At 43.5% G+C, this 144,179-nt stretch overlaps 2 protein-coding genes across 4 annotated transcripts; one reads left to right on the top strand and one right to left on the bottom strand.

Annotated features, from left to right (window-relative positions):
* Window positions 1-45,253: 45,253 nt before the first annotated feature.
* On the bottom strand, window positions 45,254-105,043 carry LOC105605798 (ankyrin repeat domain-containing protein 26-like). 3 transcript variants are annotated; one of them, XR_009595798.1, is made up of 6 exons: window positions 104,887-105,043; window positions 99,623-99,656; window positions 95,613-96,562; window positions 92,127-92,279; window positions 88,280-88,373; window positions 70,323-79,259 (listed from the first exon to the last, which is right to left on the bottom strand). XR_009595798.1 is itself a non-coding variant. In XM_042257065.2 (5 exons), the coding sequence occupies exons 3-4, from the start codon at window positions 96,303-96,305 to the stop codon at window positions 70,144-70,146; spliced, it is 858 nt and encodes a 285-aa protein (XP_042112999.1). In that variant the 5' UTR covers window positions 96,306-96,562; window positions 99,623-99,656; window positions 104,887-105,043; the 3' UTR covers window positions 45,254-45,560; window positions 70,114-70,143. The 3 variants fall into 3 exon arrangements, 1 of the variants encoding a protein (XP_042112999.1); XM_042257065.2 differs by lacking the exons at window positions 70,323-79,259; window positions 88,280-88,373; window positions 92,127-92,279 and adding exons at window positions 45,254-45,560; window positions 70,114-70,308; XR_009595799.1 differs by lacking the exon at window positions 92,127-92,279.
* Window positions 60,911-68,501, top strand: LOC132657532 (plasma membrane calcium-transporting ATPase 4-like). The gene is made up of 2 exons (XM_060396749.1): window positions 60,911-67,761; window positions 68,256-68,501. The coding sequence occupies exons 1-2, from the start codon at window positions 67,522-67,524 to the stop codon at window positions 68,499-68,501; spliced, it is 486 nt and encodes a 161-aa protein (XP_060252732.1). The 5' UTR covers window positions 60,911-67,521.
* Window positions 105,044-144,179: the final 39,136 nt, after the last annotated feature.

Below are 144,179 nucleotides of genomic sequence, written 5' to 3'. Positions count from 1 at the left end.
CTCCCACTGTTATTGTGTTACTGTTAGTTTCCCCTTTCACACTTGTGAGCATTTGCCTTATATATTGTGGCGCTCCTTTGTTGGGTGCATAGATATTTATAATTGTTATATTTCTTTTTGGATCGATCCTTTTATCATTATGTAGTGTCCTTCTTTGACTATTTTCACAGCCTTTATTTCAAAGTCTATTTTATCTGATCTGAGTATTGCTACTCTTGCTTTCTTTTATTCTCCATTTGCATGAAATATCTTTTTCCAGCCCTTCACTTTCAGTCTGTATGTGTTCCTTGTTTTGAAGTGGGTCTCTTGTAGACAACATATATAAGGGCCTTGTTTTTTTTAATCCATGCCACCAATCTTTGTCTTTTGGTTGGGGTATTCAATCGATTTACATTTAAGGTAATTATTGATAAGTATGATCCCATTGTCATTTTCTTTGCTGTTTTGGGTTCGAGTTCATAACTTTTCTGTGTTTCCTGTCTAAAGAAGATCCTTTACCATTTGTTGAAGAGCTGGTTTGGTGGTGATGAATTCTCTCAGCTTTCACTTCTCTGTAAATCTTTTGATTCTTCCTTCATATTTGAATGATCCTTGCTGGGTACAGTAATCTAGGTTGTAGGCTTTTCTCTTTCATCACTCTAAGTATGTTCTGCCATTCCCTTTTGGCCTGAAGAGTTTCTATTGAAAGATCAGCTGTTATCCTTATGGGAATCCCTTTGTGTGTTATTTGTTGTTTTTCCCCTGCTGCTTTTAATATTTGTTCTTTGTGTTTGATCTTCATTAATTTGATTAATATGTGTCTTGGGGTGTTTCACCTGGGCTTATCCTTTTTGGGACTCTCTGGTTTTCTTAGATTTGGGTGGCTATTTCCTTCCCCATTTTAGGGAAGTTTTCAATTATTTTCTCCTCAAGTATTTTCTCATGGCCTTTCTCTTTGTCTTCTTATATTGAGACCCCTATGATTTGAATGTTGGGGCATTTGGCATTGTGCCAGAGGTCTCTGATGTTGTCCTCATTTCTTTTAATTATTTCTCCCCCCCTGCTTTATTTATTTCCACCATTCTATCTTCCACTTCACTTATCTTATCTTCTGTCTCATTTATTCTACTGTTGGTTCCTTCCAAAGTGTTTTTTACTTCAGTTATTGCATTATTCATTATTAACTGACTCTTTTTTATTTCTTCTAGGTTCTTGTTAAACATTTCTTGCATCATCTCAAATCTTGTCTCCAGACTATTTATCTGTAACTCCATTTAGTTATCAAGATTTGGGATCATTTTTACTACCATTATTTTGCATTCTTTTTCAGGTAGACTCCCTATCTTCTCCTCTTTTGTTCTATTTGGTGGGCATTTATCATGTTCCTTTACCTGCTGAACATTTCTCCACTTTTCATCTTATTTAGATTACTGTGTTTGTGGTGGCCTTTCTGTATGCTGGAAGTTTGTGGTTCCTCTTTATTGTGGTGATTCCTTCCCATGGGTGGGGTTTGATGTGTGGTTTTTCGAGGTTTCCTGGTTAGGGAAGCTTGCATTGGTGTTCTGGTGTGTGGAGCTGGATCTCTTTTCTCTGGAGCGTAATGAAGTGTCCAGTAGTGAATTTTGAGGTGTCTTGGATTGGTTACTTTTGGCAGCCTGTATTTTAATGCTCAGGGTTATGTTCCTTCATCGTTGGAGAATTAGCTTGATATGTCTTGCTCTTGAACTTGTTGGTTCTTGGGTGGATTTTGGTTTTAGTGAAGTTATGGAGGCTTTGTATGAGCTGTGTTGATTAATGTTCCCTGGAGTCAGGAGTTTTCTGTTGTTCTCAAGTTTTGGATTTAAGCCTTCTGGCTTTTAGTCTTATTCTTATAGTTGTCTGAATACTTCTGATCCATACAGCACTGATGACAAAACATCTAGGTTAATGGTGAAAAGATTCTCCACAGTGAGGGACACCCAGAGAGGTTCACAGAGTTACCTGGAGAAGAGAAGAGGGAGGAGGGAGATAGAGGTGACCAGGAAGAGAAGAGGGGGAATCAAAAGGGGAGAGAACAATCTAGCCAATAATCAATTACCTATGTGCTCTCCACAGTCTGGAACACTGTGGAGAGAGGTTCACGGAGTTGCACAGAGAAGAGAAGAGGGAGGAGGGAGAAAGAGGTGGCCAGGAAGAGAAGAGGGGGAGTTAAAAGGAGAGAGACCAGTCTAGCCAGTAATCAGTTCCCTAAGTGTTCTCCACAGCCCAGAAAGATTCACAGAGTTCAGTAGAGAAGAGAAGAGGGAGAGAGGAGATAGAGGTGACCTGAGGGAGAAAAAGGATAGTCAAAAGGGGGAGAAGGCAATCAAGCCAGTAATCACACTGCTAAGTAAAAATGGGTACTGAATTTTGGTTTCTTAGAGGCACAAAATTGATAACAAAAATCAAAAAGCAAAGATTGAAAATCTAGAGTAGAGGTTAGACTCTCAAAAATCATGTTTGGGAATGCATGTAAGAATTAAAGATTTTAAAATTTAAAAAATAAAAAACTAAAAAAAAAATACAATATTTAAAAAATCACAAAAATTATTATTATATATATATATGAAATTTGCTTTAGAAATAGGGGGATTTTTTGGCAAGGTAATAGTAGGTTATAAAAGTGGAAATTAAAGGAGTAATAAAGAACTTAAATTTTAAAAAATTGAAAAATTAAAAATTGATAATAGTAAAATATATTTAGGAATTTTCTGGAACTATTGAGGTCAGTGTGGGATCAGTTCAGTTTCAGATAGTTCCTTGTTCACATTTATACTTCTCAAGGTCTATAGGCCCCTTCCAATGTAGTCAGTACTAACTCCAGGGCTTTAATCTGTTGCACCTGTCACTTCCAGAGCTGTTCCCTCTTCTTTGTTTATTTTGGTTTCCTCTGTTTGCAAGCCTCTTCAGTGTCTAATTTCTGCCCTGACACAAGGGGTTGGAGGTGGTCACTTATTTAGGCTCACTTGTTCAATTGTGCCGTGGGAAGGGAGGAACACTGCAAACAATATCACTGGCGTGTGTCGGGATTGCTCGCAGTGTAGGGGTCACACTGGGTTTGCCCCCACTCACGACTTGTGTGTTTTTCCAATCTACACTGCTCAGACTCCAGGCTGCCCTGCCGGAGAACTGTCCAAAGCCGACCCTGGGTTGCGTGCACTTCCCAGGTCTAAGCTGCTCAGGTTCAGGCTCTTGGGTACTCCACAAAGGCACAGACTCATTTGGGCTTGCGTTTATTGCCCTTCTCAGGCCCAAGCAGCTCAGGCGAACAGATGCTTGGTGATCGCACTTTCCCAGCTGGGCTGTGCATATTATCACCTCCCTGGTCCCAGCCCCTCCATTTCTTAGGTGCACCTTGTGAGCGCTGTCTCAGGTGGGCCGTGTATCTCTCCTCTGGGGAGCTGATCTCTGGATGCAACCCTCCTCGTGGATGTCAGCTGTCCAGGATCCAGGAAAACTTCGTTAGCAACTGGGAGACTTCTCACAGTTTGATGGAAGATGATGTCTTTTGGGCCAAGATTGCACCTTGCCTTCCAGCTCTGGCTGTCACCTGGCTGCCTCTCTGCTTCCAGTAGGGGAGGGGTAGGTCCGTAGCTGGCCAGCTCTCCTCTGGTATTCACTCAATCCTTTTTCTGTGAGTGGGCCAGGCTGTGCCTCAAAGCTTTTTGTAGGAAAGTTCTCTCTCTCTCTCTCTTTTTTTTTTTTCTTCTCTTTGGCTATCCCACAGTTTGTGTTGCTATCTCAGGTTAGCTCCCTCAGATTGTCCTCAGGGCATTCAGGTCCAGTCCCCACTCTGTGCATCCAGCCCATGCCTCCCTCTTCAACCCCTGCTCACTGCTGGTGGACACGAGGGACTAGGCTACCTTGCGTAAACTTTGGGTTCTTTTTCTTTTTTTTTTCCTCCCGGTTATTTTGCCCTCTGAGATTCCAAAACTCCCCACAGATCTGCCGGTGAGAGCGTATCCTGGTGTTAGCAAACTTCTCCTCCTTCACGACTCCCTCCCTGGGAAGGATTTCCATCCCTAACTATTTTGTCTCTCTTTTTGTATTTTATATTTTGTCCTACCTCCTTTCAAAGAGAATGGGCTGCCTTTCTGGGTGCCTGATGTCCTCCTCAAGCTTTCAGAAGTTGTTATGTGAAATTTGCTCAGCGTTCAAATGATCTTTCGATGAATTTGTGGGGGAAAAAGTGGTCTCTCTGTCCTGTTCTGTCTCCATCTTGGCAACCTCCAAGACTATCCTTTCTTCTCTTGGTAATTTTAGGACCTTGGCAAAAATATTTTGGACACACATGTGTCAGTCTATTCAAGATTCCCTCCTTATGATTCATTGGTCGCTCTGCCTGTTTTGTTGCCAGTAAAACACTGTTTTGACTTTTGTGGCATTCTTATTTGTTTAGCATTCAGGAGCCTGAAATCTCCATTGTTGTTCTTTGCTCTCAAATTAGGTTTCTTTGGATTCCATAAGGTTTAGTTTTGGGGGACTTTTTTTTCCATTTATATAAAAATGACATGGGATTTTGTGAGTAGTTTCAATACATATATACATCATTTTTAGGAGTATAGGAAGGACAACATCACTAAATATTCCAGTCTATGAGTATGGTATGCCATTCCACTCACTTCTCTCTTCTTTCTTTCAACAGTATTCTATGGTTTTCAGTGCACAAATCTTTCACTTCCTAATGAGCCTTTTCCATTGCCTTGCTTGGGTCCTCTAGAGTCAGGGATTGGAAAGATGGGCTCATGAAGAGAGTGAATGTTCTTCCCTCCCCCCTGTACCTACTCTCTGGTTACTTGTAGCACAGGAGCAGTAGGCCATGCTCTTCACCTCTGCCCACAAATGAGCCCCCTACTGGGACTTTTCTTTGAATCTGAGTGTTCACTCTACTATTGAAATGTCCACAAGCACTCTCCCAATGCCTGGCCTGGGTTCAAGAGACCCATGTATACACCTACATGTGAATGATCTTATCAGGCCATCAAATTATCTGGAGTAAACAAACAAACAAACTAGAACAGGCAATTAGTTGCCTTTTCCTGGTCTTTGAAGCTCTTAGAACTGAACTTTCCAGTGTAGTAGCCACTAGATAGATCTGCCTACTTTAGTTCAAGCAATAATTAACTTGTTACATTAAGAAAATCACAAAAACCACACAGTTGCTTGGTCACATTAGCCATATTTCAAGTGTGTTGAACACAAATTCCATAAGTGTTGGAATTTCAGCTTTGTAAACTTGAATGTAAGAGCTATATTGGGCCTTAGAAGTGTAAGGTTGAATGGTAATCCTCTCCACGTCTCTCTCTCATGTAAATTTTGCAACTGTGATCAATACCTTGTTGAAAGGCTCTGACTCCACAAAGCACAGGGAAAGTCTGTGAACCTGGAGGAGAGACCAGGGAGATGCTGTGTGAGCCACATGGAGGAGGAGAAATGGGTGGGTCAACTTGTATAACTATATTATTGCTCTTGGTTATCTTTCTACAGACTGCTTCCTGGAAAGTATTAGCAGCAGTGACGAGGAAGAGACTGCAGGTAGGGAACGACTCTCAGGTGGGATTTAGAGGGAGAGGGTCCCAGGACTACTCAGATTACACCAGCTTCTTTGGAGATGAAGGAAGGTGAATATAAACTGAGAAGAAAGAAGGAAATATGTTTAGAAAGGTGATTTGCCTTTTTCATGTTTTAATGCTATAATAGAGCTCTGTGTCCCTGTGCTTTATCGTTCTGTGCTTATCTCTTCTTGCTTTACAATTAAGAAATATCTTTTCTCAAAAGACTACTCTTTTGCTGCCAAATGTGAAAGCCTGGGTTCTGGTTAGTACCTGCAGGATATTATGTGCAAGGGACTTTGGCTTCATGTTTAAATTCTGCTATGATGGCCACATCCTACTGGGACAAAAGTCTCACAGTCGCTAGACACTGGAGACCAAGTTCTTGCAGTGAATGTCAGATGGTGGGTGAGACATGAACTCTCTCCCTGTGCACTTTCAGGATGTGTGGCTTCCCCTCATGTTTGTCCTCATTGTTTATTCCTCATGTAAAGGGTGCTCTCAGGGTTGGACGAGTCAAAGCACACATGCTCTGGCATTCCTTCCTGGGCTGAATCCTGGAGCTCATCTCAGCACAACAACTCCGCAAGGATGCAGTGCTGAAGTGCTTCCACGTGAGAGCAGTCCATGTCCCCCTAAAGAGCAGCATGGCTTCAGATTCTAGAGAGTGTGAAGTGACTGCTGACTTTTTTACACATTTTCTCTCACAGCCCTGATGACCTTGTGTCCTGGGACTGACCAAACCTAGGTCAGAGACTCAGAGAAGTAGGACTCTGGGTCACTGCTCCTCTTAGAACTCACTATTCCCTCCACAAAGAAAGCTCCAGGTGGTTTTGATCACCATCTTTGCAAACTCCTCAACTCATTTACTTTTTATTTTATGTTTTGCATTTGAGTTGTGCTGTTTTCTTATATATTTTGAGTATAAGCTGCTTATCTGATTCATGGTTTTAATTTTCTGGAGGTTATCTTTTGATCCTAGTGAATGTTGAAGAGACTACACTTTTCCTAATTTCACTGTCTTAGAAACTTGGTGAATTTCATTTGACCATGTATCCTTGAGTTTACTTGGGGCTCTTTATTCTGCTATTTAGGGTTATGCATATGTTTTTATGTCAGTATAATACAGCTTTGATTCTGATAACTTTGTAATGTGTTTTGAAATCAGGAGGTGAGAAACTTTGATCTTTGCTTTCAAGGTTATTTTGTCTATTTGGAGTCCTTAGTGATTCCATATATATTTTTGGATTTGCTTTTTCCATTTCTTTGAAAATGATGCTAATATTTTGATTGGTGTTGCAATGAATCTTTACTTGGCTTTGGTAGTGTAGAAATGTCGATAGTACTAAGTCTCCAGTCTATGAGCATGATCTGTCATTTCAATTACGTGTACCTTGTTTCACTCTCTCAGTGGGGTGTGTAGTGTTCAGTGTGCTGGCCGTGTCTCTCTGAAGGCCCTGTGTCCTTCCCTCCCTGATCTCAGAGTCAGTGGTGGAGGGATGGGCTCATGAGGAGATGTAGTGTCCCTCCCTCCATCCTCATCTCTTCTCTGATGATGTATCAGCACAGGTGCCCTATGTCCATACCTGTCCCCTCAAGTGAAACACCTGCTGGGAATTCCTCTAAAATTTGGGTGTTGACATTGTTGTTTCAGTGTCCCAAAGTGTCCTCATAAGTACATGTGTCCATGAGCCCAGGAAATACATACAAATGAATCATCAAATCAGGCCAGACAAATACTCAGCAGAAGCTGTTGGACTACACTGCACAGGCCTGAAAGCCCTGCATTTGCATGAACTTGAGAGCTAAGAAAGATTCCAGAGTCTATAGAAATATCAGAGAGTTTAATAGATGGGATGTCTTACATATCTGAAGTAAAAGGGTCCTGGAAAGATACCCACTGTGGATAGCAGGGGACAGGCAGAACACAGAAGCTACTGCTTTCTTCCCTTAGAGGAGATGAAGAGTATAACAGATACAGGGGGAATTAACAACAGATTGGCTCATTCATTACATTGGTTACCAAGGAAAACCAGTAGACGGCAACATCCCTTTCTTAGCCCCTCAGGCTAAATACTTTTATGAGGCAGAATTCTTTTCTTTGTTAATCTATCAGCAAACAGCCATCCTGAAATGGCCAGAAAATGAACAGGGGATATGAATGAGTTGGGGGGCAACATCCTGTACATATTCATGTGTGATTAGTCACTCTGTCTGACTATTTGTGATCCCATGGACTATATCCCACCAGGCTCCTCTGTCCATGGTATTCTCAAGGGAAAAATATTGAAGTGATTGCCATTACCTCCTTCAGAGCATCTTCCTAACCCAGAAATCTAATCTATGTCCTTTATATTGGCAGGAAGATTTTTACCACTGAGCCACCTGGGAAGCCCTAGACTCTCACTTGTACCAAAGTTCCCTAGCTTTCCAAAAACTGTTCTGCCAAAATCTATCAGAAGTGTTTGAACAAGTGGTGCTTGTCTTAAGATTTGTTCAATCTTCCCTGGTGGCTCAGATGGTAAAGAATTCACCTACAATGCAAGAGACCTTGGTTCAAACCCTGAGTCAGAAAGATACCCTGAAGAAGGAAATGACTATTCACTCCAATATTCTTGCCTGGAGAATTCCATTATAGAGGAGCCTGGTGGGCTACAATAAATGGGGTCACAAATTGTCAAACACAACTGAGTGAAGAAGCATGCACACACAGATAAACATATATAGAGGTTGCTGTGTATTATAGTGTGCTAGCCACCTCCAGATGTAACTGTTGTAATTTGCTTAAAGGCATGTTTTACATGTGTCAAAAACTTTTGGAATTTCAGGTTGCTCAGCATGAAGGTGAGAGCTCTAATGGGCCTGTAGAAGTGAGAGATTGAGAACTGACTCTTTCAGCATCTCTATCTTTAGGTTTGCAACTAAGATCAGTGTCTTATTGAAGGGCTCTGATTGCACAGAGCACAGATAACTATCTGCTATCCACAGTGGGGTGTCTTTTCAGGACCCTGGGAAAAAGATCAAAGTGACGCTGTGAGAGCCAGCAGGGCCTCAGCTGGAGCAGAAGTGGGTGGGTCGCTCATTCTAATCACCCTGTTGCTGATGGTTGTGTTTCTATGGATGGTATTGTAGAGAGCATTTGGTGCAATGGTAAGGAAGTGACAGGCAGGAAACATTCAGTTGGGATGTGATAGGAGAGGGCTCCTGGAATTTTAGGATTAAACACTCTGCTTGGAAGCTAAGGAGGGTGAATAGGAAATTAGGAAGAAGGAAATGTGTGTAGAGTTTTGACTCATTCTTTTAATATTTTAATGATATGATAGAGAAATTTTTCCAGGGCTTACATTGAGTTCTGTTTTATAATCACCGTTTCTTGCTTTGCTCTTCAAAAATTAATTTTCCCATAAGAGATGCTGTTTTCTGCTTTTGTCACTGACTAATACGGAAGCTTGGTCTCTGGTCAGCACATCTAGGGTATTTTGCACTGCAGACTGTTTTCTATTGTGTGTTGAACTATGATGGTCATATCTTAGTGGGCACAAAACACTCATTGTCACTTGACACTGGAAACCATATACTTGTAGCGCATGTGAGGTTGTGTGTGAGACGTGAACTCTCTCCTCCTGAGCTTTTAGGACTTGTAACTTCCCCTCATGTATGCCTTCACTGTTAATTCCTCATGTAGAGGTCACCCCCAGGGGTGGATGAGTCACAGCACACAGGCTCTGGGGTCCCTGCCTGGGCTCGGTCTCCTGGAGCTCATTTCAGCCTCCACACCAGCCAAAGCTGATGTACTGAGGGTGCTTCCATGTGAGAGGTCCATGTCCAGCTGCTCCTAGAGACCCTCCATGGCTGCAGATGCTAGAGTCTGTGAAGGGGCCACTGGGCTTCTTCACACACTTGCTTTCACAGCCCTGCTGACCTGGTCTCCTGGGATTGAGCAGTCCCAGCACAGCCGGTCCTGGGGTCACTGCTGCTCTCAAAACCCACTGCTCCATCCAAACAGACATGCCCCTTCTCCCCAACCCCAGGCCTGCCCCATCCTCTCTCCTTTCCTTACCCTTTCCTAGGTCTCATCCCTCCAATTTTCAAAGTCTTAGTGCAAACCTGGCAGCTACCAGGTGTTCACAGAGAACCCTTGTCACATTATTCTGGCTAAGTGAAATTGGAAGTATTTGCCTCTATCCTCTTGAAGATTTGGGAAACTGAAGGTGTTTTTTTGTGAGCATTAAGCATCTCCCAGGTTTCTAAGGTCACCCCAGTCAATGGGAGAGTCTCTGTTATGTGGAATGTTTGTCCTTCCCTCCCTCAGGGCTCAACACACTCTCAGGTCCATGCCAGGTCCTCCTTGGGAGGCATGGATTGATTAATTAAATAATGGGCTGATTGAATATGGTGACCATACAGTCACAGTCCTTCTTCCAAAGTGCTCACATTGGAGAACTCTAGGGCTGGTTGGAGGTTCAAGAAACAGGTACTAGAGGAAAGAAATGAGGAAGGAAGAGAGAGGAAACAGTGGGAGGAGGCAAGCAAGGTCGTGAGCAGAGATGCATGGAGACAGTGACCACCTAGATGAGGAACAGGTTGACATGACCTCATTCCTGGTCACATGTAGACAAGTTGAGGGTGGCAACAGGATGTTGGATGTCAGAGACCCACTTTTTCATTGCACCCTGAGACCCTGGGAAGTCCCTGGAGAAAAGGACACCAGGGGCTGCAACTCCAGGCTGTGAGGAGCACAGGGTCCCCTGGTCACATCCTGACTCTAAGTCTCCCCTTTGCTGTCCCACAGACTCTCCACATGACTGTTGCCCTCAGAAACCGGAAAACTTCATGGACAATACTGAAGAATTGGAGCAGGATAACAAGAATATGGAGGTCATTTATTTGTTCTTTTATATCTTTTAAATTTTTTCTGTCTTTTTCTAATCCATAGACTCTTATTTGCAACCCTTCCACATCTCCTTTCTCCATCTTTTAATATTATCCTTCTGGATAATCAAGGACCTGGTCTCTTGTAGGCACTTGGGGATCTGGGAACTTATATAAAATCTAAGAAATCTGTCTGCAGCCCTCTTCCCCCATTTTCTTAGCATTGCTCTGGCTCCTGAACTCAGGTCTGCACCCTTGAACCTGGCTTTGTCACCATGGGTTGCCTGAGCAGGAGTTGAGGCTGTAGTCAGCAGGTCACGACCCACGTGGCTGAAGGGGTCCCATGAAATCTGCACTTCCATGGGCTACCCCATAGGGTTGCTTTCCTGCCCTGGGAGGGCTTGGACCTGCTTGACCTATCTTTTCCTTCCAGATGTCAAAAAGCTCTCTGGTCATCTTCTTGAAGAGTGCTTTTGGGAATATCATCAGTAATGATGAAGAAGACCTGGAAGAGCAAGTGTGAACGTGGGACCTGGGGTGAAAAGGTAAGGTATACAAGCGCCTGAATCACCATCATGACCCAATTCACTTGTTGGTGCTTCAGAAACATGAGCAAAAACCCTGGGGTCTCCTGCGAGTGTGACCACAAAAGTGGAGACAAGAGTGTCATGACAATTTGTGCAGACGAGTGGAGGATGCCCTGAGCATGTCTACCCAGGACACAGGTCCTGTCCACAGACCCTCTGAGGTTGCTGAGCTGGCTCCTCCAGCAGCTCTTACATGTGCAGGGAGGCTGGGGGCACTGTGGGGCCACCGTGTGCAGGAATCCAGGAGCTGCTGTTCCAACATGTTCTCTTTGAAGATTCCCCACTGGGGGCTTCCTCATCTCCCTCTGCAGGACCCAGCTCTGCCCTCCAAACCCCCTAAAGGCAGCAGGGGGCATCCCTAGTCCATCACCAGCTTCAGAGAGAGGTTGGGGCAGCCTCTCCTTCCCCAGTCCTGGGCTCCTAGGAACAGAGTGAAGGAGACACAGGCACCCAGAGCTCGGGCAGGCAGGAGTCACCTGGCAGCTCTGTATCCCTGTGGGTGCTTCCTGGTCCTAAGGGTCCCAACCAGCTTAGGGGTGCCCAAGTCAGGGGACCCCTCAGGATCTGGAACCCTGGAGTCTTGGGTCACCTCAGGCACCTTTTCTCAAGCTGAAGTTGGAGGTTCTGTAGATTCTTCCATGTATGTGTCCAATTCCAACTAAAAAAACACCAGAATACAGTTCAGTGGAATGTGCACTTGGCATGGTGGGGTTTGTGGTAAAGAACCCACCTGCTAATCAGGAGACACAAGAGACTCAGGTTCAATCTCTGGGGAGGAAGATTCCCTGAAGAAGTAAATGGCCACCCACTTCAGTATTTTTCCCTGGAGAATCCCAGGGACTGAGTAGCCTGGTGGACTATAATCCACAGCATTGCACAGAGTCAGACATGACTGAAGCAAATGAGCAGCACACTTGGGATGAGTGGCAGGATTCAAGTTACTCATGTTCCTTTTTTTTTTTTTTCCAATTCTGTCATTAATAGGATATCTTGTTTTATTACAGTTTAAAAAAGCAGTGTCTTCTCTCAAATTTTAATGTTGCAATATGCTAAATAAATAAAATGTACTTTTTAAATAATATTTAAAAAGTAATAACAGTTTAAAATCATAAACCTCAGGAATTTGGCTAGGGGTTAGAAATGATTATTCAAGAAAACAGAGACTCCAGGTGTCTGTCCATTTCTAATGCTCAGGTCTCAGGAACAGTTGTACTGAGTGTTGGATGGGTGGGCAGGTTCTCATACCCCCTGTGTCATCTGATCCCTGCTCCTCCCAGGGCCTAGTGGGAAGGGAGGACCTAAGCTTTTAGTCCTGGATCCCAGAGTCCCCTGTTCCTCTGCCTGGATATCACTGTCCAGGGGAGCCATCAGTTGAGGGTTGCCAGCCACACGCTCAAGTGTGCTTGCTCCTGTAGGACACTTCCAAACACTTCCCACTAACAGAAAATGCCCTTAGCAAAGAGCAGCAAACAGGCCCTGTGCCCTGTAGATCTGAGCCCCAAAGCCAAGTCTAGATCCTGGGAAGTCCTCTGGGTCCTGCACTTCCTCCCCAGGGAGCCCTCTTCTGTCTGACTCTGTACCTCCCAGGGACTCCATCACGTGTGTTGGTGTTGCAGGCTCTGCTCTGAATCCATGAAGACCCTGACCTGAATGTCATCCTGGACCCCAGAGGGGATGGAGCCCCCATAGCACCAGAAGCCTCATCTGGACCAGATCAAGGGAGGCCTCACTGCTTCTTTCCTGAGGGTCCTCATTTAGTAGAGTTTCACTTGTTATGTTTTATAGATTTAGTATTAGTTTTATCTATAGTTCTATCTATATGTTCCATATTTGCATGTAAGTTTTTTCACTAAAATTTTTTATCTATACTTTAAAAATATTTTTTGTAAAACATACATGTATAGAGTAGCCCACTCAACAGAGGTAGAACTTAATGAATTGTTGTAAGCCAGTTGCCTTAGTGTCCACCACCACGATCACTCCCCTTTGTATACAATTCAGTCTTTGTTGTCAAGGACCACAGATTTATTTAACGAAAATGTCTTTAACAAGTGGTGCAGGGAAAACTGGTCAACCACTTGTAAAATAATGAAACTAGAACATTTTCTAACACCATACAGAAAAATAAACTCAAAATGGAAAAGATCTAAATGTAAGACCAGAAACTATAAAACTCCTAGAGGAAAGTATAGGCAAAACACTCTGACATAAATCACAGCAGGGTCTTCTATGACCCACCTCCCAGAGTAATGGAAATAAAAGCAAAAGTAAACAAATGGAACCTAATTAAACTTAAAAGCTTTTGCACAACAAAGGAAACTATAAGCAAGGTGAAAAGACAGCCTTCAGAATGGGAGAAAATGATAGCAAATGAAGCAACTGACAAATAATTAATCTCAAAAATATACAAGCAGCTCCTGAAACTCAATTCCAGAACAATAAAGGAACCAATAAAAAAATTGGGCCAAAGGACTAAACATACAGTTTTTCTAAGAAGACATACAGATGGCTAACAAACACATGAAAAGATTCTCAACATCACTCATTATCAGAGAAATGCAAATCAAAACCATAATGAGGTACCATCTCACACTGGGCAGAATGGCTGCTATCAAAAAGTCTACAAACCGTAAGTGATGGAGAGGATGTGGAGAAAGGGAACCCTCTTACACTCTTGGTGGGAATTCAAACAAGTACAGCCACTATGGAGAACAGTGTGGAAATCCCTTTAAAGACTAGAAATAGAACTGCCATATGATCCAGCAATCCCACTGCAGGGCATACATACCAGGGAAACCAGTATTGAAAGAGACACGTGTACCCCAGTGTTCATCACAGCACTGTTTACAATAGCCAGGATATGAAAGAAACCTAAATGTCCATTGGCAGATGAATGGATATGAAAGCTGTAGTAAATATACACAATGGAGTGTTTCTCAGCTATTAAAAGAATGCATTTTAATCACTTCTAATGAGATGGGTGAAATTGTAGCCTCTTATACAGAGTGAAGTAAGTCAGAAAGGAAAACACCAATATAGTATATTAAGGCATATATATCGAATTTAGAAAGATGGTAATGATGACCCTATATACGAGATAGGAAAAGAGACACAGATGTAAAGAAGAGACTTTAGGACTCTGTGGAAGAAGGTGAAGGTGGGATGATTTGAGAGAATAGCATCAAAACATTTATATTATCATATGTGAAATAAATAGCCAGTCCAGGTTCAATGTATGAGACAATATACTCAGAGTGGTGCACTGGGATGACCCAGAGGGATAGGATGGGAGGGAGGAGGGAGGGGAGTTCAGCATGGCAAAGACATGTACACCCATGGCTGATTCATGTCAATGTATGGCAAACCCACTACAATATTGTAAAGTAATTAGCCTCCAATTTAAAAAAAGAAAAGAAACAAGATGGAGGAACCCAGAGCACATTCAGTTCCGTTCAGTTCAGTCACGCACTCGTGTCTGACTCTGCGACCCCATGAATCTCAGCACACCAGGCCTCGCTGTCCATCAACAACTCCCAGAGTTCACTCAGAGTCACATTTATCGAGTCCGTGATGCCATCCAGCCATCTCATCCTTGGTCGTCCCCTTCTCCTCCTGCCCCCAATTCCTCCTAGCATCAAAGTCTTTTGCAATGAGTCAACTCTTCACATGAGGTGGCCAAAGTACTGGAGTTTCAGCTTTGGCATCATTCTTTCCAAAGAAATCCCAGAGTTGATCTCCTTCAGAATGGACTGGTTGGATCTCCTTGAAGTCCAAGGGACTCTCAAGAGTCTTCTCCAACACCACAGTTCAAAAGCATCAATTCTTTGGCGTTCAGCCTTCTTCACAGTCCAACTCTCACATCCATACATGACTACTGGAAAACTATAGCCTTGACTAGACGGACCTTAGTTGGCAAAGTAATGTCTCTGCTTTTGAATATGCTGTCTAGGTTGCTCATAACTTTTCTTCCAAGGAGTAAGCGTCTTTTAATTTCATGACTGCAGTCACCATCTGCAGTGATTTTGGAGCCCAAAAAAATTAAGTCTGACACTGTTTCCACTGTTTCTCCATCTATTTCTCATGGAGTGATGGGACCGGATGCCATGGTCTTCGTTTTCTGAATGTTGAGCTTTAAGCCAACTTTTTCACTCTCCTCTTTCACTTTCGTCAAGAGGCTTTTTAGCTCCTCTTCACTTTCTGCCATAAGGGTGGTGTCATCTGCATATCTGAGGTTATTGATATTTCTCCCGGCAATCTTGATTCCTCCTTCTGTTTCTTCCAGCCCAGCGTTTCTCATGATGTACCCTGCGTATAAGTTAAATAAGCAGGGTGACAATATACAGCCTTGACATACTCCTTTTCCTATTTGGAACCAGTCTGTTGTTCCATGTCCAGTTCTAACTGTTGCTTCCTGACCTGCATACAGATTTCTCAAGAGGCAGGTCAAGTGGTCTGGTATTCCCATCTCTTGAAGAATTTTCCACAGTTTATTGTGATCCACACAGTCAAAGGCTTTGGCATAGTCAATAAAGCAGAAGTAGATGTTTTTCTGGAACTCTCTTGCTTTTTCCATGATCCAGCGCATGTTGGCAATTTGATCTCTGGTTCCCCTGCCTTTTCTAAAACGAGCTTGAACATCAGGAAGTTCACGGTTCACGTATTGCTGAAGCCTAGCTTGGAGAATTTTGAGCATTACTTTACTAGCGTGTGAGATGAGTGCAATTGTGCCATAGTTTGAGCATTCTTTGGCATTGCCTTTCTTTGGGATTGGAATGAAAACTGACCTTTTCCAGTCCTGTGGCCACTGCTGAGTTTTCCAAACTTGCTGGCATATTGAGTGCAGCACTTTCACAGCATCATCTTTCAGGATTTGAAACAGCTCAACTGGAATTCCATCACCTCCACTAGCTTTGTTCGTAGTGATGCTTTCTAAGGCCCCTTGACTTCACATTCCAAGATGTCTGGCTCTAGATGAGTGATCACACCATCGTGATTATCTGGGTTGTGAAGATCCTTTTGTACAGTTCTTCTGTGTATTCTTGCCACCTCTTCTTAATATCTTCTGCTTCTCTTAGGTCCAGACAATTTCTCTCCTTTATCAAGCCCAACTTTGCATGAAATGTTCCCTTGGCATCTCTCATTTTCTTGAAGAGATCTCTAGTCTTTCCCATTCTGTTCTTTTCCTCTATTTCTTTGCATTGATCGCTGAAGAAGGCTTTCTTATCTCTTCTTGCTAGTCTTTGGAACTCTGCATTCAGATGCTTATATCTTTCCTTTTCTCCTTGGCTTTTTGCTTCTTTTCTTTTCACAGATATTTGTAAGGCTTCTCCAGACAGCCATTTTGCTTTTTGCATTTCTTTTCCATGGGGATGGTCTTGATCCCTGTCTCCTGTACAATGTCATGAACTTCATTCCATAGTTCATCAGGCACTCTATCTATCAGATCTAAGCCCTTAAATCTATTTCTCACTTCCACTGTATAATCATAAGGGATTTGATTTAGGTCATACCTGAATGGTCTAGCTGTTTTTCCTGTTTTCTTCAGTTTCAGTCTGAATTTGGTAATAAGGAATTCATGATCTGAGCCACAGTCAGCTCCTGGTCTTGTTTTTGTTGACTGTATATAGCTTCTCCATCTTTGGCTGCATAGAATATAATCAATCTGATTTTGGTGTTGACCATCTGGTGATGTCCATGTGTAGAGTCTTCTCTTGTGTTGTTGGAAAAGGGTGTTTGCTATGACCAGTACATTTTCTTGGCAAAACTCTATTAGTCTTTGCCCTGCTGTGAAATAAGCCCCAGAGGATAAAGACTTACACATGGGATCAGAAAGAGACCCACTGAAGCTGATAGCATAATGTGGTTGTTAGCAGGAAATGATGAGATCCTTGTCACAGGTACAAAGATTCAATTATGCAGGATCAATTAGCTCTGGGGACCTGACTTAACGGCATGCTGACCAATGTTCATACCTAATTGTTAATATGAACTTTTCTAAAAGGATCTTAAATCTTTTCCACACATGCACACATACTTACAAAAGTAAGTATGTAGAGATGATAGATTTGGCTTGATTATGATGATCTTTTGACAATGTGTATATCTATCAAATCATCAAGCTCAATACCTTAAGCATACAGAGTTTTATACTTATATAAAAAAAGACACTAACACGACTAATAACTATCCTTTCTAACCTTCTTACACTTATCACTTTTACAGTATCCACTTTTCTCAAAAAAAAAAAAAAAAAGTGTGTGTGTGTGCATTCATGTATTGGATAGGACCACTTTTTTCAACATCATCTCCTCAACCTGAATTTAATGGGCACCAGATACTCAGGCACTCATTGATTCTGGACATGTCAAGATGAATGAGAAATTATTTCCACCTTGCACAAACCCATTATCTTCTAATCCTACATTAAGGCTTTGAAAAGTTTGAAGTCAATAGAAAAATTAAATTTTCATCAACCAATTTTAAAATTACTTTAAAAAGAAGATAAATATTTACTGACCAGTAAACCAATTAACATAATGCAACCTAAAGGTATGTTTAAGGCTAATAGTAATAACATTAAAATTATAAAGTTAAAATTATCTTCCATTTTCCTTATGTTTCAGCCTCTGACTATTGTCTTATAATTTAAAATCTGGTAACCTTTTATCTGAAAGTCTATTCTATCATTGCTATTAAAATCTTTAAGCTCTAGAGATCTACTGTACAACACTGTACCTATTGTCAACAGTAATTCATGATAGGCTTAAAAATGTGTTAAGAGTGCAGATCTCATATTGAGTTATTATCACAATAAAAAAGTTTAAAAACTCAAATTAATAGCCTTAACCTCAGGTTTAAAAATTACAACTTGCTTTTGATGTTATCTGGAAAAAAATAATTAACTGTGTAATGAGATAGAGACTGGCAGTTGTACACATTAATTTTCCTATTCTTAGTAATAGATCTCAATGTTATGGGAGGCAATAAAAAGCCCAAATAAAGCACTACATTTTCCAGGCTCTCATTTCACCCTGTGGGTGTATTCTGATCAAAGAAATAAAATACAGATAGCTTATACTCCTTAAAAGCAGATATCTTTCCTATTCCTTGTTTCTGCTGCTTGGAATGTGAAATTGGTGGCTAAAGCTCCAGCAGACATTCTGGTATCACTAGAAATATAAGACACACACTAAAAAGAGAGAGATAAAACATAGGCAGTCATGAATCTCTGATGTGTATGGAACACTGTACCTAACACTGAAAGCAAAACAAGGTTCTCTAAGTCTTTCAGACTATAATTCTTTTTCTTAATGGGTTAGGTAAATTAATCTAAAATCGTATGCATGAAGTATCTAATGCTAAATAAACCTGTTTATTTCTCTTTTATCAAAGGATTATTTAATTATTAAAAATTTCATTTTGAACACTAAATCTGTAAAAAATATGAAATACAAGATAGTGAAATGCACCAGTCAGAATGGCTGCGATCCAAAAGTCTACAAGCAATAAATGCTGGAGAGGGTGTGGAGAAAAGGGAACTCTCTTACACTGTTGGTGGGAATGCAAACTAGTACAGCCACTATGGAGAATAGTGTGGAGATTCCTTAAAAAACTGGAAATAGAACTGCCATATGACCCAACAATCCCACTGCTAGGCATACACACCGAGGAAACCAGAGTTGAAAGAGACATGTGTACCCCAACATTCATCTCAGCACTGTTTATAATAGCCAGGACATGGAAGCAACCTAGACATCAGTCAGCAGACGAATGGATAAGAAAGCTGTGGCACACATACACAATGGAGTATTACTCAGCCATTAAAAAGAATACATTTGAATCAGTTCTAATGAGGTGGATGAAACTGGACCCTAATATACAGAGTGAAGTAAACCAGAAAGAAAAGCACCACTACAGTATAGTAACACATATATTTGGAATTTAGAAAGATGGTAACGATAATCCTGTATGTGAGACAGCAAAAGGGACACAGAGGTATAGAACAGTCTTTTGGATTCTGTGGGAGAGGGCTAGGGTAGGATGATTTGGGAGAATGGCATTGAAACATGTATAATATCATATGTGAAATGAATCACCAGTCCAGGTTCGATGCATGATACAGAATGCTCGAGGCTGGTGCACTGGGATGACCCAGAGGGATGGTATGGGGAGGGAGGTGGGAGGAGGGTTCAGGATGGGGAACCTGTGTACACCCGTGGTGAATTCATGTTGATATATGGCAAAACCAATACAATATTGTAAAGTAATTAGCCTCCAATTAAAATAAATAAATTTATGTTAAAAAAAGATAGTGAAAGGAAGATAGTGTAAACTCACTCCATAAGTGACAAATTCCATTTTTTAATATTTGGAAAATAATACATTATTTGCAAGTGTGCTATTAGGTCAAGAAATATGCATTAATCATACAACAAACTGATTAATCCATGACATTTGTTCAATAACTAAGATAAGTAATAATAATAATATCATTTAAAATATACTGCATAATTAACAATTTTATAGAGGGAAATTCTGATTTATAATCATCCAGGATTGATGCATGATATTTTCTTTTCCAGTGTTTTATACAAGCTGAAGGGCTTCACTAGTGGCTTAGGGGTAAAGAATCCACCTGCTAATGTAGGAGACATCATATGAGATGTGGGTTTGATCCCTGTGTCAGGAAGATCCCTTCAAGAAGGAAATGGCAATCCACTCCAGTGTTCTTGCCTGGGAAATCCCATCGGCAGAGGAGATTGGAGGGCTACAGTCCATGGAGTTGCAAAAGAGTCAGAGAAGACAGGAGTTAGCAACTAAACAACAACAATGTTGTCTAAAGGTGATTATAACAACTGCCAGGTTTGTTCATCTACATAAATAAAACACCAATACCACAATCAAGATATGAACATACCATCACCCTCCAAAGTCTCCTGTGCTCCTTGGTAATCCTCTTTCTTGCCTTTCCCTACCCTCCCTGCCCCGCCCAGGACATCAGTGATCCGCCTTCTGTCAATTAGTTCGTATTTTCTAGAAGTTTGTATGAATGAAATTATAGACGGTGCATGCATTTTTGTGTTTTTCTATTTATTTGTTTTCCTCTTTGTTTTACTATTTCTCCTTCCCTGCCTACTTTAGAATTAAAGTTTTTGTTTTGTTTTGCTTTTTATTTACAATTCCACTTTATCTTTTTTCACTTTTTGGTGTCAGTTTGGGTTTTGCTATTTCAGTGGTTGCTTTAGTTATATATTCAACTTATTACTGTTTAGCTTCAAGTAATTTTATTCTTCAAATACAGTGAAAGGAACTTTTAAAAATGTACCTCCCTGTCCCTTTTCTTGGCCATTTTGCCATCACCTTCACACGTTTGTTGGAAGAGGTTGTTTGCTATGACCTGTGCAAAACTTGATTAGCCTTTGCCCTGCTTCGTTCTGTACTCCAAGATCAAATTTTCCTGTTACTCCAGGTATCTCTAGACTTCCTACTTTTGTATTCCAGTCCCCCATAATGAAAAGGGCATATTATAAGGTCACTGCCCCTTTCTCCTGGGTCCTGGGTTTTGTTTGTGCCCTCCAAAATCTGTTTCCCAGCCCTGTGTAAGTTCCAGTGGCTCTGTGGTGCAGTTACTGGTGAGCTCCTCCCAGAGGGCTTATGCCATACCCAGTTCTGCTGCACCCAGAGCCCCTGCCCCTTCAGGAATCTACTGCTAACCCATACCTCCAAGGAGACACTCAAACACAGTTCTGTATCTGTTGGGAGCCAGCGTGAGGAACTCCGCCCATGGCAAAGGTCATGAGGAAGAAAGCTTGGCATATGCAAAGCCGTGATCAAGCCTCAGGAAACCCCCTGTTCCCGAGCATCTACCCACAAAACCAGAGTACTTTACGGGGAGCTTTCCCCCATAACCATTTCTCTCAGAGAAAGAGTTAACTTGCAGCTCCAGTTAATAAAAATTCCTGGGCGTGACAAGAGCGTTTCAACTTACGAACTCTGAAGGTTCTCTGGCCGGCCTGATCAGGCTCGTCTGGCCGCATGTGATTGTTTACAGCCTCCCAACTGTGAGAGGCATGGGATGTTTTAACACTTTCTAAATACAGACTCTTTTGAGAAGTTAGAAGATCATTAGTATAGTATTAGTGGGTTGGTTAGGAATTATATTGGTGAAGGGCTTTTTCATTTGTCGTGCCAATAATTACTGTTAATTCCCTGCCCTGGGTGTGACAAGGATGTCTCAGGTCAAACCTCTCTGCTGACAGACTAGCTCGTGTGACAACCTCTCAACCATAAACAGCACAGAGAGTTTGGAGTATTAGCATAGGGCTTTTTTCATTGATGAGTCAATGATTGCCATCAGGCCTCCATATCCTTAGGCACCTGGGAATATATTAATCAATGTATTTGGAATATAGAAAAAGAAATACAGTAGTTTTTTGATGTTAGCAATACTAGACTTTTTGAGTTAATGAATCTTCTCTTTTGTTATAGATCCCTGTATTTTGTTATAAATCACTATGCTATGTAAAAATGTAACTTTATCACTATCTTAAGACAAAATAGATCTTAAAGGGAACATTGGTGAAGGGTTTACATTTGTTGAGCCAATATTTGCTGCTAAATCTCCATATTCCTGCCCTTATAATGAATATAACTAGCATATAGGAGAAATAAGTATTAACCTTTAAGATTAATCATGTTAAACCTTAGGTTAAGTAAATTCCTTTCTTGATTGTAACTCACTACACCCTCACCCTATAGGAATGCAACTTTATTTGGAGGGTGGCACCTGATTTAAGAAAAAATCACCCCTGGAAAATAAGTTTTCTGGTTAACTGACCGGTATCAGAAAGGGCCATAAAATGTCAGCAGACCTCATGGCTAGAAGATGATGTAAAAACCCATAAGACCTTTGTATAATTTTATATGAAGCACCTGATTGTGACAAGGGTCAGGTCTGCTGACCCCCACGTGACTCTGTATTCATCCCTATGTATAACAAAAAGGTATATAAACAAACCTGAAAAATAAAGAAATCGGATCAGTTTCTGGAAAGACTGATTCCCCCGTGTCGTTTCTTTCTTGCTCCCCGCTTTCCTGGCTGAATTCTCATCTGAAATGTGGGTACTCACCAAGCCTGCTAATTCTGCCTGGGCTTCTGAGATCAGACCAGGGAGGCCTCAGTGCCTCCTCTCCTTCGGGAGAATGGAAAGATGACTGTGGCCTACGTAGGTGGTGATTGATATTCCATGTAAAGCAGTTATTCAGCCTCTTTTTCTCCACTAATTTTCCTACTACACTATCCGTTTCTAATCTCTCTATATATCTGTAATTAAATAAGTATTTTCCAGGACGCCGATACCGTCCCCACCTTCGAATTACCCTGGATCCACCAGGGCTCGACCCTGGCACGTATCAGTCTCTGTGGGGCCTCTGGGTCCTGATGCACACAAGGTTTGTTTGAGCCCTCTGAGCATCTATGGCGGGTATGGGGTTAGATTCTAAACATGATTTCACCCCTCCTACCATCTTGCTGGGACTTCTCCTTTGCCTTTGGATGTGACATATCTCCTCAAAGTTGCTCCAGCACCCTGCAGCTGCCCACTCCAATGCCTACCTTCTTGCTGCAGCTTCTCTGCTCTTGGACATAGGGTATACATCTTCCAACAACACAAGAGAAGACTCCACACATGGACATCACTAGATGGTCAATATTGAAGTCAAATTGATTATATTATTTTCAGCCAAAGATGGAGAAGCTCTATACGGGCAGCAAAAACAAGACTGGGACCTGACGGTGGCTCAGATCATGGATGCATTATTGCAAAATTGACTCAAACTGAAGAAAGTAGGGAAAACCACGAGGTCATTCAGGTATGAACTAAATCAAATGTCGTATGACTATACAGTGTAAATGACAAATACATTCAAGGGATTCAATCTGATACAAAGAATTATGGACGGAAGTTCATGATATTGTACAAGAGGCAGTCATCAAGACCATCCCGAGGAAAAGAAATGCAAAAAAGCAAAATGGCTATCTGAGGAGGCCTTATAAATAGCTGTGAAAAGAAGAGAAGCAAAAGGCAAAGGAGAAAAGGAAGGATATACCCATTTGAATGCAGAGTTCCAAAAGAATAACAAGGAGAGATATGAACGCCTTCCTCAGTGATCAATGCAAAGAATAGAGGAAAACAATAGAACGGGAAAGATTAGAGATCTCTTCAAAAAATTTAGAGATACCAAGGGAACATTTCATGCAAAGATGGGCTCAATAAAGGACAGAAGTGGTATTAACCTAGCAGAAGCAGAGGATATTAAGAAAAGGTGGCAAGAATATACAGAAGAACTGTACAAAAAAAGACCTTCATGACCCAGATAATCACGATGGTGTGGTCACTCACCTAGAGCCAGACATCCTGGAATGTGAAGTCAAGTGGGCCTTATGAAACATCACTATGAACAAAGCTAGTGGAAGTGATGGAACTCCAGTTGAGCTATTTCAAATCCTAAAAGATAATGCTATTGAATGGCTGTTGCTGAGCTGTGAAGGATGCTGGATTCTTGGCCTCCAGAGGAGAGGAATTCAATCAGGGCCAGAGAAAAGGCTTGATCACTCAGAGCTTTTGTTTAATAAAGTTTTATTAAAATATAAAAGAGATAGAGAAAGCTTCTGATATAAACATCAGAAGGGAGCAGAAAGAGGGCCCCTGTGCTAGACTTTAGCAGTATGTTATATGCTATCAGCAAGCTTTTAATTAGAGAAAGGAAACGTCTCAATACTCAGGGTGGCACCAAGCCCCTCACCCACAGTATGTATTTTGAGGTAACTTTGGCACAAGGTGAGTCATGCCAGGCCAGAAAACAATTGAGAGGAATCTTGACGAAAGGCAGGTTTCCACATAAATATATAGTTTCATTAATGTAGATTAGAACAATGTATGAGTAAAACATATTGGTTTGTTGAGCCTTTAATGCTTCTGAGTCTTAAGTAGAACTGACTCTAAGAAAGAGTCTCGGTAAATATACAGTTTATTAACATAGCTTAAGAAGAACAATTCCATTAGAAAAACACATTGGTTAGCTCAAGGTTTGAGAAAAGTTAAGTTCAGGTGGAAATAGGTGTCATCATGGCAACACAGAATTTTAAGAGAAACCTGTTTTAATTTTGTTTAGAGAAGGGAAAAAAAGTCTGACGCTTGTAGTTTGTTTCCTCCTGCCACTTAAAGTGAAAGGGAAAGTGAAGTCTCTCAGTCATGTCCTACTCTTTGTGACCCCATGGACTGCAGCTTATCAGGCTCCTCCGTCCATGGGATTTTCCAGGCAAGAGTGCTGGAGTGGATTGCCATTTCCTTCTTCAGAGAGAGATAAAAAAACCATCTGACACTTGCAGCCTATTTTCTCCATTTGGAGACCCTAGCCTTCCTGCCTGTTACTCACTCACTGTGAAAGTGTTATACTCAATATGCCAGCAAATTTGGAAAACTCAGCAGTGGCCACAGGACTGGAAAAGGTCAGTTTTCATTCCAATCACAAAGAAAGGCAATGCAAAAGAATCCTGAAACTACCGCACAAATGCATTCATTTCACACGCTAGCAAAGTAATGATCAAAATTCTCCAAGCCAGGCTTCAACAGTATATGTACCATGAACTTAAAATTCCAGAGGTTCAAGCTCAATTTAGAAAAGGCAGAGAAACCAGAGATCAAATTGCCAACATCCATTGGATCATTGAAAAAGCAAGAGAATACCAGAAAAAATATCTACTTCTGCTTTATTGCCTATATGAAAGCCTTTGATTGTGTGGATCATGACAAACTGGAAAATTCTTCAAGAGATGGGAATATCAGACCACCTGACCTGCCTCCTGAGAAATCTGTATACAGGTCAAAAAGCAACAGTTAGAATAGGAAAAGGATTATGTCAAGGCTGTATATTGTCACCCTACTTATTTAACTTATATACAGAGTACATCATGTGAATGCTAGGCTGGGTGAAACACAAGCTGGAATGAAGATTGCCAGGAGAAATGTCAATAACCGCAAGAATGTAGCCGACATCAACCTTCTGGCAGAAAACAAAGAAGAACTAAAGAGCCTTTTGCTGAAAATGAAAGAGGAGAATGAAAATTTTGGCTTAAAACTCAACATTTGGAAAACTAAGATCATGGCATCTGGTTCTATCACTTCATGGCAAATATGTGGGGAAACAGTGGAAACAGTGGCTGACTTTATTTTTCTGGGCTCCAAAATCACCACAGATGGTGACTGCAGCCACGAAATTAAAATAGGCTTACTCCTTGGAAGAAAAGCTATGACCAACCTAGACAGCATGGTAAAAAGGAGAGACCTTTGCTGACAAAGGTCCATCTAGTCAACGTTATGATTTTTCCTGTAGTTATGTATGGATGTGAGAGTTGAATGATAATGAAAGCTGAGTGCCAAAGAATTGATGCTTTTGAACTGTGGGGTTGGAGAAGACTCTTGAGAGTCCCTTGGACTGCAAGGAGATCCAACCAGTCCAACCTAAAGAAAATCAGTTCTGAATGTTCTTTGGAAGGACTGATGTTGAAGCTGAAACTCCAATCCTTTGGCCACCTGATGCAAAGAACTGACTCATTAGAAAATACCCTGATGCTGGGTAAGATTGAAGGCAGAAGGAGAAGGGGATTGCAGAGGGTAAGATGATTGGATGGGATCACTGATTCAATGTATATGAGTTTGAGCAAGCTCTGGGATTTGGTGATGTACAGGGAAGCCTGACGTGCTGCAGTCTATGTGGTCACAAAGAGTTGTACATGACCGAGCGACTGAACTAGGCTGAGCATACAATGTGATATGTTTACTTTTTTCCCTTTAAATATCTGTCTTCTCAAAATAATTTTGTACCATGAGATGAAAGGGTGTTTATATTTTACTTTTCTAGATCCCAAATGAATAGTGCCTAACATATGATAGCTGCTAAATAAAGATTTGTTTTTGTTGTTCAAACATCCAGTCATGTCCAACTCTTTGCAACCCCATTGACTGTAGCATACCAGGCCTCCTTGTCCCTCACCATCTCCCAGAGTTTGCCCAAGTTCATGTTAATTCCATTGGTGATGCCCTGCAGCCATCTCATCCTCTGACACCCTCTTCTCCATCTGCCCTCAGTCTTTCTCAGTATCAGGAACTTTTCCAGTGATTTGTCTGTTTTCATCAGATGACCAAAATGCTGGAGAGTCAGCATCAGCATCAGCCCTTCCAGTGAAAATTCAGGGTTGATCTCGCTTAAGATTGACTGGTTTGATCTCCTTGCTGTCCAAAGGACTTTGAGGAATCTTCTATAGCACCACAGTTCCAAGGCATCGATTCTTTGGTGTTCTGCCTTTTTTACAGTCCAGGTCTCACAACTGCACATGGCCACTGGGAAAGAACATAAGCATTTACCAGATAAATTTAATGAAAAATTCAAATATTTATGTCTGTCATTGTGCAAATAAAGATTTAAAAAATAAAGTCAATAAATCTCTGGCAATTTCGTTGAACAATTTTATCTTCTTTTGTCTGTCATATCAAGAGCTTTTAATATGTTTTAGCTGATTGATCATTTAACATAGAGGTCAAAATTGCAATTATTCAGTTCCACAGATTGCTTTGGAAGGCAATAAAACAGCATATCAATACTGTTTTATCTTTTTCACAGTTGCTCCTTTATGGAAAATAAACTTTGAAAATGTCATTGTGGAATATAGTGAAGTGATCTGAACATTTACAATTATAAGAAAATGTTCAAGAATGGTGTGCATGCTGTTTACAGTAGCTAGGACATGGAAGCAACCTAGATGTCCATCGGCAGATGAATGGACATGAAAGCTTTGGTACATGTACACAATGGAATATTACTCAGCTATTAAAAAGAATGCAGCTGAATCAGTTCTAATGAGGTGGATGAAACTGGAGCCTATTACACAGAGACAAGTAAGTCAGAAAGAAAAACACCAATACAGTATATTAAGGCATATATATGGAATTTAGAAAGATGGCAACACTGACCCTATATGTGAGACAGCAAAAGAGACACAGATGTAAAGAAGAGACTTTAGAACTCTGTGGGAGAAGGCGAGGGTGGGATGATTTGAGAGAATAGCATTGAAACATGTATATTACCATATGTGAAACAGATCACCAGTCCAGGTTTAATGCATGATACAGGGTGCTCAGGGCTGGTGCACTGAGATAATCCTGAGGGAGGGGGTGAGAGGTGGGAGGAAGGTTCAGGATGGGGAACACATGTACACCCATGGCTGATTCATGTGAATGTATGGCAAAAATCACCACAATATTGTAAATTAATCAGCCTCCAATTAAACAAACAAACAAAAGAATGGTGTGCATGGCAAGTGTTTCTAAATTGTATATAACTTATTAAGAAGTTAATAAAATACCATTTGTTATCATTTAAAAAAGAAAATATCCAAAAAGTTATCAGCAATTTTTCTTAATCTGTTTTCAATATTGTTTGAAAACTAGGATTTTAAAATTTAATTTGATAAATATAATCATTTAAGGAATGGCTTTCACTTACAAACCACAAAAGTATGTTTCACTATTTTTTATATTAGTTCAATATTAAAAAAAAGAATCACTGGCCCTTTGGCTCTGATCAATTAGATAAAAAATTCTGAATGCTTTTTTTGTACTCTATCTAATTTTTGTATGGTTGTATGATAAGGCAAGTTTTAGGTCAATATTTACCTTAAAGATATTTGAGTTGTTGAAATTGACTCTTCTTTCAGAAATGTTCTTTCCATTGCCAAGATAGGAGCACAGAGTAGTACAGGGATTTTTATTTTATTATTTTTTTCATTTTTTTTCCCCCGTGGTATTTCTTAGGATAGTTGGAAATTCCCCAGATTTGTAAAACATCAGAATTTTAAAAATATAAATAGTTATGCTATAAAATCTAATTATGTAGGATTTAAAAATATACTCTCTTCATTAAAACTTTTTAGGAATGGAGAGTTTATAAGGGATTATCTCTTGAATGCTTGAATGCAAGAGAAAAATCAAGCCCCACACTCCATAAACACAAATAACATTCTTGAAGACAAACAGCATTACTCAGTGTCATGATAAGGTTGACAATTCACAGGACAAGTTCTATGAAAAAATTAAGCCATTTCTTATATATAGTAAAATCCAATTAGCTCTATCATTTGATGGTGTCAATGAAAATTTTGATATGATAGAAAACCTCTTAAACATGATGCCCATGTCAAGCACAACTTTGTTTTGAGGTTTAATATTTTTGGAGGGAGGTGTTTTTTGTTTTTTGTTTGTTTGTTTGTTTTCCCACACCTTGCAGCTGGTGGGATCTTCGTATCCTAACCGGAGACTGAACCCTGGGCCTGGGCAGTGAAAGTTCAGAGTCCTTACCATTGGACCACCAAGGAAGTCCTATAAGTCTTAACAATGTTAATATGAAAATGGCCAAATTTAGGACATATGTTACTGACAGTGCTCCCAAAATGGTTAAAGCTGTTAGATCTTTAATTTACATTGAGGTGCAACATTTTTCAAGGCCATGAAACTTAAGTCAGTTCCTTGCATAAGTGACTTAGAGTTACTGTCCATTAGAAAATTAAAGCAGAAGACACATTGTGTGTAATAATAAAGCCTCTGAACTTTGCGCCCTGCTAGAGTCAGGCCACAGGCTATTTAGTTGTGGTAGATTAATCAGAGTACCAAAAACAATCTGCTTATATATTGAAATTAAGATGCTTAGCTGTGGCATCTTCTACAGAGAATTGAAATTTTAAGAATTCAGTTTATTGAATTGTTAACAATAAATGTAGGATCAAAATCTTGAACTTTGCAATTTCATTTATTATACTAAACTCAGTTTCATCAGGTCAAAGTCATGACCAAGCTGAATTACAAATTAGCACCAGTTAAAATGTATCCTTCTCCCTCCCATTAAAAAAATAAATAAATAAAAATAATTCTTTACACTGCCTTTCTCAAATTAAAAGTTTGTGAAAGACCTACAACTGTAAAGGCACTGCATCAACAATTTAAATACTGTACTGATAGCTGAGTATGGTAATGATGCAGAAAGGGAGGAATACTATTATTATGTGAATGAGTTTCCCTAAAAGTTAATTTAAACTTAAAATAATTGCCATTATTGTATCAGTATTTGGAATTATTTACATTCTAATTTGTTTCCTATTGATAAAAAATGAAGTTATTTTATACAATTAAACAATAAAAGAGTTTAGTATAGGCCAGATACTCGTTATTTATGTGTTCCATAATAATCTAAGCTTAATTACCATAACAACTATGTGAGGTAGATCTTATCTGCAAGGCTACTGAAAAAAGTGAAAGTCACTCAGTCCTGTCCAACTCTTTGTGACCCCAAGGACTGAAACCTCTGTTCATGGAATTCTCCAAAGAAAAATACTGGAGTGGGTTGCTATTCCCTTCTCCAGGGGATCCGTCAAACACAGGGATCAAACCAAGGTCTCCTGCATTACGGGTGGATTCTTTAGCATCTGAGCTCTTTACTGGATAAGCCTGTAAGGTTACTAAAGCACCTGTTAAGTACTTAGCCTATGTCACCCAAGAAGCAAAAGGTAAAATTGGACTTTGAATCTAAGAAACCTGGTTCTAGGATTAACGTTTTCAGGTACTAGACTATAGCTACACTACTAAATAAATAAATACAAAAATAAGGTCTAAAGTAAAGTAAGAAAGAATGAAAAATTAATTTCTGTTAAAAGGAGATACTACTATGCAGTTATCAGAATGGATAAACTCCAAAAAAACAGAAAACAACAAATATTGGTGAAGATTTAGAGCTACAGGAACTCAATTAATTAACTGCTATTGGAATGTAAAATGGTACAAACACTTTGTGGGTTTCTTATGAAGCCAAATATAGGTTACTTAGCATATGATCTAGCAATCACATTCCTAATTATCCAAATGCATTGAAAACATGGAAGCCTTCACACAAATGTTTAGAGTAACTTTATTCATAATCGCCAAAAATTTGGAGTAATCAAGTTGTCCTATAATAAGTGAATAATCGTGATACATCCATACAATAGATTATTGTTTGGCAATAAAAAGAAATGAGTTACTGAGCCTTGAAAGAAATGGAGAAGATTTAAAGATATATTATTCAGTGAAAGAAGTTATTCTCAAAAGCCTGAATAAATAAGTGCTTTCACCCATATGACATTCTGGAAAAGGCAAAACTCTACATGTGTTAAAAAGATCAGGGTTTGCCAGAAGTTTGGTGGAAGAGTTTAGTGGAAGGTGAGGAGAAACAGGGATGAATAAGTGGAGCCCAGGGCTCTTTAGGGTCCTAAAACTATCCATACAATATTACAATGGTGGACACATGGCATGATGCAATTGTCAAAACCCATAGGACTGTACAACAGAAAAAGTGAATCCTAATATAAATTATGGTGCTTACTTAATAATCATGTGACAACATTGATCCATCAGTTGTAAAAATTATAATCAAAAATAAAGAAATGTAATTAATATAAAAATGCTTTTCATGGTGTTAGAAATAATCTCTAATATCATGTATTACTTTTGTGCAGAGAAATTCAATAAAAGAAGAAATTTATTACAAGGATTAGTTCACACATTTGTGGTGACTGATTAAACAAGAGGAAGCTGGCAAGGCATACAGTCAGTAACTAAAAATCATAACAGGAAATGAACTCATGAAATGAACTCATGAAATGGGAAATGAAATCATAAACTGAAGCCTGGAATCTCTGGACATAGAAAGGTTCTAGCCTCTTTTAACAGGGTTCCCATGGTGGCTCAATGGTAAAGAACCTGCCTCCCAATGCAGGAGGTGTGGGTTTGATCCCTGGGTAGGGAAGATCCCCTAGAGAGGGAAATAGTAATCTGCTCCAGTATTCTTGCCTGGGAAATACAGAGGAGCCTGGTAAGCTACAATCCATGAGATCACAAAAGAGCCAAACACAACTTAGTGACTGAGCACACAAACACCCTCTTTTAAAGACCTTTTGATTAATTAAGTCAGGCTCACCCAGGATAATATATCTTTTAATAAAATTGACTGCTTAAGACTGATTAATTAAATCAATTTAATTGCAGCTGTGAAACTTCTACACAGCAATGCATAGATGAGTGTGTAACTGAGTCATTGGGAGGTGTGTGGGTGCACTATAAACTAGTTATTTCAAAGTCTCCTTGAAATTTCACAGGTGTGTAGCTCTTGTAGCCTATTCAGTGTAGAAACACACTAGAAAAGGAATTCTGGAGAATTTTATTCAGAAGCAAAGCTGTGTGAGAAACCATGACAGTTGATATAGCAGTCATGGTAGTCTGGGGGGAAGCACTGTGGACAAGGAGAGCAAATTCACTTTCTGAGTAAGTGTATTTTCCAGTAAAAGCCAGATGTTACACAATTCAGTAAAGAAAGGGATTTAATGTTGTCAGCCTGCCACCAGATAGCTGGCTGATCACCTCAGAGAACTCAGGGTCAGTCTCCATTGTTGGGATATGGACACTCAACAGAGTCTACAGCCAGGCCAGCCTCGGGGGTGCAATTCAGCATTGCTAAGCTCACGCTGATGCCATCCTTGTCACCAGGGTTGCTTTGTTCATGAGTCACTGAGCAAGGAGAGAGGTGGCTGCGCAGGATGCTGACAGACATTCATAGTAGAGGCCGGCTTAGTCACTTTAAGTCCCTCTCTCTCTTTTTTTCTTTTTTACTAATCCATATAGAACACAAATATCTTCCTATCCTGTTTCCAAAGACATCTATCTACATACTATCTTCAAGACTGTTTTGTTCATGGATCTTACAATTGTGCCGCTGATCATTCCACCAAACCTTTGGCCACATTTCATAAATTGGTATAGAGCTGGTCATTTGGTGCCTCTCCTTCTAGGCAAAAACAAACAGGCAATTACCCTGACTGAAGCTCTGCCTTTTACTGAAAAACACATCCATGTACTCAACACACAGGGAGGCTAAAAAAGAACGAAAGGTCAGGGTGTGGAGCCCAGAAAGCTGTACTGAGGGGCCTGCACGGAAAGGAGTGCCTCATGCCTTAAAACCCCCAAACTCCTTGAAAGCTCTCAGTGAAGCCCTTTCCTAGGAAGGTGAGGCAGAGGGGTGGTGAGTTGTTTAAACATCTTAGTGTCAGAGCCCTTGTTCTGGAGGTCAGGTCATGGTCAGGTTCCCCTAATATCTCATGAGTGTCAGTCTCTGTTCTGACAAGAAAGGGCAGGTCCTGAGGCACGGCTTACCCACCAGGATCCAGTCCTGGCTGAGTCAGAGCTCAGGTGGAGAGCCCTCAGTGCTGGGTCCTCAGACCCTGCTCAGCCATCATCAGTGATGGAGCCAGGCGCTAAACCCAGCTCGCCCTCAGGCTCCTCTGCTGCTGCTGCTAAGTTGCTTCCGTTGTGTCCCACTCTGTGCGACCCCATAGACTGCAGTCCACCAGGCTCTGCCATCCCTAGGATTCTCCAGGCAAGAACACTGGAGCGGGTTGCCATTTTCTTCTCCAATGCCTGAAAGTGAAGTAGCTCAGTCGTGTCCGACTATAAGATGGGGAGCCTGGGAGCAGGTCCTGCAGATGACATCCCAGGCAGATGGTGATGCCAGGAGGTGGCAGAGGCGTGGAGAGGGTAACTGCCTCCTCAAGGCCTGGGCCCGGCCAGTGGGGGCCACAGTGAGGGCTCTGGAGGTCAGCAAGACACAGCCTCCCACATGTCCCCTGGACCCCCAGATCACCACTGGCCCAAGGCTGGATGGACTGGAGCACCCTGGGGGGAAGCCGGGAATCCAACTATTACCTCACTGTCCTCCTTATGATCCCTGCTCCACTGACCTTGGCTTAATGTCCCCACTAATGGTCACTCACTGACTAATGGTCACAGTTGCTTCCTTGGGGAAGGAGCCCATTGCAAATGGCTGAACAGGACCTGTTGCCTGGTAACAGGGTGCAGAGTAATAGCTCACAGGTACGGCTGTGCTGAGATGTGCACTTGGCTGTGCTCTGTTACTAGTCTCCTGGGTGAGTCTCCATTCAGCCCCGTCCTTTAGAGGTACCCCCAGACAGAAACTAGGTGGCCCAGCTGTCAGCTTTTGGTGGCCTCTATATCCCGCAGTACTGTCTTTATTGGGCTCAAGACTGTGACACATGGCTCACATGGGCATGTGAGCCACCCCCTCACACAAGCTACTTTCCCCTCAGCCCTGCTCAGCCCTGTCTCCTCCATCCCCACATCCATTTGTTAATGGAGCACTGTCACACGGGCCTGACTTTGTGCCTCGGTAGCTCAGAATATCTTGCCTCATGATGGACAGCCCACGGTAAGCTTTAGTCTTTATTAAGACCCAGAAACAAACCAAAAGCTATGTTCAAAAGGACACTCCTCTTCCATAGATGATGTCTGGGCTTTGCTCCAAAACCCTAAGGGTGGGAGATGTGATTCACCTATAGGGACCTGCCAGTTGTGCTGAACAACCTCTCTATCTGCCAGTAATGCTTCAGGCCCCATTAGATCTGCTGACCTGTGTGACTTAAGTGGCAGAGCAGTTGCAGCTGGTGCCCCTGGGCTCCCAGTCTGCTGCAGTCTTCCTGTCCTGACTGCTGCCTGTAGACATTAAGCTTCAGCTCGGTGGTGAATATTCTCTGACTCTTAATGAATATTGCTTTTATATGTGAGTAGAAATAGTATGTTTAAATTATTTTGCATCTTATTATTATGTAGTTTTCTATTGCTGTCCTCAAGCAGCTGCTTCTTTTTCACCCATAGTTTTCCACCATCTAATATCAATCCTGGGCTTCCCTGGAGGCTCAGTGGTAAAGTATCTACTTGCTGATTCAGGAGATGTGGCTTGATCCCTGAGTCGCAAAGATCCCCTGGAGGAGGAAAATGGCAACCCACTCCAGTATTATTGCTTGGAGAATCCCAGACAGAAGAGTCAGACAGAATGTCAGACAGAGGAGCCTGGCAGGCTGCAGTCCATGGAGTCGCAAAGGAGTTGGATATGACAGCAATTAAACAACAATATTAATGTCTGCCCTTTAAATAAATGCATTGAATTCATTTTAATTTAATATATGTTGCTGATAAAAATGATTATTCACATAGATATGTAAATTCTAAAATGCACATGTACACACACACACACACACACATATGCACACGTGCACACATCAATATACATAGAGTTCTGAAGAAAAAATCTCCAAGTAATAACCTCATCATTCATTACCATGTAATGTAGATATATCTAACACTGTTTATTTGGGTCAAGACATTGATGATTAAATATTTTAAAACTCATTTCATCTCACCAATTTGGGGTCTACATGTGCTTTAAAGAGTCTATACCTGTGCTTTATCTTTACATGTGCTGTGAGAAGTCCTATTCTGTCTGATTCAGTGAATCATACATGGATTTCATTTTCTCATTGAACTAAGGTCATTGCAAAGCCACAAGGTTAGACATTATCAGTTTCTCATGAACATATTTTAGATGATTAATATAGTTAGTCTGAGTAATTATGGGGTTGATAGCTTCTCAGATTGGCCTAATTAGCCTTTCAACAGACTGATGGCTCAACTTAAGAGTTAATAAATTGTCTGGCTGATCTCCACACACTTTTCATACTTAGTTCGATTAAAACATAAGCATTTGGCAAAGTAACTGGACAAAGAGCTAAAACTTAAACAATTAACTTTTACTAGTCTCATCGTTTTAATGGGTATATTTCACTCCTGAGTACTTGATTCCTTTGTTTATATAATACACACACACACATATATTGTGATGGTTATGACAATGACCATTGTTTTCAATTTATTTCCATATAGGCTAAGTATTAGAAGGCTTCTGTGAGACTGTCTCAATGATATAAGTGAGTAATTTTAGGAAATCTAGAAATACTGTATAAAAATACATGAAATTAAACTGTAAATTTAGTTCTGTGTCATCTGGTGATTTCCTGCTGCTGCTGCTGCTGCTAAGTCGCTTCAGTCGTGTCCAACTCTGTGAGACCCCATGGACGGCTGCCCACCAGGCTTCCCCATCCCTGGGATTTTCCAAGCAAGAATACTGGAGTGGGTTGCCATTTTCTTCACCAATGCACAAAAGTGAAAAGTGAAAGTGAAGTCACTCAGTTGTGTCCGACTATTAGCAACCCCGTGGACTGCAGACTACCAGGCTCCTCCGCGGTGGATTTTCCAGGCAAGAGAACTAGAGTGAGTTGCCATTGCCTTCCCTGGTGATTTCCTAGAGAATTACAAACTTCCTTTCCTCTTGACAAATAATGTTGACTTCCTTCAAATCTTCATTTTTACCTAACTTTATGTATGCTCTGCTGCATGTTCAGTCGCTCAGTCATATACAACTCTTTGCAACCCCATGGACTGTAGCCCACCAGGCTTCTCTGACTGTGAGATTTCCCATTGGAGTGGATTGTCATTTCCTCCTCCAGGGAAATCTTCCTGACCCGGGAATCGAACCTGTGTCTCCTGCAGCTCCTGCATTGGCAGGCAGATTGTTTGTCACTGAGCCACCTGGGAAGCCCAAATCTATGCATAAGGACCATGATAAATAAAGATTTCTTTTGAAGTTATTTGCATGTCTTTGAATGAAATAAAAAAATAATATAATATTAATATATGTGTAACTTCTGGTATTGTTTCTATTCCACAGAGTAAATCTACCAAAGCTGTAGACCAGTTTAATATGGTTTATTATGGCTTATTATGACCAATAATCTTACTTCCACTCTAGACAAATTAGGCTTACTACTGTCATTGTCTTACTACTAAAATATTAACCTCCTAAGAATCTTCTGTCAGTTCAGTTCAGTTCAGTTCAGTCGTTCAGTCATGTCCGACTCTTTGCAACCCCATGAATCTCAGCACACCAGGCCTCCCGGTCCATCACCAATTCCCAGAGTCTACCAAAATTCATGTCCATTGAGTCAGTGATGCCATCCAGCCATCTCATCCTCTGTCATCCCCTTCTCCTCCTGCCCCCAATCCCTCCAAGCATCAGGGTCCTTTCCAATGAGTCATCTCGTCACATCAGGTGGCCAAAGTATTGGAGTTTCAGTTTCATCAGTCCTTCCAATGAACACCCAGGACTGATCTCTTTTAGGATGGACTGGTTGGATCTCCTTGCATTCCAAGTGACTCTCGAGAATCTTCTCCAACACCACAGTTCAAAAGCATCAATTCTTCGGTGCTCAGCTTTCTTCTCAGTCCAGCTTTCACATCCATACACTGGAAAAACCATAGCCCTTGACTAGATGGACCTTTGTTGGCAAAGTAACTTCTTGGCTTTTTAATATGCTATCTAGGCTGGTCATAACTTTCTTTCCAAGGAGTAAGCGTCTTTAAATTTCATGGCTGCAATCACCATCTGCAGTGATTTTGGAACCCCCCAAAATAAAGTCTGATACTTTCCACTGCTTCCCCATCTATTTCCCATGAAGTGATGGGACCAGATGCCATGATCTTCGTTTTCTGAATGTGGAGCTTTAAGCCAATTTTTTCACTCTCCTCTTTCACTTTCATCAAGAGGATTTTTAGTTCCTCTTCACTTTCTGCCATAAGGGTGGTGTCATCTGCCTATCTGAGGTTATTGATATTTCTCCCGGCAATCTTGATTCCAGCTTGTGCTTCTTCCAGCCCAGCGTTTCACATGATGTACTCTGAGTATAAGTTAAATAAGCAGGGTGACAATATACAGACTTGACGTACTCCTTTTCCTATTTGAAACCAGTCTGTTATTTCATATCCAGTTCTAACTGTTCCTTCCTGACCTGCGGAGGAGCAACCCCACGTCCAAGGAGCGGTGGCTGTGTGGGTGCAAGAGGGCCAAGAGGAGCTACTCCATGGTCAAGGTCAGGAGGGGCAGCCATGAAGAGTTACCCCTTGTCCAAGGTAAGGAGCAGTGGCTGCACTTTGTTGGAGCAGCTGTGAAGAGATACCCCACGTCCAAGATAAGAGAAACCCAAGTAAGATGGTAGGTGTTGTGAGAGGGCATCAGAAGGCAGACACACTGAAACCATAATCTCAGAAAACTAGCCAATCTGATCACGTGGACCACAGCATGTCTAACTCAATGAAACTACGCCATGCCATGTGGGGCCACCCAGGTCATGGTGGAAAGGTCTGACAGAATGTGGTCCACTGGAGAAGGGAATGGCAAACCACTTCAGTATTATTGCCTTGAGCACCCCATGAAGAGTATGAAAAGGCAAAATGATAGGATACTGAAAGAAGAACTAAGAATCTTACTGAATGTCAAAGGTTGTTGACAGTTGGCTCTCCAGTAATGCTGTTGGATCTTGAATATCTCTGTAGCTCATGTAATATCTGAGAATTTTCTAGCTTATACCATCACCCTATCATTTTTCATAGTCTCATAAATTTTTATTGTACATATATGCAATTAAGTATTCTTCAAAGACTCAGAAAAATTGCCATGCAGAGTTTTAATGCTCATTTTCCACATAGGTTCCTCTTATACTGAACTATGCCTTACAACTTACAACTACCTCAGTGCACCTAAATTTTAATCTCTATATGCTCGCTCCATGCCTGTGCTCGGTCACTTCAGTCATGTCTAACTCTTTGTAACCCTATGGATCGTAGATAGCAAGGCTCTTCTCTACATGTGGTTTTCTAGTTAAGAATAGTAGAGTGGGTTGTGATGCCCTCTTCCAGTAGATCTTCCCAACCCAGGGACTGAACCTGCGCCTCTTGCATCTCCTGCATTGCATGTGGATTCTTTACCTATATGCTTAGCTCGGTGATATTGCTGAGCTCTACCTGGGATCTCTGTCTATGCGCTGTAATGTGTCTCTAAGCAATTTTATTTCTCACATTCCTTATTTTTCCATTTTGGGTGATCACAGTCTTATGCTATCAATTATCTACAGTCTATTTTTGTTTGGGTGTTTTCCCCTGTTCTCTAATTGTTCATGGTTAAGGTTGTGTGCTTAATTGATCAGTCATGTCCAGCTCTTGCGACCACATAGATTTTAGCTTGCCAGGTTCCCCTATCCATTGGATTCTCCAGAGAAGAATACTGGAGTGGATTGCCATTTCCTCCTCTGGGGGATCTTCCCAACCCAAGAATGATTGAGGTTAAGTCTGAACATTTTACTTGATTATTGCCAGAAGCAGAAGTCTAGTTCATAAATTTTAATTAGTATATTAATGAAGTCAATTCCCTCATTTTTCTCTCTTGTAGTTAAAATTAATTAGTTCTGTGAACTTTATTATTTACATTTTTATTGTTAATCATGTGATTTGCTGATAGGTTTTAACTGCATGTCTTTTATTTGTTTAATATATTTGTAGAAAAGTGGTTATTACATGCACATAAAATGCAGTTCAGTTCAGTTCCTCAGTTGTGTCTGACTCTTTGCAACACCATGGACTGAAGCATGCGAGGCTTCCCTGTCCATCACGAACTCCTGGAGCTTACTCAAACTCATGACCATCTAATTGGAGATGCCATCCAACCATCTCATCCTCTGTTGTCCCCTTCTCCTCCTGCCTTCAATCTTTCCCAGCATCAGGGTATTTTCCAATGAGTAAGTACTTTGCATCAGGTGGCCAAAATAATGGAGTTTCAGCTTCAGCATCAGTCCTCCCAATGAATATTCAGAATTGATTTCCTTTAAGATTGACTGGCTGGAACTCCTTGCAGTCCAAGGGACTCTGAAGAGTTTTCTCCAACACCACAGATGCTGAAAAAGCATCAATTTTTCAGCGCTCAGCTTTATTTATGGTCCAACTCTCACATGCACACATGACTACTGGAAAAGCTAGAGCTTTGACTAGATGGACCTTAGTTGGAAAAATAATGTCCCTGCTTTTTACTATGCTGTCTAAGTTGGTCATAACTTTTCTTCCAGGGAGCATGTATCTATTAATTTCATGGCAGTCACTTTCTGCAGTGATTTTGGAGCCCCCTCAATATGCAGTCACTTTTTCTATTATTTCCCCATCTATTTGCCATGAAGTGAAGTACCAAATGCCATGGTCATAGTTTTCTGAATATTTAGTTTTAAGCCAACTTTTCCATTCTCCTCTTTCACTTTCATCAAGAGGCTCTTTAGTTCTTCTTCACTTTCTGCCATAAGGCTAAGGTACATACAATACAGTTAATAAAATTTTGAAAAAGGGTTCCTAAAAGCCCTCATAACTGAACAATGAAAAGAAATAGAGAAAAAGAATAGAATGGAAAAGACTGGAGATCTCTTCAAGGAAATCAGAGATATCAAGGGAACATTTCATGCAAAGATGGGCACAATAAAGGACAGAAATGGTATGGAAATAACACAAGCAGAAGATATTAAGAAGAGTGGCAAGAATACACAGAACTATACAGAAAATATATTAATGACCCAGATAACCACAATGGTATGATCACTCATCTAGAGCTAGACATCCTGGAGTGCAAAGTCAAGGGGGCTTTAGGAAGCATCACTATAAACAAAGCTACTGGAGGTGATGGAATTCCAGCTGAGCTTTTTCAAATCCTAAGAGATGATGCTGTTAAAGTGCTCCACTCAAAATACCAACAAATTTGGAAAACTCAGCAGTGGCTACAGGAATGGAAAAGGTCAGTTTTCATTCTAATCCCAAAGAAAGGCAGTGCCATGTTCAAACTACCACATAATGGCACTCATTTCATATGTTAGCCAAGTAATGCTCAAAATTCTCCAAGCGAGGCTTCAATAGTACATGAACTGAGAGCTTCCATGTGTTCAATCTGGACTTAGAAAAGACAGAGGAACTTGAGATCAAATTGCCATCATCTGCTGAATCATCGAAAAAGCAAGAAATTTCCAGGAAAATATCTACTTCAGCTTCGTGGACTACGCTAAATCCTTTGACTGTGTGGATCACAACAAACTGAGGAAAATTCTTCAGGAGATAGGAATTCCAGACCACCTTACCTGCCTCCTGAGAAACCTGAATGCAGGTTAAGAAGCAACGTTTAGAGCCAGACGTGGAACCATGGACAGGTTCCAAATCGGGAAAAGAGTGCATCAAAGCTATATATTGTCACCCTGCTTATTTAACTTATATGCAGAGTACACCATGCAAAATGCCAGGCTGGATGAAGCACAAGCTGGTTGCTGGGAGAAATATCAATAACCTCAGATATGCAGATGACACCACAGTTACAGCAGAAAGGATAGAGGAACTAAAGAGCCTCTTGATGAATGGGAAAGAGGAGGGTGAAAAAGCTGGCTTAAAACTCAACATTCTAAAAACTAAGACCATGGTATCCTGTCCCATCACTTCATGGCAAATAGGTGGGGAAACGGGGACAGACTTTATTTTCTTGGGCTTCAAAATCACTGCAGATGGTGACTGCAGCCATGAAATTAGAAGACACTTGCTCTTTGGAAGAATAGCTATGACAAACCTAGACAGCATATTAAAAAGCAGAGACATTACTTTGTTGACAAAGTCCATCTAGTCAAAGTTATGGTTTTCTCAGTAGTCATATACGGACCATATGGACCATAGTTGGACCATAAAGATAGCTGAGTACCAAAGAACTGATGCTTTTGTACTGTGGCGTTGGAGATGATTCTTGAGTCCCTTGGACTGCAAGGAAATCAAGCAGCCCTGAATATTCATTGCAAGGACTGATGCTGATGCTGAAGGTTCAGTAATTTGGTCACCTGATGCGAAGACCTGACTTTTTAGAAAAGACTCTGATGCTCAGAGATATTGAAGGTAGAAGGAGAAGGGATGACAGAGCATGACATGGTTGGATGCCATCATCTATTCAATTGACATGAGTTTGAGCAAACTCTGGGAGTTGATGGACAGGGAAACCTGGTGTGCTGCAGTCCATAGGATCACAAAGAGTTAGACACGACTGAGCAGCTGAATAACAAAAACTCCATATTTAGTGTCCTTTTTTGAAGTTGCTTATATTGTGAAAATCACTTAATTTTGATTATTTTAATAAAAATTAAGTACAACATCGTTTGGAAAAATTATTGTTTATTTTATGTTATATAAAATTTTAATGAAGAAAGTAGTAAAAATGCTATGTGATATATAAAATAAATTTAAATCTATGAACTCTGAAATTAGACTGCTTGAGTATGAATCCCTAATTTACCATTAACTTTGTCTGTATCCTAGAAATGATTACTTATACTTTTCCTACTTTGTCTTCCTAATCTGAAATATAATGACATCTAGTTCATAGAATTTTTGTGAAGAATAAATTATGTATGTGTGTGTGTTTAAAACAGTTGGCATCTAACAACTGTAAATGCAATTATTATTCCTGTAGACAAAGGAAAATATAAAAAATAAGCAATAAAGAATTAGATTTCAATACAGAAAATACACGAACTTTGTAAATATAATTAATGCATTTGATGGTAAAAAATAAAATAACTGATAAGGCGTAATAAATATTATTTATGTTGAGCAGAATATGAACCAAAACATTCTCGTATAAGGCAAAAGTGTGATCAAGAAGAACAGAACAACACTTGTGTTTCTTTACAAAACTAGCTAGACTATATTTTTCTGTAAGATTCCTGTGTCTATACTGACATTATAAAAGATCAGGACTCACAACCAGTCCAGATGAAAAAAAGAGACGCCAAGAATCCTGCCTGAGAAATCATGCAAGCCACAGTAATTCTCTGAAAAGGAGTAAGGCACTTATCAAAGAGCTGAAGATTTTAAGGCAAGAAATCTCATTTTCATAGAAAGAAACGTAAAATTGGAGGACACTCATTCACACTTAAGAAACAAATTTTGTGGAACTAAATTAATATAGTTAATCTTCCACCGTCAAGTGGAATTTTTTTTTTTACATTGCATCTTCTGATATGTGTAAAAAGTACTGACTAAAACCTTTATTCCAGAACATCTATATAATGCAGAAAATAACCATTTTATGGGATATTTTTAAACTTGTTTTCTGAAATATCATAGCCTAGCCAAAATAAAACAGTCTATTATTTATTGCTTGCTAAGGGAAATCTGCATTGCTGTCTTACCTAATTTCCCTATCAAAGTTAAAAGTTGTTATTCAGGAGCAGGGGATAGAAGGAATGGGAATCCAGGAGAGGGAGCTGGAAACATGGCTGTGCTAGCTAGTGTGTGGCAGTGAGTGTGTGATGGCTAGCCCATGCCAGCCCACCCTGGATGGCAGAGACTGCATCAGTTACCTCATCGGGGTTGAGTTTATCCACCAAGATGCCAGACCCAGAAATAAACTGTTTTGTGAGCTCTATACTTAGAGAGAGCACATAGAGGCAGAGGGATGGGGGTGGGACAGTCAGAAGTCCAAGAGCCACGGGCCCCAGGCTTTGGAAGAGAAAATATGGGCCTTCCTTCCTAGTAAGGAAACTAGGTTTGAAACCGAGTGCTGCTTCTTACCAGCTATGTGCCACTGGATAAGTTAACAACCCTCTCTGACCTTCACTTTCCTCTTCAATAAAATGAGGATAATGATACTAGCCCGTCAAGGTTTCATAGACTCAAATACAGTAGCCTAACTAAAACCTTTATCACAGTGGGAACTCAGAAGTGTATGATCAATGGTGAGTGTAGACCCCACCCAAGACTTCCTATGTCAAAGGATTTTGAGCATTTCAACTTTATCCTGCAACAAGCAGCCTCAGAAACAGATGAGGGAGCAGCGGGTGAGTTCCCAAAGGGAGAACTTTGACCCTACTCTTTACCTCCCTTGTTTCACATCTGTGGTTTGCAAGGTCAGAGACTTACATCCCTGGCCTGGCAAAACCAAAATTAGCCCAGACCAGGCAGATGGCAGGGCTTCCCTGATGGCTCAGGGGGAAAGAATCCACCTGCAGTGCAGGATACACAGGAGACATGGGTTTGATTCCTGGGTTGGGAAGATCCCCTGGAGAAAGGCATGGCAACACGCGCCAGTATTCTTGCTTGGAGAATCCCATGGACAAAGGAGACTGGCAGGCTAGAGTTCAAAGGATCGCAAAGAGCTGGACACGACTGAGTGACCACGCACGCACGCACGCACGCACGCACGCACGCGCGCGCGCGCACACACACACACACACACACACAGAGGCAGATAGCATGGTGCTCCTTCTTAAAGACCTCCAGGTGGCAGACTTCTTGGCCTGCCTGCCTCTGGAATCTGATGGGATGCTCTTGTGACTAACTCCAAACCTTTAGCACCAACCACAGTTTATACTCATTCATGTATTCAGTCAGCTGTTGATTCATTTTTGCCATAATAAATTGTCAGGCACCTGTTGTGCCAGGCCCTGTATCAACTACTGGAAATATAAAATTGAGTAAGATGCTTTGCCCTCAAGGAGCCTGGAGTCTAATGTGAAGGAGACCCAGCAATAGGCCATCATTGGGGTACACAATAAGTGCCTTAATAAGGGTCACCTTTGAACACTTTTGAAGCCTTGAGGGGCACCTACCTTGTGTTTGGAAGAGGGGACTCAGGGAAGGCATCTCAGAGGAGGGGACACATGAGCTGAGTTTTAAGGGACGGCTGAGCAAGCAGATCTGAGCAACAGTTATTTTGAGAACTATTTCTCAGCCTTTATCATACAAGAAGCCTAACAAGTTGGTTATCGCCAGGCTGGTTATCTCATGGAGATGATATCAAGCTGACGGCACTGGGGTAATTAGCAAGCAGAAGTTATACCCCAATGCCTATGATTCTAGGGTGATGACAATGTGGGCACCAAGGACTCCTATGGTGAGTGAAGCCCTAAGGCCCCAGAAGCAGGCGGTCCCATTGGAATGCACCCATAGGTTGCTGCATCCACCATGGTCGACGAAAAGTGCAGGAAGAGAGGCCAGTCCTCACAGAGACTGGGTGTGGTGGGGAAGGGTATGGAACAACTTTCTCTTCATATAGAACCAGCTAGATTGGATGGTGACAAGAACCTTCCAGCCTGGAATGTGGAAGGGAAGAACCAGATGACCTCTGGAGGCTCCTCTGATAAGAAGAGTTTCAGAATTTGACTTTATTTCTAACTTATCCCAAGGATCTTGGCTCAAAGTGCTGCCATTGTCTCTGCTTCAAACCAGTTAACCAGGTTTCACAACCAAGAGGGACATGCACGCATCCCACTTCCAGGCTCCCAAGCCACAGGTGTGGGGAGCCCACCGAGGCCTATAGAAGCGGAACACTTTGCAAAAGGTCACTCAATGAACCAAAAATAGAACATTGTCTGTATCGGCTTGAGTTGGTCAGATAAGCCACACCCCTCCTCACAATGCAAAGAAAAATAGCTTTTCCTACCGACATACTTTCTCTCCACTCCACAACCACTGAATCCCAGAAGAAACTAAGATTAAGGGAGCCAGCCTGGGGCCACCAGCTGCAGCAGCCCCTCTTTGTCTGTCCTCGACCCTGGTGGATGCACTCTTTCTGGTACCCTCATTTCCAGCTCCAGCAGACGAGAGTGCCTTTAAGGCAGAGCTCCAGACTCCAAATACCAGTGTGGAGTCAGGTGTCAGGGAAGACAGCTGAGCAAAAGTCTTAAAATGTGCTCTATCTCACTTATCCTCCTCTTTCTCTTTCTGGTGAGTGCCGACCAGGATCTGAATAAGGATTCTGGTTAGCCCTTCTGAAGAGTTTACTTATTTTTAATGGATAAAAAAAGGAATGTGTAACGTAAGTAGGCAGCAGAATCTCCTTCTTCAAGGCAATTTTCAGAAAGAGGGCTCTCTACCTGGTGAGCCTTAGCAGGATTGCCTGGAGGCAGGGGTGTGGACTGAGTGACTTCTTAGAAGCACAGGGTGCAACACATCCAGAGGTCAGGCTGAGACCCCAAGAGCTCTGGAGTAGGTGGTCACTGGGGAGAGAGAGCACCCCAACCCTCAGAACCCTCCCTTCACCTTGGGGTCTGCCCTGCATTTGCTTACTCCCCCCAGCCCCACACACACCCAGGTTAAATACACAGAGTGGTTGTTCTTGTCCCTCTTCCTCCTCTCTTGACCGAAAGCCTGTACACCGGTCACAGAGATGTTCACAATCCTCAGTCCTTGCTTTCTGGAGGCTGTTAAACTGAGATGGACACACAGACAAGCCAAACACTTACAATCTCTTTTTCCTCCCTGAACTGGCCACTCTGGCTTTGTTGCAGGAAGGGGGACCCCTTCCAGGGCCTGAAAGGGGGCTCTTGTCTAACACTGAGAAATGAATTGCCCAAGGAAACACAGCTGACAAAGCAAGGGACTTTATTGGTAGGACTTTATTGGGCGGAGAGCAGGAGGGTGAGGGAACCCAGGAGGACTGCTCAGCCATGTGGCTCACAGTTTTATGGCGATGGGATTCATTTCCGGGTTGTTTTTGGCCAATCATTCTGACTCAGGGTCCTTCCTGGTGGTGCACGCATTGCTCAGTCAAGATGGCTGCCAGCAAGGAGGATTCTGGGAGGTGGTAGGACACGTTGCATCTCCTTATGACCTTTCCTGAACTCTTCCGGTTGGTGGTGGCTTGTTAGTACTGTGTTCCTTACCAGGACCTCCTATCACAAAATAATTCACACAGATGGTTACTATGGTGCCTGTCCAGAGTGGGTGGTTTCAGTTAGTGTGGACACCACACTCACATGTCCATCGTTTCAAGTAAAACAGAAGTACGTGGGCACAAGAGGCTTGGTCAGAATGTCTAGAGGTGGAACCAGCTCTATGATTTACTGGTTACAAGCCCTCTCTGAGCTTCATTTCCTATGAAATTAGTGTAATGACACTTACTTCATAGGACCACCAGAGTGAAAGGAGATAAGGCAAGTGAGTTGGCTTGCCCATTGTAAATATTCGTTGGAGAAATGACTGGAAGGTAAGTGCTCAGCCTAAGCATTTACCCAGGTCCCTGTGGGAACCCTTCAGCTTACTCTGTGTTTGGAAGGAAATGAAGATGGGAGCTAAGGAGCTGCCTAAATAACAGGAGGGACTGAAGGGCCCTAGGTCCTGGAATACACAGCCTAAGCCTTCCCTGCTGAGCAAATTCGACTCTGGGGTTCTGCCAGGGCCCACCTCCTGTGGTCTTCTCCAGACGAAAACATGAAGGAAGGAGGATTTCTGGAATCTAGGACCCAGTGTCAGTTTGAGAACAAATGGGAGGGGCTAGAATTCAGTTCCTGGGATGGAGGTAGAACCATTGTTGTTTCCTCTTTCCTGCAGCCCTTCCCAGCCAGGGCTGTTCTCCCCAGCTCTCCACAGCACCCCCTGAGCCTAGAGGGTCTGAAGTCTGAAGAACTGACCCAAGGTATGCAGGGTGAGAAAGCCTGTCAACTCAAGACAGGGGACAAGCACCTTGGCTGAGCAGGCAGAGGACCTGCCACACAAACTATGTGATATCATGCAATCCTGTTCCAAGCGACAGTTCCCCACCTGGAAAACGGGAATAGTAGCTCATACCCTCTTCTCCCTACCATACACAGCTACTGCAAGGATCCAATTATTCTATGCAGAAAAAGCATGTAAACTGCAAGTACTGGGCAAACATGGAAGAGCTACTAAAGACTCTGGAACAGAGGGCCTGTGAGATGGGACAGATTATAAACTCTTCCTGTCTGGCGTGGAGGCCAGAAAAGATCCTTCCAATTGGCTTTTCTTTGATGTTCATTTGAAACTTGCTGCTGCTGCTGCTAAGTCGCTTCAGTCGTGTCCGACTCTGTGCGACCCCATAGACAGCAGCCCACCAGGCTCCCCCGTCCCTGGGATTCTCCAGGCAAGAACACTGGAGTGGGTTGCCATTTCCTTCTCCAATGCATGAAGGTGAAAAGAAAGGGAAGTTGCTCAGTCATGTCTGACTCTTTGCGACCCCATGGACTGCAGCCTACCAGGCTCCTCCGCCCATGGGATTTTCCAGGCATGAGTACTGGAGTGGGGTGCCATTGCCTTCTTCTCCATCGTTTGAAACTTAATGAGCACTTAAGGCACTGCTGACACTCTAATTAGGTTTAAAAATTAAATTTAAAAGTCATCACTTGTTCCCTTCTTTCTACATTTACTTTCTCAGCTCTACTGAACACAGACATTAACCAAAAATTATTTTTAAATGACCCTGATTTGATGTAGACTGAGACAAATGCAAGACAAATATTTTGTTAGAAAAACAAATCACGAACCAAACTTGAGTTTAAAAAAAAAACAAAAAAACAAAAACTAGTTAATGAGTTCAAAGTGAAATTAAAACCAAACCACTGAAGTTTCCAAAACAACTGAACAAGAGTAAAATTGAAACAGTAAAACATGCTCCCAAGTAAACCAAACCAATTTTACACATCATCAGAAGTGCTGGATTCCGAAAGTGCTGCGGGCCCTCGCCTCTGCTGGTCCAGGCTTTCCCACGGTAGACCCTGCACTCCATTCACAGGATGCCCCGGACACCTCAGGTGTGCTTAGTCACCAGGGAGGCAGAGATGAGGAAGAGAGAATTCCTTCACTCCAGGAGGGGCTCAACACACACGTTTTTCCTATCAAACACTCTCCCACTGCCCATCTCAACTCTTTCCACACTATACACCCTCTTCTGCCTGCGATCACAGAAGGAGGTGGAGTTCTCGGCACCCCTACTAAGCCTCATTGTTGCCAGAATCAGAGCATTAAACCAGCAACATAACAAAACACCCAAAATCCAGCGAATAAAAGTTGAGTCCCAAAGGCCTCTGTGGTGCCAGAGACTGGTGATCCTGAGACCAGCTCCTTCCAGTTAACAGAGAAAGCATCCTTTGATTTAATCCTGCATCACACCCTTTACAGCTGACATGCTTTCTAATGATCTCAGTAAAGGTTGTCCCACCCAGTCCTCTCCACAAAAATCCCAGGAAGTGGAAAAAATGAAATTGTTGCTTGTCTAGGGTAGATGACCACCCACACTCAGCAAGGGGTGAGCTGGAAGCCTGACCTCCTGTGGAGGGCCCAGCAAGTTTCCTGCAGTGGAAAAATAGCCCCAGCTTGTTGCTGCTATTGCTGCTGAGACAGCTGCTGTGATTTGCGTATCTCTCATATTACCACCCTCCCAGCTGAAATCACTATTGCCTTCCTGGATAGAGTGCTCCCTTTCTGGTTCCTGGAACAAAGCTCACCACAGAGTTGAGAGTTCCTTGTTCGAGCAGATGAGCTTGTCTTGGCTATCTGTGTTCTTATCTACCTGCGGTCTTCTTTTATTACCTGTCATCTTGACCCAGGCTCATTCTGTACGCTTCTGTTTTGATATCTCTGCCTAGCACACTGACTCCCAGTTGCTGGCAGGCATTCTTGTCCCCCAGTTTTGGGGACCAACCTGCAACCAAATTGCTTTCCTAAGCTCTGTCTTCCAGTTTCCTTTCCATCAGCAGCCTTGTCTTGGGTTATGTATAAGGACACACGAAGGGCATGGGGGCAGATGTTGCTTGGATAAGTGTCTCTGTCTATCCTACCTTCAGCCATCACCAGAATTGCTCTGCAGGGGAATGAGAAGAGAGACCTTGGATAGAATTTTGAAGTCCAGCAGGAGTCCCACCAACTCTAAAAAGCCTTCCCCAAAGGCTCCTGCCCATCAGCAGCTTTCCTTTCACTAGAACTTAATTGGATTTTTCATCTGGATCCAAGCTTTGGACTTAATCACACACTTTGTTTTGTGATCTGTTTTATGGGTCTCTACAACTAGATCAGAGGCTTCCAGGGGACAGGACTACATTATATATAACTACACTACATAAAATTGCCCAGCGTTGCACTGAGTGTGGGTTATCCCTGCCTGCCACCTAGGTTTCCAAGCTATCTACACGCTGCTGCCACAGCAAGCTTGCTAAACATAAACTTGAAGAGGCCACTCAGGGCTCTGGAGAGTCCATACCAAGCCTGCCTCCCAGCCTCCACTCTCTGCTCTTCCTACCTCTGGACTTTTGCTCACTGCTCCAGCCTGTCCCGCGCCCCTCCCCACTCCCCCAGTCTAAAACAGGCTAAAGCGTACTCTTCAAGATTTTTCAGGAACCTCCAAATACCATCTATTTCCTAGAGCTTTCTAATGTTTTTGTCAAAAGTTATCACTCCCTGGAATTTCCAGAGAAGTATTTTCATACTTCAAATTTCACCATATACTATCCAGCACATAGTCAGCCCTGAATAAACATTTAAAAGAATAATAACTGCTTACAAAGAATAACTAACACCTTCTATTGTGGTTTTTATGCTGTGAACATCTTTATTCCTCCACTAAATGATAAGCTTTATTATCTCTGTATGCCTCGTCTAGGCCCAGTGGATGTTAAAACAGTAGCCATTCAATAAATGTATACTGAATTGAATAGTAGGTATTCAGTAATGAATAAAATGAATGAATAAAATTCACTGAAATGAGTGTATCTTCACTGGAAAAGACCCTGCTGCTGGGAGGGATTAGGGGCAGGAGGAGAAGGGGGCGGCAGAGGATGAGATGGCTGGATGGCGTCACCGACTCAATGCACATGAGCCTGGGTAAACTCCGGGAGCTGGTGATGGACAGAGAGGCCTGGCGAGCTGTGATTCACAGGGTCACAAAGAGTTGGACACGACTGAGGGACTGAACCGAACTGAAATGGTATGTATCGACTTCCAAGGTTTCTATATTACTGTATTACTTAGTACAAGTGATCAAAAACCCAATTTAGTCTAGATTATGCATTGATAATGAGTCATGTAACTAACTCATTTGTGGGAAAAGCAAGGGTATAGTAGGATATGAGGTCGAGTTAATTCTAATACTGCCAGAACTCACTCCTCAGCTTTCTGCTCTGCCTCTCTCTGCGCGTAAGCTTTACTCTTTACGATGGCAGGCTTCTTTCATGTGGCAGGGAACATAGTACCTCATACTTCCAGAGCTTCATTCCTCTGAGTGTCCTTGCTGGAGGGAATCAAGCCTCACTTTCACTTTGGCCTTTTAGTCAAAAATCTCAGAAAGGAATATAATTGGCGCACTTTGGGTCAGGTAGGGATGGGCCTCTAATAAAAGGAGTTCCCATATTAACAGTGAGGAGAAAGACTGTCTTAAAGAAGAACTAGGTCTGGGTATCAGGGGGGAGGTTTGGTGTTCTAGACAGATGAAACAGTAGATACGCACAGTAAGGAAAGGTAGAGTCTGCATTCAAGAAAGCTGGGGAGAACTGGCACAGGTGATTTGGGGAACTCAAGGCGGGGGGCTCAAGAGGCCAGAGGAATATGCTTTGTTAAACACCTAAGGGAGAGACAAGGCTGACTGCATTTTCTTCAAGTAAGAGCCAGCGTGGGGACAGGGTCGACAGTGACGGAAGCCCACTGGCCTGGCCTGCTCTGGAGAAGCCGTGACACGTGGCTAAGGAGAGCCAGGCTGCAGCTCAAGGATCGGAGAACACGTGAAGGCAGGGGCACGGCAGGGAGAAGGAAAAGGGTGTAGTCAGAGGCTAGTCAACCAGCCACCCACAACAGCCCGACCAGGAACTTCCAGTGCGAGAGACGACACCCTCCCCTCTCCATGGTGGGAGAAGGGGCACGCCTCTGCTCTCCCACGCTGGGCAGTTATTCTTATGGTAGATTTATTTTTATCCTTTCTAGACCACAAGCCCCCTGCTAGAAGAAAGAAGGCACAGAGGCTTCCGGGCATCCAGCAAACACTGGCTTCAGGACTGGTTCAGTTACAGAGACGAAGCTGCAGCCACTCCACACTCCCTCCTGGTTTCAAGGGGCTGGAGCTGCGCTGTGCTGCGGGGGCTCTCCCCTCATCCCACAAGCCCCACGAGTGACGGGGACACGGGGAAGATCCTACCTGACACGGCCTAGGGATCCCAGCCAGCCACTGGGGCCTCCCAACGCACCACCCCTGCACAGCCTGCCTCCTTTGAACCAGGGAGTCTGAGGAGACTCTCTAGCCTTTTACATACTAACCAGGCATCATTTCCCAGCCCCTACATGCCAGGCCGCCAAAGGAGATCCTTCCTCAAATGGGACCACACGTCTCGTCTAAATTGTTACTCCTCCAAGGCAAACTTAAAGAACAGTCAGGCAAGGCCTCCACACAGCCACTGCAGACAAGCATAAAATACACTTTAATCCATATAAAGCACCATTTCAGAGACTGGCTTTTTCATGAATGATGAAGATGCAGCTGACACTCACTGGGGACTAAAATGTCAAGTTGCTGCAATCAGGCAGGGAGCCTGACGGCCGTTAAATATGAAGTTCAGTTTCACTGACTCCGTTCCTTTCATTTCCCTGTCTTCTTCAACAATTGATCTGGGCTCCTGAAGCTGACATTTTGGTGGGACCTTAGAAACTCTAACATCTCTATCCCTGCCACCAGTTCTTCCACCGAAACACTCTGGAGATTGGAGTAGGATGGACCAGAGGAGCTGGAAGAGGGGTGGGGGCTGAACAAGCGCACACCTCACCTTCGGGTTCCTCTAATGCCAAGCAGGGAGACTTTAACTTCCGAGGAAGAAAGGGCTTCTTGAAAAACAATCCACGATGGCTTCCAGAGAGTGCGAGCCTAAACGCCCCTCCACACCCCTGGAATCCTCCACCTACTGGACTGGGAAAGACAGGCACGAGGGTGGGCATGGGCCTTGTTTTGGATTCAGTTCCCAGGACAGATGGGGGCAGGCGATCTAGCACCGCACTAGGGAACTCTGAGTTCTGCGCCCAGCCAACCACTCGACACAGTTTCTTTACTTTTGTCTGTTTAACTTTCCCTGGCTCAGAAATAAGACATAAATGAGTTATTGAGAACTATTAGAATAGAAACATAGAGGAAAGAAAGGGCCCAAATGGTAGGGCACTGGCAAGGGTGCAAATAGGCAGAGGAAAACCAGACCACAAGGCTGTAACTCATAACTCTGCTTCTCCACGTGCACGTGGCTTTTCATGCTTGGGCCTGCAGGGTGGATGGCAAAGGAGGACAGGGGTGTGTGTGTGAGGAGCTGGGTTAAGATGGGAAGATCAAAGAGGCCTCTCCCCAAACCCTGAAGCTGTGGCCAGTCACCTTCTCTACATCATAGTTTACGGCTTTAACCTGGGAGTTGTGTTTTGATGAGCCTTCCATTAGCATATGAGTGTGTGTGTCTGCCTGTGTTTACACACCTGCTAAGGGAGGTATGGGAATATGTCAGTCCATGTAGATGTGCACCCGTTGATGGTGCATGTTTACACCTGAAAGCCAGAAGGTTTCAGGCAACATCTGGGGGAGGCACTGTTACACAGTGCTAGTGAGTGTGTGGCTGCTGGGTGTGGTTAACAGCTTATAGTCTGTGTATAAGTGTGCATGAATATCTGTGTGCAAGTTAAAACGGAAATATGTGCTGGAACATGATCCAAGTGCAGGGAAGCACATGGGCTTTGGACTCAGTCTGACTCAGCCTCACATCCTCGTTCTGTTATTAACCAGATATGCAACCTTGGACGAGTCACTGATCCTCAATTTCCTCAACTTAAATGAAGATAGTAAGTACCTCTCAAGTTTGCCATGAGATTACCTCACACCAGTTAGAATGGCCATCACCGAAAAATCTAGAAACAATAAATGCTGGAGAGGGTGTGGAGAAAAGAGAATCCTCTTGCACTACTGGGGGCTTGCCTAGGAATCCCACAGACAGAGGAGCCTGGTGGGCTACAGTCCATGGGGTCACAAAGAGTCGGACACAACTGAAGTGACTTAGCTAGCTTGCACTACTGGTGAGAATGTAAACTGATACCGCCATTATGGAGAACAGTGTGGAGATTCCTTAAAAAATCTAGGAATAAAACCACCATATGACCCAACAATCCCACTACTGGGCATATACCCTGAGAAAACCGTAATTCAAAAAGGCACATGTAGCCCAATGTTCATCGCAGCGCTATTTCAATAGCTAGGATATGGAAACAACCTAGATGTTCATCAACACATGAATGGATCAAGAGTCTGTGGTGCACACACACAATGGAATTTTACTCAGCCATAAAAAGGAATGCATTTGAGTCAGTTCTAATGAGGTGGATGAACCTAGAGTCTATTATAGAGTGAAAGAAGTCAGAAAGAGAAAAAACAAGCATCATCTACTGACATACACATAGAATCCAGAAAGATGGGACCGACGAGCTGATTTGCAGGGCAGCGGTGGAGACACAGGCACAGGGGACAGGCCTGTGGACAGGAGGGGCGGGGGAAGGAGAGGGCTGGACGGTGGAGAGAGGGCATGGAGACACACACACCACTGGAAAAGAGCCAGTGCAAACTTGTTGTGTGATTCAGGGAGCTCACATCGGTGCTCTGTGACAACCTGGGGGGCTGGGAGGGTAGGGTGGGAAGTGGGAGGAAGGTTCAAGAGGGAGGGGACCTATGTGCACTGATGGCTGATTCATGCTGATCTATGGCAGAAACCAATACAATCTTGTAAAGCAATTATTCTTCAATCAAAAATAAATTTTTAAAAAAGATTGTCATGAACATTATAAATTATGTATACAAAGCTTTTGGCACCATAGCCCACACATAGTAAGATTCAAATTAGGCAGCTAGTATCACCCACTGGGGATGTTCTTGAGGCGCCTACTGAGGTGGTTAACCAGGCAGCGGGTCTGTGAGATCTGGGTGAGGATTGTGCACTAAGCTGTGTGTACAAGCAAAGCTGTGTCTAGGTGTATTCGACCAAAGCAATTCCTTCTCCTCCAGCAGGCTCCCTACGCAGGGGAAGGAGGGTCAGGGGCTGAGCCAAGTTCGCAGACACCTAGACATCTGGGTTAGCTGAAGAACTGATGCTTTTGAACTGTGGAATAGGAGAAGACTCTTGAGAGTCCCTTGGACTACAAGGAGATCCAAACAGTCCATTCTAAAGGAGATCAGTCCTGGGGGTTCTTTGGAAGGAATGATGCTAAAGCTGAAACTCCAGTACTTTGGCCACCTCATGCCAAGAGTTGACTCATTGGAAAAGACTGATTCTGGGAGGGATTGGGGGCAGGAGGAGAAGGGGACGACAGATGATGAGAGGGCTGGATGGCATCACTGACTCGATGGACATGAGTCTGAGTGAACTCCGGGAGTTGGTGATGGACAGGGAGGCCTGGCGTGCTGCGATTCATGGGGTCACACAGAGTGGGACACGACTGAGCGACTGAACTGAACTGAGGGAAAGAAAGAAGTCTTTTCCTTAGTCTGCCTTGGTGTGCAGGAAGAAGAGCAGATCTGGATGAGAGATTCTTTGGTGCAGATAGAAAGTTGTATGAATTCTCCTTCCCCACAGAACCTTTCCACGCGGGTCCTCAGCTGCGTTACCCTTCTTCAGAGAAAGCATGCTGTTTTCTGAGGAGGCGCTTTGCCAACAGTTAGGGGGCTTGGGGGACCTGGGCCCAGACCAGAAAGGGCAGAGAAGGGGAGCCTTGACTAAACATTGAATAATTGCCTTCCTGCAGAAAGTTAAAGGCTATTTATATTGAATTTGGATCACAAAGAACATTGGTGGGAATTTCTGTTTCATCTTTCCTCTACATCCTGCTGTTTCTTTTCTCCTCTGCAGAGCTGAGGTCTGGCCGTAGGACACAGGGATTCTAATTTCTTTTCAATGACAGTGAACAAATAGTGTCCAGCAGGTAGTGGGGACACAGTGGTGAACACAACAGGGACAGTTCTTCCTTCCATAGGGCTTGACAGGCACTAAGAGAATACACAAAAATTAAGTCAATTTCAGCAATAGTGTCATAGTGCTATGATGGTGTTATGGGGACCTGGAGGGGAGGACAGGTGGGCCTAGGAGTTGGAGATAGGACTCCTCAGTCATGTGTCTGTCTAGGGAAGCTCTGGCCTGGCTGTGCTCTAGGGTAATTGCTACCACTTACTAAACGTTCCTGGCATAAGAGTCAAGCATCTCTGCCTTGCATAATTGTTGAGCAGCTACTAGGTTTTGGGAGCTGGGGTTCTTTGGGGAGTAAATGGCAGGAAGGGGAAAGAAACTGCTTTGAGACAGCCCAGATTTTGACTTTGGGTTCATTACCTGTAGGGTTTGGGTTACTATCTCCTGCCTCCCTACGGCTTCCGGGGCTCAGTGGCGTCTCCGCTGTGCTTCTGTTGCCGCGCCTTTTGAGGCCAGCGGTATGTCCCACCACGAACTGTCTCTCCAAAAGCTGGGACGTGCTGGGGTTGGGCTCTTCCTCAGTGCGGCAGATTGAAATTTCTAGTAGCATTGTCAGTCTGGGAGAAAACTGCACACGTAGCCCCAGGAAACGTTCAACTACATGCTGCTGTATTACTGTTAGTACTTCTAACACTAATATCATTTACATAGTAGACTCTGCAAGAAATAGGAATGGATGAAGTAATCCAAAAAGTTCTAGTACCTTTCCCACGCTGCAACAGATGAACGCATGCCTCCTGTTTAGAGACCACTGCCTCGGAGAACGTTAATATTGCCCCGGGGTGTATAAAGAAATTGGCAAGTGGAGATGGGATAGAATGGATGTGAGAGGAAAATGGGTAACTGGCTTCTCTGAGATTTTCCTCCCTATCTCTAGTCTGTTTATTAGTCTGTTACAGAAAATTAGTCTGTTTCAGAAAATCCAGTTTTCAGTTAGTTCAGTTCAGTTGCTCAGTCGTGTCCGACTCTGCAACCCCATGGATTGCAGCCCACCAGGCCTCCCTGTCCATCACCAGCTCCCAGAGCTTGCTCAGACTCATGAGCAGTCCGCTTTTAGGAGTCCATCCAGCTCAGCTTAAAAGCACGGCTAAGCTGCCTCTCTCCTTATGCCCTCTGCCCCGTAGCCATCACCTTGAAGATGTCAAGTAAATTACCCTAGAAACCAGTCACATGGGCATGCCTGCCAAGATGAACAGTCTGTGGTCCTCTCTGCCCATCACACTTTGGGTGGATATATTAAGTTTAAGGTATGAGAGAGACTCATAGCAGAAGACTCTCTGTTTTTCTTTTTTTTTTTTTCTTTATTTTAATTGGAGGTTAATTACTTTATAATATTGTCTTGGTTTTGCCATACATCAACATGAATCCGCCACGGGTGTGCACGTGTTCCCCATCCTGAACCCCCCTCCCTCCTCCCTCCCTGTACCATCCCTCTGGGTCATCCCAGTGCACCAGCCCCAAGCATCCAGTATCATGCATCAAACCTGGACTGGCGATTCGTTTCATATATGATATTATACATATTTCAATGCCATTCTCCCAAATCATCCCATCCTCTCCCTCTCCCAGAGTCCAAAAGACTGTTCTATACATCTGTGTCTCTTTTGCTGTCTCACATACAGGGTTATCGTTACCATCTTTCTAAATTCCATATATATGCATTAGTATACTGTACTGGTGTTTTTCTTTCTGGCTTACTTCACTCTGTATAATAGGCTCCAGTTTCATCCACCTCATTATCTTTGAGGGAGGAGAAGGGAGCAAACCAGCTCAAACAGCCCGAGAGCAGCTACACTGCTATGAGGATAGCCGAGGCGAGTCCAGGAGCTTCAAGAAAGAAACACTTAGTACGTGGTAGAGGGGTGGAGGTTTCCCAAAACCTACAGGAAGCAGCACCAACAGCGGGGTGGTAGATGGTTGAGAAAGACAGGAGAGAAAGAGCGCCCTCGCTGAGCCCCGCCCACCCTGCAGGGGAGTCCATGTTGCTCCTGGGAGTTCCTTGTCTGCTTTGAGTTATGCGCCTAGGGCTGAATTAGGCCAAGGGTGCATGACAGCCACAGGCCTGCGCTTTCCCAGGCCAACTCCAGGCTGTGGGAATTCTTTCCTAGCCAGCTCCTCCTTGCCTGGAGCAGGGATTCTGGCTTAGCTGGCATAATGCTGCCAAGCAGGGGATAGGGAATCCTGGAGGCAGGGAGAGTCGCTGCGTCTTCTGAACCGGAGAACCCTCCCCGCTTCTCCCCTTCCACCAGGCCTAGGACCTTTGGTGCTCCATTCGTTTGGCAGCTCAGCAGAGTCTCTTGCAAGTTTTGTTTTTCCTTCAACCTTGCGGTTGCCTTGCTCTGAATGTCAGCTGGGGGTGGGAAAAAAGATGGCATTCCTTCTTCAGCCAAGGCAGATGTTGCGTCTGCCCTTGGAAGTGGGGCTTTCACTCTTTTTATTTAGCTCCAAGGTGTGAGCACTGGGGGTGTGATACCAGAGGGGCAGATGAACACACAGCCCGGGAGAGGGCAACCGAGCAGAGGGTAAGGAGGGCACTCTGGGCAGCTCTCTCTTCTCTGTGCCAGAGTCAGAGAGTTCACAAAAGATGCACAGCGGAGGACCAGACAGACAGACACACCCCCGGACAAAGCTGTCCACCAAGGGCAGGCTTTGGGATCGAGAGTGAGGAAAGGGCCATTCTCTTCTCAGTCCGTCACCTCTTGCTGTGACTTTAGGGGAGCTGCCTTCCCTCTAGGGGCAGGAAGGCCACAGGCACAGAGCGCATCTCCAAGCTGCGGGTGTGAGAAGTGGGAGATGCAGAAGCAGGAAATGCTCTGACCCCTGAGAGCAGTGGCAGCGGCTTGGCACAGGAGCTGGCTGAAGCCTTTCAGTCCTCGTGTTGACTTTCAGCTGCGCTTCCCTCTTGGTTTCCCTCGTGGCTCAGACAGTAGAGCATCTGCCTGCCATGGAGGAGACCTGGGTTCAGTCCCTGGGTCGGGAAGATCCCCTGGAGGAGGGCATGGCGACCCACTCCAGTGTCCTTGCCTGGAGAATCCCATGGACAGAGGAGCCTGGTGGGCTACACTCCATTGGGTCACAAGTCCAACACGACTGGGTGACCAACACTTTCACTTCTCTTTTACCCCCTAATCCAGGGTTTGAAGGTAGGACTTGAAAGATATTCTGATGTCTGTTCTCATGAGCCAAATAGGATTGGCTCTAAGCAACCCAGAGAAACCTCTCCCTGGTACTGTCTGTGCAGCAGAAGATTCTGCTCTCCCCTTGGCAAGGTGTCATCGCCCACACAGCTGGGAAGTCCCTCCTGATGTCCGACCTGGCTGCACCCTCTCTGCGCTGGCTCTGATAAGGGGTGCCTCTGCCGACAGTCCTTGGCCTCCCTGGGGAAGCTGGCCCGGCCCTTCCCTCCTTCCTGCTGGAGCCAGGCCACGAGGGGCTGGGCTACTGCTCCTCCTCCCAAGCCTCCTCCTCCCGTGCGGCTCAGAGCAGACACAGATTTTCTACCGCCGCCCATTCTGTCTCCTCCAGCCAGGCAGGGGCCCTGTGAGTCCCCAGCCTGGGGTGTGGGCGGTGACTTCCCAGGCCGACATTCTTGTCCCCTTTCCCAGCTCATGTGCTAAATCTGACTGAGGACCAGAGGTACTCCCGGTTTGGGTGAGACTTTTTGTCGGACACGGTTTCTGCTCATTTTCTTGACGTATTTCTAGGGGAAACCCCTTTCCAGTTTCCCGCATTCTCTTGCTACCAAGTCCTCCTTCCCCACTTTGGGAAGCGGTGTACCTGAGAAGCAGCTGTGAAGATGAGGGAGTAAAACCCCCTTCTGGCCTGGGCAAGAATTTATGTGAAATCACAGCTGCTGAGACCAAGGCCTGAGAGCCTCTCGGGGGCTGGAAGAATTGGAATGGAAAGGCCCACATTGGGGGTTGGTGGAGCTCCCAGTCCCACATGGTTCTCCTGTGCGATCCTGCATGTCAGAGAGGATTCATTCCCAAGGCCACCTGCTAGCAGCCCCACACTGCCCCTCCCTGCCAGAGGATCCTGGGGCCATTTGATTTCTTAGGGGGACTTTTATTTAAGAGCTGAGGGTGACTTAAGGTGGAGCAGAGAGGTGAGAGAAAATGCAAAGAGGGAGTAAATGTGTGACTTTGAGAGCATCTAGGTAAGAGCAAGGCCTGACCTCTTTTGTTTTCCATAATGTGTCTTGTTTTGTTTGCTTGGGTCCAAAATAAGGCCAATAATGAAACTTTTATTGAATATAAAATTCATAGGTTGGACTCTGACAGACCTGGTGTCACCATCCCTGAGGACAGGAAAAAGACAGGACTAATTTACGTCAATTGTAAATAAACAGTAGGAACAAGGCTGCTTTGTCTAGAGGTGCAGAGAAAAGCGGCGAGTGGGCCCGCCCTGAGGTAACTGAAAAGGCTGACCAACCATTCCTGTTTGCCTGGAGCTGACGGGTTGTCCCAGGAGATGGGTGCTTCAGTGATGAAATCTGGAAAGTCCTAGGCCGAGTAGGAAAGGTTAGTCACAGCAAAATGAGCCTCAGCTGAGCACAGCTGCCTCCATGCCGCAGCCCCTCTGTGTGTGAGCTGGAATCCAGCTGCTTCTTGTGGAGCAGCTACAGACTGCCACATACTTACTTGAGTAGGTACCAAACCTGTCTAGGCCTCAGTTGGCTTGTATGTGACACGGGGTTAATAGCTGCTGCCACACAGGGCCTTGCAGCTTCGGTGAGAAGACACAAATGTGCCTGGCACAACTGCCATCACTTAAATGTTCACAGTAATACCTATTACTCATGCAGTTCATTCAACGAATTTGTGTACACGTTAGACCTAAGGAACAAAGACAAAAACCCTGGCCTTGTCCAGGGAGATAAACAAATGTAGAACAAATGTATCCAATAACCTGTTCCAGGAGAAGACCTGAGGAGGGAAACAGCTGAGCAGGCCAAGGGGATCCCATGTGCTGGGGCAGAGACTCCACGTGAAATACGTTGGTCAGGATTAGGGCCTTTGTCCAAAGACCTGAAGGAAGTGAAAGGACAAGCCCTAACTAGGGAAGGGAAATCGGAGAAAGAGAACAGCATGTGCAGCGACCCTGCAATGGAAACGTGTCTGGTGCACACAGAGAATCGCAGGAAGGCTAGCTTGGCGGGATCTCGGTGAACAAGGCGGAAATGGTAGCACTCCACAGGTGGGGAACTGGGTGCTCACGAAGGGGGCCTACGTAAAACGGCAGATGAGTGCCATGGGGGATTGGAAGAGACCATTCTGGACCGAGAAGAGACCGAGGGCAGAATGGTAAGGCCGGAAGCAGCAGGCCTGTGGGACGGTCGCCATGTCCAGCTGAAAGACGGCCAGGGCTTAAAGCAGCATGCGAGCAGTGGGAGATGAGAAGTGAGAGCGACCTGGATGTATTTTGAAGGTAGAGATGATGAATTTTCTGACTAAATGGGTATTGTAGATAAGAGAGAGAGGAGTCAAGGATGATTGCAAGGCATTAATATGAGAACAGAGTCGGGCAGGGTTACCTCGGTGGAAGTGAAAGTGTTAGTCGCTCAGTCGTGTCCAGCTCTTTGTGACCCCATGGACTGTAGCCCACCAGGCTCCGCTGTCCATGGGATTCTCCAGGCAGGAATACTGGAGTGGGTTGCCATTCTCTTCTCCAGGGGATCTTCCCAACCCAGGGATCGAACCCAGGTCTCCTGCATTGCAGACAGATTCTTTAGCATCTGAGCCACCAGGGAAGCCATTTTAGCTAGACTGGTGTTGAGTCTTTTAGCCTTTTGGCCTCCGTTGAACTATTGGCATGTGATAACCTTCTGATTCTGATGTGTTGATTTGCCCTCATAGTTGCCTGCTCACCCTTCTTACGGAGGGAATAGCATCTCCTCCCTTTACGTCATAAATCCTGCTTTCTTAAGAAACATCGCAGCTAGATTAACAAGTTATTAGAACTCCTGTTTCTCCTGGGCAGGCCTAGCCGTCCAGCAGTTCCAAGTTGGCACACGTGTTATCTCAGGTCCCTGGGAGAAACACCCCGCACGGCCCTGTTCCCTAGCAATTCTGCCTCTGCCCGCCTGGGGATCAAGATGCCCTGCCCAGGGACACTCCTTTCCCAGGCTCTGGCGTTTCTTGCCTGCTGAGAACTGACCACTCAGAGTGGTGGGGGCAGGGAGCCTCTGGCAAGCAGCCCGTGTTGCTTCTAGTGCTTTGGCCAACCCCCCGCCCCGCCCACCCGTTCCCCTGCAGCGCTCTGCTGGGCCTCTCAGCTCTTGCTCTTGGCCCCAAGGAGGCAGGAGGCCCTGGTTAAGAGCATCAAGCTCGACTTCCTGAACCAGCTTCCTGCTTCTCTCTGCTGAGTGCTAGCAGGTGGAAGGAAGCGGTCTCCAATCCCCACTCTGCGATCGTGGGTGCCAGTTCACACCCCTGCTTTATCTCCAGGCAGGGTCCCCAGGTAGACTTCGATACCTCTCCTGATGGTTTTTCTCTTCAGGGTGGAAGAATGGACCCTGCAAACAGTATTCCCTTGGGTACAGATTTTCCCATTTTCAAAATCCCTGTCTGAATGTCTTCCTTAGTTCTAACCCACCTCTCTTTCTTTGCCGTTTAAAGTCAGGCCCTTGGGTCGTATTCAGCGGAGATAGAAGTCTGCCGGCCGCTGTGTCCCCTTCCCCCCAGCGGACCAGCCCTTCAGTGTGAAGAGGTGTGAGGTCCTCGGCATCAGTAGCCCAACCTTTCCATGCAGCTTCCAGGCATGTCCTCGTCCCGTGCCTCTGGGTAAAGCTGTGTTGTTTTTCCATCCTCTGATTCTAACCCTCCTCGCTGCTGATCTTTTCTCAAGACAAAGGTTGCCTCACCCTGCCTGTGGGGAACCCATCAAGCAGTATAGGCAACACATCCCAATCCAACTGAGAAATGGTTCGTTGTTGTTTTGTAGGACGAGAAAAGATGACACTTCAGAATGACGATTCTTTTGTTTTCCATCAGCTCACGAGGCTCCCGCTTACCGAGCTTTTTCACCTTTCCAGTTTGCTTCACGTGCCAAACCACCGTAGAATGGTCAACGGAAGTTCCTCAGCAACTTCTTGTTTAGGTTAAGAGGATCGGCTCCAGCGATGGCTCTCAGTCGGTCGTTGGCAGCTTCCGGTGGCCGGCCGCTCCATTCCTCGTCCTCAAGGCTCTCGTTTCCCTGTTGAACCACCACTGCCCTGCACGTTCATTAGCAGTTCCTGTGCCAGCTGTTATTGATGCTGCAAGTCGTCTCCACTGCTTTACGACCCCTTTTGAACTCAAATAAGAAAATCACTCACATTTCCTTCTTGTCTAACATCATTCCCGTAGTCTTAGTATAAAATAAACAGCAAGAAATGTCTTTAGCAAAAAAAAAAAAAGCAAGCAAGAAATACACATTAAAATGATGTATAACATAACCACGTTTATTTGCAAATGGCCAATTTCAACAATGCAAAAGCTGCAATTACTTTTGCACCAACCTCATAGCTTAAGTGTTGTGTGTGTGCCCGCCCCCACCCCGTTATCTGAGTGAGTTCTCCAAAGGAAACTGAAACATAACGAGTAAGCTATTCTTCCAACACATCCTGATTCCAGGGTCTTCCCCACCTTTCCCAGTAAATCCTTATTCAGAATGTTATGAATCCTCTGCCTCACTAAACCAACAAGGCCGTGTACCCCAAAGATCCCCCGTCCCCACGCTGGGTGTCACGGGAAATAGCAGTGGGAGCTGCTGTGCGGGGGGTCATAAGGCCTCTATACGCGTCTTGCCTGTGGTTTTCATTGACATGTTCCATGCTGTTTAGTCATATGCCTTTTTTGGGTAAACATAAGTAGTTAGATTGGTGACGAGATGATGCCCAATCCTGCCGTCCTCTGCTGTCCTCAGGATAGCTATTTTACCCGAGTTTTCTGTTCTTCTCTTCCCCTGGCTTTCTGTTCTGGGGAGTTACGGGAGCACAACCCCCATTTTTAATGTCAGCAAAGGCACCTCAGTGACCCTTTCTCTCCTTTCCCTGGGCTAGAGTGTGGTCTAGCCGTCAGTAGCCCAGAGGACAAAGGGGAGGCGGAAGCTGGCTGGATTGAGGGCACAGCCATCTTATTCTCAGTGATCATCGTCGTGCTCGTGACTGCCTTCAATGACTGCAGCAAGGAGAAGCAATTCCGGGGGCTGCAGAACCACATCGAGAAGGAGCAGAAATTCTCCGTTATCTTGAATGGGCACATCATTCAGCTCCCTGTGGCTGAGATTGTGGTGGGTGACATTGCTCAAATCAAATACAGTGAGAGCTCTGTGGTTCTTTTCTCTTCTAGCTCTGTTTCTTACACCTCTGACACCCTCCCTAACAGAGGGCTAGGTCCTTTGGCATAAGGGGGCTGGCGATTGATGAGGACCCAAAAAGACAAGACCCCAAATTGTGTTAGCTTCTAGGTTAGAGTTTAAGGAGGTTATGGAAAAAAAATTCAAAGAAAGCAGTAACTGACACTGCCAAAGATGTCAGACTGTACCGTGTGTGTCTTAGACTTCAAGCAGGTAATATTCAGGCCATGGGAAGGTGTTTGGGGATCAGGAACCATTTGAATTTATAATACCCAGAGCAGAGTTTTATCGCAGGTTGTCAGATCTGAAGCTGTCTTTCAGAGGTTCTCCAGGCTCTCCCGAGCTGTTGCCTACAGATGGAGGCCCGGGAGCAGCCCTGAGATGAGGCCAGACGGTCCTCACCTGCCCTCTCCCTGTCGCCCCTTCACCACCGTGTGCTAGGTGACCTGCTGCCTGCAGACGGGATCCCGATCCAGGGCAACGACCTCAAGATTGACGAGAGCTCTCTGACGGGGGAATCGGACCATGTCAAGAAGTCCTTGGAGAGGGACCCCATGCTGCTCTCCGGTGAAGCCCTGACGACACCAGCTCCCAGCCCCCTCCCCGCAGATACAGCCACAGAGACCGGTCCAGACGTTGCCCTGTCTTCCGACCGTGCCCCGACTCCTGCCCCAAGGCTCCGCGGGGGCTGTAGCGTGTCAGTGGGTTGAATACAAGGATATTGAGCAACCTAACAGAGGTTGTCCATGGAGCAGATGCTACATGAGCCTTCGAAGGGCTCTGCTGGCTGGAGTGGGTGGTGGGAAAGGAGCCTTACCCCAAAGCCGCTACACACATTGTTCTCCTCCCCCCCCGGGTCGCTTGCTCTTGATCTTTGCCTACTATCTGCCAAGTATAACACCATGCAGAGGAGGGAAAGGAAGAGGGATTGCTCTCTTCCAAGTTTGTGTTCACACCAAAGGGTGGCCAGGTATTAAAAAAAAGGAAAAACTCTTCTCCCATCTTCTTTCTCATATAGGGACCCATGTAATGGAAGGTTCTGGACAAATGGCAGTGACTGCTGTGGGTATCAGCTCTCAGACTGGAATAATTTATACCCTCTCGTGAGCCAGTGAGTGGGAAGAGGAAGAGAAGAAAAAAGGTAAGGGGCTTTGAGGAGAGCCTCTTCCCTCCCATCCCCACGGACAGACTAGGAGAGGGAGTGGGTCTGCAGTGGAACACCTGGTTGGCAGACTCTGCAGGATGACGAGGACAGGTCTCCAAACCCCTTCTTTAGCTGACGGTTTCATTCCTGACTGCCCACAGTGCCCTAGTGAAAACCAGATCTGGCTCTGCTCTGCGGTCAGGTTGCACTGGTTCCTGTGTTTACTGGTGGACTGTAAGAGAATGAGGTGGAAGGCCTTTGCAAATGGGCTGGCAGTGTGCTCTGGCTCCAGCCCTTGCCACTTTCTTCCTCAGACACGGGGGGTTATACGAACCATCAAGGCTAAGGGAAAACTATCCAGGAGAAGAAACTGGTTTCCTGCTGGAACTGTGAGCAGGAAGAAAGATACAGCCAGAAGGGTGGGAACAGAAAGGGAATGTCTACCTCAAAGTTAGCCCTGTCTTTGCCATTCACTTGTTCCTGAAAATAAAAACAAAGGAGAAGTGCAAAGCAAAGGAGAAGAGGAAAGATATGCCCATTTGAATGCAGAGTTCCAAAGAATAGCAAGGAGAGATAAGAAAGCCTTCCTCAGCAATCAATGCAAAGAAATAGAGGAAAACAATAGAATGGGAAAGACTAGAGATCTCTTCAAGAAAATTAGACATACCAAGGGAACATTTCATGCAAAGATGGGCTCGATAAAGGACAGAAATGGTATGGACCTAACAGAAGCAGAAGATATTAAGAAGAGGTGGCTAGAATACACAGAAGAACTGTACAAGAAGGATCTTCACGACCCAGATAATTACGATGGTGTGATCACTCACCTAGAGCCAGACATCCTGGGATGTAAAGTCAAGTGGGCCTTAGGAAGCATCACTATGAACAAAGCTAGTGGAGGTGATGGAATTCCACTTGAGCTCTTTCAAATCCTGAAAGATGATGCTGTGAAAGTGCTGCACTCAATATGCCAGCAACTTCGGAAAACTCAGCTGTGGCCACAGGACTGGAAAAGGTCAGTTTTCATTCCAATCTCAAAGAAAGACAATGCCAAAGAATGCTCTAACTACCGCACAGTTGCACTCATCTCACATGCTAGTAAAGTAATGCTCAAAATTCTCCACGCCAGGCTTCAGCAATACGTAAACTGTGAGTTCCTGATGTTCAAGCTGGTTTTAGAAAAGGTAGAGGAACCAGAAATCAAATTGCCAGTATCCGCTGGATCATGGAAAAAGCAAGAGCATTCCAGAAAAACATTTATTTCTGCTTTATTGACTATGCCAAAGCCTTTGACTGTGTGGATCACAGTAAACTGTGGGAAATTGTGAAAGAGACGGGAATACCAGACCATCTGACCTGCCTGTTGAGAAACCTATATGCAAGGCAGGAAGCAACAGTTAGAACTGGACATGGAACAATAGACTGGTTCCAAATAGGAAAAGGAGTACATCAAGGCTATATACTGTCACCCTGCTTATTTAGCTTATAAGCAGAGTACATCATGTGAAACACTGGGCTTGAACAAGCACAAGCTGGAATCAAGATTGCTTGGAGAAATATCAGTAACCTCAGAGCCTGGCACACAGGTCTGAAGCATTAAACATTTCCTGCCTAAGGCCTCCTGCTGTGCTCCTAATCCCCACCTTATTCTTTAGGGAGAAAAGGCCACTGAGGGCTGTCACTGGTCTCTGTGTACTTCCCACATCAAGTGAGGCCAAGGACCAGAAGGAAGCAAGGGAATGCACTACCCTGAGAGTGAAGGCCTACCTAAAGTGTGCACCCTCGCTCGATGCCTTGCTTGTCCTGACCCTGAATATGCCTTCACTGAAATAATCACCTCTAGCCTCGCTCTGATTCCCCTGACTCACTGGGCCCTCGGGAAAAGCAAAGATACGAATCAGAAAGCAGAACTCTTCCCAGATATTGTGCCACAGGTAGACACAGGTGCCCAAGTATTGATCCCCCAGCTCTCAGAGTAGCCAGGCAATAGGTACGGCAGCTGGAGCCCCCAGGCCAGTTGTTTGCTGACCCAGACAGAGCTTGTTCTATTGTAGGATGTACAGGGTGAGCAGCTGTCGCAGTTTGCTGGAGACCTTCTCAGTTCTGGCACTGAAAGTCCCACAGCCCAGGAAACTGCTCAGTCTCAGACAGGCCAGGGTGGTTGGTCCCCCTCTGGTGTGCCGTACCAACACCTGCCTGTGCCTTTGTCTCCTCGTGAAAGAGGATGATAGTAGTAACTTATCTCGCAGGGTTGTTGTGAGGATTCATGAGTTACTCCCTGGAAGTGCTTGCCTGGCCCATGGTGAGCACTGCCCGAACAGTTGCCATTGCTGTTGTCTTCTCTCTGTGCCAGGTCAGGAGACAGGCTGGGAGGCGCTCTTCTGAGGGTTAGCTATGTAGGTGTTGTGCTAACACCACAGGGTGTCGCTGTGAACACATTGTGAATTGCCTGGCGTTCTCAGTCTACTAGAGGAAAAGTCAATAAACTGCTAGGAAAGAGGTAACAGTAGTCACTACGTCATGATTTGTCGGAAGATAGTAGCTCTGAGATAGAATCTTAAAATGCTGCTTTTGGAAAACTGTACCAACCCCCTTATTTATAAATGAGGAAATAGGCTCAGAGAGGGGTCAAGACCAGTCCAAAGCCATGAGTCAAGTTGGTATAGCACCAAAACTAATACCCATGTCTTTAGAATGCAAAATCATGTCTTTCGCCTACACCGTAATGTACAAGGACCAGAGACTAGCTAGGGCCTTGGGGTATGACCAGATAGATATCCGTCTGCAGTTAGGGCCCTAGGAATGCCCTCAAGCCTGGGTTCACGTGATTTGTTTCCTGGACAGGTCCGATCATGTCTGATCATCACAGTTTTCCTCCTGATTCTGTACTTTGTGATCGACAACTTTGTGATCCAGCGCAGACCGTGGCTGGCCGAGTCTATCTCCAGTTACACCAAACACTTTGTCAACTACCTCATCATCGGCATCACGGTGCTGGTGGTGGCTATGCCTGAGGGGCTGCCCCTGGCAGTCACTATCTCACTAGCCTATTCTGTAGAGGTGAGGCTGGGGTGAGGCTCTGCTCTTTGAGAACACAGACCAGAGGGAAGGGCGCCAAGCAGCTCTGCTGAAAGGACGGCCACTTTGTCTTCATAAACTCTGGGTGATGCCTTCCAGGGGCACAAGCCGCTGGCACTTTAGAAGGACTACCTGGATCAGCTGCATCAATGTTTACCTAACCCAGTAGCATCTTAAGAAGGTTTACAAAAATGGTATCTTGCGTTTTTGTATGGGAGCAGGAAATGAAATGCGGAGAGTTGCTGGCTAGAAAATGGCCTTTGACCTGTGTTTTGGAGAGCGCAGCTGGCCCTCTGCAGTCTCATCTATTCTCCTTTGTAGGAAATGATGAAAGACAATAACCTGGTGTGGCACTTGGACGCTTGTGAGACCATGGGCAACGCCACAGCCATCTGCTCGGTCAAGACGGGCACACTGACCATGAACCGCATGAGTGTGGTGCAGGCTTACATTGGAGACACTCATTACCAAGAGATCCCAAGCCCTGATGACCTTGTGCCCAAGGTCCTGGACCTCACTGTCAGTGGCATTTTCATCAACAGTGCCTACACCTCTAAGATTCTGGTAAGCTCTTCTTTTGCCAGGACACTTAAAATGGGTAGTTGGAAGGAACCATTGATTTTTCTCCCGTTTATTCTGCCTGAATTGCCATCCCAGTTCCCATTTCCCACTCCCCAGTGAACGTGTTTGGGGTGAGACTAGGGAATAATCCGTGGAAGTAGATTGGGAGATGGGGTAGGGGAGTGAGGCAGGTAGGAATCTGTGGCTGTGCAATTACCATGGAAAGGCAGTATCTCTAAAAAGAGGCCTCATGCTGATAGCAGAATTGAACTTATCACGAGTAAATCACTTAGTTTCTGGAAGCTAAGAGAGAGTGTTAGAGGTACCAGCACCAGCCCCACGGTTTCTAAAAAGACCCCAGGCCCCGGGTGGCTCCGGGGCCAGATCACCACAGCCTGCAGCCCCCTGGGCCCGGGCACATGTGCGAAAGCCCCCTGAGGGAGCCCTCCCCTGGGCGGCCCCTCGCCCAGCCAGCCTACCGGTGCCTTTCTTTCCAGCCTCCAGAGAAGGTGGGCAGCCTGCCCCGGCAGGTGGGCAACAAGACCGAGTGCGCCCTGCTGGGCTTCGTCTCGGACCTGAAGCAGGATTACCACGCCGTGCGCAGCGAGGTGCCCGAGGAGAAGCTCTACAAGGTGTACACCTTCAACTCGGTGCGCAAGTCCATGAGCACAGTCATCGCGAAGCCGGGCGGCGGCTACCGCATGTACAGCAAGGGCGCCTCCAAGATCATCCTGCGCAAGTGAGCCCCCCAGCTTCTTCCCCCATGGTCCTCGCCTCGGGGAGGTCTGGGTGTCGGCCCCATGCTGAGCCACCCAGATAATAGCGGACCCTCCTTCCGGGTGGTAACATCATGACAAATTCTGAGCTGGCCAAGCCGTACAATTATGTACTTTGGATACTATACTTACACTTCACAGCTCGAGGCAGATGCTGTCACTATCCCTGTTTTACAGATGAGGAAACAGAGGTGTAGTGAAGTTCAGTAACTTGCTAGAGGTGATGCAACTGACAGTGGTCCAGGCAGGGTTCAGACCTGGGCAATCCATGCTTCCATTTCCTATTCTGAAGCGATGATACCCACTTATCTCACAGGGTTACTCTGATTAAATGATTCAGTGTATGAAAAACACCTTGCACATAGTAAGCACTAGAAATGTTAGTTCTATGTTCCTTTTCCTTTTCATTCTCAGTTCTGATCACAGTGACAGCCCTCAGTGGCCTGTTCTCCCTAAAGAATAAGGTGGGGATTAGGAGTACAGCAGGAGGCCTTAGGCAGGAAGTGTTTAATGCTTCAAACCTGTGTGCCAGGCTCCATGATTTGATTTCATACTTCAATTTTTCTTGTTCATCTATTGTCTCTTTGCAACGGGTGTCATGGTGTCAAAATTAGCTGGGTACTGGAGCTGAATGACCAGGCCAGGCTGACGCTCTGTCAACTCCGTGATGCTCACAATGTTCTCTGTTTGTTTGCACTGTCCAATAGGGAGCCACTGGCCACACGCGGTGACCAACCACTTGAAACAGGCTGATGTGACCGAGAAGCTGAATGCTCAAGTGGATCACCGCAGGTTCCTGCTTCTCACTGTGCTCAGCAGAGCAGCAGTGCGGGCCCCACCCAGGGGCTTGTTAGGAACACAGGTCCCACCCAGACTGCCTGAGTCAGAATCTGCACCGTAACAAGGTCCCAGGTGAACAGCACACGGAGAGATGCATTGGGCTAGACTCTGTAGTGAACACGGAGGTGGGGTCAGGAAGTAAACAGCGGGAGCAGACTGCTTGGAGGGATACCCGCTGAAGGAGCAATTTTCCTTTCACTGCCTCTTCCAGCTCCGTCCGTCCCCGCACCCTCCCCCCATCTCCCTCTCCAGAGTCAGGCAAGAAGAAGCTGTTTCCTCTCCTGATGCACAGGAGTACCTTTAGTGATCTCTGCTCCGCAAAGCCCCTCTTTAATCATTGTCTTCCTTTGCCTTCCAGTCCTCATTTTGAACTCATTGCTCTGTGCCTGGCCATTCCTATGCTAGAGAATTGCTCCCAGCCAACAGCAGCCTTCTCTACCCTCCAGGAATTTTCAAGCCAATACTTGAGCAGGTGAGTAGTTATTAAAGTCTTCCTTCTTGCTAATGTTAATCTCCCATTTGTTTTGGGCCTTTAACTCTAAATAGGAAGACATATCTCTCTGCTAAAGCCAAGGGTCCAACAGTCACAGGGAAGGACACAGATTCTTGAACTGCACCAGACACTTGGAATTTTCGGCTCTTTCCTGCCAGACCTGGTTGGTACAGACAGGAGGTAATCAAAGGGGCGAGGACCCAGAGGAAGACTGACGGACACACTGAGAAGGCCCCACCTACTCACCAGCTTTCCCAGTCTGGACGGCCAGGCGGGTCAGCTTGCCCTGCAGCACGGACTTCTCTTTTTTGGGCAGCTTGGCGGCCTTCTTCTCCTTTTCCTCACTGTAGATCCCCTCCTGGCTGTCGAGTGGCTGGATTTCGATCCCCTCCTGGCTGTCGAGTGGCTGCATTTCCAAGGACACTCCATCCTGGGTCTTTGCTAGGATGCACACACAAAGAGGACAGGTCAGCAGGCAAGGCAGCAGCCCTGAGTAGTAGCAAGGGGGAACTAACACGCCCCTTTGTCTCTTTCTGGAACACACCTTGGACCTCTGGCATCAGATCTGACCTCCCTCACCCCATGCCAGACAGGGAGCTTGACCTTCTCTTAGGGCCTTGGGAAGGGTATCTTAACAACTGGAGGTGAAATGGATGACTCTCCTCTTCAGTGGCAGCTTCCTGGCACTGTCTCAGAGCCCTGAGCCAGGTTTATTCTCGCAAGAGGATTTGTCCTGCCACTCGGTGCTATTACCAACAGCCATCCTTCTTGGAATTCAGTGCTTAAAACAGTGAGTCTTTACGGCAGAAAGGGGCTGAAAGGCAAGGTTGGTAAATATTCCTAGAACATAATGGTCTTGTTGTTTAGCTGCTAAGTCGTGTCCAACTCTTTTGTGACCCCATGGACTGTAGCCCACCAGGATCCTTTGTCCATGGGATTTCCCAGGCAAGAATGCTGGAGTGGGTTGCCATTTCCCTTTCCAGGAGATCTTCCCGACCCAGGGATCAAACCCACATCTCCCGCATTGGCAGGCAGTTTCTTTACCACTGAGCCATATGGGAAACACATTAGGGTCTTAGTTGGCTCTTTAAAAGGTTCCCCTCTCTCTCTACATAGATATAGATTTTCATGGAAGAAACCCAGACCCCAGACACAGGGTATTTTCCAGTTCCCTCTTATATTAGTTGAGCAATAGGGGAAGGAAATCTCCTTTCTCCCCTGTCTGATGAAGGTAGAGAGGTACAGAGTACCTTTCCCTAAGGGAAGAAGTTGGTATGAGGGACTCTCTGGAACAAGAGAAGGCAGGGATACAGACAAACATAGAAATCCATTTTGCTTTAAAAAGAAGAGTTAAAGAGATCTGAAATTTAAGAATTACTTTTGTTGAGTCCTGGTTTTCCAACGTGATGTCTTTATTTCTAAAATCCACTATGATGTGGGTTATGAAAGGAAAAAAGGCTCCAGGAGCTGTCTCAAGAGTGCAGTTCCTGCTGGCCCCCAGTACCTCTCCAGCTTCACCCTGCAGAGCTCTGCTCCTTTGCTTAGGTGCCCTTCCTGAGAAACTGTCTCTGCTGTCAGACTCACAAATAAGACAAAAACAGGATGTAAACACAACCACCAAAAAAGAAACACACATCAGATTAGGAAGAAGAAAACAGACTGTGGAGAGAACAAAGAAGTGGGGACAGAGGTTACAGAGAAACGTCTCTCTTCACCCCAGAGAAGACTAGCTGAGAAGGCATCTAGATGGGAAGACGGCACCAAAAGAGGAAGAAGAGGGTGCAGGGACTGCCCATCCCAACCCCTTCCCCCATAAGGACCCTGCAGACTTCCAACTCAGAGACTAAGGATCCTTGCTCTTTAACTCTGGCCAAGGGCAATGAAGCAAGGAGGTCAGCACCCTGGGAAGAGCATATCACCACACAGGCTTCCCGAGGGAAATCTTGACAGGAGGCCCCTTGAGCTAACAGCAGAGGGTGCTGCGTCACACCTTAGATTGGGTTTGGCAGTTGGGACCACCCTCAGATCTCTGCACTGTCCTCAGGATGAGGCACCTGGGCCACAGGAGCAGGTAACAGATTTATGGAGAGGAACAGAGGGAAGGCAGATAGCCTGGGTGGGCGGGGCGGGGGGTTGGCCAAAGCACTAGAAGCAACACAGGCTGCTTGCCAGAGGCTCCCTGCCCCCACCACTCTGAGTGGTCAGTTCTCAGCAGGCAAGAAACGCCAGAGCCTGGGAAAGGAGTGTCCCTGGGCAGGGCATCTTGATCCGCAGGCGGGCAGAGGCAGAGCTGCTAGGGAACAGGGCCGTGCGGGGTGTTTCTCCCAGGGACCTGAGATAACACGTGTGCCAACTTGGAACTGCTGGACGGCTAGGCCTGCCCTTGAGAAACAGGAGTTCTGATAGCTCGTTAATCTAGCTGCGATGTTTCTAAAGAAAGCAGGATTTATGACATAAAGGGAGGAGACACTATTCCCTCCATAAGAAGGGTGAGCAGACGACTATGAGGGCAAACCAACACATCAGATATAGAAGGTTATCATATGCCAATAGTTCAACGGAGGCCAAAAGGCTAAAAGACTCAACAGCAGTTTAGCGAAAAGAGCTTCCGTGGTGGCTCAGATGCTAAAGAATCTGTCTGCAATGCAGGAGACCTCAGTTCGATCCCTGGGTTGGGAAGATCCCCTGGAGAAGAGAATGGCAACCCACTCCAGTATTCCTGCCTGGAGAATCCCATGGACAGCGGAGCCTGGTGGGCTACAGTCCATGGGGTCACAAAGAGCTGGACACGACTGAGCGACTAACACTTTCACTTCCACCGAGGTAACCCTGCCCGACTCTGTTCTCATATTAATGCCTTGCAATCATCCTTGACTCCTCTCTCTCTTATCTACAATACCCATTTAGTCAGAAAATTCATCATCTCTACCTTCAAAATACATCCAGGTCGCCCTCACTTCTCATCTCCCACTGCTCGCATGCTGCTTTAAGCCCTGGCTGTCTCTCAGCTGGACACGGCGACCGTCCCACAGGCCTGCTGCTTCTAGCCTTAGCTTTCTGCCCTCGGTCTCTTCTTGGTCTCTTCCAAGAAGAGGGTCTCTTCCAACCCCCCATGGCACTCATCTGCCCTTTTACGTAGGCCCCCTTCGTGAGCACCCAGTTCCCCACCTGTGGAGTGCTACCATTTCCACCTTGTTCACCGAGATCCCGCCAAGCTAGCCTTCCTGCGATTCTCTGTGTGCACCAGACACGTTTCCATTGCAGGGTCGCTGCACATGCTGTTTTCTTTCTCAGATTTCCCTTCCCTAGTTAGGGCTTGTCCTTTCACTTCCTTCAGGTCTTTGGACAAAGGCCCTAACCCTGACCAACGTATTTCACGTGGACGTCTCTGCCCCAGCACATGGGATCCCCTTGGCCTGCTCAGCTGTTTCCCTCCTCAGGTCTTCTCCTGGAACAGGTTATTGGATACATTTGTTCCACATTTGTTTATCTCCCTGGACAAGGCCAGGGTTTTTGTCTTTGTTCCTTAGGTCTAAAGCCGTGCGAGACATGTACACAAATTCGCTGAATGAACTGCATGAGTAATAGGTATTACTGTGAACATTTAAGTGATGGCAGTTGTGCCGGCACATGTGTGTCTTCTCACCGAAGCCGCAAGGCCCTGTGCGGCAGCGGCTATTAACCCCGCGTCACATACAAGCAAACTGAGGCCTAGACAGGTTTGGTACCTACTCAGGTAAGTATGTGGCAGTCTGTAGCTGCTCCACAAGCAGCAGCTGGATTCCAGCTCACACACAGAGGGGCTGCGGCATGGAGGCAGCTGTGCTCAGCTGAGGCTCATTTTGCTGTGACTAACCTTTCCTACTTGGCCTAGGACTTTCCAGATTTCATCACTGAAGCGCCCATCTCCTGGGACAACCCCTCAGCTCCAGGCAAACAGGAATGGTTGGTCAGCCTTTTCAGTTACCTCAGGGCGGGCCCTCTCGCTGCTTTTCTCTGCACCTCTAGACAAAGCAGCCTTGTTCCTACTCTTTATTTACAATTGACGTCAATTAGTCCTGTCTGTTTCCTGTCCTCAGGGATGGCGACACCAGGTCTGTCAGAGTCCAACCTATGAATTTTATATTCAATAAAAGTTTCATTATTGGCCTTATTTTGGACCCAAGCAAACAAAACAAGACACATTATGGAAAACAAAAGAGGTCAGGCCTTGCTCTTACCTAGATGCTCTCAAAGTCACACATTTACTCCCTCTTTGCATTTTCTCTCACCTCTCTGCTCCACCTTAAGTCACCCTCAGCTCTTAAATAAAAGTCCCCCTAAGAAATCAAATGGCCCCAGGATCCTCTGGCAGGGAGGGGCAGTGTGGGGCTATTAGCGGGTGGCCTTGGGAATGAATCCTCTCTGACATGCAGGATCGCACAGGAGAACCATGTGGGACTAGGAGCTCCACCAACCCCCCAATGTGGGCCTTTCCATTCCAATTCTTCCAGCCCCCGAGAGGCTCTCAGGCCTTGATCTCAGCAGCTGTGATTTCACATAAATTCTTGCCCAGGCCAGAAGAGGGTTTTACTCCCTCATCTTCACAGCTGCTTCTCAGGTACACTGCTTCCCAAAGTGGGGAAGGAGGATTTGGCAGCAAGAGAATGCGGGAAACTGGAAAGGGGTTTCCCCTAGAAATACATCAAGAAAATGAGCAGAAACTGTGTCCGACAAAAAGTCTCGCCCAAACCAGGAGTACCTCTGGTCCTCAGCCAGATTTAGCACATGAGCTGGGAAAGGGGACAAGAATGTCGGCCTGGGAAGTCACCGCCCGCACCCCAGGCTGGGGACTCACAGGGTCCCTGCCTGGCTGGAGGAGACAGAATGGGCGGCGGTGGAAAATCTGTGTCTGCTCTGAGCCCTGCGGGCCGCGGCTTGGGAGGAGGAGCAGTAGCCCAGACCCTCGTGGCCTGGCTCCAGCGGGAAGGAGGGAAGGGCCGGGCCGGCTTCCCCAGGGAGGCCGAGGACTGTCGGCAGAAGCACCCCTTATCAGAGCCAGCACAGAGAGGGTGCAGCCAGGTCGGACATCAGGAGGGACTTCCCAGCTGTGTGGCTGATGACACCTTGCCAAGGGGAGAGCAGAATCTTCTGCTGCACAGACAGTACCAGGGAGAGGTTTCTCTGGGTTGCTTAGAAGCCAATCCTATTTGGTTCATGAGAACAGACATCAGAATATCTTTCAAATCCTACCTTAAAACCCTGGATTAGGGGGTAAAAGAGAAGTGAAAGTGTTGGTCACCCAGTCGTGTTGGACTCTTTGTGACCCCATGGACTGTAGCCCACCAGGCTCCTCTGTCCATGGGATTCTCCAGGCAAGAACACTGGAGTGGGTCGCCATGCCCTCCTCCAGGGGATCTTCCCGACCCAGGGACTGAACCTGGGTCTCCTCCATGGCAGGCAGATGCTTTACTGTCTGAGCCACAAGGGAAACCAAGAGGGAAGCGCAGCTGAAAGTCAACACGAGGACTGAAAGGCTTCAGCCAGCTCCTGTGCCAAGCCGCTGCCACTGCTCTCAGGGGTCAGAGCATTTCCTGCTTCTGCATCTCCCACTTCTCACACCCGCAGCTTGGAGATGCGCTCTGTGCCTGTGGCCTTCCTGCCCCTAGAGGGAAGGCAGCTCCCCTAAAGTCACAGCAAGAGGTGACGGACTGAGAAGAGAATGGCCCTTTCCTCACTCTCGATCCCAAAGCCTGCCCTTGGTGGACAGCTTTGTCCGGGGGTGTGTCTTTCTGTCTGTCCTCCGCTGCGCACCTTTTGTGAACTCTCTGACTCTGGCACTGAGAAGAGAGAGCTGCCCAGAGTGCCCTCCTTACCCTCTGCTCGGTTACCCTCTCCCGGGCTGTGTGTTCATCCGCCCCTCTGGTATCACACCCCCAGTGCTCACACCTTGGAGCCAAATAAGAAGAGTGAAAGCCCCACTTCCAAGGGCAGACGCAACATCTGCCTTGGCTGAAGAAGGAATGCCATCTTTTCTCCCACCCTCAGCTGACATTCAGAGCAAGGCAACCGCAAGATTCTAAGCAAAACAACACTTGCAGGAGACTCTGCTGAGCTGCCAAACGAATGAAGCACCAAAGGTCCTAGGCCTGGTGGAAGGGGAGAAGCGGGGAGGGTTCTCGGGTTCAGAAGACGCAGCGACTCTCCCTGCCTCCAGGATTCCCTATCCCCTGCTTGGCAGCATTATGCCAGCTAAGCCAGAATCCCCGCTCCAGGCAAGGAGGAGCTGGCTAGGAAAGAATTCCCACAGCCTGGAGTTGGCCTGGGAAAGCACAGGCCTGCGGCTGCCTAGCACCCTTGGCCTAATTCAGCCCTAGGCGCATAACTCAAAGCAGACAAGGAACTCCCAGGAGCAACATGGACTCCCCTGCAGGGTGGGCGGGGCTCAGCAAGGGCGCTCTTTCTCTCCTGTCTTTCTCAACCATCTACCACCCCGCTGTTGGTGCTGCTTCCTATAGGTTTTGTGAAAACCTCCACCCCTCTACCACGTACTAAGTATTTCTTTTTGGAAGCTCCTGGACTCGCCTCAGCTATCCTCATAGCAGTGTAGCTGCTCTCGGGCTGTTTGAGCTGGTTTGCTCCCTTCTCCTCCCTCAAAGATAATGAGGTGGATGAAACTGGAGCCTATTATACAGAGTGAAGTAAGCCAGAAAGAAAAACACCAGTACAGTATACTAATGCATATATATGGAATTTAGAAAGATGGTAATGATAACCCTGTATGTGAGACAGCAAAAGAGACACAGATGTATAGAACAGTCTTTTGGACTCTGGGAGAGGGAGAGGATGGGATGATTTGGGAGAATGGCATTGAAACATGTATAACATCATATATGAAACGAATCGCCAGTCCAGGTTTGATGCATGATACTGGATGCTTGGGGCTGGTGCACTGGGATGACCCAGAGGGATGGTACGGGGAGGGAGGAGGGAGGGAGGTTCAGGATGGGGAACACGTGCACACCCGTGGCGGATTCATGTTGATGTATGGCAAAACCAAGACAATATTATAAAGTAATTAACCTCCAATTAAAATAAAGAAAAAAAAAGAAAAACAGAGTGTCTTCTGCTATGAGTCTCTCACATACCTTAAACTTAATATATCCACCCAAAGTGTGATGGGCAGAGAGGACCACAGACTGTTCATCTTGGCAGGCATGCCCATGTGACTGGTTTCTAGGGTAATTTACTTGACATCTTCAAGGTGATGGCTACGGGGCAGAGGGCATAAGGAGAGAGGCAGCTTGGCCATGCTTCTAAGCTGAGCTGGATGGACTCCTAAAAGCGGACTGCTCATGAGTCTGAGCAAGCTCTGGGAGCTGGTGATGGACAGGGAGGCCTGGTGGGCTGCAATCCATGGGGTTGCAGAGTCGGACACGACTGAGCGACTGAACTGAACTAACTGAAAACTGGATTTTCTGAAACAGACTAATTTTCTATAACAGACTAATAAACAGACTAGAGATAGGGAGGAAAATCTCAGAGAAGCCAGTTAACCCATTTTCCTCTCACATCCATTCTATCCCATCTCCACTTGCCAATTTCTTTATACACCCCGGGGCAATATTAACGTTCTCCGAGGCAGTGGTCTCTAAACAGGAGGCATGCGTTCATCTGTTGCAGTGTGGGAAAGGTACTAGAACTTTTTGGATTACTTCATCCATTCCTATTTCTTGCAGAGTCTACTATGTAAATGATATTAGTGTTAGAAGTACTAACAGTAACACAGCAGCATGTAGTTGAACGTTTCCTGGGGCTACGTGTGCAATTTTCTCCCAGACTGACAATGCTACTAGAAATTTCAATCTGCCGCACTGAGGAAGAGCCCAACCCCAGCACGTCCCAGCTTTTGGAGAGACAGTTCGTGGTGGGACATACCGCTGGCCTCAAAAGGCGCAGCAACAGAAGCGCAGCAGAGACGCCACTGAGCCCCGGAAGCCATAGGGAGGCAGGAGATAGTAACCCAAACCCTACAGGTAATGAACCCAAAGTCAAAATCTGGGCTGTCTCAAAGCAGTTTCTTTCCCCTTCCTGCCATTTACTCCCCAAAGAACCCCAGCTCCCAAAACCTAGTAGCTGCTCAACAATTACGCAAGGCAGAGATGCTTGCCTCTTATGCCAGGAACGTTTAGTAAGTGGTAGCAATTACCCTAGAGCACAGCCAGGCCAGAGCTTCCCTAGACAGACACATGACTGAGGAGTCCTATCTCCAACTCCTAGGCCCACCTGTCCTCCCCTCCAGGTCCCCATAACACCATCATAGCACTATGACACTACTGTTGAAATTGACTTAATTTTTGTGTATTCTCTTAGTGCCTGTCAAGCCCTATGGAAGGAAGACCTGTCCCTGTTGTGTTCACCACTGTGTCCCCACTACCTGCTGGACACTATTTGTTCACTGTCATTGAAAAGAAATTAGAATCCCTGTGTCCTACGGCCAGACCTCAGCTCTGCAGAGGAGAAAAGAAACAGCAGGATGTAGAGGAAAGATGAAACAGAAATTCCCACCAATGTTCTTTGTGATCCAAATTCAATATAAATAGCCTTTAACTTTCTGCAGGAAGGCAATTATTCAATGTTCAGTCAAGGCTCCCCTTCTCTGCCCTTTCTGGTCTGGGCCCAGGTCCCCCAACCCCCGTAACTGTTGGCATAGCGCCTCCTCAGAAAACAGCATGCTTTCTCTGAAGAAGGGTAACGCAGCTGAGGACCCGCGTGGAAAGGTTCTGTGGGGAAGGAGAATTCATACAACTTTCTATCTGCACCAAAGAATCTCTCATCCAGACCTTCTCTTCTTCCCTGCACACCAAGGCAGACTAAGGAAAAGACTTCTTTCTTTCCCTCAGTTCAGTCGCTCAGTCGTGTCCCACTCTGTATGACCCCATGAATCGCAGCACGCCAGGCCTCCCTGTCCATCACCAACTCCCGGAGTTCACTCAGACTCATGTCCATTGAATCAGTGATGCCATCCAGCCATCTCATCCTCTGTCATCCCCTTCTCCTCCTGCCCCCAATCCCTCCCAGAATTAGAGTCTTTTCCAATGAGTCAACTCTTGGCATGAGGTGGCCAAAGTACTGGAGTTTCAGCTTTAGCAACATTCCTTCCAATGAACACCTGGGACCTATCTCCTTTAGAATGGACTGGCTGGATCTCCTTGCAGTCCAAGGGATTCTCAAAAGTCTTCTCCAACTCCACAGTTCAAAAGCATCAATTCTTCGGCACTCAGCTTTCTCAGTTCAGGTTCACACAGGTTTTTCTTGCTCTTGGAAGCCAGGAAATAGCATGGAAAATTAATCAGAAGATAAAAGGCTACCTTCCAGTGGGTATCATCCGGCTCTTTGAGGACTGGAAAAATCTGGGGGTGGGGATGGAATCGGGAAGCAGGCGGCAGTGAAAAGAGAGAGAGAAACTGGAATGAGCAAAGGAGCAAACTGAAAAGATCCTATCAGTGCAAAACGCTCAGGTTTTTCTTACTAATAAACCTCAGGCAACACAACCTCTTAGGGCTTCCCCGACGGCTTGGCAGTGAAGAATCTGCCTGCAGGTGTGCGTTTGATCCCTGGGTCGGGAAGATTCTCTGGAGGAGGAAATGGCAACTCACTCCAGTATTCTTGCCTGAAAAATTCCACAGACAGAGGAGCCTGGTGCGCTACAGTCCATGGGAGTCAGACACGACTGAACACACACACACACAATGCAACCGCTTACCCAACCAACACAATCACCTCTGCCTCTCTGCTGAGCCTTGTCTGCTCACTGATGAGTGCTGTGGGGGCTGAGCACCTCCATGTCGTCTCAAATGTAACCAGCTCTCAGCCACTGGGGCATCGCCTCTTGTTCCAACTAGTCATTGGACTCAAGGAACACAAGCCAATATTAAATGCATATCAGTATCGGGTCACAGCTAGGCATTCTATCAGGCACCAGAATATAAAACAAACGCAGAACTCTCTGTGCTTCTGAGAGTCTCTGTGTTGCTGCTCTAGCTGAAGAGGCAGCAGAGCATCAATGGTCTGTAAGTCAGAAAACACGAATTATTCCATCAAGTTCTACCCTGTGGTAAGACTTTAGGCAAGTCATTTAATTGTTTTGGTCTGTTGAGATCACTCAACGAGAGAGACAGAGAGAGAGAAATTAAACTATGTTAGTGTCAGAAAAGTTATAAACTGCAAGTTCCATAAGGTTCCTTAGTAGCTATAGTTTAAAACAATCTATCCTAAAGATACTATCAATCCAACAGAAAATAGAGGGGAAGGGCCATATTCTAGGAAACGATCTTCTCAATCTTACGTCACTTGACTTTCCAATCAGTGGAATTCAATCTGTGGAATTCAAGCGCTGGGAAAATCTCTTTATGTCCTTATTGTTAGCCTGCAGGGGCCTACCACAGTTCAAAAGCATCAATACTTCTGTGCTCAGCTTTCTTCACAATCTAACTCTCACATCCATACATGACCACAGGAAAAACCATAGCCTTGACTAGACGGACCTCAGTCGGCAAAGTAATGTCTCTGCTTTTGAATATGCTATCTAGGTTGGTAATAACTTTCTTCCAAGGAGTAAGCATCTTTTAATTTCATGGCTGCAGTCACCATCTGCAGTGATTTTGGAGCCCAAAAAAAATAAAGTCTGACACTGTTTTCACTGTTTCCCCGTCTGTTTCCCATGAAGTGATGGAACCAGATGCCATGATCTTCATTTTCTGAATGTTGAGCTCTAAGCAAACTTTTTCACTCCCATCTTTCACTTTCATCAAGAGGCTTTTTAGTTCCTCTTCACTTTATGCCATAAGGGTGGTGTCATCTGCATATCTGAGGATATTGATATTTCTCTCGGCAATCTTGATTCCAGCTTGTGCTTCTTCCAGCCCAGCATTTCTCATGATGTACTCTGCATAGAAGTAAAATAAGCAGGGTGACAATATACAGCCTTGACATACTCCTTTTCCTATTTGGAACCAGTCTGTTGTTTCATGTCCAGTTCTAACTGTTGCTTCCTGACCTGCATACAGGTTTCTCAAGATGCAGGTCAGGTGGTCTGCTATTCCCATCTCTTGAAGAATTTTCCACAGTTTATTGTGACCCACACAGTCAAAGGCTTTGGCATAGTCAATAAAGCAGAAATAGATGTTTTTCTGGAACGCTCTTGCTTTTTCCATGATCCAGCGGATGTTGGCAATTTGATCTCTGGTTCTTCTGCCTTTTCTAAAACCAGTTTGAACATCTGGAAGTTCACGATTGACGTATTGCTGAAGCCTGGCTTGGAGAATTTTGAGCATTATTTTGCTAGAATGTGAGTTGAGTGCAATTGTGTGGTAGTTTGAGCATTGTTGGCATTGCCTTTTTTGGGGATTGGAATGAAAACTGACCTTTTCCAGTCCTGTGGCCACTGCTGAGTTTTCCAAATTTGCTAGGATATTGAGTGCAGCACTTTCACAGCATCATCTTTCAGGATTTGAAAGAGCTCAAGTGGAATTCCATCACCTCCACTAGCTTTGTTCATAGTGATGCTTCCTAAGGCCCACTTGACTTCACATCCCAGGATGTCTGGCTCTAGGTGAGTGATCACACCATCGTGATTATCTGGGTTGTGAAGATCTTTTTGTACAGTTCTGTGTATTCTTGCCACCTCTTCTTAATATCTTCTGCTTCTGTTATGTCCATACCATTTCTGTCCTTTATCAAGCTCATCTTTGTGTGAAATGTTCCCTTGGTATCTCTAATTTTCTTGAAGAGATCTCTAGTCTTTCCCATTGTGTTGTTTTCCTCTATTTCTTTGCATTGATCGCTGAGGAAGGCTTTCTTATCTCTCCTTGCTATTCTTTGGAATGCTGCATTCATATGCTTATATCTTTCCTTTTCTCCTTTGCTTTTCGCTTCTCTTCTTTTCACAGCTATTTGTAAGCCCTCCACAGACAGCCATTTTGCTTTTTTGTATTTCTTTTCCATGAGGATGGTCTTCATCCCTGTCTCCTGTACAGTGTCACGAACCTCAGTCCATAGTTCATCAGGCACTCTATCAATCAGATCTAGGCCCTTAAATCTATTTCTCACTTCCACTGTATAATCATAAGGGATTTGATTTAGATCATACCTGAATGGTCTGGTGGTTTTCCCTACTTTCTTCAATTTAAGTCTGAATTTGGCAATAAGGAGTTGATGATCTGAGCCACAGTCAGCTCCCAGTCCTGTTTTTGTTGACTGTATACAGCTTCTGTATCTTTGGCTACAAAGAATATAATCAATCTGATTTCGGTGTTGACCATCTGGTGACGTCCATGTGTAGTGTCTTCTCTTGTGTTGTTGGAAGAGGGTGTTTGCTATGACCAGTGCATTCTCTTGGCAAAACTCTATTAGCATTTGCCCTGCTTCATTCTGTATTCCAAGGCCAAATTTGCCTGTTACTCCAGGGGCTTCTTGACTTCCTACTTTTGCATTCCAGTCCCCTATAATGAAAAGGACATCTTTTTGGGTGTTAGTTCTATAAGGTCTTGTAGGTCTTCATAGAACCATTCAGCTTCTTCAGCATTACTGGTTGGGGGGGCATAGACTTGGATTACTGTGAACATTGAATGGTTTGCCTTGGAAACGAACAGAGATCATTCTGTCGTTTTTGAGACTGCATCCAAGTACTGCATTTTGGACTCTCTAGTTGACCACGATGGCTACTCCATTTCTTCTCAGGGACTCCTGCCCACAGTAGCAGATTCAGTGGTCATCTGAGTTAAATTCACCCATTCCAGTCCATTTTAGTTTGCTGATTCCTAGAATGTCGACGTTCACTCTTGCCATCTCCTGTTTGACCACTTCCAATTTGCCTTGATTCATGGACCTAAGATTCCAGGTTCCTATGCAATATTGCTCTTTACAGCATGATTCCCTAAATGATTTCCATTTTTTAAGTTGCCATATAGTAAATGGAATTCCCAATAAACTGTTTGAACACTGAAAACACAGAGCAGACCTCCTGTAAACAATGATAGTTGTAACCTTGCTCTAAAGTAGTACACATGTGTCTGGGTCTCCTCAACCAACAAGTCACAGTTGGGAGAGGAGAGAAAGGGCGTCAGAGAGAAAGGGAGGTGGCCTCACAGTGACACCTGCTGCCTCTGGGACACACCTGCCTCCAGGAAACAGTTCAGGGATGAAGAAACACACCATCCCACAAAGCCACTTTCAAGTATGTGCTTTCACCACCGTTGTATAAATGTTTCACTCATGACCTCAGAAAAATTAAGCATTTGCTCTGAGGAATCACCTAGAGCCACAATCTCGAGGGTAGGATGAGAAAGTCATTGGGTGAGACTGAAAAGGGCTAAAACAGCTCCAGGAACAATTACAAGCATCCCCTGCTTTTCCAAAGTTCATTTTATGTTACTTCACTTCTACGAAGGGCATACATAGGCACCTGTTTTTCATAATAATAAAAAAAAAAATCTGAAGAGGATTTTTGGTTTCATTTAAAAAGGCAAAAAGCTGAAACGGTGTTCAGGGCGTGTTTTTACAGCAAGAGGCTTCGTGTTCCACAAACAGGGAGACCAGCCCCACCGAGCTCCTTCCCCGGAAGCCACACCTCACGTCTCAGCATCAAGTCGCCACCGCCCTGAACCCTGTCTGGGAGCACCTGTGCTTTACTCGTGCACGTTCATTTCATGCATCTACTAGCAGAATGTGTCCTTGGGTCCCTGCTGCTTTGGTTTATGCTGTTTTGGCTTATGAAAGGCTTCCTAGGAGTGCTCTGCTTTCAGATGGAAGGGAAGCCTGGACTCGGCACTGGAGGTGCTGCGATCTGCCCTTTGCATCTTCCACACCCCCCTCAGTCAGGTCACCATGTTATTTTTAGGCACTTTGTGAATTATCCTGCCATTCACCTCTATGTTCATTTCCCCCAACTTTACAATCACGATTTTACATAGCGTAGGAAAACTTACAAGGATATAGTATTACTAATTTGTCTTAGGGTGCCCTCTAGCAGTGGCTATCTAGTTAGCTTTCACTTCCTACTAATTTCAGGAACCTGGCTCTATAAAAATTAGGCTTTAGAGACAAAGTAATGAACTAAATTTCTTTTGTGATTCTGCGTTTTGACTTACGTGTCTAGCTTATTTTCCAATGACCTTCTAACTTTTAGTTCTTCTAGGTAGAGTTTCCTATATATTTTCAACTCTGCTTGAGTTAATAAATGCTTCCCAAAAGAAGATTGTGAAAATAAGACTCTAATGACTAACTCTTGTGAATATGGATTCTAATCCAATAAGCCTTTTTCTGAACTAGAAATAGTTTTTCCTAATTTGAATTGCATTCCAAAGAGAAATGATTCGCAAGGCTAAAGATATCCTGTTCTAAAATTTTAGTGAGATGATCCATAGATTTTTCTGTTGACTATGATGGCTACTCCCTTTCTTCTAAGGGATTCTTGCCCACAGTAGTAGATATAATGGTCATCTGAGTTAAATTCACCCATTCCAGTCCATTTTAGTTCACCGATTCCTAAAATGTCAATGTTCACTCTTGCCATTTCCTGTTTGACCACTTCCAATTTACCCTGATTCATAGACGTAACATTCCAGGTTCCTATGCAGTACTGTTTACAGTTACAGTTACTGTTACAGTTTCGGACTCTACTTCCATCACCAGTCACATCCACAACTGGGCATTGTTTTTGTTTTGGCTCCATCTCTTCATTCTTTCTGGAGTTATTTCTCCACTGATCTCCAGCAGCATATTGGGCACCTATCAACCCAGGGAGTTCATCTTTCAGTGTCCTATTTTTTGGCCTTTTCACACTGTTCCTGGGGTTCTCAAGGCAAGATTACACAAGTGGTTTGCCATTCCCTTCTCCAGCAGACCACATTGTGTCAGAGTGCTCCAGGACGACCCTTCCCTCTTGAGTGGCCTGACATAGCATGGCTCGTAGTTAGACAAGGCTGTGATCCATGTGATCAGTTTGGTTAGCTTTCTGTGATTGTGGTTTTCATTCTGTCTGCCCTCTGAGGGATAAGGATAGAGGCTTATGGAAGCTTCCTGATGGGACAGACTGACTGTGGGGTCTTATTCTGATGGGCAGGGCCATGCTCAGTAAATCTTTCATCCAAGTTTTTGTTGATGAGTGGGCCTGTGTTCTCTCCCTGTGGTTTGGCCTGAGGTCAAACTATGGTAGGGGTAATGACGGTGATGGCCACCTCTTTCAAAGGACTTGTTCATGCACTGCTGTATTCAGTGCCCCTGACCCCCAGCAAGCCACTGTCGACCCACCCCTCTGCAGGAGACACCTGGACACTCATAGGCAAGTCTGGCTCAGTCTCTTGTGGGGACACTGCTCCTTTCTCCTGGCTCCTGGTTTGTGCCCCCCAAGAGTCTGCACTGGTCATACCAAAACACCCTCTTCCAACAACACAAGAGATGACTCTACACATGGACAACACCAAGTGGTCAATACCGAAGTCTGACTGATTATATTCTTTGCAGCCAAAGATGGAGAAGCTCTAGACAATCAGCCAAAAAAAAAAAAAAAGACCGGGAGCTGACTGTAGCTCAGATCATGAACTCCTTATTGCCAAATTCAGACTTAAATTGAACAAAGTACAGAAAATCACTAGACCATTCAGGTATGACCTAAATCAAATCCCTTATGATTATATAGTGGAAATGACAAACAGATTCAAGGGATTAGATCTGATAGACAGTGCCTGAAGAACTATGAACAGAGGTTCATGACATTGTACAGGAGGCAGTGATCAAGAGCATCCCCAAGAAAAAGAAATGCAAAAAGGCAAGATGGCTGTCTGAGGAGGCCTTACAAATAGCTAAGAAAAGAAGAGAAGCTAAAGGCAAAGGAGAAAAGAAAAGATACAATCATCTGAATGCAGAGTTTCAAAGAATAGCAAGGAGAGATATGAAAGCCTTCCTCAGTGATCAATGCAAAGAAATAAAGAGAAACAATAGAATGGGAAACTCTAGAGATCTATTCAAGAAAATCAGAGATACCAAGGGAACATTTCATGCAAAGATGGGCACATTAAAGGACAGAAATGGTTGGACCTAACGCAAGCAGAAGATATTAAGAAGAGGTGGCAAGAATACACAGAAGGACTATACAAAAAAGATCTTCACGACCCAGATAAACAGAATGGTGTGATCACTCACCTAGAGCCAGACATCCTAGATTGCAGTCAAGTGGGCCTTAGGAAGCGTCACTACAAATAAAGCTAGTGGAATCCCATTTGAGTTATTTCAAATCCTATAGATGGTGCTTGAAAGTGGTGCACTCAATACGCCAGCAACTCTGGAAAATTCACCCATGGGCACAGGACTGGAAAAGGTCAGTTTTCATTCCAATCTCAAAGAAAAGCATTGCCAAAGAGTGTTCAACCCACTGTACAACTGCACTCATCTCACATGCTAGCAAAGTAATGCTCAAAATTCTCCCAGTGAGGCGTCAACAGTATGTGAAATGAGAAGTTCCAGATGCACAAGTTGGATTTAGAAAAGGCAGAGGAACTAGAGATCAAACTGCCAACATCCATCTGTTGAATCATAGAAAAAGCAAGAGAATTACAGAAAAACATCTACTTCTGATTTTTTGACTAAGCCAAAGCCTTTGACTGTGTGGATCATAACAAACTGTGGAAATTCTTCAAGAGATGGGAATGCCAGACCACCTTACCTGCTTCCTCAGAAACCTGTATGTAGCTCAAGAAGCAACAGTTAGAATCAAACGTGGAACAACAGACTGGTTCCAAATTGGGGAAAGAGTACATTGAGGCTGTATATTGTCACCTGCTTATTTAACTTCTATGCAGAATACATCATGTGAAATGCCAGGCTGGAGGAAGTACAAGCTGGAATCAAGATATCTGGGAGTAATATAAATAACCTCACATATGCAGATGACACCACCCTTGTGGCAGAAAGCGAAGAGGAACTAAAGAGCTTCTTGATGAAAGGCAAAGAGGAAAGTGAAAAATCTGGCTTAAAACTCAGCATTCAAAAAACGAAGATCATGGCATCCAGTCTCATCACTTCATGGCATATAGATGGGGAAACACTGGAAACAGTGACAGATTTTATTTTCTTGGGCTCCAAAATCACTGCAGATGGTGACTGCAGTCATGAAACTAAAAGACCCTCACTCCTTGGAAGAAAAGCTATGATCAACCTAGACAGCATACTAAAAAACAGAGACATTACTTTGCCGACAAAGGTCTATCTAATCAAAGCTATGGTTTTTCGAGTAGTCATGGATGCACATGAAACTTGGACCATCAAGAAAGCTGAGCACCAAAGAATTCATTCTTTTGAATTGTGGTGTTGGAGAAGACTCTTGAGAGGCCCTTGGACTGCAAGGAGATCAAACCAGTCAATCATAAAGGAAATCAGTGCTGAATATTCACTGGAAGGACTGATGCTGAAGCTGTAGCTCCAATGCGAAGAACTGACTCATTGGGAAAGACCCTGATGCTGAGAATGATTGAAGGCAGGAAGAGAAGGGGACGACAGAGGGTGAGATGGTTGGATGGCATCACCAACTCGATGTTCATGGGTCTGAGCAAGCTCTGGGAGTTGGTGATGGACAGGGAAGCCTGGTGTGCTGCAGCCCATGGGGTCGCAGAGTCAAACACGACTGAGCAACTGAACTGACACATAAAATACTAAACGCTAATGAATTTTTTTTAAGTGTGGCCATACTTACATTTTACTTTCTAAAGATGCTCTAAAATAATTTTCATCAGTGGTTCAAGATATTCCAGGATAAATATCATCTTACTAAAGTAATCTTCGAAAAATCCCCATGCATACCTCAGCTCTTTAATAAAAAAAAAAAATCCAACAAAGGAAAAATACATTCTTTCAGAAACACTATTCTATACAGACATAGTATTCATTCCTGGTGAAGAGAATAAGCTACAATATTAAAAATAACTTATTCTCAAAAATCTCACAGTAGGGTTAGGATTACAAGAGAAATTCAGAATTCTCAACCAAATCATTACTCAAATTTCTAGACTCTAACAGATGTTTGTGTACCAATGTTCAAGGCAGCATTATTAACAATAGCCAGAAAGTGGAAAAACCCTGATTTCATTGACAGTGGAATGAACACACAAAATATTTTCTATATAAAATATTACTTTTAGACTAGATTGTCACAATCTTTTAAATTAAAATCTTACTACAAAAATCATTAATTTTATGAATTCAGTCCATTCCTTCTATAAGGAGTAATTATGCTATTAGTAGTAAGCAGTATCAGTAAAAATACCATAAACTTTCTAATCAATGAGACTTTTCACATTGTCCAAAATATTCTTATATATTACTATTAAAAAAGTTAAAATTCTTCCTCAGTATGACAGAAATTAAGAGGTTGACTTACCGATCTTATACTTAACAGGTTTTTCTGAAGCTGCTCGATTTTGCCCGCTTGCTTTTTGACTGTAGTTTGTAACTCAGCATTTTCAATTTCAAGCCTAAAATGCAGATTTTAAAACAATGATTCTCACACATAGGGTTTTTTGTTTAAAGATTTTTGGGATGCGGACCATGTTTAAAGTCTTTATTGGTTTACTGCCACATTGCTTCTGTTTTATGTTTTGGATTTTTGGCTGTGAGGCACGTGGGATCTTAGTTCCCCGACCAGGGATCAAACCCACACGCTCTGCCTTGGAAGGCAGAGTTTTAACCACTGGACTGTCACGGCAGTCCTTCACACGTAGATTTTTAAAATACCACACTGTTTCTGAACAAACATCTGCAGTCCAACTATAGAGGATCTTAGAATTTAGAAAAGTAAGTGATTTGGCAACTGTACTGTTTCTCTAGTTGTGTTTTGTGGACAATCGTCTTCCCTGGTGGCTCAGAATGTAAAGAAACTGCCGGCAGTGTAGGAGACCCCAGTTCGATCCCTGAGTCAGGAAGATCCTCTGGACAGGGAAATGGCAACCCACTCCAGGATTCTTGCCTGGAGAATTCCATGGACAGAGGAGCCTGGTGGGCTATAGTCCATGGAGCTGTAAAGAGTTGGACATGACTCAGTGACTAACACTTTCACTTTTCACTTCTGGATAATGTGCAAAATATGGAAATAATGGGGGAATATTATGCATCTCGAAACAGCTCAAAGCTGAAATATTACCCAGCTTCACAATGATGTGTTTATTATCATTACTGATCTAATTCTCCTATTATACTGTTTATCTGCTTTATATTTAAGCTGTTTTCTGTGCTGCTTTAAATCGTACTTTTGGATGTGATCCTGTGCTTTTTCAGCACATCTCACGGCCTCTGTATGTTGATTCTGTGTTTCTTGCAACTAAAAAGAAAGAAAAAAGAAGGAAAAAACCAAACTGTTTTAATTACTAACCTAGTGAATCTGCCAATGTCAGTTTCTGTCTCTTTAATCTGCATATGCTTTATGGCTGCTTTCCTGCCATCCAGCAGAGTTGAGTTGTTACAATAGACACCTCACAGTCCAAAAAGTGAAAATATTTACTGTCTGCCCTTTGTACATTACTGACCTCCCCTTTAGCACTCAAACACAAAATCATTCATGCTTTAAATTAGATTTTCTCAAATAAATACACAAATTTATAAACTGGCCAAATGGGGAAAGGCAGGAAATTACCTGATGATAAACAGATATATATATATATGTGTGTATATATATATATATACACACACTCCAAGCTCCACATCAGCCATCACTTTAAATATCCACATATGTGAATGACCATGGCTCTCCCAGTGATTATGAGAGCTAGCACTGCTGTTGGTGACAACCAGATGCTTCAGAGACTAGTGTGAGAGGCAGTAGCTACATGGGAGCCAGAATCCGTGGGCCTGTGTTCCAATTCCATCAGTTCTGAGCTGTGAGTCCTGGGGCAAATTACTTAACCTTACTGTATCTCAGTTTCTCCATCCATAAAATGGGGATAATGGTAGCATCAACCTCAGCGGGATGCTGGGAAGATTAAATTGGGGACTATACATAATGTATTTAGAAGAGGATGTGGTAAATACTAAGAGCTGTTTGTAATTGGCATTATTACGGTTGCTGTATTTTATCTGCAAAACAATTTGATACTTCAGGCAGACGCCATGCCAACGGAAGTGGTCTTCTACACAAGTCATAGTGAGCTCACTCTCCATACCATTGCAAGGGGCAGTAAGGGGGAGCAAGAGGCCCAGAACACACGTGTTCAGACTTCAAAAACGTTCACTGACTCCACTAACCAACTAGTACTCTAGTACTTTTCTCCACTTACAGGAATTTGTAACTTCCTTCCTCTCTGTACTACTCAGTGGACAGTGACCACCGGTTAATATGCAAATAGCACCTCCTGGACAGAGTGGTACAGAACATCACACGACCGTCAGAGGAAGGGTGAAGTCATGCCATGGACATATAACTCTACTGCTAAATGAAAGTTCTGAATCAATTCATTCCCACAACTGTTAATGTCTAGCCAGTACTCCAGTGAGAAAATTAAGGTTACGAAGTACGGATATCAGAGAAGCTATTCCCAGAACTTTACAGTTGGTGAAAGGCTAGAAATCTGTAAATCCCACTTCTGCCTACATAATGAAGGCAAATTTACACTTTTCTCTCAGAGTCAGGGAGAGAAACGAGCATTTGATTGAACGATTCTCCTCTATTAGACTAAGCGCTTTCAATTTTACATTTAGTTGCTTAAAATACATTTTAATAAAAGTTTTACTATACAAACATCTTCAAGAAGAAATAACTGGCGTGGGATGAAGTACTTAGTTGTGTCCTAACAATTTTTAAACTAAACTGTTTTCCATTTATGCAAGACAAGTGCTGTGCATATCCATAAATATTCCGTTAGAACAAGGTATACCTAGATAAGATTCTCCCTCATGAAAAAAGTGACACCAGTGCAAAATTAAGGGCTTAATTGTTCTTCACAGACTACATAACAGGGCTGAAGAGAAAAGGCTCCATGAGAGCTGGACAGTCAGGAAAGCTCTGGAGGAGACGAGACTGGGCAGCAGGTCTGAACAAACGGAGGACTACTCAAGAGGAAAAGAAACTGTGAGGACAGAAAGGACAGTCTGAGCAAAGGCCAAGAAAAGGTGAAATCAGCCAGCTAACTCTGAGGATAAAATCCCACCACAGGGAAATAAAAACAGGTCCATCCAGAAATGTATAAACCAATGTTCACAGCAGCATTATTGATAGTAGCAAAGTGGAAACAACCCAAATCTCCATCAACTTACGGATGGATAAATATAGCCACGTACTGTTTATTGTTTGACAGTTAACAGGAACGGAAGAACTGATACCTGCTATAACATGGATGAACCGCAAAAACATGACGTCAAATGACAAAAGCTAATCCCAAAGGAGCATACTGCATGATTTCATTTATATAAATTACCCAGAACAGGCATGTCTCCAGAGATGGATATTAGACTGGGGGTTGCCTGGGGCTGAGGGAGATGGGGGGGCCTTAGGAGGTAGCTAAGGGATGCAGGGTTTCTTTGGGGGGGTGATGGAAATGCTCTAAAATTGACTGTGGTCACAGGTGACACCTCTCTAGACTAAGAGATACTGATCTACACACTTGGAATGGGTGAAGTATATGATACATGAATTACATCTCAATAGCTTTCTAAAAATCCAAAGGCACTATCTAGATAATGTTCTTAATTCTCTATTTTCGATGGACGTGTTATACTCCATCTGAGTGCCTCCATGCTTTTACAATGTATCCTAAATGAAAAGAAAAGAAGGCAGTGCCTAACTTCAGCTGGTTTGTATAATACAATTTCCGCACAAGTTATTCTGAAATGTAAGAAATAAATATATACAGAACTCCACAGCCATTCACAAAAGTGAAGATGAGAAATGATAATTTTCTGGAACATTCCATTAAACATTATCTGCTGATTTTATCTGGCTTGCCTTATCATGGTAATGCAGGGATCACAAAATAAAATATTGTTCAATAGGAAAAGAAGTCTCTCAACCTGTATGAAGAATGACGCACGATTCTCCACTTTCCTAAGGGTACATCATATACTATAACGCAAATGGCAGAATGCAAGTCAGAGTTTAAGAAATGAGTGCACTTAAAGATTAATAAAATTATAGTAAATTACTAGTAATGAAAATAAAAAGAAAGCTGTCCATGAAAATGAGCATCCTAAAACACTTTATCCTACGCATTAACTGTCGACACATTCAATTTCACACATACCTGCCTTGTGAGTTGATGTAAGTTGCTCTTTAAATCCCATGTCTCAACCTCTAACTTGGCACAGTGACATGACACGACGTTCAGGGATGCCTCCAACGCAAACTGCTTTTTGAAGGTGTCAGACAGTTCTTGTTGAAGGTGTTTCACAACTGCCTAATAAGATGCCTTGTCACTGAGTTTATCAAATCACTTTACTCTTACTATTATGTTAGTAATAGATGACTCCAACACATGTACTTTGAAAACTATCCCCATGGATACCAACTCACCTTTTCCTCCTCCCTGAATGTGGTTAGACCCAGAAGCGCTCCCCTCCGGCTTTCCTGATATTAAGTTCCTAAGACGGAGGAGGCAGCCCCACTCTTCACACCCTGCCCCTCCTGATAAATCTGCAGAGCTTCACCACCTCACCTCCAGAAAGAAACAGGTGTGTAGGTGGGACAAGCGGTGGAAAATTCCACACTGTGAAACCATTTTTCCTCTTTCTTTATTAGAGGCTTCAATTAACATCAGAGATCTTCACACATTCAATCCAGTGCTCAGATCTTTCCAATAGATTCCTTCCTCAGCAGAAAAATGAGGCCATTCCCTTGCTGCTTATATATTTTATATCTAGTCATGTGTCTATGTTAATCCCCAACTCCTAATTTATCCCTCCTCCCCTCCTTTACCCTTGGCTAACCATACTATTCTGCAGGCATCTACATGGGAAAGGATCTGAAAAAGAATGGATATATGTATACCTATACCTGAATCAACTAGCTGTACATCTGAAACTAACGCGAAACTGTAAATCAACTATATTCCAATATAAAAGAATAATGAAATTTTAAAAATGAGGTTGCTCCCATGCCTTCAAGGAGCTTCTATAACCTGGCCTCCCCCTGCCTCCAGACCGCAGCCCCTACAACCCTCTCCCTGACTCACTCCATTCCTGCTGTTCACGAATCCTGCCACCCTCCATTTTTATTGGGTAAACTGGTATTCAAATGATAGTAATTGACCCTTAAAATGAGAATTAGGAGCAAACTGTTTGTAAAAATGTTCTAAGTAAATAGCATAAATAGCAGTGGGAAGATTAAATCAAGAAGAGCTTGGTTAAAGCTCACCACTTGAGTCCCAAATTATGATTTAATGACAAGTATATTTAAATGACTTCTCAATGAATTCTTAATTACAACTCTTTAAAGAGTTGAGAGACCATAAGAATAAATGACTCAAGCCTGAAATGCTTTCCAATTTAATTCGAATTTACATGAATAAAACTAACATTATACCAACAAATATGACAAAAAAGTATGACAAGCTACTGAAGCCAAAGTATGATATATAAGTAATAGCATCTGGGAAACCTGGAATTGACTGTCAAGGCAATCCATGTAACTGAAGCTTAATTTCAAAATATTCAGTTTGAGAGTTTCTTTTATCTGCGTCATCATGATACTGACATGTGGTTACATAGAGATTAAAATTATTATCTGAATAGTAAAAGAGTAAATTACTAATACTGCTGCTAAGTCACTTCAGTCATGTCCGACTCTGCGCGACCCCATAGACGGCAGCCCACCAGGCTCCCCCGTCCCTGGGATTCTCCAGGCAAGAACACTGGAGTGGGTTGCCATTTCCTTCTCCAGTGCATGAAAGTGAAAAGTGAAAGGGAAGTCGCTCAGTTGTGTCCAATCCTCAGCGACCCCATGGACCGCAGCCTTCCAGGCTCCTCCATCCATAGGATTTTCCAGGCAAGAGTACTGGAGTGGGGTGCCATTGCCTTCTCCGAATTACTAATACCCATCTATATTAAAATTTTAGAACTGAATCTCTTAACATTTCATAAGCAACATGATGTCTCCACTCAAAGTGAATCATCTCTCGGGTCTAATTTTTATTTGCTGGATACAAGATGTGCTTTTAGGCTGGTTTAGAGACCATAGATTCACAACCTGTCAGTCAGAAATTTATTTACTATATTTAAATTCACCTTTCTCATTTCATTCAATAGAAATATTTGCTTTCCTACTATGTAGACACTGGTCCAGCCACTGCAATGAACAAACAGAAATTCCTGCACTCGTGATGGAGTACTTTGTAGTTGGCGAGGGAAGAATATTGTCTGTGTGTAGAGAGAGAAGACATAAATGCATATACACGCACAGTAAACTGTCATGTCAGACTCTGCGACCCCATGGACTGTACAAGGGGAATTCTCTAGGCCAGAATGCTGGGGCGGGTGGGGGTGGGGCACGGGCGGGGGTGGGGGTGGGGTAGCCTTTCCCTTTTCCAGGGGATCTTCCCAACCCAAGGATCTAACCCAGGTCTTCCTCATTGCAGGGATTCTTCACCAGCCGAGCCACAAGGGAAACCCAGGAATACTGGAGAGGGTAGCCTATCCCTTCTCCAGCAAATCTTCCCAATCCAGGAATCAAACCGAGGTCTCCTGCAACGCAGGCAGTTTCTCTATCAACTGAGATATGAGGGAAACCCTATATATACCATATACGTACATGTATATGAAATATATACTACGTGATATAGTAGAAAGAGCTAAGAAGAATAAAACAAGGCAGTTTCATAGCTAGAGAAGACTCACGGAGAATAAACATTAAAGACTTGAAGGAGTGAGCCACTAGTGGGAGTAGCATTACCCATAAAGGGAGCAGAAAATGCTAAGACCTTGAAGCAAATACCAGCAACCATTTGCTTTAGTCATGTAAAATACAGTGATGACCTGACAGGCTGTTTTCATGGAATGATGGACACTAATGTCTGCAATGGATTCCGCACAAAATACCTAGAGAAATGTGAACTCTTTTACATCTGAGTGTAGGCAACTCATTTACGTCTGAGGTTAGTGATATTTCTCCTGGCAGTCTTGGTGGAGAAATGAAGCAGTGGGGGAGGGTGGGGTCAGATAATGAAGTGTTTGAATGCTGGGAATAAGCTGGTGGAAAGACTGAATGATGTTAAAGACAGGAAAAAGTTGTTGTAACCTTTTCCTTGGTGGATGGATATCTTTTAGTTTGCAAAGGGACTTAGCTATGGAAATACGTATAGTGTGATGGCTAATGGGCATAAAGGTTCACTTGAGATGATACTAGTCAGCATGGCTTTGTTTTTTCTCTTGCCACCTGTGTGCAGGTGAAGAGTTGAATTTAACCAGAATTACAGATAAGGGCGTAAATGACTGACAATTTTAGGTGGGTACAGAAGAAACAGAAGATACAAAAGGATGAAGGACAGTGGAAATTTGATAGAATCTAGAGAGAGTTTCTGGAGAAGGCACTGCCGACCCACTCCAGTACTCTTGCCGGGAAAATCCCGTGGACAGAGGAGCCTCTTGGGCTGCCGTCTATGGGGTCGCACAGAGTCGGACACGACTGAAGTGACTTAGCAGCAGCAGCAGCAGATTCAACATTTAGCCAGAATTAAGAATCACTTTGAATTTTCTTTCAAGAAGGCGGAGAATTATTTCTCTTTCTGAATACTTACTTCTCTTTCTGCTTTCTCATTTTTATACTGAGGCATTCTCTCAACATGATTCCATCTGTTGACCAACTCCTTGTTTCTTTCCTCCAGCATCAGACTTAGTTTCTCAGGTTCAGAATGAAGTTTTCTCACGATCTGCTGACACTGGTCTTGGATGCTAATGACCATCTTCTCTTGACTGCCAGCTCTGTTTTGTGCATCGTCCAGTTGCTCTCGGAGCAACATGTTTTCACTCTGGAGTTGAGATAATCTCTCCTCTAAGGATTCCTGCTTTCCAGGGTATTCATTCACTTTGCCTTGTTTGTTCTGATACATGCGCTCAATTTCCTGCCTTTGACACTCTGCTTGGCATAAGTCTCTCTGGACACGGTCTAACATCAAAGTCTTTTCTCTGAGATCATCTCTCGTCTGATGCAGCTTGATGTTTAGCTGACTGACTTTATTTTTCTCTTTAGAAAGTTGCTGGGAAAGCATCTCATTGTTACTTTTCAGCTTAGCCATATCGAACTTCATTTGGTCCTGCAAGCGTAACCTCTTCTCTTCTGCTTTCTGGGAGGCAAGTTCCAGGTCTCTTTGTGATGTCTGACCTTGATCATGATCTTGTGTGGCAGCAGCCAGTCTAGAACGGTAGGATTCCACTTCTGTTTCCAGTCTTTGTTTGCTTTGTTTGGCATTTTCCAGCTCAGGGTTTAGCATTGTGTTTTCAGCTATCGGAACGTTAAGCTGACCAGCATGCTGGAATATGGCCTTTGTCAACGTTTCCTTGTTCAATTTGTTTGCCTTTTGAGGATACTCATCTCTCCTTTTGCAGTTTCAATATCCTCAAAACATTTCTTTTCTTGTTCCTGGTTCTGATTTTTCACTGTGTCTATTTCCAGTCTTAGGCTGGCAACTGCATCCTGCATGTGGTTTTTGCGCAGCTGATGTTTTGCTTCTCTACCACTGTCAGAAACCTAAGTGAGACAAAGACTTTTAGTTAGTACTCAATAAAATGACATTTCATCATTTCCTCTGAAATGAAAGACTAACCTGTATGTTTGTACAATGAAAAGACTGCACCAGGTGGATCTCCAAATGGGAAAAATAAGGTTCCATACAAACCTCAGACCTTATACAAGCAGAAATTCCCAAACGTTCAAAAATTTAATGGAAGACAATGAATCCATGAAAGGAGAAAGAAAGCCCAAGGGACTTTTCAAGAAGCTCAGAACTAGAAAGGCTTTTCGCTGAATTACAACAAACACAGAAAGCTTAAACGATTTATAGATCTGACTACACTTAAAAATTGTATCTGATGTGGTATATTTATATAATGGAAAACTACGAAGCCATAAAAAAAGAATGAAATAATGCTATTTGCAGCAACAGGGATGGACCTAGACATGATCACACTAAGCGAAGTAAGTCAGACAAAAGCCAAGTCATACTGCGTATATGTGGAATCTAAAAGGAGCTTATTACGAAACAGAAAGAGACCCACAGACATAGGCGACAAACTTACTCACCATACGGGAAAGGGGGTAGGGGAAGGGATAACTTGGGAGGTTGGGTCTACCATGTACGATTTTTATACAGACAAGTGTATATGAAATAACCAGTAAGGATCTACTATACAACATAAGGAACTACATTTAATATTCTACAAGCAGAATCTGAAGAGGAATGTGTGTGTGTGTGTGTGTGTGTGTGTGTGTGTGTGTGTTAGTCAGTCATGTCCAGCTCTTTGTGACCCCATGGACTGTAGCCCACCAGGCTCCTCTGTCCATGGGATTCTCCAGGCAAGAACACTGGAGTGGGTTGCCATTTCCTCCTCCAGGGGATCTTTCCGACCCAAGGATCAAACCCAGGTCTCTTGCATTGTACGTGGATTCTTTACTGTCTGAGCCAGCAGGGAAGCCCCGTTTATATAATATACACACACACACGCATATATGTCTGAATCACTGCTGTATACCTGAAACTAACACGATATCGTAAATCAATTATAATTCCATAACAACGCCACTTGCTACCTTTAAAAACACTGCATCTAATACCTCCTATACAGCTACTTCAAGTAAGAGCCTTAGCTCTGTATATATTTAAATAAATGAAATTTCATACAAAAATTGTTTTCTTGAGAATATGCTACCTCTCACATTTTAATAGGCAATTGCAAGGCTTATACCTATTGACAACTGTACTAAGCACTTCTACAAACATCAATTAACTCATTAGCTATAATGATTCTGGAAAGGAAGAAGTTAAAACTATATAAGTAAGCTGCAGGCTTTCCACCAGGTCTTCCGACTCTATCAGTCCTCTTACATCAAACCACGGTTACTTCTCTAGTACAAACATATCAATACAAAATAATCCTCCTATTTCATTCATGGTGTATACACTAATGGTAAATAAGGCAAAATTTAGAGAGGTCTTCTTAGAGAATCATGAGATTATTTTCGGCTGCAATAACTTTCATTCTCTCTTCATACTGTTTAAAATAGTAAGATGAGGGAAATACAATGAGAAACATAATTATCACTAAATGTATACTATGGCATAGGTATCACTGTTTTCAAAAGTTCCTTGTACTGACACAGGGCACGGTTCACACTACACAGGGCAGAGGGTTCATTTTCTACAAATACAAGAATGACTTCTGAAGTGTGGTCTCTGAACTGCCTACAGTTTCCTCCTTACCTTCAGTGGAAGTGATAAACTAACCTAGTCATCGATCAAGGAAGGGAAATCTCTACCAAATGCCAGAATACCTACTGTTAGTAGCAAGAGTTTTTTAACTTGTTTTTCCTTGGTGGGAGGGGGACTTTTATAAGTTTATTCTAAAGAAACAACTTTTTAAAGGGTACAAAAGTATTTTTACAACTGATGTCGCAGTTTCTACTAATTGAAAAACTGTAAATGATATGAAAAGGCCATTGATAGGGTACTGGTTAAAAAAATGACAGTGGAGCCAAGAACAGACTCTGATTTAGACGCTGAAGATGATGACATGCCAGGTGTGACCGACACGCTCACTCCAGAGCAGAGGGACTTTTGCTTGGGACATGCCGTCATCAGTGGAGCACACACAGTCCTGGCCTAAACCACAATCAGGGTCCCGGCTCTGAGGGACAGTCGCAAAAATTTTGAGATCAATTCCTATGGAAAATATTAAAGGCCTCTCCTTGGAAGAGGCCATGGTGTGTCCCTACCTGACTGCTGTAGACAAATGGATTCGAATTACAAATACTACTTTCCCAAGCTCTTCCTGAGAGCTTTTTGTTGTGGGAGATCTGCTGCTAGGACCTCGGGCATGGGACCCGGTCTGTGTTTGAGAGGGACATTGGGTGGGGGAGTGAATTCCTCTGCTCTGAGATGCCACTCGGGAGCTCTGCAGAATGAAGGAGAATCAACTTCAAGAGTGTTTGGTTTCTACCAACTGCTGGAAAAAATCCACGGGGAGCATTCCTGCACCTCTTGAGGATGCCAGTTAAACACACCTGTCCTTGAGGACTCTACTGTGAGGGAGAACCCAGCTAGGAAAGCTGGGGCCAGCTCTGAGCTGTTCATGGAGCAGGTGGACGAGGGCTGACAGGCACGGGGGAGGGGGTCCATGACCCTCAGCCACCTGCCAGATGGCAACGGGGAATTTTTAGAGTAAAGCATATCACCATCCTTGGAAGCAGTTTCAGATGACTGAGTTAAGTCATCAAGGTCATTCATGTAATTAATTTCTTCTTTGACCTACACATAAATAATACTGGTTCACAATGTCCTTAAAATATGTATAAAATATACCAAGTGTACAAAGGTGATCAATATCTTTATCAAAGCAAAAGCAGAGCCTTCTTAAAAGAACAGGTTTTTATCAACAGGATAACTTTATTAACAGAGTTTCTAAATTATGTTTTCAAAGTAAATGTCCCTTCAGCAAAGGGAGATTTTCTATTTTGCCACTATTCCTTTTACAAAGTATGTTTTAGAGGATACTATATTTTAAAGTTAATGGGGTTTTTTTTTTTTTACCATACCTTCTTCTTTTCATATGCTGTTTTCCTTGCAGTCCTAAAAAAAACAAATGATTCTTTTCAGGCTAAAATTTAATAACTCAAAAATATAAACAATACCTAAACATTTGTTTTTTATATAACATCTTTGCATTCATAAGTAATTTCTATAAAGGGATGAAACAACAAAAAAGAGTAGCATTAAAGGGCAAAGAAAATATATCTGTAATATTAATAAAACATTAAATTTAGATCAAAGGAAAAGGAAAAACCTAACATTACTTGCATTATGTGATAGAAGCAGTATATCAGGGATTTTTGCAGTTGTCATTTTTAATAAGAACTAACTTTTATGGCAATAAAACCTATTTCGGAAGTATTCCCTAAGTCCTTATAAGAAAGAAATCCTTTTTTTTTAATCACCATGACATTAGCTTTTTGAGGGCTTATTATGCAATGGCTATGCATTATTACAAGCATTTGACATGTCTTAAAGGCATTTTAATCCTCACAGTCATTCTGGGAGATAGGTAATATGTCAGATCCTTTAGTTAGGAAGAAATGGAGCAAAGAAAGGCTGAGGAGCTTGCCCAAGACCACACAGCAGTTCACCAACAGCCCAGAATTCAAACCCAGGAAATCTGGCCTGAACGCTGCTGTTCCAAAATATGCTGAGAAAGTGATACTGAAAAGTCTTTTTTTAAGTCATATGGTACCAAATGAATCTATATTGTTATCTCATGTCTAGCTATAACTACAAATGATAATTCTGAATCTTAAAACATATTTCTAACAACACAAAAAGACTTTAGATGTAGGCAATATTGGAAATCTACTTTCAATAAAGATTTGTTTTCTGTAAAGAAATTCATCAATACACATTCATTCAACCATTCTGCTGTTTCTTCATGCATCTGACATACACTTATTGAGCACATAATATGTGTTAACGACACTTTTAGTACAGGAAGCATGGTTTTTGTCATTTAGGTCTTTATCATGCAAACTAATAAACTGTAAAAGATTGTTAATTGTTTCTATTGAAAATAAACAAAATCCTCCCCTTTTCCCTGGAAGCTATAAACAACTATGAAGTCAACATGCTGTGATGTTTTAGAAAAATCATAGCTACCCATGATGATACTATCAACTAGAATCATCAAGGAATGATTCAATCCTATTCAGTATAACCTAAGTATTTGTAAATTCGTGATTATATACTTCTAAAAAATCTATGTATGACAGAATTAATTTAAGTAATCATCTACATGTTCATTTACATAGGAATATTATGCTTCAGAGCCAATGAACAAGCCCTTACCAAAAACTGCATAGGAACAGAAGTACATATGGACAATAATAATAATGTACAATTAATTTACTGTAATCGTTTAAAGATAATGTCATACAATCAATAAGCTTTCTAATTTGGAAATGCAGATAAGATTAAACTCAATAAACACTTCCTCCGCTGGCTCATTCTCAACAGCATACACACTCTACAAGCTCCCCTCTTCACATAAAACAAGAAATTCCTTTGAGCTCCCCGTTCCTCTTCAGTGACCATCCAGGTCTTAAATTCACGCCATCTGTGACCCTGAGAGCAACCCCACCTCCCGGTGTGAACCACACTCCTACACTCCAGCTCTTCTGTTACTATCCTTAGTTGTTATTGTTACTTCCAAGGACAGGCACGTCTAGGAGGCCCACAGAATGCAAGGCCAGTTTATTGAGCCATGTACACTGCTGTTCACAGATGGAATTTGGTTGACAGTTCCTCTCTTGTCCCGCACTTAGGATGACTAGACAGATGACGTTAGTCACAGCTTCATGGGGTTCTTTTTGGTTTTCAGTCACCAACACTGAAAAACCCTCATTTTCTTTCTAACGTAAAGAAACAACATTGTCACTGAGGCAATGAAGTACAGGTCTTCAAGGTGGGAACCACAGTACAGCCAGCTCAGCAGTCTGTTGTGAGCACCAGCCAAAGGAATTTACCCGAAGCACTGAGAAGAGAGCCTGGCCCACAGTGAGTGCTTAGCCACAGTTTAAACAGAAATCACCAAGAGAATCGGCTCCATTTCTGACAGGAGCTCAGCGCGGCATGGGGCCCAGGTACCAGGGACACACCACCTGTGCAGTGAGCCACACAAGCCCGCCCAAAGCCTGCACCTCAGCCCCCAAGTCTAAGGAAGGGACATCCAGAGTTGAGAAAGAAAAGTGCAACTATCAGAGCAGATGCAAACTCCAACTTCCACCAAGAAACTAAAAATACAGAATGCCCAAAAGAACTCCTTGGCCCCATGGTTCACAAACCAAACGATGCTGACAGGCAGAATCCCTTGGTGGAGAGGTCTCACCACGGGGCTCAAGGTCACCTCGGGGATAGGTAAAGGAAAACCTTCTGCTACCACCACCCGCCAAATAGCTCCAAGTAGAGTCTGGCCTCCTGCTTGTGATGAACCAAATTGCTGGCCTTGAGCCTGAATTCCTAATTCACACTTGGAGAAGGAAATGGCAACCCACTCCAGTAATCCCATGGACAGAAGAGCCTGGTAGGCTGCAGTCCATGGGGTCACAAAGAGTCGGACATGACTGAGCAACTTCACTTCACTTGAAGCCAAGGACTAAGCTAAGTTCAAACCTAAAGTCCAGTCACAGCTACCGCCACTCAACTTTTTAGGGAATGACCACGGAATCAGACGGGAAAGTGGCCTGGGCACTGGTAACACTCTTCCAAGTTGGAGGGCACTATTCCTTCAGTCAGAAGGAATGCCACGCACCTGACTCCACCTCTGAAACTTCTACTTCAAGGCACGCCAGACACTGTTTTTGCCTCCTTCTTCTAGACCTATCTTGAGTCAGAGAAGAGAGATGTTCAGCAACTGCATGTTTGTGGCAAGATCCAAAGCTAAGTGTCCAACATAGAAAGAACATGGACAGAGGGATCTATCACATGCCCCAAACACCACATGCGTCATCTTCAAAAAAAAAAAAAAAAGAAACAAACCATCCAGTAACCAGCACCTAAAGCCACTCACCATAAAAGAGCAGCATCTGAACATGCTGGCGACGGAATGAAAACCAACACTGCAGAGTGGTTTGAATCTTTATATTTTAACACTTGCTTCTTACAGCTGCTTTATTTTATATCCCTTGCACAACAACCTACAGGGCAAGCTGCCAAGCACTATGATTCAGAGACTATACAGTGCGCAGGCGCAGGGCAAGATAACCTTTACCTTGACTTATTTACTGCAGCTAAGACTTTGTTTTGGGGAACTTCCTTATCAACTTAGAATCCGTTTTGTCCCAGGGTCTGTTCCTTTTGAGGAATCAGAGAAACATCCCTGTGTGCAAGAAATGTTCTTTTCCCACGGGAACAAATAGGATTCTTAGCTGAACATCTCGCTTGCAAGAATGTTCAGCTCTGCAGAACATCTCATTTGCAAGAATGTTCAGCCCTGGTTGAGAGTCTCGTTTGCAAGCACTTCTCAACCTTCTTTATACCTTGTTCCCTACAGAACACCCTGAATACTCACAGGTAGAACTCTGCAACTCTTCTGTTACTTTATTTCCCACCACCAGATGTTCGTAAGAACTCAAGACACAGAATCAAACTGCAGTAAGTCCCCTACATGCGAACAAGCTCCATTCCAAGAACATGTCCCTAAAGCCAATTTGTTTATAAGTCCAACAAAGTTAGCACTGGTACCCAACTAACAAAATCAGCTATATAGTACTGTACTATAGTTGGTTTATAACACTTTTCACACAAATGAAACAAACACAAAAAAAAATAAAGAAAACATTTTTTTTAAACTACAGTAAAAAACTACAGTACAACAGCTAGCACACCGGGGCAAGAAGAGTTACTGACTAAACAGGCAAGAAGAGTTACTGACTAGAGGAGGAGGGAGATGGTAGAGCTGAAGGATCATCAGCAACAGATGGAGGACAACCTGCAATTTCACTCCTGCCTGATGGGGATGGGATGCATATTTGCATCTTTCAAAGTTCACAACTTGAAGGTTCATATGTAAGGGTACTACTGTAACACTAAAGGATGAATCCCCAGCATGTTATGCACAATGACACAGCCCATCCACCTGCGAGAAGCCCTGCAAACCACAATGTCTGGGGTAAACATGAGCTAGAGAAAAACAGCTATCCATCAAAGTTTATATAAACTCCTCAACTGAACAGAATTCTCTGGTGGTCCTGTGGTTAGGACTCCAGGAAGGTGGCATAGGTTGGATCCTTGGTCAGGGGACCTTAAATCCCACAAGCGGAGTGACCAAAAAGAAAAGATAAAGAAGATAAATTCCTCAATTAAAAAATGTTAAAACCTTAACTTTTCGATAAACTGTTCTCCTAGTCTGATTGAGGTAAATGTTATCTGAGATTCAGGTGCTTTGGAGATGGCTTGTTATTTATCCATTCTGCAAAAACGATTATCTATTTTTTTTTAATTGAACCTGAACTATAACCTCAGCAGCAGCCCCTCAAGAGCAGCTTACCGTCGCTCCATCCTATCGACAGTGCTGGCGGTGGGACCGCGAGCATCACTCGACCCTCCAGCCTGGACTATCACAAGACCACCGGCTCCCAGTTCTTGCCCCCACCCCACCCCCTCCCTTACACCACCACCCCCGCGGCCGTTCCACAGCTCGGCCTGTCTCCAGGAGCAGAAAGGAACGGAGCGATCTTCCTCACTTCCATCTTGTGCAAATACACAGCTCAACAGGGAGTTTCCAGTTACCAGTACGATTTATGGGATCCGCGACTGAGCGCACAGGCGGGAGGAAAGCCGCGCTTCTGCAAAAACTACTCATAGCATACAAAACTCATAACAGACTTCTCCGCCCCAGAGCGTGAGTCCTTATTTCTAACAATTTTTCCAAGTGCAAACTCGTAATACAGCAAACGGAAGCAGGTAGGAAGCAGAGCTTCTGCACAGTGAGGTGATCTTAGAGCTCATCCCGAGCAGTAACTGGACGCCAGCCGCCGCCTAGAGGACCGGCCCGGCCGCCTCGGGACCCCAGCAGACCGCCCGCCGGCCGCCTGACCCAAGGTCCCGGAGCGCCAACCCAGACGCGACCCGCGAGAGGGCCTGGCTCTACCGAAGCCGCCCCGCCCCAGGGTCTCGAGGGAAGCGAGCTCCCACCGGACTGACCCAGGGGCCCCTAGGCCCGGGGGCAGAGCGAGGCGCGGGGCCCCGGCCCGCGGTCCCAGCGCCCGCCACTGTACGCCCCCAGGTGCGTGATTACCTCCCGCGCTCGGCTCACCTGGTCTGTGGCGTCTCGGGTCCCGCCCGCGCGGGGACAGGCCAAGGGCGCGGGCGTGCGCTCCGCTCCTACCCGCGTCTCGCCGTCGCTCTGTGTGTCTGGAGGCCCCCGAGTCGCCCTCCTCCCCGCCGGCTGGCGCTGAGGCTGCTCCAGGCGCGGGGCACCGAGGGCCGAGCCTTGGGCAGGACCAGGGGAGGCGGAGCCTGAGCCGGGGGCGGGCCCCAACTTAGAGGCGGAGCCGGAGGGGCGCGGCGGGGCGGAGAGGCGGGGCCAGAGACCGCGGGACCCTCCGCGGCCGGGCAAAGCCAGGGGCGGGGCCCCCTCAAGGGGGCTGGGGGGCGTGGCCCGAGCCGAGTGGGTGGGGTCGGTAGGGTCAGTGGGCGGGCCCGCAGTGGGTGGGGCCCCGTCTGGAGTCGGCTGGGTGGGGATCCTAACCGACGAGAGGGCTATGCGCTGCCCCGGGAGCATCTAGGGAAACTTTAGACCGTCAAGGGATGAACCCAGGGGCTGACCTTGCTGATCTCTGTGAGCAATGCATCCCTGTTCTCAGGTCTCGGTGTAGCATCCTCTTTTGGAAGCAAGCCAGGCAACACACCACAAACCCAAGTTGAGCACCGTGCTCTGCTACTCTGAGTGATGCCAGAGCCTTTACCCTGTCTGTGCCTGTGACCTTTCCCAGACAGGGAGGGACCAGCAGAAAGTCAGGCCATGCCAAGGCGGTCATGCTGCCAAGACCCTGGTCGATTCCAGTTGACGGAAATTCCCCTAAATTCCCAACGATGCATGCTGCCAGAGTGAAGACTGTCTTTCCTCTCCTGTTCCTTGCTCTCTGCTTGCTTGGGTTCTCTCTCACTCACGGGTTGGAGAATAAATTTGATGTCAAATGATGCTAGTGGAGGTGACAGAATCCCAGCTGAGGTATTTAAAATCTTAAAAGATGATCCTGTTAAAGTGCTGCACTCCATATGTCAGCAAATTTGAAAACGTCAGCACTGGCCGCAGGACTGGAAAAGGCCAGTTTTCAGTCCAATTCCAAAAAGGGCAATGCTAAAAAATGTTCAAACTAATGTACAATTGCGTTCATTTCATGTGCTAGCGAGGTTAGGCTCAAAATCCTTCAAGTTTCAGCAGTATATGAACTGAGAACTTTCAAAATCTACAAGCTCGGTTTAGAAAAGACAAAGGAACCAGAGATCAAATTGCCAACATTTGCTGGATCATGGGAAAAGCAAGATAATTCCCCCCAAAATCTACCTCTGCCTTACTATGTTAAAGCCTTTGACTGTGTGGATCACAACAAACTGTGGAAAACTCTTCAAGAGATGGGAATACTAGACCACCTTTCTTGTCTCCTGGGAAACTTGTATATGGGTCAAGAAGCAACAGAACTGGACATGGAACAATGGACTGGTTCAAAAGCAGGAAAGGAGTAGGTCCAAGGTGTTTAAGGCCACCCTGCTTATAGGAGGATATTACCAACAACCTCAGATACGCAGATGATACCACTCTAATGGCAGAAAGCAGAGGAACTAAAGAGCCCCTTGATGAGTGTGAAAGCGGAGTGAAAAAACTGGCTTCAAAACTAAGATCATGGCATCCAGTCCCATCACTGAATGGTAAACGGAAAAAAGTGGAAGCAGTGACAGATTGTATTTTCCTTTGCCCCAATCCCAAAGAAGGACAGTACCAAAGAATGTTCAAACTACTGCACAACTGCACTCATTTCACATGCTAAAGTAATGTTCAAAATCCTTCAAGTTGGGCTTCAAAAGCGTGTGAACAGAAAACTTTCAACTGTTCCAGCTGGATTTAGAAAAGGCAAAGGAACCAGAAATCAAATTGCCAACATCTGCTGGATCATGGAAAAACCTAGAGAATTCCGGAAAAACATCTACTTCTGCTTCATTGACTATGCTAAAGCCTTTGACTGTGTAGACCACAACAAACTGTGGAAAATTCTTAAAGAGATGGAAATACCAGACCATCTTACCTGCTTCCTGCAAAACCTGTATGCAGCAACAGTAGGAACTGGACATGGAACAGTGCACTGGTTCAAAATTGGGAAAGGAGTATGTCAAAGCTGTATATATAATGGATATAATTTGAGCAAACTCTGGGAGGACAGAGGAGTCTGGCATGCTGCAGTCCATGGGGTCACAAAGAGTTCGACATGACTTAGTGACTGAATAACAACAATAACAACATGGGAATCATAGTGCCATATACTGGCTGTTTGTGAACCACCCAGTCATTTAACCTTTGGTTTCCTCAGTTTCCTCATCTGTAAATTAGAAATTTTAAAAATAATCACTGGACAAGCATGTGTGCTAAGTCATATCTGACTCTTTGGAACCCCATGGACTGTATCCCGCCAGACTCCTGTGTCCATGGAATTTTCCAGGCAAGAATACTGGAGTGGATTGTCATTTCCTCCTACAGGGGATTTTCCTGACCCAGGGATTGAACCTGAATCTCTTTTGTCTCCAAATTGGTGGGCAGATTCTTTACCACTGCACCACCTAGGAAGCCCAACAAGCATGTATCACGTTTAAATGAGCTAATCAGTGGCTACTTATCTGAAGGAGGCAGGGAGACCAGGAATCGTCCACCTTGGATATTTAAAAATTAAATGCTAGTCGGAGGCCTTCCCTGGGGGTCCAGTCGTTAAGAATCTATCTTACAAAGCAGGGGGGCACTGGCTCCATCCCTGGCTAGGGAATTAAGATCCCACAGGCCATGGAGCCTGCAACTACTGAGCCTACACACTGCAACTGCAGAGAAGCCCTCGAACAGCCTGAGCACTGCAACGAAGATGCCGCAACTAAGACAAAACACAGCTTAAACAAATAAAAGAATTAGTCGTCTTACATATGCAAGTAGATAAATGCCAATGGGTATGTCTTACTGTAACTCAAAGTGGGAGTCTTGCTGCTCAAAAACCAATAAAGAGGCAAGGTTAGTGGAAAGGAAAGTTGGCTTTATTTCAGATGCTGGCAACACATGATGGGGAGTGGAGAGCAGATTTCTGTCCAAAAGCTGACTCTCCACATCCATGTGACTCTCCTATTTTAATTCTTTTTATTTTGAATTAGCATTATATTTACAGAAAACTTGCAAAAATAGTACAGTTTCCATATACTTCTCACCCAGGTTCCCCTAAAATTAACATCTAATACAATCATGGTTAACAGAACCAGGAACTTAACATCAGTACATTACTATTAACTAAAGGCCATATTCAAAAAATCAGGAACATTTCCAGCTTATCTTGCTTAGGTGGAAGATGAAGTTGAAACATTACCCAACACTTTAGGGAGAAATGGGGTGTTCTGTTCTCACCATTACTACTAGTGGAATATCGACTGTAAATGTTTTACAAACTGAGTACTGTTTAAACTTAACCAGAAACTGGGCTCAGTGGTAGATTCCAGCGATTTCTTTTAGAAAGATATTATCTTACCCACAGTCTGGATTTAGAAGAAAAACTAACCCCAAATTCTATTGGTTAGTTTGTAATCTTATCCTATGAGAAATACTTTCAGTCTCCCTGTCTCTGCTGCTGCTGCTGCTGCTGCTGCTCCTGCTGCTGCTACTAAGTTGCTTCAGTCGTGTTCGACTCTGTGCGACCCCATGGACGGCAGCCCACCAGGCTCCTCTGTCCATGGAATTTTCGAGGCAAGAGTACGGGAGTGGGGTGCCATCGCCTTCTTTGCTCTCTGTCTCTAGAGCATGCTTAATGTCTGGAGAGACTAATGATGCAAGGGGCTTCCCAGGTGGTGCTAGTGGTAAAGAACCCACCTGTCAATGCAGGAGACGTAAGAGATGAGGGGTTCAATCCTTGGGTCGGAAAGATCCCCTGAAGGGCATGGCAACCCACTCCAGTATTCTCCCCTGGAGAAGCCCATGGACAGAGGAGCCTGGCGGGCTACAGTCCATAGGATCACATATTTGGACACCACTGAAGTGACCGAGCATGCATGCACAATGATGCAAGAGAAAGAACATTCAGGACATGTTGGGTGGGGATCAGCATAACCTTAAGGTATGAGAGGGAGAACCTAGGGCTCTAGAGTTCTGAAGACCACGCACAACATAAGATGCACCTTATCAGGTTACACCCAAAGCCCGCACCTCCCAATGTTTCTCCTCCAATCTATGGGTTGTGACGAATGACAAACATCCCACAACCATGGATTCCTTTACTCAAAGCTTTGATGGCTCCACATTTACTAGGCAGGGGAATCTCAATTCACAAACCCTAGTCCAGGGTTGTTCAGACATCCCAGCGCACCTTTCCAACTTCTATCTTTTGTCTCATGAAACCCTGGCTCCAGCAAAGCCATGTACTGGCTGCCTCTTGAGACTGCCCTTGGCACTCCTGCCTTCATGTTTTTGACATGCAGGGCTTCTATCTGCTTGAGTCGATCCATTCGTCAAGGTTGCACTCCAGCCTGATCGCTTTGGAGAAGACACCCTTAGGACTGTCTGTCCAAGTCATCCAGTAATAGTCCTCTTTTGCTTTGTGCCAATCATTCTGGTATCCTGATCTGTTAATTAGGTCACCATCTGAAGTTCCACTGGTAAGTCCTTGTTGTTTGAGTCCCACCAAGATTATAGCTATAGCTATATATATATATATAAGTTAAGTAAATTAAGTCGCTCAGTCATGTCCAACTCGTTGTGACCCCATGGACTGTAGCCCACCAGGCCCTCCGTCCATGGGATTCTCCAGGCAAGAATACTGGAGTGGGTTGCCATGTCCTTCTCCAGGGGATCTTCCCGACCCAGGGATCGAACCCAGGTCTCCTGTATTAGAGGCAGACACTTTAACCTCTGAGCCATCAACGCAGCCCTATGTATATATACGTTGGCCGCTCCAAGCAGCTAACAGGATCTTAGTTCCACAATCAAGGATAGAACCCATGCCCCTTGCAGTGGAAGCAGAGAGTCCTAACCAGGGATCTCCAGGGAATTCTGAATCCCACCTAGATTATAAACTCCTCCAGTCAGACATACTAATTTTTGCCTTTACAACCCCCAAGACACATTAGTAGAAAGCCTGGTAAGTGAGGGACGGGGATTCCTTATTTTATTGGATTCTCATGTTGATGCTATGTTTCTGGCGATTGTCTCAGTACTTAGTGGAGAAAAGCGTAGTTTTTCTCTGTTAAGAGATATCCTAGTTTTTCTCTGATAACCTATCATGAAATTGTTATCTATGAATTCCAGTGTCTTTCAGAGAGTTGAGAATGGCCAGCAAACCTTCAAATGGCTGTGCTTTGGCAAACAGCCACAAAATACTGCATTTGTCTTTATAGTGTTAACTCACAGATTTTTCATAGTCAGTTTTCAACTTAAAACAACAGCCATCAGATGACTTAACAGAGTACTTTATCCTTTAATCCTTTTAAAGGATTTATCCTTTTAAAGGAAATAGTTGCCATATTCAGGTTCTTTTTCACTGGAAGTTATGGCTAAGTGCTGACCTTAGCACGTTTGGAAAACATATTCATTTGTGGATATTGTTGCTTCATTACACTTTAATGAGCCTGGATAACGTACGTAACAATGTCGCAAACCTGAGAACTAAAGAAGCTCATTAACTCAGCTTGACTTTACTGTGGAAGTGACAAATAGATTCAAGAGATGAGATCTGATGGACAGAGTGTCTAAAGAACTATGGACGGAGGTTCGGGACATTGTACAAACCATCCCCCCAAAAAAAGAAAAGAAAAAAGGCAAAATGGTTCTCTGAGGAGGCCTTACAAATAGCTATGAAACGAAGAGTAGCAAAAGGCACAGGATAAAGGGAAAGATATATGCATCTGAATGCAGAGTTGCAACGAATATCAAGGAGGGATAAGAAAGCCTTCCTAAATAATCATTGCAAAGAAATAGAGGAAAACAATACAATGCGAAAGACTAGAAATCTCTTCAAGAAAATTAGAGATACCAAGGGAACATTTCACGCAAAGATGGGCACATAAAGGACAGAAATGGTATGGACCTAACAGAAGCAGAAGATATTAAATAGAGGTGGCAAGAATACACAGAACTATACAAAAAAGATCTTCATGACCCAGATAACCACAATGGTGTGATCATTCACCTAGAGCCAGACATCCTGGAATGTGAAGTCAAGTGGGCCTTTGGAGGCATCACTATGAGCAAAGGTAGTGGAGGTGATGAAATTCCAGCTGAGCTGTTTCAAATCCTAAAAGATGATGCTGTTTAAGTGCTAAACTCAATATGCCAACAAATTTAGAAAAGTCAGCAGTGGCCACAGGACTGGAAAAGGTCAGTTTTCATTCCAATCCCAAAGAAGGACAATGCCAAAGAATGCTTGAACTACCACACAATTGCACTCATCTCACATACTAGCAAAGTGATGCTCAAAGTTCTCCAAGCTAGGTTTCAACAGTACCTGAACTGAAAACTCAGATGTTCAAGCTATACATAGAAAAGGCAGAGAACCAGAGATCAAATTGCCAACATCCACTGGATCATCCAAAAAGCTAGAGAATTCCAGAAAAACATCTACTTCTGCTTCATTGACTATGCTAAAGCCTTTGACTGTGTGGACCATGACAAACTGTGGGAAATTCTCAGAGAAAGAAATACCAGACCACCTGACCTGCCTCCTGAGAAATCTGTATGCAGGTCAAGAAGCAACAGTTAGAACTGGACATGGAACAATGGACTGGTCCAAAATTAGAAAGGAGTATGTCAAGGCTGTACATTGTCATCCTGCTTATTTAACTTATATGCAGAGTACATCATGTGAAATGCCAGACTGGATGAAGCACAAGCTGGAATCAAGACTGCCAGGAGAAAAATCAATAACCTCGATATCCAGATGACACCACCCTTATGGCAGAAAGTAAAGAAGAACTAAAGAGCCTCTTGATGAAAGTGAAAGAGGAGAGTGAAAAGTTGGGTTAAAACTCAACATTCAGAAAACTAAGATCATGGCATCCGGTCCCATCACTTCATGGCAAATAGATAGGCAGTGGAAACAGTGGCAGAGTTTATTTTGGGGGGCTCCAAAATCACTGCAGATGGTGACTAAAGCCATGAAATTAAAAGATGCTTGCTCCTTGAAAGTTATGACCAACCCAGATAGGATATTCAAAAGCAGAGACATTACTTAGTCAACAAAGGTCCGTCTAGTCAAAGCTGTGGTTTTTCCAGTAGTCCTGAATGGATGTGAGGGTTGGACTATAAAGAAAGCTTAGCGCTGAAGAATTGATGCTTTTGAACTGTGGTGTTGGAGAAGACTCTTGAGAATCCCTTGGACTGCAAGGAGATCCAACCAGTCCATCATAAAGGAAATCAGTCCTGAATATTCATTGGAAGGACTGATGCTGAAGCTAAAACTTCAATACTTTAGCCACCTGATTCAAAGAACTGACTCATCTGAAAAGACCCTGATGCTGAGAAAGATTGAGGGCAGGAGGAGAAGGGGATGACAGAGAAGGAGATGGCTGGATGGCATCACTGACTTGATGGACATAAGTCTGAGCAAGCTGCGGAAGTTGGTGATGGACAGGGAAGCCTGGTGTGCTGTGGTCCATGGTGTCCTAAAGAGTCAGACATGACTGAGTGACTGAACTGAACTGAACTGAACTGATTGTCTCACAATTCTAGGAGGCTGGAAGTCCAAGATCAAGGTGTTGGTGGGGTTGGTGGGACCTGCAGCCTCTCTCCTTGGCTTGCAGAAGGATGTGCTCCCTTCCACCGCCCGCCCCCCACCGGTGTCCTCATCTGCCCTTTCCTCTGAGGGCATGCATGCTTGGTGTGTCTTCTTATAAAGATAGCAGTCCTAGCGGATTAAGGGTCCACCCTTATGGCCTCATTTAACCTGAATCATCTCTTTAAAGACCCTGTCTCCTAATAGTCACATTAGGGGTCAGGACTTTACCGTATGAAATCTGGGCCAAGGAGGGGGGACACAGTTCCCCTCATCTATGGGTCCCTCACCCTCCTCCTTACATACCTACCTCCTTCTCTTCTCTCACTACAGATCTACTTTCTCTTTTTCTGTGGTTTTAACTCATTTGCCCTTTTAAGTGTTCACTCAGGAGAGTGGGATGTGCTGAGTTCACAGTCCTTGGACCCATGGTTTCACCTCAGGCCTGTTTTGCTTGGCTCAATGACCAGGACCCTTCCTGTTGGTGACTCCCTCCCACACCGGGCTTGTTACAGTCCTCACCCTCTCTGTGCCCCCACGATCCAGCCCCCTTGGCTCCTCCTTAGGGGGTCTGGCCCCTTCCTGGGAATTCATGAGTGGAACCCCAGAACTAGACCCACTCAGTCCCAAACTCTAAGAACTGCACATTGAGGCTTCCTTGGTCCCACCAGGCAGAGAATTTCAGAGAAGTCAAGAGCAGGAGCCCCTTGAAGAAGCTGTGGGAGTTCAGAGACAATGCCTGACAGACGGACAACCGCACCCTGGCCCACATCTTAAAGGAGATTCCCAGCCTCTGTCTCCATCTCTCACCCAAGCCTGTTTTAACCTGGTCAAAGAATCACCTCTTTTTCACGTCGGTTTTATTCAGTCACCACACACACACACTTAACAGTAGTGTTGTGTGTGTGCACACGCACACACACACACACCCGGGATTAGTCATACCCCACACCATCAAAACACCCCACTGCACACAATCCCACTAAACAGACATCCCACCAAGCACATGCATACTCACTGCTCACATAGACATGCAGAGTCCCTCTCCTCACAAACTCCACAACACACACCCCACCACTCACACGATTCCACTGCATGCACCCCACCACTCACACACGCCCCACTAATGAGCACTCCACTACATGCACAATTTCACACACATATACTGCAGTACCCAACACACATAATATTCACACATACACACTCCTACAAAAACTACATGCTTACACACAATCCCACTAAGTACATAAACAACCCTCCATATTCACCTCACAACTCACATATGCACATAAACACAGTCCTCTCACTCATATTCCTCACACACCCATGCACACGCACCCACACAACACTGTATTCACTCCCCACTATTCACACACACACACCACACAAAACTTCAGTGTGCACATATATACACCCCTTCCACGCACATGCACACACACTGCATATGCAACTCTCTTTCCACACATCCACCTCTACACACACACTTTCACTCCACTAGCCACACCCCCCATATCCACACTCACACACCCCATTACACACATGCAGAGAAACCCACAAGCTCACACACACAAGCTTTACCGCTCCTCATTCTAAAATGCTGATGACAATGCTCTCCACTCCCCTGAGCCTCATATCCAGGAGTGTCCTTCCTACCTGTCCAAGCTGCATCTGTCACCATTCCCTACTCAGATCTCTTTCTTCAGCCAGGCTGATCACTTTCCTTCTCTGGAGGCTGTGAGCTCCTCCTGACTGCTCAGCACTCATTGCCTGCCACTCAGCAGGGGTCTGATAACTTTGTGTTGAACTGAATTCTCGCTATGCAAATGTTTTGACTCAGGCTTTTTTATTTTCTAAAAACTTTATTTGGCTGCACTGGGTCTTAGCACGTGGAACCTTCTTTGCCACAGGCAGGATCTTTAGTTGCAGCACGTGGGATCTAGTTCCCCGAGCAGGGATCGAACCCAGGCCTCCTGCATTGGGAGCTTGGAGTCTTAACCACTGGTCCACCAGGGAAGTCCCAGCAAGGGGTCATCTATTTTGCACTATACTCCTTCTTTCTTATGTACCAGGATGTCAAAATTGAAACTGATCTAAGTCAGTAGATATCAGACATCAAAAGTGAGTGTGAGGCTCCCTGAAGTTTTCAAGGTAATTAGTCAAGAACTAGTTTCCTGATTATCGAGGCTCCTCCCCCTTTTCAGAGCATAAAAGTTGAGAAAGTAGAGGTGGAGATGGGAGGGACGTGATGGGGTTTCTTTGTGGAGTTACTGCAGCCTGTGAGTCCCAGTCCCCTGGAGAATGGGAGAACTATCTCCTTGACCTCAAACTTACAGAGTCGGGTGCAATGCAGAAATTCAGATAGGGTGACATACATTTGCTGCAGAAAGCATGCAAGTTCCAGGGTCCTGGGGCAGCAGTCAGAACAGAGGAGGGAGGTGGGTGGGGGTGTAACTCCACTCTTATGGATGGTGGGGTAAGGACACAGGAAAGAGGCTGATCTGGACCCATGTGGAGTCCTTCTCATCTGGGACTGCCTGGGAAAGAAGGGTCTCACTTGTCAAGGTAGGTGGTGAAGAGGTCTGGCAGAGAACCAGGACTTGAGGGGGTGGGCAGCCCGCTGGAGAAGGGGCCCGGCAACAGCAGGAGCCAGTGGGGGCCTCAAGAGGCCCAGGCAAGCCCACAAGGTAGCCATGTGCGGAATCTGTTGGGCTTGCAGGCCATGGAGCCAACTCATGACGGCACAGGCTCCAGCCATGCGACCTCCTCTCTGTCCACACACCGTCCCCTGCCCCACCCCTGGCTGTAAGGAGATGAGCACACGAGCCAGCCTGGCTTCATCTCCACTGGGAGGCTCCAGGAATCTCAGGCCTTGAGGGGACAGGCAGGCTGCTGGGGTCCTGTTCTTGACCAAAGATGGCAGTGTGGACTCATCTGGTAGGCTACACCTTCTGCTCGTCCAAGCACTAGTCTCCATGCACTGGCAGGGAAAAAGTTTCGCATCTCAGTGGAAGTTAAAAAACAATAGATGACAGGAAAGTTTCATTTTGATTACATTCCAGAGTCATCCGTGCTCAGCGTGCTGGTTACACGCATGTTTCCTCAAATTCTTTTATGTCTGGCTACCTGGTGCTTCAAACGTAGTCCCTGCATTTCCTTTGATCTGCCATACTGTCCAACACTTGCCTGGGGAGGTATCTGCCAGGCTGGGCAGGGGACTGGCTGGGGCCAGGCTCTCATACCATGCCATCCGCACTGTCTCACCCACTGCAGTGTGTACCCACGGTGCTGACTGTTCTGCTGTGGCTCCATGTTTATCATTCCTACAGGGAGGATCTTCCTGACCCAGGGGATCAAACCCACGTCTCCTGAATTAGCAGGCTGGTTCCTTACCATTGAGCCACCTGGGAAACCCTGTTAAAAAAGGATAGAGCCTTTTGATGTCCAGAAAACCAATGTGTGAACCAATCCCTTCTCATAAGTATTGCTTCTTTTATTGAATTTCTCTGCACAAATGTAATCCATGTTATTAGAGATTATTTTTAACACCACAAAAAGCATATTTTTAATTACATTTCTGTGTTTTTGATTGTAATTTTTATAACTGATGGACCAATGTTGTCACATGATTATTAAGTAAGCACCATAATTTATGTTAGGCATCACTCTTCCTGTTGTACAGTTCTATGGGTTTTGACAATTGCATCATGCCATGTGTCTGCCATTGTAATACTGTATGGATAGTTTTAAGATCCTAAAGACCCCTCGGCTCCGCTTATTCATCTCTCTTTCTCTTCCCCTTCCACCAAACTCTTTCACCAAACTCCTGGCAGTCCCTGATCTTTTCAACACCTGTAGAGCTTTGCCTTTTCCAGAATGTCATATAGGTGAAAGCATCCATTTTTATAGGCTTTTGAGAATTACTTCTTTCACCTAGTAATATCTCTTTAAACTCTCTCCATTTCTTTCATGGCTGAGTAAACCATTTCTTTTACTTGCCAAATAATAATCTATTGTATGAATGCATCACAGTTTATTCACTTATTGAAGGACAACTTGATTAGTTTCCATTTTTGGCAGTAATGAATAAAGTTTCTCTGAACATCTGTGTGGAGGCTTTCATGTTTTCAATGCCTTTGGATAATTAACTAGAAGTATGATTGCTGTATTACACGATAGGTAACCTATATTTAGCTTCATAAGAAACTCACAAAGTGCTTGTACCACTTTACATTCCAACAGCAGTTAAGAAATTGAGTTCCTGCTGCTCTGTATCTTCACCAATATTTGGGGTTTTCTGTTTATTGGAGTTTAGCCACTCTGATAATTGCGTAGTTGTTTATCTCCTTTTAAAAGAAGTAAATTTTTCATTCTTTCTTACTTTAGACCTTATTTTTGCATTTATTTATTTAGTAGTGTAGCTATAGTGTAGTACCTGAAAACTTTAATCCTAGAACCAGGTTCCTTAGATTCAAATTCTAACACTACCTTTTACTCCTTGGGTGACATAGGTTAGCTACTTAACATGTGCTTCAGTAACCTTATGGGTTTCCACAGTAAAGAGATCAGTTGCTAAAGAATCCACCTGCAGTGCAGGAGACCTGGGCTTGTACCCTGCATCCAGAAGATCCCCTGGAGAAGGGAATGACAATCCACTCCAGTATTCTTTGGTGAATCCAATGTACAGAGGTTTTAATCCATGGGGTCACAAAGAGTCGGACAGGAATGACCGACTTTCACTTTTCTCAGCAGCCTTAATGATAAGATATACCTCACAGAGTCGTTACAATAATTAAGCTCAGATTATTATGGGATATATGAATAACAATGAGTATCTGCCCTGTAGTAAATATTTTTATTATTTAATTGTATAAAATAACTTTGTTTTTTATCAAGAGGAAACCATTTAGAATGTAAATAATTCCAAATATTGATGGAATGATGGTTATTATTTTAACTTTAAATTAATTTTTAGGAAAACTTTCACAGGAAAACTTTCACATGGTAACATTCCTCCATTGCTGCAGTATTACCATATTCAGCTATCACTACACTATTCAAACTATTCAATCTAATCATACTAGGACCACAGCCTTGTCTAACTCAGTGAAACTAAGCCATGCCAGCCGGGCAACCCAAGACAGGCGGGTCATGGTGGAGAGGTCTGACAGAATGTGGTCCACTGGAGAAGGGACTATGGCAAACCACTTCAGTATTCTTGCCTTGAGAACCCCATGAACAGTATGAAAAGGCAAAATGATAGGATACTGAAAGAGGAACTCCCTAGGTCAGTAGGTGCCCAATATGTTACTGGAGATCAGTGGAGATATAACTCCAGAAAGAATGAAGGGATGGAGCCAAAGCAAAAACAATACCTCGTGGAGGATGTGACTGGTGATAGAAGCAAGGTCTGATACTGTAAAGAGAAATATTGCATAGGAACCTGGAATGTCAGGTCCATGAATCAAGGCAAATTGGAAGTGGTCAAACAAGAGATGGCAAGAGTGAACATCGACATTCTAGGAATCAGCGAACTAAAATGGACCGGAATGGGTGAATTTAACTCAGATGACCATTATATCTACTACTGTGGGCAGAAATCCCTCAGAAGAAATGAGTAGCCATCATGATCAACTAAAGAGTCTGAAATGCAATACTTGGATGCAATCTCAAAAACGACAGAATGATCTGTTTGTTTCCAAGGCAAACCATTCAATATCACGGTAATCCAAGCCTATGACCCAACCAGTAACGCTGAAGAAGCTGAACAGTTCTATGAAGACCTACAAGACCTTTTAGAAGTAACACCCCAAAAAGATGTCCTTTTCATTATAGGGGACTGGAATGCAAAAGTAGGAAGTCAAGAAACATCTGGAGTAAAAGGAAAATTTGCCCTTGGAATACGGAATGAAGCAGGGCAGAGGCTAATAAGAGTTTTGCCAAGAAAATGCACTGGTCATAGCAAACACCCCCTTCCAACAACACAAGAGAAGACTCTACACATGGACATCACCAGATGATCAACACTGAACTCAGATTGATTATATTCTTTGCAGCCAAAGATGGAGAAGCTCTATACAGTCAACAAAAACAAGACCGGGAGCTAACTGTGGCTCAGATCATGAACTCCTTATTGCCAAACTCAGGTTTAAATTGAAGAAAGTAGGGAAAACCACAAGACCATTCAGGTATAACCTAAATCAACTCCCTTATGAGTATGCAGTGGAAGTGAGAGATAGATTTAATGGACTAGATCAGATAGATAAGAGTGCCTGATGAACTATGGACTGAGGTTTGTGACACTGTACAGGAGACAGGGATCAAGACCATCTTCACGGAAAAAAAATGCAAAAAAGCAAAATGGCTGTCTGAGGAAGCCTTACAAATAGCTGTGAAAAGAAGAGAAGCAAAAAGCAAAAGAGAAACGGAAAGATATAAGCATCTGAATGCAGAGTTCCAAAGAATAGCAAGAAGAGATAAGAAAGCCTTCCTCAGCGATCAATGCAAAGCAATAGAGGAAAAGAAGAGAATGGGAAAGACTAGAGATTTCTTCAAGAAAATTAGAGATACCAAGAGAACATTTCATGCAAAGATGGGCTCGATAAAGGACAGAAATGGTATGGACCTAACAGAAGCAGAAGATATTAAGAAGAGGTGGCAAGAATACACAGAAGAACTGTACAAAAAAGATCTTCACGACCCAGATAATCACGATGGTGTGATCACTCATCTAGAGCCAGATATCCTGGAATGTGAAGTCAAGTGGGCCTTCGAAAGCATCACTACGAACAAAGCTAGTGGAGGTGATGGAATTCCAGTGGAGCAATTTCAAATCCTGAAAGACGATGCTGTGAAAGTGCTGTGTTCAATATGCCACCAAACTTGGAAAACTCAGCAGTGGCCACAGGACTGGAAAAGGTCAGTTTTCATTCCAATCCCAAAGAAAGGTAATACCAAAGAATGCTCAAACTACTGCACAATTGCCCTCATCTCACATGCTAGTAAAGTAATGCTCAAAATTCTCCAAGCCAGGCTTCAGCAATATATGAACTGTGAATTTCCAGATGTTCAAGCTGCTTTTAGAAAACGCAGAGGAACCAGAGATCAAAATGCCAACATCCACTTGATCATGGAAAAAGCAAGAGAGTTCCAGAAAAACATCTATTTCTGCTTTATTGTCTTTAAAGACTTTTATGCCAAAGTCTTTGACTGTATGTCACAATAAACTGTGGAAAATTCTGAAAAAGATGGGAATGCCAGACCACTTGACCTGCCTCTTGAGAAATCTGTATGCAGGTCAGGAAGCAACAGGCAGAACTGGGCATGGAACAACAGACTGGTTCCAAATAGGAAAAGGAGTACAGCAATGCTGTATATTGTCACCCTGCTTATTTAATTTCTATTCAGACAACATCATGAGAAACACTGGGCTGGAAGAAGCACGAGCTGGAATCAAGATTGCCAGGAGAAATATTAATAACCTCAGATATGTAGATGACACCACCCTTATGACAGAAAGTGAAGAGGAATTAAAAAGCCTCTTGATGAGAGTGAAAGAGGACAGTGAAAAAGTCGGCTTAAAGCTCCACAAACAGAAAACGAAGATCATGGCATCTGGTCCCATCATTCATGGGAAATAGATGGGGAAACAGTGGGAAAAGTGTCAGACTTTATTTTTGGGGGCTCCAAAATCACTGTAGATGGTGATTGCAGCCATAAAGTTAAAAGATGCTTATTCCCTGGAAGGAAAGTTATGACCAACCTAGATAGCACATTCAAAAGCAGAGACATTACTTTGCCAACAAAGGTCCATCTAGTCAAGGCTATGGTTTTTCCAGTGATCATGTATGGATGTGAAAGTTGGACTGTGAAGAAAGCTGAGTGCTGAACAATTGATGCGTTTGAACTGTGGTGTTGGAGAAAATTCTTAGGAGTCCCTTGGACTACAAGGAGATCCAACAAGTCCATTCTAAAGGAGATCAGTCCTTGGTGTTATTTGGAAGGACTGATGCTAAAGCACCACCACCAGCTTCCTGACCTGCATACAGGTTTCTCAAGAGGCAGGTCAGGTGGTCTGGTATTCCCATCTCTTTCAGAATTTTCCACAGTTTATTGTCATCCACACAGTCAAAAGCTTTGGCATAGTCAATAAAGCAGAAATAGATGTTTTTCTGGAACTGTCGTGTTGGAGAAGACTCTTGAGAGTCCCTTGGACTGCAAGGAGATCCAACCAGTCCATTCTGAAGGAGATCAGCCCTGGGTATTCTTTGGAAGGACTGATGTTGAAGCTGAAACTCCAGTAGTCTGGCCACCTCATATGAAGTGTTGACTCACTGGAAAAGACTCTGATGCTGGGAGGGATTGGGGGCAGGAGGAGAAGGGGATGACAGAAGATGAGATGGCTGGATGGCATCACCGACTCGATGGATGTGAGTTTGAGTGAACTCTGGGAGATGGTGATGGATAGGGAGGCCTGGTGTGCTGCGATTCATGGGGTTGGAAAGAGAAGGACACCACTGAGCAACTGAACTGAACTGAACTGACTGCCAGGCAAATCCCTAGGGACTGTATTTTCAAATGTATTGGAGGAATATAATTCAAAAAGAAGTAAAGTACAGCAGTTCAGACACCCAGTTTTGGAAGGAAATCAGAATGAAGTAAACGATCTCCCTTCCAGCTACCACCTGAGAACTCATGGTGAATGAAGAGCAAATAACTAAATATAAGTAAAGCTGTTAGAAACATGCATGCCAGAGTGTCAGCACTATCTGATAGTTCCATTAATAAGTCTGGAAAAAATAACATTACTTCCAGTGACAGCATCTAGAAGGCTACAGAATAGGGAAGTTAGGAAACAGATTTTAACGTACGTTCTGTTGTAACTTGTGAATTTTCCACAAGTGTGTTTTTCTCGTTGCTTCTAATATAAAATATTTTTATAAACTAACCCCCATGTCATGGCATGTCACACCCACTTTGGTCCCAAGGTGAGGAATTCACACAGGGTGCAGTGGGGATGGCTGTTTCTACTCTAGGATGTTGGGGTCTCAGGAGAGGAGACTCACCAGTTGGGGTTGATACTAACACTAGAAGCTGGACTCCTCTGGAGGTGACGTCACTGCCATGTCTGCAGCTGAAGCTGGGTTTGCTGGCGGAGCTTCAGGAAGCCTCCCCACGAGGCCTGGGCTTCCTCCTAGAAGGCAGAACCGCAGAGCTCATTGTGGGTGGTGGAGGGCCCCAACAGGATATTGGCCTGAATAGCTCATGGCCTTTTCAGGCTTAACTGTGGACATTACACAGTGTTATTTCCAGGACATCTGTCAGTGGTAAGTAAGCCCTCATCACTCTGTATCAACTCTTGTTAAAGGAAAGGGCCTAGACCCACATCTAAAAGAAACTGCATAGGTGTTAAGATTTATACCTGTACATATCAGTTTAAAAATACTCAATAGCAACACATGAAAAGATGCTCAGCATCATTAATCATCAGGGAAATGCAGATTAAAAAAACAAACAATGAGGTATACAAAAAACAAATGTTGGTGAGGATACTGAGAAAAGTGAACCCTCCCATACTGTTGGTGGGTATGTAAATTGCAACAGACACTACACAAAACAGTATAAAGGTTACTCAACAAAATAAAAATAGAGCTACCATATAATCTAGCAGTTCTACTCCTGAGTATATATTTAAAGAAAACCAAAACCACTATTTCAAAAAAGTACATGAAGCCCACTGCTCAAAGCAGTATTATTTATAGTTGTCAAGATATGAAAATAACCTAAGTATCCAGCAGCCAATGAATGGATAAAGGTGGTGTTATATGTGTGTGTGTGTGTATACACAGACATACAATAGAATACTACTCATCTATAAAAATTAAAATATGCCATTTGTAACAACATGGATAGATTTGGAAGGTATTATGCTCAGTGAAATAAATCAGAGAAAGACAGATACTGAATGATATCCCTTATATGTGGAATATCAGCAACACAACAAACTAGTGAATATAACAAAACAGAAGCAGACTCATAGAGAGAGAGACCAAACTAGTGGTTATCAGTGATTACCATTTCTTTCTCCAGGGCACCTTCCCCACCCAGGACTTGAATCCTCATCTTCTGCATTGGCAGGCAGATTCTTTACTTCAGAAGGAAAGCCCAGGGAAGCCCACAGATACGCATGAAGATATACATATATGTGTATGTAAAACTGAATCACTTTGCTGTATACCTGAAATTAACACAGCACTGCAAATCAACTATACTTCAATGAAAGTTACATATTAATTAAAAAAATAAACACACTTTTACATGGCCTACAGGTAATTTGACTCAAAGCAAAGTAAGCAATAATTTCAGTATCAGCATTTATGTATCTCCATTACATAAGACTCTTCAAGTGACCCCTGCTCCCTTCCCACTGTATGCTCCTACTTCTATCTCTAGTCGCAGGCCTCAGTCTGATGTCAAACACTACACAAGCACAGCTTGCACTGTGGAGTCTGGGAAAAGGAAAATCCCAGTTTCATTTTTTAATAGCCCTGTGAGTGTTCTGAACTTAATATTACCATCCTACACTTTTCTGTTGCAGTCTTAATTCTGTATCCACACAGAGAGAAAGCCAAGAGAGAACCCAAGGAGAAGGTAGTCATCTCAAAGCCAAGGATGGACTGCTCAAGAAAATCCAACTCAACCTTAAATCCCAGCCTCCAGAATATGAGAGAATAGTGTTCGGTCTTTTAAACAACCTGGTCTGTGGTATTTTGTGAGGGCAGTCCTAGTAAACCAAGACAAGACTCTAAAACATCTTTGAATCTAAATTACTTTAGTTATTTGTATAGTTTGTAATTACAATGTATTGACTAACAAGTGAAATAATCTAGAGACAATGGTGTACATACCTATAAATCTTATTTTCTCTAGGTATTTTTTCCTGTGACTTTCAATTCCAATTAACTACTCATTGAACTCATCCTCAGGGCTTCCCTGGTGACTCAGAGGAAAAGAAACCACCTGCCAATTCAGGAGATGAGGGTTTGATCCTTGGGTTGGGAGGATCCCCTCGAGAAGAAAAAGAGAACCCACCCCAGTATTCTTGCCTGGGATATCCCATGAACAGAGAGGCCTGATGGGCTACAGTCCATGGGCTCGCAAAGAGTCGGACACGACTTAGCAACTAAACAACAACAAACTCAATCCTGTCAGTGGTTCATGTTATAAATATAAGGGCAAAGAAAATGAGAAGAGAAAAAGTTAATAGTCCAAGGCATCTAGAGAAACTTTGCTTGCATAAAATTTACAAAATATTATTCAAATAGTATCTTGTTTTAGTTTTACTTTCCTCTCATTCTGGTAATACTATTCTTCATGAATAGGCCTGTTAGAATATTATTGTTTTTCTTGAAATGAAAAATTTTGAAATGAATAACACCCTTAGAAATTCTTACAGTATTACAATGTAAGTAAATAGAAAATGAAAATGACTTCATCTTGTTCTATAAGCAATTCATGCATTTTGGTTTCCTATTTAGATGCCAATTTGTTGAGGCTCCCAAATCTTCTGCCTGGAACGTGTGAGTCATATTCAAGTGTGCCATCAACTCAAGAGAAGAGACCTTTCTCTGCTGCAATCTGCCTCACTTCATAGCTCCATAGACTCCTTACAGTTTTTCTTGACAAAAAGCTGATAATCATGATTAACCCCTCACTTACTTTCTTTCACTTCCCATTTCACATCTGCTAGTTCAACCTTCAGAATGTGACCACCCACCCCACCTCCACCAATTCTGAATCAAATCTCCCCTTACATTAGTTCTTTTCAGTCCTTGAATCACAAACTCTATAAAGGATCAGACCATACACCTCAACTCTCCTCCAGCAAGGGGGCTTTACCTCACAGAGCAGTCCCACACATGCTTTTTTTCCTCCATCAATTTCCCAAAGCAGGTTGATCAAATCGCCTGATCCCCATTATCTCTAGTTAAAGGTAGGGAGAAGAAAGGAATTGATATTATCCACATCTGGCAATTTTAGGCTAGCTCCCTTTTTAATTGAGTGTGTGCGCATAGGGTCCACCTCTTTGCAGTCCCATGGAGTGTAGCCCACAAGGCTCCTCTGTCCATGGATTTCTCCAGCAAGAATACTGGAGTGGGCAGTTATTTCCTTCTCCAGGGGATCTTCCTAGCCCAGGGACTAACTTGAGTCTCTTGCCTCTTCTACATTGAAAGGCCGCCTCTTTACCTCTGTACCATCTGGGAAGCCCATCTTTCCATGCATGAAATTACTACACTCATTTCATAGACAATGAAACCAATGATCATCTGAAATATTTGTAGAGCTCTGTGAATAAGTGTCAATTTAGGTAACTAGTAGCGACACTGGGATTCAAACCCAGATAAATCTGGGGCCAATTTCCACACCCTGTCTATACCACGCTGCCTTGAAGGCATTCTTTAGCTCTTCTCATTGGCCTCCCTGGGATCCTAGAAAGACTGTTTTAGGAGCTAGTAAGTAAGAGGATGTGTTTAGGAAGCAGAAAAAAACAGAATCTGAAGACCATATCTTCCCATGTAAAATATAAATAAAATGTCTAACACAGAGAGTTCTTTAATTAAATCAAAAGTGAAAGTGAAAGTCGCTCAGTCATGTCAGACTCTTTGTCACCCCATGGACTATACAGACCATGGAATTCTTTAGGCCAGAATAAAGGAGTGGGTAGCCTTGCCCTTCTCCATGGGATGTTCCCAACCCAGGGATTGAACGCAGGTATCCCACATTGCAGGCGGATTCTTTACCACATGAGCCACAAGAGAAGTCCAAGAATACAGGGGTGGGTAGCCTATCCCTTCTCTAGCAGATCTTCCCAACCCAGGAATCCAACTGGGGTCTCCTGCATTGCTGGTGGATTCTTTACCAACTGAGCTATCAGAGAAGTCCAAGAATCACATGAAGAATTTAGCAGTGTTAGTAGGCAAGAATAAGAACACACACAGATGTACACCTTGCTACTTTTCCTACCCCCTTTCTGATTAAACATCTAAACACACACACAGTAAGTTAGGTCAGGCCATGCGTGCTCTTGTTGACTCCTGCAAATTCACCACCTAACACCTCACTTTATGTCCACTTCCTTGACTTCATCACTGTTCCTGGCAGGCACAGTCCACAGAGGGGGGCCTTTGCTTTAGGCATCTTCTCTGCCTACCGAGTTCACCCCCAAGGCTTGGCTTATTCATTTACTTTCTTCTGAGTCCTGCTCAAGGTAACTTTATTAGGTAAGCCACCCTTCATTATGCTATTAAAATGTCTCACTCTAGATCCCAAATGACTAGTGCCTAACACCTCTTAGCTGCTAAATAAATATTTGCTGCTGTTGTTGTTCAGTCGCCCAGTCATCCATCTCTTTGTGACCCCCATGGACTGCAGCAGCCCAGGCTTCCCTGTCCCTCACTATCTCCCAGAGTTTGCCCAAGTTGCCCACGTCCATTGCATCGGTGATGCTGTCTTGCCATCTCATCCTCTCATGTCCTCTTCTCCTGCTGCCCTCAATCTTTCCCAGCATCAGGGACTTTTCCAATGAGTTGTCTGTTCTCATCAGATGACCAAAATATTGGAGCTTGAGCTTTAGCTTCAGTATCAGTCCTTTCAGTGAAAATTCAGGGTTGATCTCCTTTAAGATTCACTGGTTTGACCTCCTTGCTGTCCAAGGGGCTTTCACGAGTCTTCTCCAGCACCTCAGTTAGAAGGTATCCATTCCTTGGCATTCTTCCTTCTTTACAGTCCAGCTCTCTCAACTGTACACAATCACTGGGAAGACCATAAGTATTTATTACATAAATTTAATGAAAGAGTTGAATATTTATATCTGTCATTGAGCAAATAAAGATTTAAAAACTAAGATCAATACATCTCTGGCCATTTTGTTGGCCAATTGTATCTTCTTTTGTTGGTCACATTAAGAGTTTTTAATATGTCTCAGCTGATTGATCATTTGCAATAGAGGTCAAAATTGCAATTATTTAATTCCACAGGTTGCTTTGGAGGGCAATCAAACAGAAAATTGATACTGTTTGATCGTTTTCACAGTTGTTCCTTTATGGAAGCTTACCTTTTGTAATGAAAATGTAATACTAAACCACTTTGACATTTTCCTTAATGTGCACAAAAACAGATGTACACAATAGATCAGAACAGAATGGAAAATAAACTTTAAAATGTCATTATGGAATATCGTAAAGTGCTCTGAATATTTACAATTGTAAGAAAATGTCCAAGAATAGTGTATACGGAAAGTATTTTTAAATTGTACACAATTTATTTAAAAAAATAAATTAACATTTGCTATCTTTTAGATAAAGAAAATATCCAAAAAGGTGTTGGTAATTTTTCTTAAATCTCTCTATTTTCAATATTGTTTAAAAACGAGGGTTTGAAAATTTAACAGAAATATAGACCAATGGAACAAAACAGAAAGTCCAGCGATAAATCCACACACATATGGAAACCTTATCTTTGACAAAAGAGCAAGAATATACAATGGAGAAAAGACAATCTCTTTAACAAGTGGTACTGGGAAAACTGGTCAACCACTTGTAAAAGGATGAAACTAGAACACTTTCTGACACCATACACAAAAATAAACTCAAAATGGATTAAAGATCTGAACGTAAGACCAGAAACTATAAAACTCCTAGAGGAAAACATAGGCAAAACACTCTCTGACATAAATCATAGCAGGATCCTCTATAACCCACCTCCCAGAGTAATGGAAATAAAAGCAAAAACAGACAAATGGGACCTAATTAAACTTACAAGCTTCTGCACAACAAAGAAAACTATAAGAAGGTGAAAAGACAGCCTTCAGAATGGGAGAAAATCATAGCAACTGAAGCAACTGACAAACAACTAATCTCAAAAATATACAAGCAACTCCTGCAGCTCAATTCCAGAAAAATGAATGACCCAATCCAAAAATGGGCCAAAGAACTAAACAGACATTTCTCCAAAGACATACAGATGGCTAACAAACACATGAAAAGATGCTCAACATCACTCATTATCAGAGAAATGCAAATCAAAACCATAATGAAGTACCATTTCACACCAGTCAGAATGGCTGGGATCCAAAAGTCTATGAGCAATTAATGCTGGAGAGGGTGTGAAGAAAAAGGAACCCTCTTACACTGTTGGTGGGAATGCAAACTAGTACAGCCACTATGCAGAACAATCTGGAGATTCCTTAAAAAACTTGAAATAGAACTGTCTTATGACCCAGCAATCCCACTGCTGGGCATACACAGGGAGGAAATGAGAATTGAAAGAGACACGTGTACCCCAATGTTCATCACAGCACTGTTTATAATAGCCAGGACATGGAAGCAACCTAGATGTCCATCAGCAGACGACTGGATAAGAAAGCTGTGGTACATATACACAATGGAGTATTACTCAGCCATTAAAAAGAATACATTTGAATCCATTCTAATGAGGTGGATGAAACTGGAGCTGATTACACAGAGTGAAGTCAGCCAGAAAGAAAAACATCAATACAGTATACTAATGCATATATATGGAATTTAGAAAGATGGTAATGATAACCCTATATGCGAGGCAGCAAAAGACACACAGATGTATAGAACAGTCTTTTGGACTCTGTGGGAGAAGGCAAGGGTGGGATGATCTGAGAGAATAGCGTTGAAACATGTATATTACCATATGTGAAACAGACCGCCAGTCCAGGCTGAGGCTGGTGCTCTGGGATGACCCAGAGGAATGGGATGGGGAGGGACGTGGGAGGGGGGATTCAGGATGGGGAACACATGTAACCCATGGCTGATTCATGTCAATGTATGACAAAACCACTACAATATTGTAAAGAAATTAGCCTCCAATAAAGATAAATTAAAAAAATAAACTGGAAAGTATATCATAAAAATAAAATGTAATATGATAAAGATAATATCATTTAAGAGATGGCTTTGACTTAAATAACTACAAAAGTATGTTTCACTCTATTTTATGTATCACTTTAATATTAAAAAAAGAATCACTGGCCCTTTGGCTCTGACCACTCAGATAAAAAATTCTGACTTTTTCTTTTTTAATCTATCTACTTTTTGTATGGTTGTATGATAGGCAAGTTTAAGGGAAATATTTACCTTAAAGATATTACTGTTGTTGAAATTAACTTTTCTTAGAAATGTGCTTTTTACTGCCAAGATAAGAGCCCAGAGTAGTATAGGGAATTATTATTTGATTTTTTTTCTTTTGTTTTTTTCCAGTGGTATTCCTCAGCATAGTTGGAAATTACCCAGATTTATAAAATATCAATATTAAAAGTATAATTATTATTCTATAAAATCTAATTGCATAGGAATTGAAAAATATCCTCTGTTCATTGAAACTTTAGGAATGGAGAGTTTATAAGGGATTATCTCTTGAATGCAGGAGAAAAATTATGCCCTACATTCCACAACCAAAAATAACATTATTGAAGACACACAGCATTACTCAGTGTCACGATAACACTGAAAATTCACAGGACAAATTTTATGAAAAAGTTAAGCCATTTATGGTATGTATATATATATATATATATACAGTAAAACTATATGTGTAGTAAATATATATGTAGTAAAAAAATCCATTAGCTCTAAAATTTGGTAGTGTCAATGAAAATTTTGATATGATAGAAAAACTCCTAAATATGATGTCCGTGACAAGCACAACTTTTAGTGCTGAGGTTTAAAAATGTTTCGGAAGGGAGGTGGGGTTGTTTCCTTTTCTTTTCTTGCCACACCTTCTGGCTTGCAGGATCTTAGTTTCCTGACCAAGGATCGAATCCTGGGCCTGGGCAGTGAAAGTTCAGAGTCCTAACCACTGGACCACTGAGGAAGTGCTGTAATGTCTTAACAATGCTCATACGAAATCAGCCAAATATAACTACTGACAGTTCTCCCAAAATGGCCAAAGCTGTTAGGCCGTTAGTTTAACTGAGGTGGCAACATTTTTCAAGGCCATGAAACAGGAGTCAGCTCCTTGCATAAGTGTCTTAAAGATACTCTCCATTAGAAATTAAAACAGAAGACATACTGTTTGTAATAATTAAGTCTCTGAACTTTGTGCCATTTTAGGCTCAGGCCACAGGCTATTCAGTTGTGGTAGATGAATCAGAGTACCAGTAACAATCTGCTTATATATTGAAATTAAGATGCTTAGCTATGGCATCTTCTAGAGAGAACTGAAATTTTAAGAATTCAGTTTATTGAATTGTTAACAATTAACTATAGGATCAAAATCTTGAACTTGCAATTTCGTTTATTATACTTAACTCACTGATCAAAAAAAATTACAAAATAGTGGTGGTTAAAATATATCCTTCTCCCTTTCATTAAATAAATAAATAAATAAATAAGAACTCTTTAGGCTGGCCTTCTCAATATTGAAGATTTGTGAAAAGATCTACAACTGTGAAGTTACTGAATTACAATTTAAATAGTGTAGTGATAGCCAAATATAGTAATGCTGCAGCAATGGAGGAATATTATTATGTGAAAGTTTTCCTTAAAATTGATTTAAAATTAAAATAATTACCATTATTCTATCTATATTTGGAATTATTTACATTCTAAATGGTTTCCTCTTGACAAAAAGTGAAGTTATTTTATACAATTAAATAATAAGAGAGTTCAGTACAGGCCAGATACTCATTGCTATTTATATGTTCCATAATAATCGAAGCCTAATAACTGTAACTACTCTGTGAGGTATATCTTATCATTAAGGCTACTGAAAAAAGTGAAAGCCGCTTATTCCTGTCCAACTCTTTGTGACCCCATGGACTAAAACCTCTGTACACTGGATTCACCAAAGAATACTGGAGTGGGTTGCCATTCTCCTCTCCAGGGGGTCTTCCGGATGCAGGGTACAAACCCAGGTCTCATGCACTGCAGGTGGATTCTTTGGCATCTGAGCTCTTTACTGTGGAAACCCATTAGGTTACTGAAGCACATGTTAAGTAGCTAACCTATGTCACCAAGGAGTAAAAGGTAGAGTTAGAATTTGAATCTAAGGAACCTGGTTCTAGGATTAAAGTTTTCAGGTACTACACCATAGCTACACTACTAAATAAATAAATGCAAAAATAAGGTCTAAAGTAAAGTAAGAAAGAAAAATTCATTTCTCTTAAAAGGAGATACCACTACGCAATTATCAGAGAGGCTAAACTCCAATAAACAGAAAATCCCAAATATTGGTGAAGATACAGAGCAACAGGAACTCAAGTAACTGTTATTGGAATGTAAAATAGTATAAGCACTTTATGGGCTTCTTATAAAGCTAAATATAGGCTACCTATCATGTAAAACAGCAATCACACTCCTAGTTAATTATCCAAATGCACTGAAAACATGAAACCTTTCACACAGATGTTCAGAGCAACTTTATTCATATTTGCCAAAAATTGGAAGTAATCAAGTTGTCCTTCAGTAAGTGAATCAACTGTGATACATTCATACAATAGATTATTATTTGGTAAGTAAAGGAAATGGGTTGCTGAGCCTTCAAAGAAATGGAGAAGGCTTAAAGAGCTACTACTAAGTGAAAGAAGTCATTCTCAAAATCCTGAAAAAAAAGGGATGCTTTCACCTATATGACATTCTGGAAAAGGCAAAGCTCTACAGGTGTTGAAAAGATCAGGGATTGCCAGAAGTTTGGTGGAAGAGTTTGGTGGAAGGGGAGGAGAAACAGGGATAAATAAGTGGAGCCCAGGCATCTTTAGCGTCCTAAAACAATCTATACAGTATTACAATGGTGGACACATGGCATGATGCATTTGTCAAAACCCACAAAACTGTACAACAGGAAGAGAGACGCCTAACATCAATTATGGTGCTTACTTAATAATCATGTGACAACATTGGTCCATCAGTGGTAAAAATTATAATCAAAAATAATGTAATTAATAAAAGTGCTTCTTGTGGTATTAGAAATAATCTCTAATAACATGAATTACTTTTGTGCACAGAAATTCAATAAAAGAAGCAATACTTATTACAAGGGATTGGTTCACCCATTTCTGGTGGCTGATTAAAGAAGAAAATTTGGCAAGGCATACAGTCAGGAGCTAAAAATCATGACTGGAAACTATATGAACTGAAGCCTGGAATCTCTGGACATAGAAAGGGTCTATCCTTTTTGAACAGAATTTCCCATGTGGCTCAATGCTAAGGAAGCCACCTGCTAATGCAGGAGACCTGGGTTTGATCCCTGCATCAGGAAGATCCCCTGGAAAAGGAAATAGCAATCTGCTTCAGGATTCTTGGCTGGAAAACCCCATGAATAGATGAACCTGGCGGGCTTCCATCCATGGGGTCACAAAAGACTCAGACACGTCTTAGCGACCAACACGCGCACACCCTCTTTTGAAAGCCTTTTGATTAAATTTGGCCCACCAAAGATGATATAGCTTTTAATAAAATTGACTGCTTAGGCCTGATTCATTAAATCAATTTCATTGCAGCTTCAAAATTCCTTCACAGCAGTGCAAAGATGGGTGTGTAACTAGGTCATTAGGTGTGTGTGTTTGTGTGCACTATAAAATAGTTATTTCAAAGCCTCCTTGAAGTTTCACAGGAGTGTAGCTCCTGCAGCCTACCCGATGTAGAAACACACTAGAAAGGGAATTCTGCAGGCTTTAGTTCAGAAGCAAAGCTGTGTGGGAAACCATGGCGGTGGATATAGCAGTCATGGGAGTCTGGGGGGAAGCACTGTGGACAAGGCAAGCAAATTCATTTTCTGAGTAAGTGTATTTTCCAGTAAAAGCGAGATGTCACCCAATTCCATAAAGAAAGGGATTTAATGTAGCTGGCTGATCACCTCAGAGAACTCAGGGTCAGTCTCCATTGTTGGGATATGGACACTCAACAGAGTCTACAGCCAGGCCAGCCTCGGGGGTGCAATTCAGCATTGCTAAGCTCATGCTGATCCCATCCTTGTCACCAGGGCTGCTTTGTTCATCAGTCACTGAGCAAGGAGAGAGGTGGCTGCACAGGATGCTGACAAACATTCATAGTAGAGGCCGGCTTAGTCACTTGATTGCTAACGTCCTCTTTTCTTTTGTTTCCTTTTAACTAATTCACATGGAACACAAATATCTTTCTATCCTGTTTCCAAAGGCATCTATCTACATACCATCTGCAAGACTCTTTTTTCATGAATCTTACAATTGTGCCCTGATCATTCCACTAAACCACTGGCCACATTTCATGAATCGGTATCGAGCTGCTCATTTGGCATTTCTCCTTATAAGGAAAAACAATCAGGCAATTACCCTGACGGAAGCTCTGCCTTTTACTGAAAAACAAGTCCCTATGCCCAACTTACAGGGAGGCTAAACAAGAACGAAAGGTCAGAGTGTGGAGCCCAGAAAGATGTACTGAGGGCCCTGCAAGGAGAGGAGTGGCTCATGCCTTAAAAATCCCAAACTCCCTGAAAGCTCTCAGCGAAGCCCTTTCCTAGAAAGCTGAGGCAGGGGCTTGGTGAGTTGTTTAAACATCCTGGTGTTAGAGCCCTTGTTCTGGGGGTCAGGTCATAGTCAGGTAACTGTTCCCATAAGTATCTCATGAGTGTTAGTCTCTGTTCTGACAAGAAAGGGCAGGTCCTGAGGCACGACTTACCCTCCAGGGTCCAGTCCTGGCTGAGTCAGAGCTCAGCTGGCAGCACCCTCAGGGCCTGGTCCTCAGACCCTGCTCAGCCATCATCGCTGAGGGAGCTGGGGGCCAAACCCAACTGGCCCTCAGGCTCCTCAGGCCAGCCATGTGGTGGGGGGTGTGGGAGCAGGTCCTACAGATGGTGCTGCCAGGAGGTGGCAGAGGCAGGGAGAGGGTCACTGCCTCCTCAAGGCCTGGAGCCGACCAGCAGGGGCCACAGTGAGGGCTCTGGAGGTCAGCAGGACACAGCCCCCCACATGTTCCCTGGGCCCCCAGATCACCACTGGTCTGAGGCTGGATGAACTGGAGCACCCTGGGGGAAGGCCAGGATTGACTCTTACCTCACTGTCCACCTGACGATCCCTGCTCCACGGACCTTTCCTGAATGTCCCCACTAACGGTCACACACTGACAGTTGCTTCCTTGGGGGGAGGAGCCCATTGCAAATGGCTGACCAGGACTTGTTGCCTGGTAACAGGGTGCAGAGGAATAGCTCACAGGTACAGCTGTGCTGACGTCTGCTCTTGGCCGTGCTCGGTTACAAGTCTCCTGCAGGAGTCTCCATTCAGCCCCGTCCTTTAGAGGTACCCCCAGACAGATACCAGATGGCCCCAGCTGTCAGCTTTGGGGGGCCCCTCTATATCTCACAGTACTGTCTTTATTGGGCCCAAGACTGTGATACATGAGTTGGAGCATGGACATGTGAGCCACCTCCTCACACAAGCTACTTTTCCCTCAGCCCTGCTCAGCCCTGTCTCCTCCATCCCGCGTCCATTCGTTAATGGAGCACTGTCACACGGGCCTGACTTTGTGCCTCGGTAGCTCAGAATATCTTGCCTCATGATGATGACTCAAGACGCATGGTAACTCGATGGCCCACGGTTAAGCTTTAGTCTTTACCAAGACCCAGAAACAAGCCAAAAGCTATGTTCAAAAAAAAGCTATGTTCCTTTTCCATAGATGATGTCTGGGCTCTGCTCCAAAACCCTAAGGGTGGGAGATGTGATTCACCCATAGGGACCGGCCAGTGGCGCTGAACAACCTCTCTATCTGCCAATAATGCTTCAAGCACCATTAGATCCGCTGACCCATGTGACTTCAGTGGCAGAGCAGTTGCAGCTGGTGCCCCTGGGCTCCCAGTCTGCTGCAGTCTTCCCGTTCTGACCGCTGCCTGTAGACATTAAGCTTCAGTTCTGTGTTGAATATTCTCTGACTCTTAAGGAATATTGCTTTTATACATGAGTAGACATAGGACGTTTGAATTATTTTGCATCTTATTATTATGTAGTCTTCTATTGCTGTCCTCAAGCAACTGCTTCTTTTTCACCCATAGTTTCCTACCATCTAGTATTAATGCTGGGCTTCCCTAGAGGCTCAGTGTTAGAAAATCCACTTGCTGTGGAGAGGAGATGTGGTTTGATCCCTGAGTCGCAAAGGTCCCCTAGAGGAGGAAAATGGCAACTCCCTCCAGTATTATTGCTTGGGGAATCCCATGGACAGAGGAGCCGGGCAGGCTACCGTCCTTGGAGTCGCAAAGGAGTTAGACACGATGGCTACTAAGCAACAACAATATTAATGCCTGGTGTATCACAGGCCCTTTAAATCAATGTGTTGAATTCATCTGAATTTAATATATGTTGCTGATAAAAATCAATGTCCTTTAAATCAATGTATTGAATTCATCTGAATTTAATATATGTTGCTGATAAAAATAATTACCCACATACATATGTAACTTCTAAGATGCACATGTACACACACACACACTTATACACACGTACACACATCAATAGACACAGAGTTCTGAAGAAAGAAATCACCAAGAATAACCTCGTCATTCATTACCTCCTAATGAAGATATATCTAGTACTATTTATTTGGGTCAAGACCTTTATAATTAAATATTTTAAAACTCATTTCATCTCACCAAGTTTGGGTTTATATGTGCTTTAAAAGGTCTCTATATGTGCTTTATCTATGCATGTGCTTTAAGAAGCCCTCTTTTGTCTGATTCAGTGAATCGTACATAGATTTCATTTCCTCATTGAACATCATTGCAAAACCACGAGGTTAGATATTAGCATTTTCTCATGAATATGTTATATATGACTAATATAAATACTCTGAGTCATTATGTGATTGATCCATTCACAGATTGATCTAATTAGCCTTTGAACAGACTGATGGCCCAGTTTAACCAACACAGTATTGTAAAGTAAAATAAATTAAAAAAAAAAAAAGGCTAAAAAGAAAAGAAAAAAAAAAAGAGTTTCTAAATTATCTGGCTGTTCTCCACACATCTTTTTTATTTGGTTCAATTAATACCCAAGCTTTTGGCAAAGGAACTGGGCAAAAGGCTAAAACTTTTCCAATAAACTTTCAATAATTACATGTTTTAATGGTATATATCACTCCTGAGTACTTGATTCCTTTGTTTTAATATATATATGGATGTTTGTGTGTGTGTGCATGTGTGTGTGTATATATATATAGCGATGCTTATGACAATGATCACTATTTCCCTTTTATTTGCATACAGGCTAGGTATAAGAAGTCTTCTTTGAGACTGTCTCAGTGATATAAGTGAGCAATTTTAGGAAATCCAAAAATGCTGTATAAAAATGCACACAATTAAACTATAATTTTAGTTCTCTGTCATCTGGTGATTTCCTAGAGAATTACAAACAAACTGCCTTTGTCCTTGACAAATACTGTTGACTTCCTCCAAATCTTCATTTTTACCTAATTCTATGTATGCTCTTGGAGAAGGCAATGGCACCCCACTCCAGTACTCTTGCCTGGAAAATTCCATGGATGGAGGAGCCTGGTGGGTTGCAGTCCATGGGGTCGCTAGGAGTTGGACACCACTGAGCAACTTCACTTCTTTTCACTTTCATGCACTGGAGAAGGAAATGGTAACCCTCTCCAGTATTCTTGCCTGGAGAAACCCAGGGACGGGGGAGCCTGGTGGGCTGCCACCTATGGTGTTGCACCGAGTCGGACACGACTGAAGCGACTCAGCAGCAGCAACATGTATGCTCTGCTGCGTGCTCAGTTGCTCAGTTGTCCAATTCTTCGTGACCCCATGGACTGTAGTCCACCAGGCTCCTCTGTCTATGGGATTTCCCAATGGAGTGGGCTGCAATTTCCCCCTCCAGGGAAATATTCCCGACCCAGGGATTGAACCTGAGTCTCCTGCAGCTCCTATGTTCCTGTGTTGGCAGCAGTTTCTTTGCGAGTGAGCCATCTGGGAAGCCCAATTCAATGTGTAGGACCCACGATAAAGAAAGGTTGCTTTTAAAGTTATTTGCATGTCTTTGAATGAAATAAAAAATAATATAATATTATTAATATATGTGTAACTTCTGGCATTGTTTCTATTCCACAGAGTAAATCTACCAAAGTTGTATTTCCATTTAATCATTTTTTTTAATGTAGCTATATTATAGTCTCCTTGACATTGTGTTAGTCGCTCAGTCATATCTGACTCTTTGCAGCCCCACAGAGTCCAAATCCACTGATGCATACACACAGGCAGTAGTTAGAAACTATTAAAGTGGGCTAATTATAATGTGAGAGCTAGTGGATGATCAGAGCTGATTCACCAGGTGGTAATACAGATTTTTATTAATTCCTATATTACTTTAAACCTAACCAAACCTGTCCTGTTGCTACTAAGTCACTGCAGTCGTGTCTGACTCTGTGCGACCCCATAGACGGCAGCCCACCAGGCTCCGCCATCCCTGGGATTCTCCAGGCAAGAACACTGGAGTGAGTTGCCATTTCCTTCTCCAATGCATGAAAGTGAAAAGTGAAAGTGAAGTCGTTCAGTTGTGTCCGATTCTTTGCGATCCCTTGGACTGCAGCCTACCAGGCTCGTCTGCCCATGGGATTTTTCCAGGCAAGAGTTCTGGAGTGAGGTGCCATTGCCTTCTCCAACTAAACCTGTACCTAGTCTAAAATACATTCCCATAACAACTTATGTAAATAATGTAAATTATGCATTTAGCTGCAGAAAACATGGATCAATCATAATCATGCATGATTTTTTATCTGAAAAATATTTTAATTTGATATTGTCATCGTATCTCTTCAACATAGAAATAATTGTTAGTAGTCCACTGGCATGTTTGGTATAATTCTCATTAGTAATTTAGTAACTTGCCCTTCTCATGGACATTATAATCCCAAGCCTTATTAAGTTTTGTCCATCACACATTATCTCACCTTTAGACACTTAGTGCCCACCAGCAGTCTCTTCCCACTGTTCCTTCACTTACCCACTAGGAACCACTGGTCTATTTTTCATGTCTGCACTCTGGTCTATGCTCAGTTGTGTCTGACTCTTTGAGACCCTTTGGATTGTAGCCCACCAGGCTCCTCTGTCCATGGAATTTCCCAGCAAGAACTCTGGAGTGGGTGGACATTTCCTGTTCCAAGGGAATTTTCCAATGCAGGAATCAAACTTGCATCTCCTGTGTCTCCTGCACTGCAAGCGTATTCTTTACCACAGCACTATTGCATTGGGGAAGCCCTGTCTCTGCACTTGATTTTGGATAATTCTTACTGATATTTTCCAAGTGTGTTCATCTTTGCTGCAGTACCTAGTCTGCTTTTAGTATCATCAAATAGCCTCTCTTTGACTGTGACTTCTTTACAGCTACGTTTTCATCTTTCTATTTTTCCTTGAATTTCTTGAATCCTATATCACAGAAATACCCAAAGTACTGTTTTGGTCATCTTTTCTACTATTATTCTTCTGCCAGTGAGTCACATTTTCCTGTTTCTTGGCATGTGTAGAAATTTTCTTAATTGGATGGTGTGGTGGTTTAGTGAGTAAGACATGTCCAATTACTATGACCCCGTGAAGTAGGTTACCATGTCCTCCTCTAGGGGATCATCCTGACACGGGATCAAACCTGCCTCTCCTGCATTGTAGGCAGGTTCTTGACTTCTGAACCACCAGGGAAACACTTCATTGGGTGTTGGACATTATACCTACTACACTGCTGAAAGTCTAGAATTTATTTTTTTTCCTTGAAAATAAGCCTGACTTTTGTTCTAGAAGTCAATTAAATTATTCCCACATCAGGTTGATTTTTCTCTAAACTTATTTTTAAGGATTGCTATTTTGAGTGTAACACATGTTTTTCTGGAGAAAATTTAGGCTTATTACTATTATCAATATTATTATCTTGCTTCTAGACTGGACAAATTAGGCTTACTACTGCCATTGTTTTACTACTAAAATATTAACCTCCAGGGACCCTTACTGAATGCCATAGGTTAGCGACAGTTGAGTTTCCTGTACTGTTGTTTGTTATCTTTAATATCTCTGCACTTCATGTCATCTGAGTACTATTTAGCTTATATCATCACCTTATCATTCTTTCTCCTAATCTCATAAACTTTCATTTTACACATATGTAGTTTACTACTCTGGGAAGACTCAGAGCAATTGCTATGCAGAGTTTTGGTGCTCTTTTTCTATGTAGATTCCTCTTTTGTTGAACTCTGCCTTTCAATTTACAACTACCTCAGTGCACCTAAACTTTAACCTCTGTAAGTTCCATCCCTGTGGTCAGTCACTTGAGTCATGTCTGACTCTTCGTGACCCTATGGGCCATAGCCTGCCAGGTTCCTGTGTCCATGGGATTCTCCAGTTAAGAATACTGGAGTGGATTGTGAGGCCCTCTTCCAGGAGGTCATACCGTCCCAGGGACTGAACACGCACCAACTGCATCTCCTGCATCACAGGCGGATTCTTCACCTGTATGCTTAGCTCAGGGATATCACTGACCTCTGCCTGCGATTTCTGTCAATGTGCTGTGGTCTGTAATGTGTCTCTGAAGTGAAGCGACATGAAGTGAAAGTCGCTCAGTGGTGTCCGACTCTTTGCGACCCATGGACTGTATAGTCCATGGAATTCTCAAGACCAGAATACTAGTGCGGGTAGCCTTTCCCTTCTCCAGGGGATCTTCTCAACCTAGGGATCGAACCCAGGTCTCCCACATTGCAGGCAGATTCTATACAAGCTGAGCCACAAGGGTAGCCCAAGAATACTGCAGTGGAGAGCCTATCCCTTCTCCAGAGGATCTTTCCAATACAGGAATCAAACTGGGGTCTCCTACATTGCAGGTGGATTCTTTACCAATCGAGCTATTAGGGAAGCTCCACTGTGTCTCTAGGCAATTTTATTTCTCACACTACTTTTCCACTTTGGGAAATTTGGAAATCTGAAGCAGTGGCACAAGACTGGGAAAGGTCAGTTTTCATTCCAATCCCAAAGAAAGGCACTGCCATGTTCAAACTACCACACAATTGCACTCATTTCACGCGCTAGCAAAGTATTTTTCAAATTTCTCCGAGTGAGCCTTCAATATTACATGAACTTATAACTTCCAGAAGTTTAATCTGGATTTCAAAAAGGCAGAGGAACCGGAGCTCAAACTGCCAACATCTGTTGGATCATAGAAAAAGCAAGAGCATTCCAGAAAAACATCTACTTTTGCTTCATTGACTATGAAAAAGCCTTTGATTGTGTGAATCACTACAAACTATGGAAATTTCTCAAAGAGATGGGATTACCAGACCACCTTACCTGCCTCCTGAGAAACCTCTATGCAAGATGAGAAGCAACAGTTAGAGCTGAACATAGAACCACAGACTGGTTCCAAATTGGGAAAGGAGTGTGTCAAGGCTATATTTTCACCCTTCTTATGTAATTTCTATGTAGAGTAGATCATGTAAAATGCTGGGGTGGATGAAGCACAAGGTGAAATCAAGATTGCCAGGAAAAGTATCAATAACCTCAGATATGCAGATGACAACACTCTTATGGCAGAAATAGAAGAGGAACTAAAGAGTCTATTGACGAAGGTGAAAGATGAGAGTGAAAAAGCCAGCTGAAAACTCAACATTCAAAAATGAAGATCATGGCACTCAGTCCCATTACTGCATGGCAAATACGTGGGGAAACAATAGGAAATGATGACAGACTTTATATTCTTGGGCTCCAAGATCACTGCAAATGGTGACTACAATCATGAAATTAAAAGATGCTTCCTCCATGGAAGAAAAGCTATGATAAACCTAGACAGCATTTTAAAAAGCAGAGACATTACTTGCCAACAAAGTTTCATCTAGTCAAAGCTATAGTTTTTCCAGTAGTCATGTACAGATGTGAGAGATGGACCATAAAGAAAGCTGAACAGCAAAGAATTCATGCTTTTGAACTGTGGATTTGGAGAAGACTCTTGCGAGTCCCTGGGACTGTAAGGACATCATATAATCCTGAATATTTATTGGAAGGACTGATGTTGAAGTTTAAGCTCAAATAATTTGGCCACCTGATGCAAAGACCTGGTTCATTAGAAAAGACTCTGATGGTTGGAGGGACTGAAGGCATGAGGAGAAGGGGACGACAGAGAAAGAGATTTTTGGATGGCATTACAGACTCAATTGACATGAGTCTGAGCATCCTCCAGGAGATGGTGAAGGACAGGGAATTCTCCCATGCTGTAGTCCATAGGTTCACAAAAAATCAGACATGACTGAGCAACTGAACAACAAAAATTCCATATTTATCACTTTTACTGAACTTGCTTTATATTGTGAAAATCACTTAATTTTGATACTGTCAACAAGCAAGCACACCATCAGTTGTTTGAAAAAATTTACTTTGTTTTATGTTATATCTGATTTTAATGAAGAAAGTAGTAAAGATGCTATGATATACAATAAATTTTAAAATATGAACTCTGAAATTAGGTTGCTTGAGTATGATTCTTTAGTTTACCATTTACTTGGTCTGTGTCCTAAGAACGGTTAACTATGCTTTTCCTACCTTCTCGTTCTAATCTGAGACATGATATCATCTATTTTATAGAGTTGTTGTGAAGAATAAATTATGTGTGAGTGTTTAAAATAGCAGTACATCTAACAGCTATAAATGTAATTATTATTATTCCCATACACAGAATAAAATATAAAAGAGAAATAATACAGAATTAGATTTCAATACAGAAAATATGTGAGCAAGTAACTTTGTAAGTATAATTAGTTGCATTTTATGCTGAAAAATGAAATAGCTGATAAGGTGCAATAAATATCACTTCCATTGATCAGAATATGGACCAAAACATTCTGATATAAGACAGAAATGTGACCAAGAAGAACAGAAGATCACTTGTGCTTCTCTGCAGAGATAGCTAGGGTATATTTTTTCTGTAAGATTGCTGTGCCTATACAGACTATATAAAATGTTAGGACTCACACCCATCCAGATGTGTGAAAGAGACACCAAGAGTCCTGACTGAGAAATGATGCAAACTACGTTAATTCCCTGAAAAGGATTAAGGCACATATCAAAGAGCAGACGATTTTGAGACAGAGGAGGCTGGTGGGTTGCCCTTTGATTTAAAGTCAGAGCAACTATAAATATGAAGTAAACTAAAAAAGACATCTGGGTTCGTATATGAGATAAATCTCTGAGAACAGACAATTTTTCTATCACATGAGTGTTGCTCCTTCTTGGTTGGTATGCTAATCTACTTGTTACGATTATGGGGACCTGAGGTTAACTCAATGCTTCAGGTCAATATTTTACTTCTGTCAGTGAATAAAATAAGGAAAAAAAAATACTACTAAACATATCTCCCTGGATTTTGAAGATACCCTGGAAGAGGAAATGCCAGCCCTAGTACTCTTGCCTGGAAAATTCCATGGACAAGCCAGCCTGGTTGGCACAGTCCATGGAGACACAAAGTGTTGGGACACAATTGAGTGACTCTGCACTCACTTGCTCAAACATGTCTTAAGGCTGTAATTTTTCAATAGGTACATAATTTCAAAATGCTAAACAGAAGAAAAGAGAAAGAGCGAAAGAGAAAGAGAAAAAAAAAAGAGCCCTCTTGCTGAAAATGAATTCTCAATAAAAGTTAAAAACAAAACATTAAGAAATGCAATGCTGAAAATGCCAATAAAGTTGACAGCTAAAAATTTATTTCTGATAAAATTAATCTTTAAAGAGCAGCATTTCAAAGTCTTGAAATGAGTCTGAAAAAGATGTTCAAACTTATATCTGAAAGCATAACATTAAAAGAGCAAAAAAGTATGAAACAAAATAAGGTGAAATTAAATTACACTAGAACAGACATCTAGATTCAATATTCATGATACTTTTATAGTTCTTGAAATTACTGGTAAGTGTTCGTTTTCTGACTATGCTTAAATATTTATATAAATATATTATATCAGAGTTAACAAAATACTGTAAAAAGAAACAAACTCTGAATGTTTTATCAACTATTTTATAGTTATTATTTACCACAAATAAAGCTTATTAGAAATATGCCAGGTTAGAGAAATTGAAAAAGACACATGTACCCCACTGTTCATTACAGCACTATTTACAATAGCTAAAACATGGCAGCACTCTAGATGTCCATCAATAGATGAATGGATAAAGAAGCTGTGGTACATATATACAATGGAATATTACTCATAAAAGGAACACTTGAGTTCTTTCTAATGAGGTGGATGAACCTAGAGATATTACACAGAGTGATGTAAGTCAGAAAGAGCAAGATAAATATCGCATACTAATGCGTGTATATGGAATTTAGAAAGATGGTACTGATGAAAGTATTTGCAGAGCAGCCATAGACACAGACACAGAGAAGAGCGCTATGGACACAGCGGGTGGAGTGGGGAGGAGAGTGAGATGAATGGAGAGAGTCACATGGAAACTTGCATTACCATGTGTAAATCAGATAGCCAATGGGAATCAGGGAACTCAAAAAGGGGCTCTGTAGTAACGTAGAGGGGTAGGGTGGGAAGGGAGATGGGAGAGAGGTTCAAGAGTGAGGATACATTTGTATACCTATGGGTGATTCATGTTGATGTTTGACAGAAGCCAACAAATACTGTAAAGCAATTATCCGTCATTAAAAAATAAATTTAAAAAGAAAAAAACATGCCAGGTAAGGGGTTTCCCTGGAGATCCAGTGGTTAGGTCTCTGAGCTTCCACTGAAGGGGCACAGGTGGATATCTGGTTGGGTAACTAACATCCCAGGTACCACTTGGCATGGCCAAAACCTTTTGTTAAGGAATAGAAAGATTTATTAAATAAATAAATTAAGCAAAAATGCCAGGTTAGTTCTCTAAAATTCTGAATATAAAAACTGGAAAAAAAGAATAATATAAAACACAAACACAAAACATTACCACTTCTTAAATTCTCAGAAGTAACATTAAAGTCAGTAAAAATGTGCTCAAGCAAAAACAATGGAGATAAGTGGTACAGTAACAATGCTAAGTCATTTCAGTTGAGTCCAATTCTTTGCGACTCCATAGACTATAGCCCACCAGGCTTCTCTGTCCATGGGATTCTCCAGGCAAGAATACTGGAGTGGGTTGCCATTTCCTTCTTCAACAGTAACAATATCATGATAACGTTTCTTTTTCCTACATGATCACTAAGAGACATAGTTCCTGTCAACAAAAGAGAAGTACAAAGCGGGAATCATTTGACCTACTATACAATTAAAATATAAAATAACAGCGGCTTCCCTGGTAGCTCAGATGGTAAAGAATCTGCCTGCAATGAGGAAGACCTGGTTTCGATCCCTGGGTTGAGAAGATCCTCTGGAGGAAATAATGTCAGCCCACTCAAGTACTCTGCCTGAAAAATTCCATGGACAGAGCAGACTGGTGGACACAGTTCATGGGGACACAAAGAGTTGGACATGACTGAGTGACTCAGCACTCACTCGCTCAAACATGTCTTAAGGTGGTAATTCCTTATGAGCTACATCATTTCAAATCGCCAAACAGAAGAAAAGAGAAAAATCCAAAAGTTCTTGCTGAAAATGAACTCTCAACAAAAAGT

Source organism: Ovis aries, chromosome 12, assembly GCF_016772045.2.
Source record: "Ovis aries strain OAR_USU_Benz2616 breed Rambouillet chromosome 12, ARS-UI_Ramb_v3.0, whole genome shotgun sequence".
Taxonomy (NCBI): Eukaryota; Metazoa; Chordata; class Mammalia; order Artiodactyla; family Bovidae; genus Ovis; species Ovis aries.
The sequence above is the reverse complement of the archived record's forward strand: the minus strand, read 5'-3'. Positions and strand labels throughout refer to the sequence as shown.

Excerpts from the sequence above, each read along its gene's own strand:
- LOC132657532 (XM_060396749.1), top strand. The coding sequence starts at position 67,522 with ATGATGAAAGACAATAACCTGGTGTGGCACTTGGACGCTTGTGAGACC. Across the intron at positions 67,762-68,255 it reads CCTACACCTCTAAGATTCTG|CCTCCAGAGAAGGTGGGCAG; the intron begins GTAAGCTCTTCT and ends CTTTCTTTCCAG.
- LOC105605798 (XM_042257065.2), bottom strand. The coding sequence starts at position 96,305 with ATGCTAAACCCTGAGCTGGAAAATGCCAAACAAAGCAAACAAAGACTG. Across the intron at positions 70,309-95,612 it reads ATGAGAAAGCAGAAAGAGAA|CAAAGACCCAGGATGGAGTG; the intron begins GTAAGTATTCAG and ends TGTGCATCCTAG.